The 144179-nt window shown below is 36.6% G+C and overlaps 1 protein-coding gene across 1 annotated transcript; it reads right to left on the reverse strand.

Annotated features, from left to right (window-relative positions):
* Positions 1–48250: 48250 nt before the first annotated feature.
* On the reverse strand, positions 48251–90460 carry LOC133529450 (octopamine receptor beta-1R-like). Its single transcript, XM_061867155.1, has 4 exons — positions 89439–90460; positions 54986–55183; positions 53888–54055; positions 48251–48827 (listed from the first exon to the last, which is right to left on the reverse strand). Exons 1-4 carry the CDS (start codon positions 90224–90226, stop codon positions 48659–48661), a joined length of 1323 nt encoding a protein of 440 aa, XP_061723139.1. The 5' UTR covers positions 90227–90460; the 3' UTR covers positions 48251–48658.
* Positions 90461–144179: the final 53719 nt, after the last annotated feature.

Raw genomic sequence — 144179 nt, forward strand, 5'->3', positions numbered from 1 at the left:
AAGTTGTTATTAAATTTTCTTTGACAATATCGGAGTCAAAGTTCTTTGGATTTATATCCATTGCAGTGCAAAATTGACGATTAAGATAGAAGTTTGATGGATTCAAATTTAATCGTCTATCAAATTACATTAGGACCTCTCAGCCTTATACTTAATCCCAAAATAAATTGGCTGTCCATAGAAAACGACAACGCAACGTCTGATAAATACAAATATATGAAATAGCCAATTGTTTTCGAGATTTAGGGATTTATCCCATAAACCCTTTCTGCCCGAGGAATTAAATTGCCAATTTGTTCGTGAGCAGTCAATAAAATTGGCTATAATCTAATTTTTCGTCCACTCGTAAAAGATCACTGATTTTAATTGAATTCCGTCCACTCAAAAGAATCCATATGGCAAACAAATAAACACGATTGAACCTATTGATCGAACCGATGTCCTTGCATTAGATTTTCCATCTACGTCACACAATTCAATTGAAAATTACGGAAACATTTTACCGTTAGACGAGGTAGGTATTAATAAAATTTGTTTAAGAGGTATTCACCTCACAACGATAGTCCAGATAGGTTAAAGGCATTCCAAAATTGAAGCGCTTACCTTGTACAAATTGCACAAGTTGCCTTTAGTCGCGATTAGGCAAGCGAAAAATATGCACGTGCCAATGAGCTCCCGCACACCAAAAGAGAAAGAACGTATCGTATGCTTAATAACAGGAATGACAAAGATGAATGGTGTAAAAAAGTTAATAAACAAAACAGATCCATTCGTAGGTAATGTAATAAATATGGAAGTATTGTTTGTGCTCCTTATGTATACGTTATGGAAGGTAATACAATCTCCATAAGCAGAACTATTGCAAAAGTGTCCAGCTGTCAGCCATAAATCATAGTTCCAAATCTCTCCAGAGTAGTGCTAGAGTAGCTAAGAACCTAGGCGTTATTAGCGGAGTGAAGTGCGCTGTCTATGATTTGTTTTTTTTTTTCAATTAATCTGGGTATTGCAGCGCCACCTATTTAAGGTTTTTTGACGGTCACTTTTTAGTACATGCAGATTGTCCTATAATAATATTTATTTTATGTTTATTTATAGTTATATATAATAAGTTATACAAAGTATAGCTATGCGTTTAAAGACCTGTAGGGCATTTGTCACCATGCCTGTCACGTTCTAACAAGTATGTAGGCGCGAAAGTGACGGGCATAGTGACAAGTGATAAAAATGGAACCATGCTGCCACTGCTGGTATTTAATAACAGTACAAATAATTTAAAAATAACGGCATGATTTTAAATCCGGTGTAAATCCCTGAGTGAGTAGGTACGCCGCAGGCTGGCGTAAAGTCAGGAGATCGTGAGCGTACACGTGCGACGTTATCTCACATAATTCACACGATATGGCCTGTCACAGCTGGGAGAACAGTTGTCACATTCAAATTTGCCTACATTTTTTGCAGCTTTATTAGCAGCTTATTAAAAAATCGCTAAAAGAATTATTTTGATAAATGTCAAATTGGGAGTAGTAAATGACTGATAGGAAAAGCACAATCGGCAACATATCTTTTCTTGAAAAAGGTTTTTGATATCTACAAACATAATATTATCCCTACTTTCCTAATCATATAATAAATGCGATTATAAATCCGTCTGTCTGTAACCTCTTCACGTTTAAACCACTGAAGATGAAATTATTTTGGAGCTAATTTGAGGCCCATGGAAGACCATAGGATAGTTTTTATCCATAATCATCATCATTCACACAGACAGTCGAGGACAGAAGCTAGAACAAATTTAAAAGTGGCAAAACGGCCTTGGGTGAGACTCACGGCCTCTAAAGTCTCACCCGAGGCAGTAATTTTTCCACGTTTAAATTTGTTGTAAGCTTAATAGCATCGGTCGCAGACGTTTCAACTTGTTAAAAATTAATTTAGAAAATTGTGAACTTCGTTAATAAATTTATAAACCTAATGCTGAAGTTCTTATTGTCCGCCTGGACAGCTAGAACTTCATAATATTATCGCATATGAATTATCTGTCCCAATAAGCTGTGTCCCGTACTCGGAAATATTATAATTCATACGGTAACAGGTGGACCCTCTGTTCTTTAGCATAAAAGGGGCTTATAACTTTTTCAGACGTACGTAACGCCCGAATAACTGAATTTTGGCAGGAAAAATAAAAACGGCGAAAATGCGATAAAATGTTAGGGTTAGACAAAAACTCCCACGAATTAACATAGGACGTAACGTAATTAAGAGCTTTAAAAAACACGCTGATATGATTAAAAAGATTGATTATGATATAGCGCGAGTAGGTATAACTGAACTGTATTTATATTTTATCTTTGTTATATTGATTTTTTTTATAAGTGAGAATCTGTAATTGGGTCTGTATTTCTATTGTATCTTGTAGAAAATTTTAAAGCTGTTGGTTTTCCATGTATGTAATAAAATAATAAAAAATAATTTGCTGAATACATTGAGCAATTTTTAAAAAAGCTCAATTTAAGAAGTTGAAGCGCTGGTGGCCTAGCGCTAAGAGCGTGCGACTTGCAATCCGGAGGTCGCGGGTTCAAACTCCGGCTCGTGCCAATGAGTTTTTTGGAACTTATGTACGAAATATCATTTGATATTTACCAGTCGCTTTTCGGTGAAGGAAAACATCGCGAGGAAACCGGACTAATCCCAACAAGGCCTAGTTTATCCTCTGGGTTGGAAGGTCAGATGGCAGTCTAGTGCCTACGCCACATCTTGGGATTAGTTGTCAAGCGGACCCCAGGCTCCCATGAGCCGTGGAAAAATGCCGGGACAACGCGAGGAAGAAGAAGAGCTTAAATTAAGAAGTATAGATGTAAATGTACATTATCATAGCGAACTATGTATTACATTAACCTATTGTAAAAGTAATACATTGTTACTGTTATCAATTTTTCATTCAACATTTCTTTCAATGTAAAAAAGAATTTATGTGTATATGTATAATATGTATATCTTGTGTTATTTTAGAGCCAACAAGGTGACGTTTAAATTACACGGTTTAATAAATATAAGTCCTCGATCTTATCCTATGTTAATTTCCAAGGACTTAATTATTTCATTCAATCAATCGTTGGCGTCTGTGACAGCTTTCTTTGGGACGGTTCGCTCGTTGGAAAGGTGACATTTAGAAAATTTATCTCATTTCTAGACATACCTAATAAACTTCAAATACAATCTAAGTATCATGATAATATTAATTAACGTCTAGCGTCCTACAGTCTTAATACTATCTTAACGGCACCAATTACGGGACATTTAAGAGAACATTTTTGAGTATTTTTTAATTTTACCAACATCTGTAAAATTTCTACCGCTTTATGCTTTATAAAATTGGATGTCCAATTCTTCCTTTATGTTTTCTATGTATCTAATGAAAGCTACTGCAATTGGTTTTAATATTATTAACCAATTAACACTGATTTTTTGCTCCAGTCATGGGAAGTATGGCGCCATTAACTTTCAAATTAACAAATATCAATGAAAAATTAAACTTTGGGTCTTGTTTATGGTAAAATGTTGCCAGCGATTAAAAACTGATGATAAATACTTGTTGTACAGGATTTGTCTATACAATCCCATTTCTGGTGCCTGTTCCACTATAGGGATGTTTACTATAGCCTCGTAAGGCCCAAGGTCCTACCTATAGGACTTATTCAGTTCGATGAAATTTAAATCTTATTCAATAAGGAGAGAGTTATCTCATAAGATAACGTAATAATATAATATAGCATGTGGCGTGCGATAAGATAATAGTAGTTTATGTGACTGCTACATAATAAAAGGCATTAAAATACACGAGTGTGGGTTTACGAAACGAAGTGAGTTTCTTAAAAGAACCACACGAGTGTTTTAATGCCTAATTATGTATATAATTATGTATTAATGAGTCTGGATCTGGAGATTGCAATGGCGTCAGATGCATGCTTGGAATTATTTTATTGATCGGTTGAATAAAATTGTTTATTAGCTTTGTGTAAGTAAAGTGCTTGTTGGCTGAAACCTAAGGAAAACACAACGCCCGGGGTGTAAAAACTGAATTTTTTATTATGTTAGAGAAATGGCAGCCTTTAAGACCTTTGTTAAAGTTAGTTAGAGGTAGAGAATATCAACAAAAATAGTTATTTATACTTTATAAGTAATAAGTCCCCAGGTGGCAGGAGTCCCCAAATCTTAATTATCGGGTGCCTAACGGTGGGTTTCGGATGGATATGTATAGAGGACTACTATAGCTAGCATAATTCTAAAATAGGCCCTTGAGGCCAATGCCTCAATGGTACCCACTAGGCCAAACGGGTCGTCAGGCTTTTGTGTATAAAGTTGCCAGAAAATCTATTTAGTTTAATAACTTTAATATATGTAAGGAATTGAATGGAACCAGTTTGTTCATTTTGTATGTAAAAAAGTTAATTTTTGAAACTTGGAGGTTTATTACTTTTTATCGTTTCCATATATTTTTGTGTTTAATTTATTGCGATAAATTGTTCATTTAATAGATTTTGTTATAAAATTCAACATGTGTCGTCTATCATCCTAACTCCACACGTAGTAGTATTATTATGTGTTGTATGTCTTAGTCTGGGACCGGTCTGAAAACCAGCGCCGGGCATGTCGGCCCGGCACACGCTGAGACTGGAACCCTTTGCCTAATACACTAAATACAATACCGGTTGATCTGTATAAATTATTAATGTATCTTTTATTAACTATTATGTAACCTTATTCTCCTATGTACTTGTATGTGGCAATAAATGATTCTTATTCTTATTATTATTCTTATGTAAGTAGGTAAGTACCTAATTTTATGGAGATTCTATAGGGAGGCAGTAGACGTGTTTCGGTCCGATGGTGCAACATTTCACCTATAAAATAAAATAAAATACCTTCACTTCCCCAAATATTTTCTCCACCGTCCCCTTTAAACTTCATCTCACTATCATTTTTATTTAAATTCCACGATTTTTCAAAGTCAAATGCATCTCATGCAAAATTCACGTTACTCTACCGCCATAGATTTGTATGCAAGTAAACAATGCATATTCATTGAGTAAGTTCTCTTTTTGGGTTCGACAGAGCGGAAGAAAAAGATATGACATTGTTCAACGCACCTTTGGAAATTATGAGTATAATGTTACAAAATGTGGCGGTTTCCAGATGATTTATTTCATTGTTCCTTTTTGTATTTTGCCGCTGTAAGATGGCATAGGAATGTACGTTTAAATGGAACAAGTTCGATATAGGCAAGGAGACTGAAATTCCACAGATAAAAAAAATAAAAGCGCTCCGGGAGTGCCGATAGAAGTGAAAACTTGAATCCCAATTTAGAAAATGCCAACATGCATGTGTATCTATGTCCGTACATACACAATATATGTACATACTTATACACAGAGGTGTCGGTTACGGTACCAGTAACAGTGTCGCGAGTTCAATGGTTTTTGCCATCTCAAAAATTCCCAACGCGCTTAAAGAAGTTTTCACTTCAAATATGGAAATTGTCACTGGTAAATTCTCAGTACTATAGTCGCGGGCAACAGCTTGTTAATGATATCGGTAAATGAAGATAACAGTTCTAACCAAAACTATTTATATACATAATCTATTCAATTACACAATGTATTAATGATCCAACTTTATCCGAAATTTATGTTAACGTAAGATGAATTTACCACAATTTAAACAGAAATTTCACTAAGGAACATCAGATATCTTCATCCCTTCATCTAAGGAGGGTTTAGGGGTTTAGGGACCGGTGCACAACCCCTTATAAATAGATTAGAGATTAATCAGAGGCCGGACACATTATGACAGGGCGTTATATTTTATTTACATACATATTTACACCGCTGTATTACATACAGTCAGCGTGAAAAGTAGCGGATCAGACTAAGCGTTAGAAATATCTACTATTATCCAAAGGTTATATAAAAAGAGGTTTGTCTCTATACCGGGTGTGGCCTGTAACATGAGCAAAAAATTAAATCATAGGCTGTACTCCTCAAACTGACCAACATTTGTTCAGTGACATTTAAAAATAACTTGTATTTTGATTTTTAGCATACTTTAAAGTATATTCTTAGACGTAATTTATTGCGAATTTTGTTAAGTTTACAGTGGGAAAAGCAAAGTAAATACACTGATGACAGCGTACATTGAAGATAATATTTAATTTGTATGAAAAATCGGAAGTCGAAAATCTTCATAATTTATAAAAGTCGCTGAACAAATGTTGGTCAGTTTGAGAAGTACAGTCTACAGTTTAATTTTTTGCTCGTGTACCACAGACAGATAATTTTAAAGAGTGTAGTGGTATTTGTAAAAGTATTCCAGGGTGGCAGATACTTTTGTTGCGTTATTTCATCCGCTAATTTTGACGTTGACTGTACCTAGTTAAGGAACCACCACGCATATAGTAACGAACCTTAAAAATCCGCAATGCGAATCTTGTATTAACACATATTATTTAAATGAGTTCTAGTTAACTTGACTAATCCTCGGTCATGAACAATTCCATTCTCATAAAATATTTTTTATAAATATGAGATGATGAGTTCATAGGTCGATTTAATTTAATTTGTTGTCGTTTCATTTAAGTCCTAATTATTAGGTATAATTATTTAATCAGCAGTCATCCGTAAGATGTCTACTGAACTCCTAAGAACCTCCACAATTACCGGTCGCGTGCTGCACTCGGTTTTCTGTTATCTTAATGCTGGTGGCATTTTCTCGTTGTATCACAATGCGAGACGTTGTGCGAGGAAGCCGTCTGCTCTTCGGTCACCAGTTACGTCAACCAGACGCTTCGCGATTCCTGCACAAAACTATTGTGTGTGCACAAAACCCCATGGACCTAGACTTTCAACGCCAAATTTCGGCGCTTTCGGCCGCTCCGCCCTCTCCTCCGCGTCACTGTGTCCACACAGGTAGCATTCCACCGTTAGGGTCCGTCCGTCCGTCCCAAGCACCAAGGAACTAAGGACACCCCGTCATCCCTGATAATGCCAGTCGGCTCAAGAAGAGCAGGCACATTGATGATGGCAAGAGACCGACGAATTACGAGTATAATTATCTGAGCGACGTATCTTGAAACAGTCTTTAAAAAGCGGCCAAGTGCGAGTCGGACTCGCGCATGAAGGGTTCCGTACCATTTAAGACGTATTAAAAAAAAATCTACTTGCTAGATCTTGTTCAACATTTTACCACTTTGGACACACATTTTACCACTTTGGAACTGTCTCTCGCGCAAACTATTCAGTTTAGAAAAAAATGATGTTAGGAACCTAAATATCATTTTTGAAGACCTATCCATAGATACCCCACACGTATGGGTTTGATGAAAAAATTTTTTTTTTAATTTATTGACGTATTAAAAAAAAAACTATTCACTAGATCTCGTTCAAACCAATTTTCGGTGGAAGTTTGCATGGTAATGTATATCATATATTTTTTTTAGATTTTTCATTCTGTTATTTTAGAAGTTACAGGGGGGGGACACACATTTTTTCACTTTGGAAGTGTCTCTCGCGCAAACTATTCAGTTTAGAAAAAAAATGATATTAGAAACCTAAATATCATTTTTGAAGACCTATCCATAGATACCCCACACGTATGGGTTTGATAAAAAATTTTTTTTTTTTTAATTTTTATGACGTATTAAAAAAAAACTACTTACTAGATCTCGTTCGAACCAATTTTCGGTGGAAGTTTGCATGGCAATGTATATCATATATTTTTTTTAGATTTTTAATTCTGTTATTTTAGAAGTTACAGGGGGGGGGGACACACATTTTTTCACTTTGGAAGTGTCTCTCGCGCAAACTATTCAGTTTAGAAAAAAATGATATTAGAAACTTAAATATCATTTTTGAAGACCTATCCATAGATACCCCACACGTATGGGTTTGATGAAAAAAAATTTTTTTTTTAATTTTTATGACGTATTAAAAAAAAACTACTTACTAGATCTCGTTCGAACCAATTTTCGGTGGAAGTTTGCATGGCAATGTATATCATATATTTTTTTTAGATTTTTCATTCTGTTATTTTAGAAGTTACGGGGGGGGGGACACACTTTTTACCACTTTGGAAGTGTCTCTCGCGCAAACTTTTCAGTTTAGAAAAAAATGATATTAGAAACCTCAATATCATTTTTAAAGACCTATCCATAGATACCCCACACGTATGAGTTTGATGAAAAAAGATTTTTTGAGTTTCAGTTCTAAGTATGGGGAACCCCCAAAATTTATTGTTTTTTTTCTATTTTTGTGTGAACATCATAATGCGGTTCATAGAATACATCTACTTACCAAGTTTGAACAGTATAGCTTTTATAGTTTCGGAAAAAAGTGGCTGTGACAGAATCGGACAGACAGACGGACATGACGAATCTATAAGGGTTCCGTTTTTTGCCATTTGGCTACGGAACCCTAAAAAGGCCTGCACTTTTTTGACAAGATAATCTATGGTGTCCCAGTCGGTGCACGTAGGTAGGTAATTTAATTAATAATGTTTGTTATAATTATGTAAATATCGTCAACCTTAATTAATCCCGAGTTTGACAGATTAATATCAAGAGTATTCTAACGGCCTTTCCTGGGAATGTCCCTTGGGGCACATTCCGAAGGCATTATGAATAATTTGATCGTACCGTGCGAAGAAGGTTGAGTTGAGTTAATCATGTCCTTCTAGATCCCAGTGGGTTTGTTTTATATGGGCGTTCAGATAAAAGTATTATTAGACATTTACACCAATTTACTATATATTACATTGATTGGGATTAGTCAACGGCGTTACTGTTCCTCTTCAAATCGTGTCTTACCACGTCACAACAAGTCATGTTGATATATAATTTTTATTACATTTTATAAATTCAATTTAAACAATATGATGATATAAATAAATCTAAATATTAATCTAATTTTCCAATAGGCTCCGGTTGCACAGTTTTCATTAATAGTACCGGATGAAATAACGCGCCAAAAGTATCTGATATTCCGGAAAACATTTCCAATTATAGATAATTCTCTAAAATTCACGTTCAAAATTATATCTTTTACAGCCTTAATTATTCCAAATATAGAATTACTTTTTGTTAACCTGTTACATAATTAGATACTTTTGAAACGTTGTTTGATCCGCTACTTTTGATGCTGTCTGTATCCTAAAACGTCAAAGGAACATATTTTGTTCCAATCACATTTTTTCCCGTAATTCTATGATGTCAATCCGTCTGGCTATTCACACGCTATATTAATATTAATGGCTCGGCCTTTGAATGGGTCTTTTATACCCTTGGGTCTAATTAATTTCGTGTTATGAACGTCATGGTACAAATGGAACCTTGTTACATTGAAATCAGAGCGAAGCTACCTAGTAAACCTTTTACGCGTACGTATTGATATTGGCAGACATTGATTGCGATCCCGAACACAACACAAAAATATGTTACACAGTGTGTATTTTTGATATAACCGCAAACTTAAACTAGAGGTAGGTGCTGTAAATAATTCTAAATGATTTTTAAATTTAGGGTTAACTACCAGAGCATAATTATTTTTTGTAAATTTTTCAAGCGGCAATTTATTTTGTACAATCGTGGACATTCGCGGTGAACCAGTAAAACATTTTTTTTGCCTAGATACGATAGTACAGTCAAGTGCAAAAATATGGTACTACGCTCTTATTACACTGGAATAAGATGTTATGGGAGATATTTTTGAGTAAGATGTGTACACCCATATTTTTACAGTTGACTGTACATCATAGTCACTTGCGACAGTTGTGACGTCGCGTCAATAAATGCGACGTTTCGGGTTAAAACAAAGTAGTGATACATTACTTGCTAAATTATTTTATATGGAAAAATAAAAATGCTCGACTATGTTTCATGAAACCTATGAAAGTGTGTTCATTAAAGTCTAAACTAACTACCCTTTCATTGTGCTGTCGTATGAAAAATACATGCTGTCTTAAACAGCTTGCGTGTCTTAAAGAGGTGCATAAAGAGGGGTGGTTCCGATGCATAAAGAGGTGTTATGTTTGACCGCTGTGTGTGTGTGTGTGTGTCTGTGTCTGGCACCGTCATTTTCATAAATTTGAAAACAAGTTTTCTAGGGGTGTTCTTGTTGTAATCTTGTTTGTCTATTTCGTTGCATTGAAGTTCTTTTAATTTTACTTGTGAAATTAGTTAGAGTGAAGAGAGTTAGTATTAAATTAAATTCTTGAAATGATTCGCCCAGGTTCAGACCAGGTGCGATTCCAGCCCTGGGGACCTTTTTTGGTATATGACATTGATTTTGGTTCGTAATTTATATAGTAGTGTTTCTACTTGAAATAACACAACTGAATATAATTACAAGAAATTAATTTGTTTATAAAATTTGCTAATATTCAAATTGGCAGCGCCATCTCTCTCTCTAATCCGGAATCACCTCAGTTGATTCGGCTAGATGGTCGAATCATATTGTTCTACCGCAGAGATGGACAGGGGGCGCCATAAGCCCTCAGGAAATATCATATATTTAACAACGTAACGTTAAAAAAGCGGCCAAGTGCGAGTTCTTTTTTCGAGACTGCCGTGATAGCAGAGGACGCTGGTCCGATTCTAATCCTGGGCACTGGATGCCTTGGTCACTTTTTCTTCATATCTGACATTTATTTCGGTTTGCTTTTATGCTTTATAATGGTACGTTTCTTGGTAAAATCACTTATACGGCTATTTAGGGTTGTCAAAATTCTAGTGATTATCTTATCTATGGTTGTGCACGCAAAGGAAAACGTCAAGTTCTGCCAACCCTAATAATTGCTCTGCTTAGCCGAACGGAGCCGAGAACACCCGAATGCTACAGTCCCTGGCACCACACAGATTCACGATTCACGCACATATACAGGGTGATTCATGAGACGTGAGCAGGACTAAGCCAACACAATCAGTAAATGTTAATGAACCGTTCATCATCATATTTAAGTAAAACAATCTCGCTTTATTTCTGTTATTTAACTTTTTGGGAAGGACAAATTTAATAATCTACAATCATGGACACCCTACAACACTTAATTAGAAAGATAAAACCTCTGTAACCGTTATGACAGCAGTTTGATTATGAAGAAAACAAAATGTCACACTTGAGTGAGATACGATTTTTCAAAAGTAACCAGACTCCGATGACATTCAATTTGTCACTTGTTATGGATAAAACAAATAGGGTGACCATACATGGCGTAAATAAATTATAAAATTTTTTTTTAACAGTAAAAAATAAAAGAACGTAAATTTCACAAATACTGGTACGAAACAGTTGCTTATAACTTACTGAATGCTCAAGCTTGATCCTGCTTACGTCGCCCTGTATATGCAAACCTTAGCTATAGTCTGTTTTTTTAACATTAGAAAGAAAGTAAGCGATGTGTATATTTATTGAAAATACTGTTGAAAAATAAGTCCCGGCAAATATGTAATAATTATAAATCATATACGATAGTTTATATTCCTTTGCTTTCATAAGTAATAGTTTCTGATTTTTAAAAAGCTTTACTCAATAAAAAGACATGTGAAGATTGTTCACCTTTTTTCTAATACTATAAACCAACTATACCATTCAGTAACCCAAAAGGGTTACAAATTACGCAAATTAAGCTCTAAACTAAATTACTAATTAGGTATAGTAATGAACCATGTAAAAGCTCTGAGCGAGGTTTTAAAGCTGCGAAAGACGCGTAAAGCCCGTAACGTTTGCATATCTTACGAGAGACCCGCCGGCTGATTCCGCAGTTCCATTGTTCGTAGAATGACGGACTGTCATGGCAATGTGGCACTATAAGCCATTTCCTTGAAATAGTTATTTGTTTGTACAAGGGGGCATAGTTATTATTCAACTAGTTAAAGCAAAGTTTGTTTAACCCTCGTGCCTTGAAACCCTCGCAACGCCAAAGATTCCATTCTGCGAACATTTATAATTTAAATTTAAAAAAAAAAAAATCTTTGCTGAGACACAGACATTGAATATGTTAAATCGGGTTTCGACTTAAAATACATAAGTAACCCGTTTTAACATATTAGGTTTTTCTTTGCATACGTATATTTATATTTTCAAGAAATAAAAATACCAGTTGGCTATCGTAGCTCAGAAAAAAAATAGAATAGCCTATTTGATCTGTTATTGATATTATACGACCGCTCACGCGACTACGCAAAATGACTTGAGAAGACCGGTCTAGCCTATAATAGTGGATTGTGACCCTACCTAAGGTCCTGGGTTCGAATCCCGGTAAGGGCATTTATTTGTGATGAGCATAGTGGTTTTTATGTATGTAAGTATTTGTATATTATATTTATCGTTGTCTGGGTACCCACAACATAAGCTATCTTGAGCTCACTGTGGGACTTAGTCAATTTGTGTAAGGATGTCCTATAATATTTATTTATTTGAGACAACGGAACCACGCCACCACTTAGTGCATAACGAGCTGCGAGCTCCATTTAGCTGTTACAGCAGAAGGGACAGCTTTTATAGACAAAGAGTTAGCTCCGGAAAATTGTACCTGATTTCAAGGGCAACAAAACTAGATAGTTTGCTATAATTGAATTTACACATTCATGAGCCATAATACCTAAAGTAGGAAAAAAACACATCATTTGTACAAAGGCATACTTGTCTTATCCTTTTCAGGGATTTCTTCCAGTTAACGTTTCACCAATTGAGGAACAATTGCAGAACGGTAGACATTAAAACTGTACTAAACGGCATGAAAGAAAATTATTCAATTTCCTAAAAGATAGGTAAGCCTTATAAGTCCTATAACCTACGATATATAAATGGGATATAATAAATCCTCTGGCATTCCCTTTCTCCAGCAGAATTTTTTTTACATTCCTGTCGCCAAAAGTTACCATACACCCTGATTTAGGAATAAGGCTAGCGTAGCAAATTTTAATTAGAGCGGTCGGTTTAATGTGCCATTGTCTGCGGCTGGCTCTTAGTCTATTCGTGTCCGAGTGGACTAATAGAGGCATCATGTTACAATGATGGAAGATTACGTTTTAATATATCATAATCCAAGGTGATGATTTCATGCAAAAAAATTTAGGTATAGATTGCCCGAGGAATTGTTCCGAAGACACCGCATTACATTTTTGCAGGGCTAAGCTCAGTCTCTGGGCAAGAAACGCCCCTGCCTAGAGTCTGTATCTTTAGGTAGTTACATAAATCTAAACAATAAGTTTTTACATTTTCGGGTTCTTGAAACATTTATTAGTTAACCAAATAGAAAACTGCCTGGATCTGTTCCTTCATCGTTCTGCCTTTAACCTATGTCATTTCATCTTGTAATGTTTTCATCTACCCTCAAATGACTAAATATTTGATATCGTTTTAGGTTCTTTACTAGAGAGAAGTAATATCAAATATTACAAAATGAACATGATGAATGAATTGATGAATGAATGACTATTGATTAATCAAATCATCCCGATATATTCCTATTAATAAAAGAGCATGATTACAGCAGCTTCGCTGTCACGTTGAGTAAGTAATACAGTGTGTCCCTAGGCATTGGACAAAGCCGAAATGTACATATGCATTAGGGTATTTAGAACCATTGTACAAAGTACGATTAACAACTGATGTAGCCGTTTCGAAGATATTAACAAATTACCATTTTTTACATTGGAACAGCCTGTATGTATTAGTAGCTCCTAAGGTAATATCCTCAAATAATAGTATGGAACCTTCTTCGACCTTTTTGATTATCTTTTTTATTTATGACACTAATAAGCTTCTGACTTTTGAAAAATGTCATCATTATCAAATATTTCGAACAAATTGTCAAAAACACTGCCAAAGATTAGCACAGTGTGTTTCTTTTTGTTGTCGATTATTGCAAATAACTTTTGTTCGAAAAAATGTTTCTTTTCTTTTGTTCTAATTAAAAAAATATTAACGTCAGAGCATTCCTGAGAAGTAACCCTACGTGGGATTTCAGGGTTTATCCAATGGCTAAGGTCACCATGTATATCGTAGTAAAACTTATTTGTTTTGGCACATCGAGTAAAATTAATTGACTTGAAGAATTTTCTTGCCCAATAAAATACCTAATTGTGGTTTGTTTACATTCTTTTAAATACCTAAAGATACAGACTTCTAGAGGTCGCCAGACACTCCGTATTTTTATTTCTCAAACTCAACAAAAACATAATTGTGGAATGAGAGCCAAGTTCAATATTAAGAATATGTGTCGTTGTTGACTCGCCAACAAAATAATCTGGGTGCCAAGTTCTGTGCTGTGTAGAAAATCCTGAAATTATAAAGAATTTGACTTCGCTAGTTTTTACAAATAAACCGTTTAGGAAAGTAACATAGACAAATATAATACCTATACGTAAATACCTTTTGTACAGAAATTACTATACTATTAATCTCGAAAGTGGTTTTGCCCAAGCTGAAAAGAAGACCCTCGCTAACGCGCAGTCAATCGTCAAAAAAATTCAGGATATATATTTTTACTTTGTATATGCCTAATAGTTTAACTTCATTGCCAAATATCAGGTTTCTAGGTCTTAATGGTGATGGTAGGTTTATGATTCTTAATTAATATAATAATTAACAATAAATGTTTTTTTTCCATTGAATTATTAATTTCCAGTTTTCAGATATTTTCCTCTATTTAAATTTGATAATCTATATTGATGCCAAATATCAAGTTTCTAGGTCATCTGGAAGTAGGCTAGATTTTTGACCTATAAGTCTTAAGTAATTTAAAAAAAATTATAATAAAATTTCCACTTTTTATATTTTTTCTCCTATGTACATCTTGGTGCTAAGTATCAAGTTTCTAGGTCATCTGGAAGTGGGTTAGGTTTTTGATCTATAAGTCGATAAACCTCGCACAAAATTATCGTTAAAAGACGTTTGGTCGATTTGGCTGATTTTTTTTGAAAATATAGCCTCTAATACTCTGATCAACAGTCCATAAATGAAAAATTGTACGCCTTACGGCACAACATAGTGATACTATAATGATGTATATGGGACCTGTACTGATGTTGGACAAATAAATGCTTTTGACTTTTTTTTAATTTACGTGACAACTACCTACTCCATATTAAAACAAACTGTCATCATTCAACACGAGAGATATAAAAATGAAAAATCTTTATTTCAGGCAACTATTTGTAATATGTATGATTGTATGTTAGTTTGATGGTATTTATCTATTACCATCAAACTAACATACAATCATACATATTACATATTATATACATAGCACATATTATATTTATTCATATTACATATTATATTTATTCGTGTGATGAGCATGGATATTAAATTTGTTCCTGAGTCATGGGTGTTTTCTATGTATTTAAGTATTTATAGATATTTATGTATTATATATATCGTTGTCTAAGCACCCTCAACACAAGCCTTATTGAGCTTACTGTGGGACTTAGTCAATTTGTGTAATAATGTCCTGTAATATTTATTTATTTATTTATATATTATATCATATAGAAACCAAAACACACAATGGCTGCGATGCATTTCGCACTCCCGCTGTGTGAAGGAGCCGGCCGTGAAACCGCAGAAACTTGACACCCTTCGGCCAAAACTCGGATATATTGACAGGTAGTGATATTGAGAGACGACTTGTCTGTGAGAAATTGTAATTAATTCGGACCAGAGCCCCGTACATTTCATACCGTTGACGCAAAAATGACGCAATTTAACATACAGGGAGTTTTCCACAACACTACAAATTTTGATAATTAAATAACTTATTGAATACTTGTTATGTAAAATACACAACTAAAAATCAAAAATATGTAATATCTAGTAAACTAACAATCTATTATTTAGTTGAGTGACAATACTATGAAAGTTTCTATATCAGTGAACTTAAGAGGTTGACAAAATATTAATTATTATCCTTGGTACAATGCCTCAAGGGCCTATTTTAGATATAAGCTAGTTATAGTAATCATCTGTATATATCCGTTATGTATATTGTTATTGTAAATAAATAGATTATATTCCATTATTACGAAATTGCTAATTGGAATCATATTTTATGTAGCGTGACGTAATTTTTCCGTTAATGGCATGACATGTACGGGCCCTGGTTAGGACATTAATTCAATACACCTGCTTTTATACCTCTAGGGACTGGGGGACCTAATTTGATTTGTCAAATTGGTACCGATGACAAGAGTTCAGCGACTTCAGCGTCAATTAAACATTATTTCTTATTTAGCAGATGTCGGCTGATTTGTAGGCTCTCTTTGTTAAAATTGCATTAAAAAGCTACTCTTTTAGGCAGAGAATATGCCTAGATATGGGATATGGAAGACTTAAAAAGTCTTACGAAAGTACCTACTGGGAAACAAGATTTTTAATACGATGCTCTTTAGACATGTGTTGTTCATGAGTGAGGCATTTAAATATGAACTATATCGTTTGATTGAAATCACTCACCCTTCAACTCATTGAAGATTTAACTCGCAGGGTAACTCATCTATCTCAGTGTTACTTGCTCGCTCTTTCCCACTCATGATTCGAATGTACCGGCCGAGCCGAACGAATGAGACGATGCCAATATGCGAAACAACAGTTTCGGAGCGATTCGGAAGAATTCGGAAGGTATCGGGAAAACATGGTGGGATCGTATCGCGTGATTCGCCATCTTGGTCGTATTTATAGCGAATTAATTGGCATCTGTCTCTACTCACTCGTGCATAATATAGTTTACAGATCCACTGAGCGAAATTAGTGATATATATCTGCACGAACGAAATATATGAATGAATCTTTTCAACTCAGTGAAGCGTTTTGTGGATCTCTAATGCTCTTTTTTTAGGTGCCACTGCCAATCACAGTTTGGCAATATTTATATTGATTTCTACTTTCAGAGACTTACATATTTTTTCTGGTTAACTGACGTCCCATAATCCCGTTATTTAAAAATATCAGTGCATATTTTCAAGCCCAATTATACCTAATATTTATATCGAGACCGAGGTTTGGGTTTATAATTAAGTTGATGGCAGAAATACATTCTAACGTGCCTCCTTCTGTTGTTTTGAATTTTTTCGAATCCGTCACACTACATTTTACGACGCTGAAATATTACGGATATATTACAAGCGTTAACTAACTAGTAGTTAATTGTATTGCAATTATTAACAAATCTATTTCTACCTCCGTTTTTCCTGACGCCTGGAAGGTTGCATTGGTAACGCCGCTTCCTAAAACAAATAATGTCACAAGCTTTAAAGATTTAAGACCGATTAGTATACTTCCGTGTTTGTCCAAAATACTTGAGCGCGTGGTATACATGCAACTGTCAGCTTTTCTCGAAACAAATAAAGTTCTCCCAACCCTGCAATCTGGTTTTCGCAAATCTCGTAGCACGACGACGGCACTCCTAGATGTAGTTGATAATATTTTGTCAGCACAAAACGAGGGTCATAGTACGATATTGGCACTTTTAGATTTTTCACGTGCTTTTGATGCCATAAACACGCAATTATTACTATCCAAAATGAAATACTATGGTTTTGAGTCAGATACGGTCGCATGGTTTGCCAGTTATCTTAGTGGCCGCACGCAAGTAGTTCAAATCCCAAACAATACTAGTTTATATGCAAAATCAAAGCCATCTGTCGTCTCCAGAGGTGTGCCGCAGGGCTCAATCCTGGGTCCGCTCCTTTTTATTCTCTACACAGCTGATGTCAGTGGTATCATTCAGAATTGTAATTTTCACCTTTACGCTGATGATATCCAAATTTACATATCTTTCGACCCAATTGAAACTGGTTATGCCGTTGACAAATTAAACAAAGATCTTGAGAATATTACAGCCTGGTCCGAGTCAAACTGTTTAGTATTAAACCCTAGTAAATCCAAAGTTATGTTTTTTGGTTCCAAGAAACAGATTAACCAGGTGGAAAACCATCAACCGATTATCATTATCTCGGGAAATGAGGTAGAACGTGTATCGGAGGCGCGAAATCTGGGAGTTTTGATGGATGAGTCATTGCGTTTCGAGGGTCACATAGCGCAAATTGCGAAGAACGCATTTTACAGACTTAAAGTACTTTATCGGATTCGCGATTTCCTTAGTGTTGATTTGCGAATTAAGTTTTGTCTTTCATTAGTACTCTCTAAATTTGATTATGCTGATGTCGTTTATGGCCCACGTTTATTAGCTAGTACAGACCGGATGGTGCAAAGAGTGCAAAACGCCTGCACACGTTACTGTTTTGGAGTCGCCCCGCGAGAGCACGTGACGCCATACTTGAACTCAGCACGTATTCTTAAAATGTCATTACGCAGAGAATTGCATCTTTCATCTCTGTTATTTGGTGTTTTTAAAACGTCTAAACCAGAGTATCTATTTAATAAGTTTAAATTTCGTGGTAGCAGGTCAAGCTTGTATGGAATCAGATCGGTTTGCGATGATTTGTTACTGCCTCGCTGTCACTTTGCCGTTTTCAAAGGTAGTTTTAAATACTCAGCAACAAAATGCTGGAATAACTTACCGCCACCTATCAAAAACTTAAATATAATTAGTACTTTTAAATTAAAACTCAAACAACAACTTCTAGAATTTCAAAGCAAGCTACCTCCTGGTACTAGAGTAAAACCGTCGTATCTGTAGTGGTCGAAATCGTTCTTATGCGCCGTTCAACTTTGTTAATCTCGGTACTTACTTATAGTAAAATTATTACATTCATGTTATTTATCTCCTCAATATATACTTTATTACCCAACGTATTTATTTAGCCTAAACATTAAACCTACTATCACCTATGTCAAAGTATCATACAGTATAATCTTATAAATATATCCATAAACATAAACATATATTTGCATACCTATATTATTTTTTACACAAACAGTCTTAGCCATACAGTTTCCGACAAGCAGCAAGTAAATTCGTATTGTACGAAGGGTCGGCCTGAAAACCAGCGTTGTAGTAGGTAAGCCTGCTGCAACACATGCTGAGGTTCGCTCCTTTTTAGCATCATAATTTTAAAAGTTTTTTATATCTACATGTAAACATAAATTTGTGCCTAATTAAGTTTCATTTTAAGGCTTGTAATGTTTTGTAGTATTGCCTGTAAACATGTTTCAATGTGGTGTTAAATAAAAATATTCTATGTCTATGTCTATGTATTATTGGAATGAATAAAGTCCGTACACTAATCGCTGTAGTCTCCATTTGAGCCGCAGACCCATTGTGCGGTCACATCATCCCAGTCGGCTTACAATCACTTAGCGAACTCAAGCGAGTCATTAACTCATTAGCAAAGTTGACTGAACTCACATTTTAAAATTATTTTCCAATTGGACCCGGGTATGTCCTTAAACTACGTCCACAGGAGAGGTTATGGGCACTGCGAGTCTCATCTCGCGTTGTCATTTTCAATTTAGAGCAGGCCCCAACTGGGGAAGTGCCTCCACCTTACAGAAAACTGCAGCCAAATAACACTAGACCCTACTCATAGTGTTGTGTTCCTGCCGGTGAGTAAGGTTACGATAGCTCAATGAGGGTGCGGGATGTTAGGGTCTGCAACGCGGAAGTAACTTCTATGGAGTTAGGTTTTTTAGACCATTAAAGACCGCATTTTTTAGCAATAGATAAACGATACGAGGTGCCCTTCTATGATTTTTTTAATTGTCTCGAACAAATCGTAACATTATACATTAATACATATATACACCTAAAGAATCCTTTATCAATTTTGTAGATACATAATAAATAAAATAAAAAAGCCTTTTATTTCCTGCAAACTAAGACTATACATTTTGCCATAGCTAAAAACACTAAATCTAGATTATGATTAACACTAACTTTTTTTTTTAGACTTATAGTACTTAAAGTACAAGAACCCCTCCGCAGGTGAAGGCCTCCTCCAAAGATGCCCAGTTTGCTCTGTTCTGGGCTATTTGCATCCAGTTTGGACCAGCTATTTTATTTATCTCGTCCGCCCATCTTGTTCGCGGTCGGTGTAGATACATACTAACTAAATAATAGTAGATTCTCTTAACTCTAATTAATTCAGAATTTAATATAACAACTTATGAATCATAAAACCTTGGATCCTCACCAACTTGTGTCCACTGCGTAGGTACTTTATATTAGTTCTCCGAGTCAAAACCTCGGTAACCTTTAAGAATGCAGACATCCCAACCTCTCATCAAATATTAATGGGGCTTTAATAAATGGAAGGCAATTTGGGACTGACAGCTGTTCGGTAGGCATTGTGAATTCCGACCTGGTTATTACTAGTTGTTAGACCCTAGGTTATGTCGCGGAGCTCTGGGATGTCACGATTGAAAGATGTCACGTCACGGGACTTAGGGATAGTAATATGAATCTGTGGCTCTAGTGAAAAAGGTGAAAAAAAGTGTTTTATATGGAACTTATAACCCTTTTCACCTGCACTTCGTGAGACTTGTAAGTACCCCTTTCCACTAGAGCCAAAGCATATACCTGAGGAATGAATGTATGAATGAATGAAAGTTTATTCACGAGAACATACGGTACAGTAGATATCATTAAGTACATTATTATCGCAATACATCCGATAACATCTGCAATAACAAGGGCGTGTTGGTATATATATATATATATATATATATATTTTTATACTTCGTCGGTGGTAAACAAGCATACAGCCCGCCTGATGGTAAGCAGTCTCCGTAGCCTATGTACGCCTGCAACTCCAGAGGAGTTACATGCGCGTTGCCGACCCTAAACCCGACCCTCCCTCATTGAGCTCTGGCAACCTTACTCACCGGCAGGAACACAACACTATGAGTAGGGTCTAGTGTTATTTGGCTGCTGTTTTCTGTATTTATTTGTGTTTTGTGTATATATTTGGTCACTTTGCTTGACTCTCTCTATTTGATGCTAACTGTACGATCCCCCTTCGTAATTCAAAAACGTTCCCACTCACTCAATGAGCAAACACGGCGGGGCGGAATTGGTCCGCTATGAGTTGATTGCGATAATTAGGACCCGATTATGCGAGGAACGGAACGTACCGAGCGGGTGTGGGCGCAGTAAGGCCTCTCGCGTTAAATGATGGTCCCTATGATAGTTTGACTGGTAGAGAATGCCTTTTGGCATTAAGTCCGACTTTTGTACGATAAGTTTTCTTTTGTGCAATAAAGTTTAAATAAATAAATAAATAGTTAATTTTTATATGGAGTAGCTGCCACGTTAAACAATACAGTAACTTTATACATTTGCGTCAAATCGGGTAAGTACATAGTTCTGTTTTTTTTTGCATATTTCTTCATGATGAATAAACCAAATTACTGACCTCGGACGATAAACGTAACTTTCTCAAAAATTGAAAAAACCGCGACAATTTCTGACTTTTTTCAGATTTAGGCGATTATAACTCTAAAAGACAAATTTTTGATAGAGGGTAGTTCGACTTTTGATAGAGGGTAGTTCGACTTTTGATAGAGGGTAGTTCGACTTTTTACTGCAGGTGTTTTTGTCCGGATCCCTTTGTTTGGCATAATTATTGAAAGTCATAATGCAATCATAGTCATATTATCATTAGTCATAACTCTGAAACCGTTGACTTTTCAGGAATTTCCTTAGGTTATCCTATATATAGGTTAGATTAGGTTTGTTTTATGGCAATCCTGAAAAATTACGCGTTTCCGAGAATAACCAAATTATGGCTAACGAAAATGCGGACAAACAATATATATAGAGACCCGTTTTTGTCTTAGGAAAAAAATATTTGATTTTACTAGGTATTTGTAAATCATGTAATTTTTTCAATTATATATCAACATAAAGCACATTTTAACGCTACACTGTAACCAAAATAAAAAAAAATATTTTTTTATATTTTTTTCAATTTATAAAGTTCTCATCAGTACGGTACAGGGACGGTAACATAGTTGTATAAGTTGCATGCTCCAGGCTATAAAAAAAATAAGGCAAGGCCTATTTTGTGCTTATGTATGTATATATGTATGTATGTCATTTTATTGCACATAAACAGGTTAACATAAAACAGACAAAACAAAAGAAAAAAAAATGTTATCATTTTTAGTAGCTAATGTAAGTTAAAACGCATTACAAATACCTATTAAAATTTCAAGATTGTTTTAAACTGTGAAAACCTACATTAAAAAGTAGAATGACCCAGTACCTTTTCAGGACGTTTTTAATGTAGACTGAATTTGCTACAATACGAGACTAGAATTGTTTCTGTATACCTAATAGTTTCCGAGATTCGTTTAAAAGCTACGGTGTCACAGACAAACAAGTCAAGCTTGTAAAACCCCTCTTTTTTTCGAGGGTTGATCTTAACTACTAAATAAGAAATAGAATTGACAACCCTAGGGGCAGGCGAAGTATAGCAACAAGATGTACATTTTAATCGATTGCGACGTCTACACGTAACTTAGGTAATAATATCATAAGAAAGAGCATTAGTTGTAGATTACGATACAAGAATACGTTTATCTCTTTTGTAGCATTATTTATAACGAAGTACTCCCAAGGCTCCAACAAAAAAACGGCACAGATCATAAATGGCGTTAAGTTGACCACAAGCACACACCACCACACATTAACCACAAGCCACAAGTCACAAATTAGGCACGAATTTCAACTTTTATAAAATAAGCGAAGTAAGGTATCCCAGGCGAAGAGACGGGGTTTTACGGTACCGGACCAAATTTTACAAGAATCGGTTGAGAAATGCGACCTGCAGAGGAGAACAACCGGTCATAAGAAAGCATTTTTGCCCAATCGGAAACGGAGACCCTCGCTAATGTTAATAAATTCTCACTTAACGAGATGTAAAACCGCGTCCACTTAGACCCCGCCCTCTATTTAGGTACTGGCGAAATAGATAGCGAATTGGCTGTTTATTTAACAATTTTCAAATGCAAATCCCTCCCCCTCCCCCTCCGAGTTGAGGCGTTTGCAGATTCCAACGGATTAGGGATCGGGTATAGTCAGCTTTTTTTTTCAAGATGGATTAGGAAAATAAAATAGCGCATTTTTAGAAGCAATTTTCATATTTTTAACTTTTTTCATATTTTTATTTTTATCTCCAAGCGGCCTACTTGAACGTAATCGCAAATTATGAGTCCACAGCAAGTTCGGTTCTCTATACAAACGTAGTTACGCTCTCGATTTAAAACTGCTCTGAAACTTTGTACTTACAATAGGATAAGGTAGGTAGGGTAAGGTTCAGATAAAAAAATACGGGAGTTTAATTTTTGACGTGACAACGTCTTACAATTCGATGGAGCCGGCTGCACGCACGAAAAAACATGACTCATGCGGCGTTACCTCGCTCTGAGGCGTTCCATTTAAGGCTTGAAGTGTAAGCGAGAGCGCGCAACGAGCGACAAAGAGGCACAATCGGCCTCCGCGTTCGGCAGCGTTCGACATCTGTCTCTCTCCTACTTGAGTGGGCGATGCTTCCGCGTGGACAGCTGCTATACAATAATACATTTACTTACATGTTTTCGTCAAGTATGTAGTGAAATATATCCATACAAAATATCTATCAAACAAATAAAATTAAAATTTTCTTTTGAAAAATGAAACCATTCCATCAGTATTTTCTTATTACGTTGTCACGTTCAACTATCGTCAGTAAACCGACTTTACAGACAACCGTTTTTTATACAAATTAGTTTTTACTCTATTTCGTTTGTTTTATTATTTGGAGCTACATAAACGAATTACATGACTAGATATACCTCATGTTATTGTATGTGCAAAGTTTCATTATAATCCAACGCGTAGTTTTAAAATGAGAACGAAACTCCGTTTGTAGCTTTGTATGGGAATGTGAAATTCGGCCAAGCGTGCTGGGGACTCTTAAGACTTATGTTAAGTATCATTTCAATAAAATATCAAGTTTAGATTTTCATTCAAATCAGGTTCAAATCATCCAACTGAAGTGGTTATGCCCAGGATACTCGAATATCCTGAACCTAGCCTACAAAATAAGCTCCTCGAGTCTTCCACAAACAAGTATCATAACTTATAAAAAAGGTTAAGTAGCGAAAAGGTTCAACTTGACTTGTTATAATTCCCACTCAGTCTGTGAATAGAGAAATAAGTAACATAGAGTGCTCACTCCATACATCAGATTCGGTACCAAAACGCTTATTATTTTCGTAGGCGACATCTGGCATCGAGTAGCGGAATTATCAGTACTGCTACTTGATCATAGATATTGCGACGAACGAAAAGTCTAATGCTCAACAATTTTCAGCTAATATGATAATTGAATTAACTGGAACTCTATTTTTAATCTCTTCTGCTTGTAATATTAGTTGTAAATTGTTGAGCTATACAAGTTTCGTCACCTGCGACACTAGAGACACCTAGTGTCAAGTAGCGGTACTAATAATTCCGCTACTCGATGCTAGATGTTACGGTAATAAGCGTTTTGGTATCAAAACGAATGTATGGAGTGAGCAATCTATGTTACTTATTTCTGTATGTGCTGGGTAAATGTTTGTTTTTCATTGGGAAAGGATTTTGAATGAATACGAATATCGGCAAGGCTCGTTTTGATCTTTGTATTTATCGCCCACAATGTTTGCAATCACGATACAGTCACGATTCAAGGGGAGGCTACCACGGTGCCTAGCCAAGGTGACAATCGCCGCGTTGTGTCTTTCACTCTTCAATATTAGTGCGACAGTAACAGTTGCCATTCGTTCGCTACGGAGCGTTAACGATTGGTACGTTGGCTACGCACCAAGATGTCCACTTTTATTATAACTCACGTGTCGCTGTAGATTATCTCTTGCAGGCTTATTATGGTCACGCGTATCGCGCTTGTCATGACATGATATGTAGATTTACGGCAGAGCATGCTTACCTATGAGATACCTATTTTAATCTAGCCTTGAAGAGAGCCAGATTGTTCTCATGCGGAAACACACTCGGGCAGGGCATTCCACTCCTTGGCAGTTCGCATAAGGAGTGTTAAAGCGAAACGCTTTGTGCGTATTTGTAGAATACCTACCAAGAAGCGATGCCGAAGTGCCCATTGTCTGGTAGTCCGATGGTAAAATGGGGACGGAGGAATAAGGTTGTGCAATATTATACCTCCATTAGGTAGGTATATGCCACTTTAAGACGCCGCGCGTTTTTTCACAGATAAGAAATTCGTACTCTTACAATATAAGACGTATCATTGGAAAATCATTGAATTTGGAATTTATTACGTGAGAATACGGTACACTATTGAATGAGCTTCCGATAATCCAGTTCAATCGCGTGGATAAATAGCGATACTTATTTTGTCATATAGATAAAGCTAATCCATAATACGCCTGCTGATTTATAAAATTACCTGTGGGCGACAACTTTCTACAATAAATGTGTTTTAAAACTCAAAACATCTCAAGGGAAATGTAGGTAGACGGAGTGGTGTTGAAAATTTAAATGTCTCGCCGAATTCCAAAAGGTCATAAGTTCTAAATTAACAAAGAGGGTTGATGTTTTTTGTTGCTGGTACTCTAAAACTTCAGTTTGTGTATTTTAAGTGCTACAGATAAGGGTGGGCGACGAACTCATCAGTTTATGTTAATACTTTGATGGCAGTATTATTTCGTAGAATTTCATTTCCATTTATCGTCTGAACGAGATTCAATTTTATTAAATTGATTTGAGCCTTTTATTGAACGAGCTATATAAATAAATGTTTCATTTCTAAATAAATAGGTTAACAAATTTTATTTACAATAACAGTGTACATAATGGATATATATGCAGTGGTGTTACTATAACTAGCTTAAATCTAAAATAGGCCTTTGATGCATTGTACCAAGGATGCTGGATGATGATACATTTCCTCGTTGTATCGCAATGCTGATACGTTGTGCGACGAAGATGCCAGCACTTCGGTCGCCAGTTACGTCAACCAGAAGTTTCGCGATTTCTGCAAAAAACTTGTGCGCGCTGGAAACCCATTAAATGTTTTGTATAAAAAAGATTCGTCTCATAGCATACTATTTTATTTATAAGACTTAGGTGAATATCTACTACTACTACTGACCTAACTGAAAACAGAAAATTCTACTATGTTCTATGAAAATCATTATTGCTTTAATTGCTTTTTATAAAAATCGACATCATTATTTACAACTCAAATGTACCACATCCTATCAAGCCTCTATGTAGCTCCCGATAATTCAGAAGCTAAAACGCCGCACAAACTCAGTTTCAGCCTCCCAAATTGTCGGCGGTAGGCAAACATAAACATAATATATACCTATACAAGTATGTCGGCGATATACGACGCCACTATTAAATTACTGTGACAAGCACATATACTTACAATCTTCGGTAAAGTTTGGATGGGGTTTAAGTTATAACAGTACGTCGGCGATGACTTGCGAATGCGACGAGGCAAGGCGCGGCGCGGCGCGGCGGCTCACCGACATTCGGAGTTCGCCTACGTAGGACACTTCCATAGGTATCAAAGAATTGAATTCACCCGCGCCGCTTCGCGTTCGCGAGTTATTCGCTCAGGTAAGACACTACCTAAGCCTGCCTAAGTATTATTGTGATGAATTAATCATTTTATTATTTATTCATTGAAAGTCTAAAAAGCTTCGTTTCGTACCCATCGCCGTAGTGAACCTTCTTTCGCATGTGAGAGGACCAGATGGCCTACTTGGCTTGGCTACAAGACGATAATCGTGTAAATAATGGGACTAGCCACAAAATCGCGAAATAAAATCTAATGGACACCTTGAGGGCCCGAAAATCACCCAGTATATCTGAACTGAGTACAATAATGAAAACAATAATCTTCCTAACACCGCGACTCGGCAGGCTGACTGATAAGGCTCGTAGCAATCGTAGCATATTTAGCTTCACCGCTCCCGCTACCGTCCCCGCTGCCGCTCGTACCTCGCGCACTGGACTCGGATAATCGTGTTAGCGCCGTCTCCAGAGACCGCAATCCGGCAGGTAGATAAGGCTATTTCTAGCATGTCATATAAAATCGCACACACCATGAAATTGATATGACTTTTACGCAAAATTCGTGGAATACAAGAATGAATATGTTTTTGTATGTTAACTCAAGTAAGAAATTAAATAAGTGAGCTTTCATAAACCATAAAATACTTCTTTTAGTTAGATAATTTTTAAACTGTTTTGTGGGACTCCGTATCTGTTTAAGATGTATCTTTTTATGTTAATAATAAATAATAATATCAGGCGGTTCCTCTCTCTGCAGCCCTGACCACCGGCAGCTTGGGCCCTGCCCCGCTGCTGGCGGCACCCTAGGTTAGGTTTTTTATAATGTGTTTATATGTATTTTGTATTGTTTTGTAAGTGTTTTTATATTTTACTCTAAGTGCTATTATTCGTTGCCAGAGTTTTTCGGTGACACTTAGTTAGCCTGTAAGTAATTGTATTGTATATATATTGCATGCATGACTTATTGACATAAAAATATGAATAGAATTTAATAAATAATTATGAACTTGGTATACAACTACATTTGAAAATTATTAATATTATTGTATAATTGATTAATATTTTATTTTATTTCGTTAAGTATATTTGCATGCAACAATGTATTTTAATTGGTATGTGTATACTTAGTTTCAAATTTGTATGCCTGTCGGCGAAAAATAGAGTTCACACATATATTTTGTACCTACCAACACTGTTATAAATAAATAATTTTAATTGAATTGAATTATCTGTATGTTAGATCCGTATTTTCAAATACGAGTATATTATGTTTTTGTTTATATTTAATACCACCCCAGAATACATAAAATGTCGGAAGCCCTCAAGACATTTACGCTCGCAATAAAATAGCAATGAAGCTTTTTACAGACCATCATACTAATTCATAATTCGTGTCTGACACGCTATCACCCCGCGGACGAAATTTTTTACACAAAATGGCCGCTTTGGCATTTTTTGGGATATAAAAAAGTTTTCTCACAATGTTTGTTCGTACACACGAATCAATTACGGTAAAATCTCGATAATCCAGCACTTCGATGGTCCGTACTCCCAGTTCGGCAATAAAATATAGATACAATTAATCATGCTATATCTCAGTTTACAGTACATATACGTATTATACGTAAGTATTATTATCACATTATATTCTATTTGTAAATGGGTAAAAACCAAATAACAGTTGATTTTTATTTTAGTACATACAGGATGATTTCTAGGACACAGATCTAAATGCATCAAAATATAATTATTATGCAGATTTGCTGTAACGTCTTGTCAGCCCGCGTAGCCAACATACAAATCGTTAAAGCTCCGTCCGTAGCAAACGAAATGCAACTGTCACTGTCGCACTAATATGGAAGAGTGATAGAGAGGTAACTAATTGACTACGCTACGCTACGGAGCGTTTACGATGTTGGTAGCGGCTGTGGTAGCGGCTTGTTGGTTACGGGGGTAGTAGTTCCAGCGAGATTGTCCTGTATCTCTAAAAATCGATCCAGTCGGTTTAGGTCTGGTTCTTTGTAAAGATGTTTGATAGATCAGATGACTTTTTTACAATTTTGTTGGAGTTATTCAAATAAAAATTAGAGTTTTCCAAGTACTTATTCTGTATTACCTACTCTTAAAAAAAATGTGAACAATCTAGCGCGGTCATAAAAATAAATTAAAATTCATAAAACTTTATAAGCCTTATTTAGTTAATTTACGTTTTATCCCTTTCATAAGTCAAAATGAAACAATAAGACAGACGATTATTAGCTTATTGAGGCATGTAGGTCGTTTATGAATAACGCCATAAATATTACAATATGTAACGTAAAGCAATTATTAAAACCCGTTAAATGTTTAGATCACACTGAGCAACTTTTACTGTGGGACCAACCCCGAAATCGTGAAACAAAATGAATAAGAAAAATGTATGAAACAGCCAAATTTTTTTTCGCGATTTCGGGTTTGTTACCATATAATAATAAAAGTTGCTCAGTATGACAAAACATTGACGGGTTTAAGTAACTGCTTTACGTTCAGTTACATACTGTATATGTACTAAGTAAACTGATTATTTCATGGCATTTTTGCAATTAAATGGTAATTGGCATGATTAGGAATCGAACCTAATAATGAAAAAATATATATATAGAAAGTAGTTCCACTAAGCTATCCAATAGCAAAAGGCTTTAACTAAACGGCACCGCTAGGAAATTAAATCCTCCATCTTGATCTGATAGATCAGAAATGGTTTTCTATAGGTCATACTTTTAATAGAAGGCTAACGCTAAATAAAATTGTAGTCTATATGTTAGCGGCCGATCATAAGATCAGGCAGATCGTGAAATTCCCAGGCATATCGTTAGACGTGAAAATATTTGTCTTGTCTCTGAGTCGAGGACTGTTTCTGGACTGGTTGCCCTTCGGGCATCTCAAGCAAACTAACGAACCGATCCTACCTACCTATTGGTTTAATGTGAATACCTGACTAGCCGTCAAAACATTAAACAGGAACATTACGATCTGCCTGATCTTACGATCGGTCACCGACACACTCAAATTTTACTCGTTTTAATTCAACCCATTCAGGTCCAGATCACGCGAGACTTTTGGCGGTCGGAGCCCGGGAAGCCGGCTACTGGCTACATGCCCATCCTTCACCTAATACTGGTACTTTCTTGGATCCGACCTCCCTAAGACTGGCGACTGGTTTGCGACTCGGGGTTTCGGTATGTATGCCACATATATGCTCTTGTGGCACGGACGTGGACCGACTGGGACACCACGGATTATCTTGTCAAAAAAGTGCAGGTCGTTTTTCAAGACATGCGTCGCTTAATGACATAATTCGTCGATCTCTTGCCACCATCAATGTGCCTGCTCTTCTTGAGCCAACTGGCATTATCAGGGATGATGGCAAGAGGCCTGATGGGGTGTCCTTGGTTCCTTGGAGCTTGGGACGGATGTTAGTGTGGGATGCTACCTGCGTAGACACACTGGCACCGTCCCACCTCCAACGGACTAATGTAAAAGCGGGCGCAGCGGCGGAAAGCGCCGAAATTTTGAAACGTAATAAATATAAGAGCCTCGGTAGAGAGTACCATTTTGTACCTTTTGGCGTTGAAACCCTAGGTCCATGGGGTCCCAGCGCGCAAAAGTTTTTTGGAGAAATCGCGAAACGTCTGGTTGACGTAACTGGTGACCGGAGAGCTGGCGGCTTCCTCGCACAACGTATCAGTATTGCGATACAACGAGGAAATGCCGCCAGCATCCTTGGTACAATGCCTCAAGGGCCTATTTTAGATATAAGCTAGTTATAGTAATCATCTGTATATATCCATTATGTATATTGTTATTGTCAATAAAATTGTATAATACCCATTTTAATAACAAATTCATCAATTTCTTTATTTTGTGCAACGTTACGTACAGTCAAGGTATTAAATATCGATACGGACAATGTGCTAAAAATATGTATACACGACCTTATTGCCTACATATTTAAGGTAGTGTGTAGATATTTTTGTCACTTTGTCCGTAACGATATTTAATACTTTGATTGTACAAATAGCCATGTCAGATAAACGTCAGTCCGTACAATACATATGACCATTGGCCGAGGTTTTCGACAGAGGGGTAAGCTCTTAAAGGCGACTCCAGTTGTTAAATCCTCCAAGGCTAATAATACATACGATACATAGGTACCAAAGAGAATAGAATAGAATTTGGTATAGAGGCGTATTGTCAAAGTAAATTTTGTAGTCAACTAAATTTACTGGCATTTTGAAAAGTATGTGCTTAATAGCAAACGGTGTTGCCATCTACTCGAATATAGGCCAGAGGTATATCGCCATCTATTCGAGCATACGTTTTTCTTGATCTTCTACGGAGTTATATAATATGTCTTTGATACATACCTAATTACTACCACTCTTACTCCACCAGGGGTAATAAAATAACGAGGGGGGGGGGGGTAGGGTTGGCAACGCGCATGTAACTCCTCTGGGCTGCTTATCATCAGGCGGGCTGAATGCTTGTTTGCCACCGACGTAGTATAAAAATATATATAACTGCATATATGTAACTTGGAGGCCATTGTGACATTAAAACGATATCTAAATAATGTCAACCGCGCGTGCATTTCACTCGTACTTGTCCGTACATGCATTGGCGCGAGCGAGACGCACGGGCGACTGACATTTAGATATAACTTTGCCGCCTGCTACGGAACGTCTAGCGACGTAGCGACCTTCACCAAGGAGGAGTTTTGTCCGAAGGGTGTCAAGTTCCGGCAGTTTCGCGGCCGGCTCCCTGAGATTGCGTAATGCATCCCACATCCCATTGCTACGGAACGTCTAGCAACGTAGCGACCTTCACCAAGGAGGAGTTTTGTCCGAAGGGTGTCAAGTTCCGGCAGTTTCGCGGCCGGCTCCCTGAGATTGCGTAATGCATCCCACAATAAGTACATTTGTACATGTGTATTTCATTTTTATAATATTTTTGCCAGCTCACTTAAAAAAATGTATTTTATTTCGGAATATATTAACACCACTATACATACTTTTTACACTAGGTGCTGTACTAGTTTTATACCATCATATTTAGATTTATCCAACTGTAACGTGATCTAGGTTCCGGCAGAATATCAGTGCTTTGCTCGAAAGAATGAAGGGTATAAGCTGAGTCGGAACATTTTTGTCTTTGCTGCAATGCTCAACGAAGGAAGAGCGGGTTTAGGGTCGGCAACGCGCATGTAACTCCTCTGGAGTTGCAGGCGTACATAGGCTACGGAGACTGCTTACCATCATGCGGACCGTATTCTTGTTTGCCAACGACGTAGTATAAAAAAAAATGCACACAGCGTACAGCAAGTAAAACCATTTCTCGTATTTAGTGATATTATTTTTTCCTGTTAATTAAATTGTGCACTCTAGTTTTATTCTGTTTATAATGTGTTCGTAAATTGTGTTTTTGCAGCATTCAAATAAACGTTTTATCTGTCTAAGATTTTTCATTTCATTTATTTTCATTTCATAAAAGGTTCAAAATAAAACAATGTATCTAATGTTTTCTGTACAGTTTATTATTATTAACGATACTTTTTACACTCTTAAGAAAATAAATTAAAAATATTGCACATTTTACTTAATCACTAATCTTTTTAGGGTCAAAATCAGAGAGGTGAGAATCATGCTTCTGACAAAGATTTTCTTAATAAAATAACGTGATATTACTAAAATACTTGTTTCGAAATGAAGGTTCTGCGCATTATTACAAAGCACTTATCATATTTATTTTTCTACGATAATATTTTATTCGATTTTAAACAAAAAAGGTCCAAATAGTCATTTCGGGAACGCGTCCTTATACCATGTTTCATAGTTGACACAAGTCAAAAATGTTTAAAATTAAGACTCAAAATTGTTTTTTTTTTTAATATTACCTTTGAAAATCATTAAATTACGAATATACGTATAAATTAAATTTACAACAGCTTAATTTCTTCATATTTTGCCTATTCAAATGCTGTCTGACTGTCTGTTAAATCATTCAGTGAACGCGGTGGACATCGATCGATGTAACTAAAACAAAACGCGTTAGGTGGCGTTAGCGAGCAACAGTGTGAAGTTCAGTAGTCAAAGGAAAAGACGTGTGCCGTGTTTACGGAAAAAAATAATTGATTTTGTTGGAAAGTACCTTTTAATTTCGTAATTGGGAAGCGTAATTCTCTGTCACTACGGGAACGCTGTTTGGTGATTAGTTTTTCAAAAATTTGCATACTTTTTGCTAAATTATTATAAATATTACAGCTCACATGTTCCTAACCTCTAAAACCAATATCTAACAAGGCGGCGTCAAGCGTGATATGAAAATATTCATCGGATAGTCATTTCGGGAACGGTCATTTCGGAAACGTTCTCGTATATGACAAGCGTTCTCGAAATGACTCTAGCGTTCCCGAAATGATACGGGCGTTCCTGAAATGACAATTTTCGGGCAAAATGACGCTCTAATGCTTTTAAAAACATGTAACCATGCAAAATTTTGGTTTTAGGGAACCATTTAGTACGGGTAACATGGAAAAATTGGAAAATGATAAAAATGAAGAGAAAAAGAAGCAAAAAAAACTATCAAAACAGGACAGTATAGCTTATAAAAAACATCGTGAAAAGGCCAATGCAAGGAAACGCAAGTTTTTAGATAAAATGACACCTGAACAAAGAGAGATGAAGAGACAGAAAGATAGGGAATATTACCAAAGAAAGAAGGCTGAAAATAAAGTTAAGACTGTTAGTGATATGACTGAAAGACAGAAGAGGAAACAAAGAAACTTGTGGAGAAAAAATCTCAAAAGCATAGACAGAAAAAAAAGATGATAGCAAATATTTTAGCTAAGAGCCCGCCAGATTCTGAAAATAAGATAGAAAACGATAATCGCGTGTCAAGGAAGAAATCAGGAATAAAATAGGTTAAAAAAGATAAAGCACAGGCTTACAGAACTGTTAAAAAACAGAAAGATAAAATACAGAAAATGCAAAGAATTATAGATCAGTTGCGAAAAAAGTAAAGAAACAGAAGACGCGAAGAAAGAGCATCCCAAAAAAATGCTGATACGCCTACTCGCAAAGTTGATGAATTAACAAGAGGATGTTCTGTTACTCCTGAAATTCGTAAGCGTCTATTATTTGGCGAAGTTTTGACAACCCAACTAAAAGACATTGATAAATTACCAAAAAATTCTAAACAGCGAGAGGCTTTTCAAAAACGTGTCAGTGGCAACCGTATCAAAAAACATCGTTTTAATAATATGACTAATCAATTTATACGCAAAAATAAACACAATGACAACATTTTAATATCTAATCGGAAGTGTCCAAAATTTTTAATCACTAATCAGATATTCATAAGTTTTTTGAGCGGGATGATATCAGCAGAATGTGCCCTCATGCCCTGGTAAGAAAGACTGCATCAAGGGAAATAAACAAAAGCGGTTGCTTCTATACTTGAAGGCCAAAACTGACTTTAACTTTTGATACTCGTGTTGCTCATTCTATAAGTACAAAGAAAGGTATACTCGTAATACTGTAAATGTATACATATATTATATTCATGTCCAAAATATGCAAAAACCAGACGTTGTAGTCATTTAGGGAACGTAAACGTCATTTAGGGAACTTCATTGTCATTTTGGGAACACTCCCATCATTTTCGGGAACATCACAAAAACTGCAAATTTATCACTAATGAGTAATGCTATAGTTATATCTTGCATATACAACCTGAAATGATCTTTCAACATTTGTATTTATGTTATTAATTGATAACGTACTGCACAAATGTATACAATAAATTAAATTTTTGAAACGAAATTTACACTAATTGAAAATCTATAGAGAGTAATTAGAAAAATAGGTCTTTTTATTATAAAAATATACAAAATAATAGCATTTACCGATAGAGGCACAGGTTAATTATAATTTCTTGACGGTGATTAATAAAGGCATTGGTTATAATATTATTTAAAAAAAAATTAAAAGTGTTCCCGAAATGATTTAAGGCCCTGGCATTTTTCTTATTAACAGGTAGAATTTCTAAAATATATATTTGTGTGCGTGCCTCTTCACAGGAAAGTTTCATGACAAATGACACAACATATTCCACTAGTTAATTTTCTTCAAAACAAAACTTGATTTCTCAGATATTTCAAAACCGAAAATGCTCACCTCTCTGATTTTGACCCTACACACACACTACCCGTGACTTAGACTAATTATTACCTTACTACTTATTGGTACTTATTATAACTTTTCAATCCCGTTTTAGTACAAAATTATAAAATAAAAAGTTTTGTGCGTGGATCAGTAGTTCATTATTTATAATTTGGTGACAATTTCAAAGGAAATTGTATTTATTTAGTATTTTTTTAATCTTTTAGTTGTTTTGAGGATGACTCACGTTAGAAAGGCCCAGGTCCGGGCTGTGGCAACCGATACTTCGTTTTCTGTAGAAAACATCACGTGATCACCGGTCATAGAAAAGGAAGTGTTGGCTGCCTGGGGTCGGACCCGGGGCGTCCTAGTGTAAGTTATAATTTAATCTACTTACCAGGTGCAAAAAATGATAATGTATAATAATATAGTTTTACAATACGTGAGATGTATTACTCACTGAGAAAAAAAAATGCAATTGAAATTGCATTACAATTTATGCTTATAGAACATTTTACTGTTTTGAGTAGCTAAAATTTAGTGAATTCGTTTATTGTTATCGTTTATTCAATACTTAAAAATTTCCAAACAGTATCGTTAATAGCTTCAGATACCATAGTTAAAATAATACAGCGAATTAAAAATTTTCAATTTAATTTTTTTCATAGAAAACTTGTTTTTTTATCTAAGTATTTCGTTTGTTTTATAAACTCTAGCTATATAAACTAATTACAGGACTAGAAATATGTCATTGTATGTGCAAAGTTTCATTACAATCCAAAACGTAGATTTAAAATGAGAACGAAACTCCGTTTGTATAAGAAGGTGAAGTTTGCCGGGGACTCTTAAATCATATAATTTCACTATAAATTATATCATAATAACCCAAACGATTTTTTATTGAAAATAAAGGTTGACAAAACTACGTACCCTAAATTGGCTTTAAGTACATTACTTCGCCTTAGCTAGCATTAAATCATAATTTCAATACTTATAAATGATATCATCATAACCCAAAACATCACCATTTCACAATATGCACCTAAGCTATTAATTAAGTAGCTAGTAATGACAACTTTTATTAAACAGAAATGAATAAAAGTTTTGTTATTCAAAATTACAACTTATGTTTTTAAAGCTGAGTGTAAACAATGACTCACGCTAGTACCGGGTCCGGTCCAAGGCGTCCGGCGCTTCGTTTCCCATAGATGATAATCGGTGATCACGTGATGCTTTAGAAAACGAAGTGCCGAACGCCTCGGTCCAGACCCGGACCGATTTAGCGGAGTTATCCCTATTTCCTGATGAAATGTAAGAAATTCGAACAGCCTATTTATAAAACGTTCAGTTATTACGTTACGTTAGTAGTTACGTTTTTGTTATGGTATTTTTATTTCGCATACCGTAAGCTCAGAATCCAATATGCGCATACCATACGTGAATGCTATTCGATTCGGTTTATAGCAGATCACCTCCCACAGATTCTGCATACCCACTAATATAATAAATGCGAATGTAACATTGTGTGTATGTCTGCCTGTTACCTGTTCACTGTTAAACCGCTGAACCGATTAAGATGAAATTTGTTACGGATATAGTTTAAGGTCCGAGCAAAAACTACCTAAAGTATATTTTTTATCAATCATTATGATTAGAGTCCACAATCTCGTTATCAATAAGTGGAACGTTCATTGCTATTTAAAGAGATTCTATCAAAAGTGCAGTTAAAATTGATTTATAATTTCCATACCTACTCAAAAGCTATTTGGAGTAAGCCATTCTGTCACACTATTCCTACATTGCAGTACCACTCTTTATGGCTATCGTATTTTGGCTTCACTTTTTAACAGGTCCGATTTGGTACTTAATACAATAAGTGTAATGTAATTTCTCCGCGTATCCCTATTAATGTATTTAACAATCTTTTAAGAAGGAAGCATCATGTGCATCTATTGCAAAGTATCAGGCATCAAGTGGGATCTTCTGAGTCAAACGCTGTTAATCTTATACCTTTACTCTATCTAACGGGAGGTGATCTGCAAAGTATCGGTATAGATTCCTTCTAAAGCCGGTAATAAAACTGAAATATATTTCCCTCAGTTTTATAGGAAAATGAACGGAATGAAAAAATAAATGCCATATTCTGATGAAATATTCACAGACAGTAAAATGTTCTACTATATAAAAGATTCCGTTATCCAGGTTGATTATGTTGTCTGACCATACTCTCAGGGGTGAATATTTGAAAAAAAAAACTGTCCCAAAAAAAGTGTCAGTTGTGTTACACATTTTCACATACATTTTCTATGGGTCGGACATCCAAAATTACTTGCAAAACTGACACCCAAAATTATTATGAAAAACTGGTGACACTTTTTTTTTGTTTTAATCAATAGTCCTCATGATTTTGAGTCGAAATAACCCAAGAGTTATTAGATTTTCGAAATGGTACATTTTTCTGAACACGCCTGATATGTAATATTGATGTAAAAAAACTGAGATTATTTTCTTATTTTCTGTCGTGTGGATACTAAACACATTCACTGCCTGCGACCTCTCTGAGGCGGGTTCTTTATTCGTAGTCGCTTTTCACTACATACGGACTTTCCCGTGTTATCAGCAAGCTCGTAGCGTGTAGCTCGCGCTGGCACTGAATGTGTTAACACTAACTATACTCAAGAGCTGTGAAAATGAGCACACTTCGCTTATACATTCTAATTAACGGTGATTGGTGACTCTATTAAGGTGCATTGAGGTAACTTCGAAAGAGAGGTAATTCAGAAAATGTCAAATAGGTATAATTAGAGTTAGGCCAAGCTAAACTCTGCAGCGATTTTTATAGCATTTCTATGAAATTATGACGCTTAAATAACATTTAACGGCTGGGCTATTAAAAATCACTGCAGAGTTATCTTGGTCTGACTCTAGCAACACTTACGCTACTGCAACGCTTACAAAGGCATTTTGCTTACTACGTAGGTATTGCTATAGTAGCAAATGCTTCTAGTTTATTATTTTAGATATCTGTGGTTTTCAAACTTAGCCACATTCGATGTTACCCCAATCAAGGTGCATGGTGTTGAAAAAAACTATATTTTATATTACAGCTGTGACTCTTTAGAATAGAGATCATATTATTTCCATAGATTAATTATCATTTTCAAATGATATATGCGCTATAGCCTTTCCCCACTTAAAATTAATATTTTAAATTCACTGTACACATATAACGTATTATATCTACATATACATTTATTTCGTAAATACCCGTATATTTTATAATTGTTTTATGTAAATATCAGTTCATATATACAATGGATCCACATTTAAAATTGATCTATTTGGCACCCAAATTGCCACTTATTTACTTAAGAATTATTATTTTATCTTTTTTACATTATAGATATGTCAACGTTTAATAAATTCAGGTTTTTTTACACTAGGTCAAACAATTCCATTAATTTCTTGCATAAATATATAACATCGCGTAGGGCGTTTCAGAACCGATGGGGCTATTTTGAACTGCGGTAATCAAACATATAATTTTTCTTAGCAAAATGCTTTCCTGAATATTCTCAGTAATTTACAGCAAGTAGATGTCAAGGTATGATAAGGTAAGACTATCACCGGGGCAAGACAAACACTTTTATGGAATCCTCATACTGTTTGTCTTGCCCAGAGCAAAATAAACTATGTTCGTCTTACCCCATCTTACCTTAAATCTTTTATATATGACTGACTTATGAATAATAGATTAACCGATGTTTCATTTTCTCAAACACTCGTTTTTGCTACGAAAAGTTCTATGTCTGGTGACACGTGATCCAGTTGTTATAATACGAGTAGGTAGTTGAAACATTATCTTAAACCATATAAAATACTTGTCTTCATAATTTGTGGTTAACCCTCAGTTACATATTCGTGTGAATGATGACGCGATTCGCTTTCTCTATTCGTCGCGTTATTTGACTTGTTGCCATTAGTACTTACGGATGTGTAACTGTGGGTTTGTAAACGATTTGGATAATTCTAAATATCCATGCATTTTAACAAGTTATTCTAGGAGGATAATACTCTCGTGTGTAGATATATTTCACACCAACTTAAAACTACTTAGGTAAATTATTTCATCATATATTAAATATATTTACATTAATTTCTTTGAAAATATAAACTTTTTATTTATAAATAGCTCTTTAAATAATGTTGTGATCACAGGAAACGGTTCGAAGGCCAAGTAGGGTCTAAAAAGGTCTTACAGACTTACCATACTTAATAACTATTAGCGACTGATACATATACAGGGTGTCTTTTACGTTGACCGAGACTCTACGAAGTGAAGAAAATGTTGGTCTTACTAATTTTTTTTTTACTATGGAGCCAACGCCAAATTCGCAAAAAATAGTTTGTTGATACAGTAGTTTCAACTGATCATCTCGATCAGGCTCGGAAAAACGCCCGTTATTTTGGAAACATTATTTAGGACCCATTTATGAGTCGAAATTGTTCGTTCACAGTCTACGGACGTCATTGGGACATAATAGTTGACATTAGTATAAGGAAGTCTGTGTTGTACGGAACAGGGTTATGTTTTGTGTAAATTATATATTAGTGTACATTTATTCAATAGCGAAACGTGTCGTAGACGTTTGCGTTAAGTCTCATTTTGTATGTGATTTTGAGTTTCAAAAACGTCCCACTTGGCGCGCTGTTTCTAAATCCCATACAAAATGAGACTTAACGCAAACGTACGTCCCCACACGCTATCGAATAGATGTACACTAGGGGTTCTGGTGAATATGTACGGTCGATGTCAAAACGTTGATAAGATTTTCATTTTATTTCGATGAACGGAATGCAAACGTGTTAAAGCCCGACCATAAATATATGATCATTGTCAAGAGCGCGCTGTTATTTTCCTGTAATAGGGTGACAGTTCAGTTTAGTTTGAAAAATTGAGTTCCAATGAAATTCCGCAAAATGGCGCGTGATCATATATTACTGGTCAGGCTTTAATATATTTTGGCGTCGACCTGTACCTACAAGTACACGTAATCATTAGTATAATATAGTTATTATATATCTGCGTACAATTGACGTAAAACGATAAATACAAATGTTATACACATGCACATCAATATTTTTGTATCGTAATGTTGTACTTTGACATATCGTAATAGATTTTTAAAGTGGCAAAAACAGTTTTTTAAACTTTTGACAAATTACTGTATTTAATTCTTATTAACATTATATACTCGTATGTATATGCGTGTTCAAATACGTTAAATAAAGTGTTTTTTAACCGCTCAATTAAAGAAACATAATCATTCATATAACTTATTTCATGTATTTTTAAATTATTTTAAAATAGTAGGTAAATGTTTTTAAAACAAATATTGCATTGATACATTTTATCAAGTAAACACCCTTTGTATGATTTTTCCTTAATTATCATATAAGTAAAATCAAAAATCATTGTTAAAAAACGCGCGTAAGTAAAAACCATGGGCTTTGAGAGCATGTTCTGATACAATTGAGCACTTCATTCTTACAGACGTTTTTTTAAGGAAATCATATGCCTACCTACATATCAAAACAATAATATTTTGGGAAATAGTAATCGCTTTATGTTCGTAAATCGCATAAAGGCCAAGAAAAGTGGAAACGATATGGCACATAACACATATAATATTAGGGCCAGCAATAAGGATGTTTAAATACTTCCAAGAGTTTTTCTAAAATGGCTAAAATACCGAATCTATCGAATTTATCGAATCTAAAATATCGAATATATGTAGCTAGTAGCCACTACGTTGAGGGCCGCAGATTGGCAGAAAGTTGAGCCCAGATGGCTGAAGTACATTTCCATAACGAAGTTGAGTTTTAGCTGCCCGGGTCTGGTCCGACTGAACTCCCAAAGAAGGAATAGGCAAACTGTAGTAAATATTGTATTAAAGAGAACGATGTACGAATGAGACTTGGTTATTGGTCAATAAGTAGTTAACACATTCACTGCTAAGAACACGTATCTGTGGTCATTTTGTTCCAATACAAATAGGGCGCTTTGCACTGAAAGTGTTAATTACTAAAATTGGCGATCAAATTGCTTCTGATGTAACCCGTACTGACTTACACAAACCATGATTTTTCCAACAAGTTTCGTCAAAAAAAGATCTTAGTAAATTTTACTGTATTTGTAGCTCCTCAAAAGGCGACCTGACGTAGAAAGCGGGACGTAACGTAAATAGAGGGAATAAAAAAAACTCATACGTTCGGTAAGACCGACCGTAAAGACCAGTAATAGGGAATTATTATTTTACCAGGAAAAGTATGCATGTAGCGTTATTTTTTAGGAAGATGTCAATCGATTCTACTTCCCATGAGATTCAAATGTTTGTAATAATCCTGCTATTTGAATTCTATTGTGTGCACAAACTTTCAAAGTACGAACATAGATCTGGCGACACAGTATACACGGCTGCGCCACAATGCAAAAGAATCATGAAAAATAAGTTTTCGGATTTATGCAGAAAAAAAGGAAATGGAAAATTTAGACCCAAATAAAAAAAAAGGAATTTTCCGAGATTTTTTTCACGTGGGAATTTCGCAATTTCGGAAACTTTTCGACAGCACATCAGTAACGTTGCGATACACCCTGTATATGAGGTCGGTATGGACCCGGCTCTAAAGCATTGGCAATTACTTAAAAGGCCCTTCTGAAAGTAGATATTAGAGCGTGGGCTCCAAATGGGTTAAAGGTGGTTAAAAGTTATTGGTTGTGGTTACAACTTGGACCACTAACGCGACCCACTGATATTTTTCATACGCCTCGGTACTAGAATTCTGGTACTGTCGCTATCAGATATATCAGAGCGGCCGAGGTGCTCAAAATTATCTGAACACGCACTCTAACGCCTTGAAAATAGAGGCGTGTTCATATATTTGTGAGCGCCATGGCCGCTCCAGTATATCTGATGGCAACATACCATGTAGCGAATGGTATAAAATGAATGAAAATTACAGTTCCGATCTAGACGACTCTCGGAAGTGACCTACTTTGGATTCCGGTCGGAATTGATAATGCGAGAATTTATACGCCTTCGAAATGTTTATTGAATGTACGAGTCGTGCCAATTGTTACTATAGCAGGTTCATTAGCTTCATAAATACCTATACACGTGCCTTAACCCCGTTATCAATATTGTCATTAAATGAAAACAAGGATTGGAAAAAATACGTACCCTATTCGCCTTTTATATGTCAATCCCAAAAGTCCCGCGTTGGGCGCCATTGTTACCAGTTAGAAATGGTTATTGGTTTTACAAGGAGGCAAAGTTGTTGTTTAACCGCTCGTGCTAATATTGATACCCGAGCAAGCGAAAGATTCCAAAATTGAAAGGTCCAAGAAGTGGAATCTGGAGCGTTGCGAGGGTTTCAAGGAACGAGGGTTAAACAAACTTTTCCTCCGAGTGAAACATAAAACATTTTCACCACACCAATGCGAGGAAAATACTACCTCTGAAATACCAAAAAAATCAAACCAAATCAAATCCAAATGAACGTAATAAAAAAATATCATTCAAAATCATTATTAAAAAGTCAATTCTACCAGCTAACATAAGGAAACAACTCAAAAGTTGCATCTGATTACTTTGCCCCACGTGTGGATAAAATGCAACTTTCTCATTCGTTTATGAACAATTAAGAGGGCTTTAATCAGTTGGTGTGGTGAAAAATATAAAAAGTAAGCTATACTTGGTCAAACATGATCAGAAGAAAAAGATACGGTTTGTTTTTTGAAATATCACGAGACTTAATTAAAAAACAAAGCTTAAAAATTCTGTGCAGAACTTTATTGTTTATACAATGTTTAAGCATACTATAGAGACGAAAGATAGCAAATCTAAATACGTGTTTTAAAATAATTTTAAAGCTGAAATGTAAATAAAGGTATAAATAAAACGAGAGCTATTCTCGGAAGGTCAAGGACACGTTTATTACTTTGAATGATCTAGCATTCTAGAACATGAAGAATATTTCAAGAATTTCAATTATGTCAGCCATTCACAAAACATTGCCTTAATGGCTTCTTTTTCAAGACCGACTTTTATATTTTTGTACTATTCAAGGTATAAGTTGACCTCAACGTAACGCGCTTTTTCCAGAATTATGAATACCTATGAAAAGATACGTTCGAAATTTGTACACCGCGCCATCTTTGTATACATACTTATTTAAAAAAAATAGACGGGATAGAATACTGATTGAAAGTTTTTTTAATGGGTCCATTGATACAAAATAAAAATTATATTAAACTATTGACTTAGATATTTTTGTATTACTAAAGAAGTTTGAATTTATTTTAATGAAGATATATAAAATTATACGCTTTCAGTTATTTTAGGTAATGTTGGTCCTTAGCAATAAAGGTAAAAATGTTATATCTATTAAACAGTGAAAGCATTCGTCTTGGTAGTTGTGAAATACAGTCATAACTCATAAGAGCTTGAGATACACTCGTATCCTCGAACTAAATAACTCTCCAGCCCAACCTTTATACCAATGAAAGATTTGCCGCCAAATGAAATATTTGTGAAACTTCTATTTATTGTAGGTTTAATACTGCCGAGTGGTGGCTTTTACACAACAGTTACCGCATTACCGCAAATACTCGTGCCTCAATGTACGGTCGACATTCATACAGTCAGCGTCAAATACTTTGTAGCAACCAAAGTAGCCAAATAGTTCGGTACACCATATATTTAGTATGGTGTACCGAACTATTTGGCCACTTTGACTGCTACGAAGTATTTGACGCTGACTGTACCAGGTTAATATTGTAAAGGTAAACATGATTTATTTCATCAAAATGTCGTGTTTACAAAGTCAGAATTGTTAAATTGAAATTCCGAACTATATTATATTTACAGTGATTTGGGATTTTATTAAATTGCATATTTACTTTTAACGCACACCAAAAACATATAACATGACCTTATTTTAAATACCACATTAAATGCAGCCGGATATCCGGAAATAGTCTCCTGTGAACCATTAATGTTAATTACACAGTTATAGCTGCCAATGCAATCCGGTTGAACATTCATGAATGATTCATTTTAAATGAGTACGTGTTGTGACGTTCTTTGTTCTATCAAGGCTGGATTGGACAGTTAGCAATAATAGCTAGTGTCTGACCAAAATCATGTTTGAGACGAAGTTTCTGTTTAGCCAAAAAAATTGGAGAGCCTAAGATACCCAAGGTGACTTAAGGAACTAAAAACTACGCAACCTCGTCGAGTTTGAGTTTGTTGAAATGGGCTATGTGTATTGTTTATTCAATAAACACGTTAACTCCACACAATTCATTGAAAAATTTGAATTCTGTATATTTTTGCTCACATTTTTATAGACATTTGGGCACCATCGCGTGTGTTGTTACGTCACAGGTTGCGCGCTTTTTTACGGGGCGTTTTGGAAGTTTTTTGGTACAATAAATAGCAGGTTTATTAGAAACATTTGAAACCCACGGGGACTAGAATCGATTGACATCTTCTAAAAAAAAATCATGAGTGTAGCTGATTAGCTAAATGAGTAGTGGATGACTGTTGAAAACAATTTAAGTCTGCGATAAAAACTTGTACGAAAAAATAACTCAAGGCATAAAAAATCTCTTTATTCAGCAAAGCTAGTAAATAAAGTTTATTTTACTACTAGCCTCATGGTAGCACGGTACGTAGAGAGTATTCATCGTTCAGTAACGGCTTAGGGTGATTTGTAGCGTTTCGTAATGAACATCGTGAATAAATGGGGCGTTTACAACCTATTTGCAAAAAGGTTTTAGCTTGTATACCTAGAATAAACACGGGTTTTCTCGGAGGGGCGGTTAGGTAGATTTTTAAAAACATCATATTGGGATTAAAATATAACTTCGAGTTAATACTTTTGAAAATTGGGTTAAACATGACTAGAATTTCGACCTGGTCAATTTAGTATGACTAAAATTTTGTCCTGGTCAATTTTGTATGACTAAAAAATTTCGACCTGGTCAATTTAGTATCACTAAAATTTCCACTCCCGGGTGGAAAAAGAAATAAATGGAATCTTCGTTAATATAATGAATAGGGATCCGGGCACTATTCCAATTGTCAAATACAAACAATAGGTAACATTTGGCGAAATTAATTATGACGAGAAAAATAAGGATCCTACATTAGACATGTAGGTAAATAAAATGTACGAGTAAATTCATATAAAACCAAACTCTATGCCTACTGAATCTGGTTTTTTTTTTATTAAATAGAAATATATGATTCCACTTGATTGTTCATCGCGCAGTTTACAAGAATTATCTATTATATTAAACGAATTAAATTCTTCACCCGGAAGAATTTTCGCACCTGCAGATTTCATTAATCCTGGGAATAAAAATGTCATGTACGTCCAAATGTTGCCAATTTTGACCTAGTTAAATGTCGGTTTAATCAGTTGACTTTTATTTTTAGCCTATTGGGGTCTGAGTTATAATTTTTCACGTCAGCAGCACGAACAAGGGTAATTTGCTGCTTAAAAATAGTGAGCAAAATCGCATTTTGCTCACCGAGTGAGACAAAATAACATTCAAGTGACCTTTAGATTCGAATGTCATTTCAACGCGCGGGGCCTAATACAAGTTCGAAATATTTGGATTCTATAGTCTTTATCCCTTTCACGTCATTAGCAAATAGAAAGAGACAAAAAGTGCATACGTAATTCAACGCTATATTGACGGTTTATAATAGACCCCCGAAATAAGTCAGACCGCATCGTTCCAAAACACCCTACGAGTCTTCATTCGTAATAATTAATTAATGAAATAAAAGTTTAAAATTTAATAAAAACACCATATTTTACGTATTTTATTACACAATCAAAACAATGAACTTATACAAATTTACGCAATTGTTACGCAGTAAATATTTCTACTTAACTACTTTTAACGATCTCTACTATAGTTGACAAATAGTAGTATCCGCAATTCGGACCGGATCTCACAAAGTTTTTTTTTTACAAAAAAAAGTTGTCGATTGAACTGTCAATAACAGTTGTACCTCTATTGAATTTATTACATTATTGTATAGTCAACAAGAGTGCTTTTCTTTTTGGGCCTTTTGGTTAATTCATTATTTATTTCGTATTATTTTATTGAAATTTCTTTCGTTTTGTTTTATTGCGGTAATTAAAGTTAATTGTTAGAATACCTTCAGAAAACATGAGTGAAATAGTGATCCGTCCGTCTGGATTACATTTTTTCAGGTTGTATTTTTTGATGGCTGACTGACGTGAAAAATTTTGTGTACTACACGAGATCAAAGTTATTTACATCTCGTGCGCTTTTGAGTCCCTTACTACGCTCAAGATTCTAAATTAGATTCACTCGCTACGCTCGTGAATCTATTATAGAATCTTTGGCTTGCACGGGACTCAAAACAAGCACTCGAAGAAATATAAAACTTTGCTCTCTTGTTGTACAAATAACTATTTCTTTGGTAAAATTGCGATTAAAAATAAAGACGTTTCAAATAACGAAGATCAATACCCTTAATAAAAAAAATGTAATGGGCTTCAAATACCCAGCACATTATTTGTAATAGAAATCTATAATAACGGTAATAATCTGTTGCTGCGATTAAGACCATTGTCAATTATTGCTACATCAAAAAAGGAATGGTTTGACATAATTGTCAAACCCTTTTCTACCATCACACACAAATCACAATTTCACTTGTCCAATAAATCGCTACGTTTTATTACAAAAATAGGATTTCAATATTCACAAATCTGAATCACGCCATCCATACTTAAGTACACATCTTTTTCAACTGCCACATCGAAAACACCTACATTATTTATTTGAATATCCTACACTCATTTCTCAACTTTATGTCTGAAGTTTAACGTTCCATTTTCCTTGAAAATCGACGTTTATATCTCATTTAAAGGAAAAAGTATGCTACGTCCTTTGCATAGAGTGCAAGTCTCATTACAGGGTTTTTAGACAAACGACACTTAACCTTGCCACTCAACGCTAAAGTCCCTATTTGCTTAGACAAAGAAATGGCAACAGCTTGAAGGTAACAGGAGAAAACTTACGATTTCACAGTGACAATCTTGGTTTTTGTCTTTTGTAGCTTACTTTCCTTAGTTTCTAGAGGGCGAATTCATCATTCGAAATGATTCGATAAAAGAAGTACCAAGTGTGAATGACTACTTTGAACAAATGCCAAGAAGGATGTTTACAAGTTCTGGTTCAATGCAAAAGATGCCTTAGATGTGTTAAAATCAGCAAACGGATCATAACCTTATTTTTCATTTTTGTTCATGATACATATGCCAAAACTGTACGTAATCTGTAAGCTTATCTGGCTGTGTTCTGAGAATATTCAAGCTATCCTACCTTTAAAATAGATAAGTTTCTCTTATCTGTCTTGAACGATGAGCCTGAGAAAACATTCGCTCGTATCCAGAATTTATAATATATAAACTGGGTGTGTATTTATATAGGTACTGAATACACACCCGGTTTGTAACGTAATCATATTGCTATTCATGAATTAAAATCACTTTTAATTCACATTTGTTTGCCTTGTCATTTATATTTCTGGTAAAACATACTTAAATAGACTGTCAGTTTGACTAATTTTGGATAGGAAAGTGTATTTGTGTTGCAATAGGGCTTTTATTGACAAGTTAATTAAGCTTTTTTTCGGATTCTCAAAACGATAAGATATTGAAATAAAACAGATATAGTTATAAACAACATATCGGTGAAAATAACTATACTCTTTGTGGTTTTATTTTAATTCGATTTATAAATATAATTTGTGTAAAAAAACTAACACAGTCCGTTGTTCCAATAATTGTCTATGGTTTATTTCGGGCATGGTGTGTAATAATTTAATTACAATCAAAACCCATAATATCCCTATTGGAAATCCATCAAATAAATCACAACCTCTGCTGTTTATAGTCCTTAAATCGCACTCAGGGGATCGGATGAGGAGGACTCGACACAGTTTTGCTCTTAGACGTCTGACGACATTGGATTGATGGTATGTACAACCTTTATTACCTTCACCTTAATGTTGTTAATGGCCCGGAGGCATATTCAAACTTAAAAGACATTAAAATTGCATCTAAATGATGTCGTGTTGTTATCATTCGCCCGTGCATCTCGGGCACTCTAACACATGTAGATACGGATAAAGGTTACGAACGAATTTGATTGTCTTGCAATTAGATATCATTTTGCTGTCAAAATGCAAGTTTGAACTGGCTTCCAGTACCCCTAGTGTAAATAAATTCGACTTCCAAACGTGACGTACGCGTTTGCGTTTAGTCTCATGTTGTATTGAATTTCGAAAGAGCGCGCCAAGCGGGACGTTTTGGAAACTCAAAATCCTATACAAAATGACACTTAACGCAAACGCGTTCATCACGTTATGATGTCGATCAAAGTTACACTAGGGGTACTGAACTCAATAGGTCCGCTGAGGTGGACAACACAGTTGGTCATGACACAGTTATTCATATGGATGTCTAAAGAATTTGTTGTGTTAAAAACCATCCTTATTGCTTACATTTTAAGGTTTTTAATCGTACTCATCTGGTTTAGAAGATGAAGCGGGCACGCTCCTCAACAGGTCAGCTGAAGTTGACACAGTTGTTTATATGGTTGTCTGAAGACTTTGAAGAGTTAAAACCATCCTTATTGCTTACACTTAAGTTGTTAATCGCACTCATCTGGCCTAGACGATGAAGTGGGCACGCCCCTCAACAGATCAGCTGAAGTTGACTAGACACCACAGCTTGACTCAGTTGTACATATGGATGTCTGAAGACTTTTGAATGTTGAAGCCATCCTTATTGCTTCCACTTTAAGGTTGTTAATCGCACTCATCTGGCCTAGAAGATGATGCAGGCACAGCCCTCAACAGGTCAGCTGAAGTTGACTTGACACAGTTGTTCATATGGATGTCTGATGACACGTTGGAGTGGTGGTGCTCGCGGCGCCGCGGACAGCAGTGGCGGTGGGGCATGTCACCACATAGCGATCTGGGGACAATCAGTACATGTTCAATTTGTTGTGGATGTCATTCCAGATCTAGAGCAGAGCCCAACTGGGGAAGTACCTCCACCTTACAGAAAACCGCAGCCAAATAACACTATGTAGACCCTACTCATAGTGTTGTGTTCCTGCCGGTGAGTAAGGTTGCCAGAGCTTAACGAGGGGGGTGGGGTTAGGGTCGGCAACGCGCATGTAACTCCTCTGGAGTTGCAGGCGTACATAGGCTACGGAGACTGCTTACCATCAGGCAGGCCGTATGCTTGTTTGCCATCGACGTAGTATAAAATAAAATAAAAAATTATGACGTTGAGATCCTTGGTTATAGAAATCTGGATGCTCTTCAAAGATCTGACAAAGAGAGTCTCAGGAGACCTTAAAGTATGTCAGACAGGCCTCCTGCCCTAGTGGGTACTGACCCTGCCTACAAAGCAGCAGGTCCCAGGTTCGAATCCCCGTGAAGGGCAATCATTTGTGAGTTTATCACGAAAACTTGCTCCTGAGTTATGAATGTTACCTATGTATTGTATAAGTACCGTCGAGTTCATAAATATGTATACATTTCTTTCCCTTAATTTATTGTAATAAGGAATACAATACATATTTATGAACTTGACTGTATGTATTTATATATTATAAGTATGTATACCGTCGCCTAGTACCCATAGTACAAGCTTTGCTTAGTTTTGAGGTAGATGGAACACGGAACAGGTCAATCTTTGTAAAATTGACCCCCAAATATGAATTGATTTATTTTATGCATTTATCTAAGTGATATGTACATATATCTAAATATTCAGAATTCATTTTTATTGTTGAAGGAATAAGAGCGTGTGCAGACAATTTTTAACGTCTGACTGTACGCATAGCATTTCAACTTTGTATGCCACATGAAAGCTTTTCACATAACCGTATTTGCAAAACTAGTAGGCCAAACCTGTTGCTTCCTTTTCATTGAGAGGAACAAAAGAAACTCCGAGCAGAGCAATATTTGGCGAATAACACCGAAAATATTGAGGCAACGAAATAAAAACGAAAATCAAAAAAAGTGTTCGTTTATGTAAGTTAAAAAATCAAGTTTAGATTTTATTAGATATTTGTCTTTTTGGTACGTTGTTAAAGACATGTCTAAGAATCACTTTCTAACCTTATTGATAATCTTAGCATCCTCTTACAAACCACTGTTAAAATTTGTCTCTTTCTAACATAAATGCCAAAATGACGGACGGGTAGGATAATTCGACAAACGATTATCATCAATTTGTTAGACTTGACAAACATTTATGAATAACGTCTTAAACGTGTAGAAGTTTTTGATTTTAAAATCTAGTGCCTATGCCAATTCTATGGCAAAAAGCCGGGACAATGTGAGGAAGATGATGAGTTTTTACTGTTTTTAGTAGCTTCTCACATAAAAGGTTTTTTGAACTGTTTTGCCAATGGGCTAGTATTTTAAGTATATAATTTATTCAATAAACCCATTCAACAACACGAATAGAATCCAATAATGGGTAATATTTTGTAACCTTTTATAAAGATATTCAGATTTAAACATTTTTTTTATGCCTAAATATATTAAACACTTATATTAACAGCAGAGAGCGCTGGTGGCCTAGCGGTAAGAGCGTGCGACTTTCAATTCGGAGATCGCGGGTTAAACCCCGGCTCGTGCCAATGAGTTTTTCGGAACTATATGTACGAAATATCATTTGATATTTACAAGTCGCTTTTCGGTGAAGGAAAACATCGTGAGGAAACAGGACTAAATTCCAATAAGGCCTAGTTTACCCTCTGGGATGGAAGGTACATGGCAGTCGCTTTCGTAAAAACTAGTGCCTATGCCAATTATGGCGATTAGTTGCCAAGCGGACCCCAGGCTCCCATGCATATTCTCTTGCATATGTTATCGTCAAAATGTAGTCATATGTGGTGTGACGTCACAGGGCGCGCGCTTTTTATAGGTATGCTAGGCGTTTTTACTTCGCATTAACTCTCGCAATTAGGAAGTTTCTGATGAGGTACAATAAATATCAAGTTTATGAGAACCATTTGAATCTCACGGGAAGTAGAATTGATATCTTAAAAAAAATATGCATTAAGTTAATTAAAAACATATCTGAAGAAAGTTTTTATATCAAAATCGCGTGTTTTATCTGGATTAATATTTTTATTTGTACGGCTATACCTACGAAACACCTGATATTGGAGCGGTTCCTCAAAAACACAATTTCGTTTTAATTTTCTCCCAAAACTGAAGACAAATTGAAGAAAGCAATATCGCTTCCTATTTTGGATTATCTATATCGGATCTTATAGACGACGAGCTAGCCTCGAAAAATGGTACAGGATAATAATAGCAACGAAACCGATCAGTTTAGTCTTCATAACTATAATTATTACTAGATCTAGGTGTCTGGCAGCTGTTCATCGGTGAGGGTAGGAAGGCCAGCAACTCTTTTCTAAAAAGGAATGCCAAAGTACGAGAACACTCCCGAACTTGTCTTATTCATAGAAGGTCGATCCTATATTTTACTCGTATCAATAGGATAAACAACATTACGCATTATTGCGGTAACAAAAATCGCGGACTTGGTATGTACCTGTTTCACCAACAGAAACGCGATACTACAAGTAGGTACACCAAACCCAGAGCTCGAAAACTTGCATCTTTCAAGTCATCTGCATTATCTGACTTTCACCAATGAACAGCTGCCAGACCATATTAACCATTCAGTTTTGATATTTAGATTAAGTACAATACTACGAGTACAATATACATCTCTGTCATATTGTAGTACTTAATTATTTATTTTAAGATTATTATAATCTAATATTTACTCAGGCATGGGCTGTTGTATTTATAAATGATGCTATTTATTTTTTATGTCACTATATAGTGTCTCTGTAAATGTAATATTGACTCGTAGAAGAGTCCTACTTGCCGAACACATTTTTTTTATTTTTAGATATCTGGCTCCATGAACTTTCCCAGGAAACGATAGCAGATAATTAGGAAACTGTTTCGCTGCTCTCGAAGATGTGAACCATTTTCCGAGGCCAGCTCTCCGTCTATATCGGATCTTAATCCTTTCACGGTCTAAGCGGTTGACAGTTCCCTGCAAATCCTTTTATGTCCCTTTATATCCTTTTACGAGACTGTAAATGTCAGGGAAGTGGGTAATCCTGACTGTAACAGGCTGTTGTTTAAGATTACGAGTTTCGGACTTTATAATACATCGTTTTATACACCGTGGGCCAATGAAACCCGACAGATTTTAACCACGCATTCCTGAGGTCATTAAGGAGCAAAAAATGTTATATGAGTTTTGGCCTAATTCGCCAAAAATATTTTTTTTTTTTTGCCGAAAAAAAAATCGTTTTGCGTTTTCTGCACACGACACGTTATTTATTTTTACACCTTGGTGAAAAAAAATCATTACAACGAATAAGTAAAGTTTTTTTTTATTTACAGACGAAAATTGCGAGTTTACTTTAAAACTTTAATATCTGTCAGTAGTTATGTCTAAACCAAGTCACATAGTGGCAGCGTCACAGCTAAAAAGGCGTTTTTGACTAAGTTATAAAAGAAACAAATTTTCACAGAAATTGTCATTATCTCTAAAACAAGACCGATTTCAGAAAACATTGTATGACATTTTAGTCTCCAAATGCGGTCAAGAATACACCTTTGAAATCTGTCGGGTTTAATTGGCCCACGGTGTATGTGCTCGTTTTCTGTCTTGTTAGGGAATATTTTTGGGGTTTATGTCATTTTAATAGCTTCTGGCCGCAACTTCGTCTAACTATCCTACATCCTTCCTTGGGGCTCAAACTACCTACCATACCGAAATTAATATAAAGTACCCGGGACTAAATTAAACTTGTCTAAAACAATAAAAATTAAAAATATATATGTATAAACTTGAATATATATAAAAAAACAAAAGTTAGTCACCGGGCGAAATTCGAACCCGTAACACTCGTTTCTAGCAGTCCGCGTCTTAACCCGCTGGGCCTGACGGACAGTGGCTGGCAACACGAAATTAGCGACCATATTCTGCGTCGAAAGAAAAACGCATGTAAACTCGAAAACACGCGTTTTCCCAAACATAAGACTAATCTAGATCGATTGTATACCCCCAAAAACCCCCATATACCAAATTTCAGCGAAATCGTTAGAGCCGTTTTCGAGATCACAGAAATATATATATATATATATATATATATATATATACAAGAATTGCTCGCTTAAAGGTATAAGATTGTTTAAGCGTGGCGACGTAATTATTTTGTTGTGGTGATAGTGGACGAATCAAGGCGTAATCTTTGCAAAGGTAAAAGGTCTTACGGAGTAGCCTTTTTTTAAATCAGAGTACGCATCTGGATGGAATATGGTGGAGGCCATAAATGTATAAATACTTAGTATGGGTTAAATGTCGCGCTGACCGTCGGCGCTGACGGGCTCATATATACGTATGATGTTCAGGGATCGTTTTAGAATAATGCCGACAGCGTCAGAGCCAGAGCGTTAAGGTACCGTTCGTATTCAGACGACACCAGCATTACTCTAGCAGTAATGCAACGCAACATTACTGCCGACTGCAGTGCTGCTGCGAATGTTCACAATCCGGACATCAACATATTGATTTTGAGTAATGCTGTCGACTGCAACGTAAAATTAATTCCAAATTTCTCGACAAAATGACCTTTTTGACGTTTCCTACAGCAATGCAGTTGGATGCATATCTGCTGTAGTATTGCAGTGCGACATTTCTGCCGACTGTGTCACTGCCGCAAATGTCTAAATCGAAGTTTCTGCCCAAATTTATGGCATTTGCGGCAGCAATGCAGTCGGCAGGAATGTCACGCTGCAATATCGATTGCAGCAGTAATGCTGGTGTATCTGAACGGTACCTTTATCGGCGCCGATGATCGGTATGACATTGGATGCTCAGATTGAGAACGGGAGTTACAGCAGGAATAACATTTCTAGATGATATGACGGAAACTAAGACTAATGAGTAGGTAAACACGTTGGGTGGGGACTGACCTACAGCAAGAGTCCAGCGTCTTGCGGAAGGCGGCGCGGAAGTCGCGGTTGAAGTACGCGTAGATGAGCGGGTTGAGCGCAGAGTTGAAGTAGCCCACCCAGAACATGCCCGCCACCACCGATGGGGGCGAGGGACACGCTTCACCGCAGAGCGCTGTTATTAAGTACCTGTTGAAGAATAATGATTATCAAAACCAACCAACACACAACAAACAACGAACACGCCTTCTTGAGCTTACTGTGGGGCTTAGTCAATCTGTGTAAGAATATCCTATAATATTTATTTATTAATTTAAAACCAACCAACACCACCGGTTTAAAGATGATTCACGCTAGAACGGTCCAGGTCCAGACCGAGGCTTTCGACATTATAAATACAAATGTTTATTTATTAGAACATGGTACAAAGATGATCAATTTAATTTATTTCGCTTTCTATGACGGGTGATCGGTGATTGTGTGATACATTCTATAGAAAACTGAAGTGTCGGACGCCTCGGCCGGACCCGGACCTTTAGTCTGCTAAGCCGATAGTAGCTACCAACCAAAACAATGGACTTGGGTTCAAATCCTGGGGTGGTGAATGGTGATACTGGTGATTGACAGGTTTTGGGTCTCAATCGTACCTTAACACATTCACTGCCAGCGACCCGCTAGACGAGGTCTATGTTAGTAGGAGCTTTTCGCTACATGCGGATTTTCCCGTGTTATCGGCTACGCTCGTAGTGCGTAGCTTGCGCTGGCAGTGATTGTATTAATAGAACTTAAGGCCACTTTTATTTTAATCTCTTTGTTTCGATGGTTAATTAATTCAGTAATTTCACAGCAGAAAGACGTTAACTGCTTGATACTGGAAGGATACTGCGGGTAAACTCTTACTGGCCATGTCAGAGCTTCTTACATATTGCTGGACTACGGAAGAGGTTTAATCACACGTGTAGGTTAAGAAAAACTTTGCCAACAAGAGTCCGCAGTGGACTGATCAATAATAAAACAAACTGATTATTGAAGCTATTGATTTTAGATTTTGGCGTCAGAAATTCTGACAGAAATATAGAAAATTTTTAAAGTTCAAAATTTTTCTTTCAGTAAGCTTACCATAAAAAGAAAGGTAGCCAGCAAGCCAAGAATGCAGACATGATAATGCCCAGAGTCCTGGCCGCTTTTCTTTCTCTCTTCATCTTGTTGCTGCAAGCGGGCTGCATCTGTATGCTCTGTCTCTCTCGCATCACCTCGCCCATGGAGATGCCGTTGATCTGCAGGTGCTTGTCCAGTAGGAGGGCTGCTACTTTACTCCTGTTGGACAAAATATATCATGAATAGAGATACTTAACTGTTAAGCCTAGCGTTTGCCAAGGTCAGTGATTCGAACCACGGCTCATACTATGTCATTTGATATTCATTTGGTCATCATCAGTGAAGTTAAACTTTGTGATAAAGCGGGACAGTCCTCCCAGGACATAAAACAAAGTGTTTCAGCTAAATCTTGGGATTCGGTTGTAAAAAGCTGTATGCTGGTTTACTAATTTTGTAATATGAAGAAAGACGAGACCATGTCTTCCTTTATACCATGACAGTAGCAAAAAAGACAACGACAGGGACATTGTTCATCTGAATTTTGTATCGTCGCTCGTTCAGAAAAAGTGAAAATGCGCCGAACCATCAACATTCACTATATGACATGTACCGGGCAAAAAAGAACATGCCATACTTTATCGATCTGTAAAATAAGACTGTGTTGGAATTTTTTGTTTCTTTGTAATATTAAAGCATTTTCACGTTTTGAGGTCGGTTTATATCTACTATATATTTAGCTAGTCAGGCACGTGCCATGGCAAACAAAAAATCGTCTTTTATACAGTGTGTGTTAACGTATTCATATCTATCGTTACACAGCCGCGCCGCCGACAGACAACTGTATGAAAAAATGCACGAATTGCACTATAGATAAAAACCGTCTAATAGACGTTGTAAATTTTATGGAGATGACAGATGTCACCGTACCCAGGCTACGTGAAAAAAATTATAAGTGAATATCTCTGGTTATTGACTTTATTTAGTGTCGCATTGTATTTTTTTTTTTGAAAACTGAATATTCAACTAAGGAAGAATTTGACTGCTACAGTGAAAAAAATTTAGGAATAAATTTTTGGCAAAAATTTCAGCATAAAAGCTTGTAAAAAGATTTCAGCAGATACTCATATAGTCAGCAGCAAAACTAGACGGCGAAGTTTTCAATATTATTTACACACACTTTTGTTGTGAAGAAAACGCTTCGTCCGCTTAATAACTTCTGCCACTGTACAACAAAAGGTGCACCATCAAACAAAATGAGTCGAGCGAAAAGTGTAACGAATAACCTGCAAAATCGGCATTATTACAAAAATATAGGACGCCATGTCAAGGCTACATCATTATGCTTGATGGTTATAGGAGCTATATTCCAATTTCTTAGGGCTCCTCTACACGATGGCCCAGCGTAGGTCAGTCTAAGGGACGCAGCTATGCGGTAAAATGAGATAGCAATATCACTTGCTCCCTCTAACGCATAAATGCGTCCCTTGGACTGGCCTACGCTGGGCCATCGTGTAGAGGAGCCATTAGAGAGCACAAGCGATTAGAAGTAGTAAAACAATCGTGCACTAGTGTGACAGTGACTGATCTGTAACAATTTATACATATGCCATTATCATCGAGCGACGATCGTGAGCTCTCAGGTGAGGGGGAGTGATGTACATAAAAAATAAACAATTGGGACAGACTTTGGTCCATTCTTTTTATTGTATATATTTTTTATATTATGTAATATGTCTTCTTTAAATTTTAGTACTTTACATTGTATTTTAATGCATATTAATTATAAGATGTAGGTTATGTTTTAAAAAGATGTGTCCCGCCGAGTTTCTTGACTTTTTTTCTTGTTAAACTAAGTTTATAGTAACTTACATGCTTGGTATACCAGTGTAAGTTAATTATTAAATAAATAAACAATAAACAACAAGACAAACGATTCATAGCTACGAGTAGGTAATTGAGGCTTGTAGCGCATTTATGAATAACGCTATGAGTTAGTCGCCTGTGCTTGCCAAGCTTTAGGAATAGCCCGTTGTCATAACAAAGTTATAATAGTTTCTTGTTCCAAGTTTCCACTAAACCCTAATGATGTTGTCACGATTTAATATCTTAATTCAGGGGGGCGATACTGATCCTTTCGGGAATTCTCGGCTCCGTTCAGATCAGCTTTGCTCCGAACACACAACAACTTCACGTATCTTTGCGTGCACAACCACAGATAAGATAATGGCTTGAATTTCGACAACCCTAAATAACCGAAAGGATAGTACCATTAGAAAAGGACAGCATGACTCGTCCCTAAATCACTGTCAAGCTTCGGTTTCATAGGAAGTTGCTTTTCTTTACGGTAGTACTATTATTTATTGTGACAAACTGAAGAACAAGGTAAGGAACAGGGAGACCAGAAGGGAGCAGTATGTATACACTCGTTCTCGTACTGTCTCGGGGTGTATCGACGAGTGTGTACAGCCCGCATAATGTACTGTTTCTATTCAGAATCCGAAAGGTGCCTTTTATGTGTTAACAGTATGTAGTGTGTACAGGTCGATTCAGAAGAGCTGGCGTGAATGGAATAAATAATTGAATGAAAATATCTAGATATGTATGTATCTCATTAACCAATGAAATGGTGGCACAGAATAAGAAATAAAACTGCCGTACAGATAAGACCTCCTACAAAACCGAAGTTTCACTGCGATTCAGGGGCGAATCATGCTGTCTCTTTCTAATATAGGGCACTGTCCCTTTCGGCTATTTAGGGTTGTCAAAATTCAAGTCATTAAGTATCTAATCTGTGGTTGTGCACGCAAAGGGACGTCAAGTTGTGCCAACCCTAATAATTGCTCGGAGCAATGCTGAGCCGAATGGAGCCGAGAATGCCCGAAAGGATCAGTTTCGCCCCCCATCGTGGCTCTGAGTATATCGACATAGATGTCATGCCAGCATTCGTGAATCAACAGTGTATGTTAATTTATACTTTTTTGCGGCAAATTGTAACTTGGACTATGCTTTACATCAACATCATTGGTGGGTATATATTAACCATTTCTGCTTACATTTACCATTTCCCAAACATCAAGATTCAATGTAACTGCCTAATCCGTTCCCAAACATGATTTTACTTAGCCGTTTTAGACCTAAACTCCTAGACAAAAGAGCCTAAAACTGATTGTTATTTACTTGTGCTTCATCTAAACAATATCCTTTTAAAATACACTACCTGAATGCGTAATAAGGTTACCCTACATTTGGTAGGGAAGTATCGCAGATTATATTTTAACAGAAAATTCTTTAGGTGTAATCTTGAAAACAAGTTTTAGTTTGTTGTTCAAATTATCCGAGAGATGTCGTTATTATCAAAGAAAACTATGTAACTGTAGGATTTGCTAGAGCCTGATTGAGAGCGTATCAATCTTACAATAAATGATTGGTAACGCAGTAACTTGTATAAACGGGGATATGGATATAGCAGATAAGAGTAACATTCGTTTGGTTGATATACTTTGACAGATTAATTCCTTACTTGCTAGTACTGTACTCTGTAATTTAGTTGGTATTTCATATTATAAAACAAAAATCCGAGTAACAATTCTAAGAACTTGCTCAATTTGCCATCATTAAAAAAATTACAATCGAATGTTAGTCATTTCGGTTTTATTTAAAATTGATTATCTAAATTGAGCTCGTCTCCAAAAGATTTCAAAGCTTCAATTTTATTAGTAGAGTAAAACACGAAATCCAACATACGGGATTTTACTAACGTCATTTTACAACCACAGATCAAAGCCGGTATTCGGTGCATTTTTATTACAGTGAATCCTCTGTAACATAATCTGTAGCAACCTAAACGTTATGGAACCGTCCTGATTACATTTTGATGTGGGGTGCACGGTAGTGCGCGGGCCGAGTCGTTATGCTGATATAAGACATCGTAAAGATTAAGTGTGCTTTACTCGCGTCTCTGGTGTAATAAATCTTTGAGAGCGCTTTACGATGGACTTTATGCAGTTTGTCTTCTTTGTTGCCAAGCATATGGTGACAAAAAAGGAACATTAAGGTGACACGTTCAAAGAGAAATGTCATTTTATTTAAAGATGCATTATAGAACTAATGGCCCTGCAAGTGTGTTTTGAAAGGTGACCATCACAATGCGACCACAGAAGAATTACTACTCTGCGGCTTATCCGCGGGCGTCACTGTTAATTTTATTACCTTGTGAAATGAATGACGTTCGCTGCCGCATTCCTGCCGCGATTAGAACGTTCAATCCATCACTCATTTTATCAAGTAAATTGACAGTTACAACGCCCGTGTTAATGCTGCAGCAATACTGCCGCGACAGTAATGCAGCTGCAGTTACTATCTGAATCAGGATGTTGTTGGGGCTGCCCCGTTTCTGCAGCGCACAGGCATGTTTGCACAAGCTCGCACGGATGACTACTATGCCATAATACGAAGAAGTACAGGTCGGCTCCAACCCCATCCTGGCTACTGTAGCGGGCCGATACGACTCACCTACTGTGCGACATTTTGAGTGTGTCATGACCGCTACCAGGTGATTCTTTTTTTGCTGTACTGTTCGCCTTTTTTTTTGTTCTACTAACACTTAGCTTTAAATCTTAAATGTTACTATTTGTCTGTTGAATAGATAAATTGAAATTGAATGTCACCTAAAAAGTTGAGTTCGGATTACAACTGCAGTAATATTACCTACGGTTTCGACTTTAGCTATAGTTAACTGCTGCAGTATTGACGTAGGCATGACACTGTCAGTCTCCTTGATAAACTGAGCGACGGATTGATCGTTTTAATCGAAACTGAATAGCGCAACGACAGCTACAGTTAGACCAAGATAAGTCTGCAACGATTTTGATAGCCCAGACTGAGCACAGTGTAACAGTAAAATAGCAATTTTGAAGTGTTAAACGTCAAACTTTTATGAAATTATGATGTATACCTACAGGTGTTTATTTAGTCACCTGCAATAATTTAGGGGCTGAATATATTGTTTATATTCTTTTTTTACGAATCACCTGATGGTAAGCGATTACCGCCGCCCATGGACACCTGCAACATCAGAGGGATTGTAAATGAACCCCGAAATCGCGAAATAAAAATACTCTCCCTTAGAAAATGTCAAGGTCAGGCAGCCAAAATGTATGAAATAGTCAATTTTTTTTGCGATCCCATAGTAAAAGTTGCTCAGTTTGACCTATACATCAACCCCGTGAATTATTGCAGGTGACTAAATAAACACCCTGTAATAACAGTTACCCTACTCATAGTGTTGTGTTCCTGCCGGTGAGTAAGGTTGCCAGAGCTCAACGAGGGGTGGGAGGGGGTTAGGGTCGGCAACGCGCATGTAACTCCTCTGGAGTTGCCGGCGTACATAGGCTACGAATACTGCTTACCATCAGGCGGGCCGTATGCTTGTTTGCCACCTACGTATTATTAAAAAAAACAGTTGCACAGTCTTTTCTATCGTTGCAGAATTATCTTGGTCTTACTCTACTTAATTTATCTTCAAGGAAATCGACAGTAATATCGGTCACGTTATCGTGCAGCAGTAATTTTCCAACAGTAATGCTTTGGATATACCTACAGTTATTTGAAATTTTTACCAAGGCCAATCTGGGCAAAGACGGGCGCTTTCAGAAATAAATATTTGGGTCAAATACCTATGATTTTAGTGTATTTTTCTCCATAAAATACTGCAATAAGCTATATATAAAAAATGTAAATAAATTTATTAGCTACTTATTTATGGCAAGAACTTCAACCATAATTAAATTTAAAATTTTGCGACCAAAAACTGAAGAAAAATCGCAGATTTGTGGGTGTACCATGTACACTTTGCAATCTTTTGAACGAAAGATGTGCACGTTCTGTCTCCTTTTTAATCCCACAAATAAATGACAATTTCTTGTCCTGTAATTATCCAGATTAACTTCAATGAAGGGGATTAATTCATAAATGGATGCCGCTTCCAAATGTCCGGCTCGCTAAAAATTATCTTGATCGTCTCTTAAAATATTACGGGATGAATTATTTTCCAGTCAGGCATTTAAAGCGTCGCATTTAATTTATATTTAAACCATAGTGAAAAGTGAGAAGTAGGTTACTGCTGTTGGACAAACATAGCGTTGAATTCTTTTGACACTACGTGTAACAACTCTCTTCACCTCAGTAAACGTCTTTTTAATATAAATGTCACGATAAAATTACCGTTATGACGTTTCCTGCTGCAAAGCAGTCGGCTGTATTACTGCTTCAGTATTGCAGCGCGACATTTACTGCCACCACCATCAATGCAGTTAATGTTGCTGCCCGGATTCATGATATTAGCGGCAGTAATGCTGTCGACAGTAATATCGCGCTGCAATAATGCTGGTATAGACTGCATCTGCTTTTGTCATGACACTTGTCAAAGTGGTTGTCGCTCAGGTGAAGGCTCTTTGGTTTATTTATCAAAGCTGAAGGAGACTATTTTGAAAATATACGTTTTGTGAACGATTGTACTTTTAATTACATTTTGTGAAATATGTGTAAGTAACAAAAATATTACCTACCTATTCCATTTTTTATCAAAGTATTTTGGTGTTACCCTGTCAGGCTAGTTCGAACATGCACTGACATTAGAATGATATTTGAATTATGTTATTTATATTTCGTGTCATCCACAATGACCAGTGATCAGAACTATGGGAGTAAAACTTTAACAAAACTTGTTAAGCGGACATAAAATAGTGCATACAGCCCTAAAAATATTCATGTCCATATGGATAGCAATAGTATAGTACTTACAGCCATAAAAATATTTACATTCATAGATATTCAAATATGTTTAAGGCTATAAGCACTCTTTTTACGTCCGCTTGATAAGTTTTGTTAAAGTTTTACTCCCATAGTTCCGATCACTGACAATGACGCGCAGAATTGTCAAATCTAACCTTTAATAACATGACAATAATATATAGTATTGGCGCGTCTCGCCTGCGTCAATACTCTACGGGCAAGTACAAGCGAAATGCACTATAACTGAATGACATCAGTTACTCGTAGATTTCATTCTGATATAAGTCTACGTTCAAATTGATCAGTGTAGGTATCTCAAATGTAGCCCGCCTTAATAACAAACGGACGCCGTATTAGCTTTTATGGGCTCGAAACTCCTTGTGAACTATGCGTGTCTCTATTATATTGATTTGTGTCAAATCATACTGTTATTTTTTCACTATGATATCTCCAGCACTTAACCGAGCGAAGTAAATTAATTCAAATTCAATTTCGCATCACTATGCCATAGAATTGGGGCGTTTTTCACTCGGCGCACCCAATTGAACAATACGGCTAATTTTAGAGTAAATAATCCTCCCTCTGAAAAAATGCAGCAGACAAGTTTCTCGAGAGATTGGGTCAAATTATTTTTAGGTAATTATACCTTTTTCCAATGTCTAGAAAAATTATAAGAACTTATTTTCGGTAGACTAGTCAAAAAGGCGCAACGGATTAATTAGAAATCGTACAATCTTATGAATCGTCATTATCAAAACCGCAATAAATTTTAAAATCAGAACTAAATACCAATTATAATCTATTATAAAATACAAAATTGACTTAACAATACTTATGAGTACGAATCTACACCTACGTTAAAAGCTCGACCTTACACTAATATTATTTAGGTTTAAATTCAATTACAACGTGGTAATGAGCCGTACCTCTCGGTAGTGGAATATTTCAATAATTCTTTCACGGTTTTAAAGCTTTTTTTTGGCCTTCAAAAATAGAAAAAAAAAATGGTACCATTCGATTCCATACATTTTATTGAAAAATAAATTGTATGACAACTATACACATAAACGCAATATTTCAGGGTCAAAATGGCAATTTCCTTGATCTTCCATACATTTAGGACAGACTTATATAATGTGACGACGATTGAAACGCCTCTAACAAAATGATAACATGATGTGGTTATCATTTTGTTAGAGGCGTTTCAATCGTCGAGTAACTCTAACTCTAATTTCTGACCTTTGTGTTGCTTAAATGCCATGAGTCCCATATAGACATTTGATCCTCAGCAAAATCAAGATCGATTGACATTATTTACAAAAAACTGTCAAGTAGCCAATTGGGTACCCTTTTTCAGAAAACTCCCAAAGACAACGGTAGTTATTATATTAGACAGTCGACAAATCATTATCATCTTCCTGGCGTTGTCCCGGCCACGGCTCATGGGAGCCTGGGGTCCGAATGACAATGAACCTTGAACCGGTACAAAAATCCCATTTAAACAGTACCCCTAGTGTAAATTTATTCGATAGCGTAACGTGACGTACGCGTTTGCGTTAAGTCTCATTTTGTATGGGATTTTGAGTTTCAAAAACGTTCCGCTTGGCGCGCTGTGTCAAAATCCCATACTAAATGGGACTTAACGCAAACGCGTACGTCACGTTTCGAAATCGAATAAATTTACACTAGGGGCTCAGATATATAAAATGTTGATGACAGATAACTAATTGAAACGAAATAAAAATAATGTTGCTGTATAAAAAATATATCCCCTAACATACTCCACGAACAGAAAACATTTTTATTTTTCCTTAACACCCTAATATTTATGTATGAGCCCACACTGTCTCATCGCGTGCTTGAAATAATTGCCCAATACATTACATTCGACAAGCATTTACTAGATAATGTTCCGAGGAACAAGCCATTTAACTAAGTGTCTGGGACTCTGGATTATTTACTTACATGTATTGTACGAATAGATAACGAAATTCCTTGTTACAAGAATAAGTAGGTAATAAGTTATCAAAAACATTTACAGATGCATCGTGGTAGAGGCAAAAAGGCCACTGTTTCACCATGTTGACAATTATCACCTGTCAATGACAATTCACCATACATTGCTGGTCTAACAAGTAAAAAACGCGAAAAAACAACAGCTATTAGGCCGCGGACTGAACGCACGCGGCGAGCGGGGCGACGGACGTCGCGGCAAGCCACCAAAACAGATCGTGTAGTGCCACGCGAACCACTGCTCGCGCCGCTCGGAACTGGGCGGCGCGAGCAGCATGTATAAACTTGAACGAATATGTATTGTATGGACGACAACGGCGGCCGCATGCCGTACCGCCCGCCGCCCCGCTCGTCTGCGGCCTTACGCCGCTCGTCTGCCCTCATAGGCGCTGGTGGCCTAGCGGTAAGAGCGTGCGACTTTCAATCCGGAGGTCTCTGGTTCAAACCCCGGCTTGTACCAATGAGTTTTTCGGAACTTATGTACGAAATGTCATTTGACATTTACCACTCGCTTTTTTGTGAAGGAAAACATCATGAGGAAACCAGACTAATCCCAATAAGGCCTGGTTTATACCCTCTGGGTTGGAAGGCCAGATGGCAGTCGCTTTCGTAAAAATAGTGCCCACGCCAATTCTGGGGATTAAATGTCATGCGGACCCCAGGCTCCCATGAGCCGTGGCAAAATGCCGGGGCAACGCGAGGAAGAAGAAGAGTAAAACTTCAAAATGGTGAAAAGTTTTAAGTGTAATAATGATAATGTTAGCTTATTATGCAGTGAACTAACGTGAAAGTTGGCAGCTAACAGAGAATTAGTCTTGAAACGCATTTAATCATTAATTACTCAAGACCCGGCAATACATCGTGGCTATCTGTAAAGTCTAGCTATCACTTAATATAATATTTAAAGCAAATACCTACCAAACAACGTCATCTATGAGCATCGAGCACACTTTTGACATTTGGCGAAATCATCTCAAATTTGATGGAAGCTATTTTTTAAAGAAGAAGGTCTATTTTAGCGTGGCTGACACAAATTGTCTTCACAGACTAATAACGACTCTGTTGTTTAGGTTTACTTGTCCATTTTATTCACCATTTACGCCCTAAGTCTGATTTATTCTACCAATGGAGTATTGTTTTAGAGATACGAGTAAATAATGCTTTATTTTCTAGTCATTCCTAGCTCACAATGAAAATTAATATAGATGAAGAACAACTCGTAAAAAAAGATAAACACTTACATTGTCTTATTTTTAGTAGTTACTCTTAAGGGATTATTTTATCTATGTGATTAACATAAGTACAGCAAATATCGTTTTACCTCACTTGCTGTTTACCATTCAAAATGTTGGTTTGTGCATTTATGCGAGAAGTTCCTTGTTTATTGAGGGTTGATATATAATCGATCTATACATATAATAAAGCTGAAGGGGGTGGAAAGTCTGTACATGGAAGATATTCGAAAAAAAGTAGGCTGGGGATACTAAGAATCGATAACAGAACACGTTCCAACAGTTTTTTAGAATTTTTGTCTGTTTGTCTGTTTATTTAACCTCGCATCACGTGAAAACGGCTGAACGGAATTTGATGCAAACTGTACTAATCAGTCGAGAAAATCCCCGGCCAGGTTATAGGCTATAAAAATTCAACCCCTAGAAGGGGGGGTAGTCACTACACTCGATTGAGTTAAGTTTGCATCTGAATCTTATGGCGCTACTTAGGAAGGAGGTGCACACTTTGTAACAGACTGACATCTACATTTATTTATTTACTCTCTTAGAAATTATTGAATTTGTTTGGAGTGAATTTCGCGCATAATATTCGCACTTGTCACCTGACATCTGGCGGTGAATAACTGAACTAGTAGGTAGTTTACTCATGATAATATTGCATAGTACAATATTTGTTTATAATATATTTTTCAATATAAATTAAGTAATGTTTATTGAATAATCGATTAAACACAATAAACTACTTCGTAAGCTTTTAATTTATTTATGTTATCTTTAGAGATGCCATCTGTTGTAAGGCAGATCAATCTAAATACGCGGGAATAAAAGTGACCAATCATAGACGAGGATAGTAAATATTATCCAATCAAAACTCTGCATTCTGGTTGGGCTTAGGAGTAGGATTAATATATAAAATGAACCATAGAGACTCACTGAGAGATAAATTTAAGGAAATTGACATCATGACAGTGCACTGTCAATACATTTATGAGAATATTCTGTATGTGCATAAAAATATTGCCGATTTTAAGAAAAATTGTGACATTCATAATATTAATACTAGAAATAAACATAAGCTCGCCGTGCCCTTCACTCGGCTCCATAAAATTAAAAAATCATTCATGGGTAATTGTGTGAGATTTTATAATAAACTTCCAAACCATATTACTGAGTTACCAATTAATAAATTTAAGAATCATGTAAAGCGTAAACTTATTTCTAAAGCTTATTATACCACACAAGACTACATGAATGATAAAACAACGTGGGATTAATTGTGATTCGAAATGATTAATTATTTATTATATTTGAATAATGATGATGAAATGGATATTCCAATGCATGTATTTCCTTTGTTGTTTTTATTATATTTGTTTGACATTTAGAATTTATTCTAGAAACAATCTAGACAAGTATTTTTTATACATTTTTTTTTGTATGACTGTATTTTGTGAAAGTTTTAGTATTAAATTTGATCTATGAATTATATTCATTAGTATTATATATGGAATAATATTTACAACATCAATAAATTGCTCTGATAATTAGATTAAGATAATTATATGTAATACTGTCTTACTATTCATAAGTGCTTGTTGCTAGGCCTACATGAATAAAGTATATTTGAATTGAATTGAATTAACATGGCGGTTGAGGGGTTCTCATGGGGGAACGAGGTTATTTAAGGAACTGCAAAGTGGATTCGTGATCTTTTGCCTTCAGCAGAGCGTCGAGTCAAGAAGGAATCCTGTGAGTGTTAGGTTGTAAGGAAAACCATGTGTCTAAGCTTGTTTGCAGATACGTCTATTAGCGGCCATCTTCAGGAGATATGAAAAGAACAGCGACTGCAATGGGCGACGCGCGGGTCGTATTGACTTGAACCATGGTTGTGAAGAACTGTGTGAGCCTACCACGGGCAGCTGTCGAAAGGGCTACATTTCACGAGCATCGGGTCTTAAAGGTTCTTAAATTGTCACTGTGAGTGGCAAATCATAAGAAAACCGTGTATTAGAACTTGTTCGCAGATACGAGTATAAGCTGCCACCTTCGTTGGAAGCTTAGCGTGTGGATACGGCCAACATGGGCGGGAAGCTGTAGGAGCTTCATCCGGACCATGGGCGTGTTGAAAACCACAAAACCATCGTGGGTCAGCTGCCAAACAACTACGTGTTACGGTGCGGTAATTTCATATACCTACTTAATTATTTGCATATCATTTTATATCTTGAGGAAACCTAAAATACATATTTCGTTCATTCATAGGCTCCAATGTTTGCTTAATATCAGTAGGATTGTAGGCTTGGTTGATACCAACGAGTTGCCCATAAATAAAATCATTATTTCTATATATGAATAGCGGGTAGGTTGAATAGATCGCGTTGGGTACCCTTCATTGTGGAACGAGATGACGATTCTTGTGCTCTGTGAATGCAAGTCGGATTCTTGTACGAGAGTGTTATTTTAACTACGACGGCAAAATGGATTGAGATATTTAATTTCATTAGTTCAGTGAATTTCTAAATCATGTATATGCTTTTTAAATATAATCAATTTTGAAGATAGGTAAATCAGTGTTCGTGTGTAATATGATTATAGGGTAGGTAGATGCATTCAATTACGATAAGTACTTGATTTGAGTTGTGAAATCATTAGCAAATAAATGAATGTATGTTTAGTAGTAAACGAGCGCGTTTATTATTGTGGATTAACCGTTTACGAAAAGAAGTGCAACGTATGTATTTTCCATGTTTTAATTCAATGGCAAGGGTGGAATGTGACTAGATTTAGATATAGATGGCATAAGTAGATGTGTTCAATTAGGTTGATAAATAACTTTAGTTGGGTTACACTCGGCGGTCATTTCTTTATCGTTTTATGTAGGTTTAGCCGTCAATATCAGTCGTTATTACCATATATAGTATAACATGTAAAGTCAACGAACGGTGTAGGTAATTTAATTCATGAAATGTTTTAACATATATTTAAAATTATTTATTTCTGAATTCTCGGTTCATGTACGAGGAATATCGAGTCCTGTCAGCGGATCCTAAGGGCGCCTGCTTCGTGTCTCGCCATCAATTCCTGGGGTGTTCTGCCTTCGAGAGCTTCAACGCTTCAAATCAAGATGCGGACCTCGCAGATGTGGGCGAAGGTGAAGATTCACTCCGGTGCAAGCTAGTAGACACGGTGCGTTGGTTCTGAGTTATATGTTATCTCAATCTTGACCTGACATATCTATATATCACATACTTTCATGTTTCAGTGTTAGTGAATTACAGCACTTTGATTGAATATGCAGGTTGATAGGTTGAGTGTATTAATTATGATGTAATACATAATTCACCTTTTACAATACTACAAAAATAATTGGTTGTGTAATTATTTGTGCGCGCGTATATAGGTATACGGCCACGTTTGTTTAATTAGCAACCAAGTTCATAAACTAGATTGATATAATTGTTTGGTGAATGAGTTTTACAAAATACTTATTTATTTAGAATGTTATACAAATGGCTAATGACGTAATATTATGTCGCAATACATTATAGGTTTTATTCAATGACTTCTTACAGTAGCTTAATTACTGTGGCTACTGTTATAGGTATTCTGTACGCCACTAAGTTTAGATCCTTTGACTTCTACTATTATAGTTTGATTATCATAATTGAAATGATTCTTCCTTCGAATGCCTAGTTGCCTTTATTCATATAGATACTTAGCTTCATATATTCCGTAGGGCGTAAATGTTTAACTCGATTAGAATATTAAGCACTATTTTTGTCTCAATTTCCGGTTCACGGTGGTTGCGGAGCGAGTCTTGTTCCATCAGCGGCTTTCGAGTGTCTCGGTGTCTCCGAGCATCCTCGTCGGTACCTGATCAACCCCACTGCCACGGGCGCCCAGATGCAAGACCTACCTTCTACATGAAGAGGCTGGCTGCACTACGCCGCATCTGTATCTCACGCCTGCACATTGTATCCAGTGCACCGTCCATTTGCGTGGAACGAGAATTGATCCTGCCTTGCCTTGTCTTCTCATCATGATGTGAGAGCATCGAAGCCCCATCAAGCAGATCTTAATACCTAGCGGTGACGTAACCTTTCAATAAATTATACAAAAGGTTTTAATTTCATCTTATTTGTAGGTAGATAACTGGTGCCTATTTGATACTTATTTTATGATCATGATTCCGTTTTATAGGTACATACCTAAGTATATTACGTATGTTGAAATGTTATTGTGGGTGTATATATTTTGATCATTTGGTATATAGTTTGATCTGTATTTGCCAATGTATTATACCTGCCCTAATTTATTTGTCATATTGAATCAAATCATATGACTAGAATGTGGTTATTACATTTTGGATTATGTCCAATTGAGAGGATATTATATATATTTACTAATCAATTGTAGTTGTTGAAACCTGTCACAGTGGTTTTATAAGTGGCTGTTTTAACAATGCGGTTTTTAGTTATATTTGGGATTGTCGTTGCATTTGATTGATCCCAGTTATGACTAAAGGTATCAAATCCTAAACCGACTGGCTTGTAATATAATTAACAGTTGTACTCTTTGCGAGATGTCGCATATGATAATTTAGTAAAATGGCTGATCTCATGATATTAGGGGCAACGCTTATATCATTGTCTTGTATATTTTCGTTCTTGGTCACTCATGTCATTTATTTACTATTATCCCGGTTTCAGTACTTGATAGTCTGAACCTTACGTGTAATATTCCATTAGGCTACATGCCTCAGGTACTGCAGACGGTGCAAGGTCCAAGTGACTTACCTATGGAAACATTTCACGTGGGATTTGCGGCTCGACATATTAGGGAGTTGTCCATAGAGCGGTGTATGCATGATAATTTTATGAGATTCAAAAGGTTGCCTTATAGTTGACTGCAACCAGCTATTTTATTTTACAGTATATTAAGGTGATAAAGTTGTGTGAAGCCAGACTACACCCCGTCGATCCTACCTAATTTTATAGCTTATTTATGAATGTGTTATCATAAGTACTAATACATTTTTACTTATATTTGATCAAAAGGTATCAAATCTTAATCCAACTGGCTTTTAATTTAATTAACAGTCTTACTCTTAGCGTGACGTTGCATATGACAATTTAGTAAAATGGCTGATCTCATGATATTAGGGGCAACGCTTATATCATTGTCTTGTATATTTTCGTTCTTGGTCACTCGTGTCATTTATTTACTATTATCCCGGTTTCAGTACTTGATAGTCTGAACCTTACGTGTAATATTCCATTAGGCTACATGCCTCAGGTACTGCAGACGGTGCAAGGTCCAAGTGACTTACCTATGGAAACATTTCACGTGGGATTTGCGGCTTGACATATTAGGGAGTTGTCCATAGAGCGGCGTATGCATGATAATTTTATGAGATCCAAAAGGTTGCCTTATAGTTGACTGCAACCAGCTATTTTACAGTATACTAATTAAAGTAATACAGTTGTGAGAAGCCAGACTTCACCCGGTCGATCTTTATAACACATTTATGAATACGTTATCAATACGTCAATCACAACATAAGTGCTAACATATCTTTATTTATATCTGAGCATATTACTAAACCTTATATATTATTAATAGAACTTGCTACAACTTCTTGTTTCATAATTTTCTTTATCTTAAAGTAGGAATATTTTGATCTCCTGATGTATCCCACAATGGCATTTTATAGGAAGAAGGTAGGGTTTATTATAGTAGTCTTGTAAGTAGTATTCAATAATTTTGATAGGATTTTATAATTTCCTATTGGTTTTAATGCACTTAAAATAGTGTTTCATTTTATTGACATGGTTTAATATTCGTCTTTCTTTAAGAACGGATATGTTTTGTGCTTGTTGGAACATATTTCAGATTTTATTTTATCATGTAACATGTCTCACACCTCAGAGAGCTCGGGTTGTTATTTATCATGATGTTGGTCTATATTTACCACTAAACGATCACGCCATACCTAATTTAAATGAGGTTTTAATTTGTCTTTATCTGACACATATTTTGTTATGTTTGTGTACAGGTTAAATTGGGCAGTCAGGTTTTTGTTCCGTCTTGTTTTCCTGACTTAGGTATTTGGCTCTAGCAATCAAGGCGGTATATCCGAATGGGTCCTAATCAGACTTCATTGGATATAGAGCTCATAAATTATTGAATCATACTCAATCAATTTTAATGCAATAAATCAAATTTATTAGCATTTAATACCTTGTTTATTTTATAATTCATCCCCTATAGCCTAGACCCTTATTTACAAAATTTCAGTATTACTTTCCAAAGGTTTCAATAGAATTGAGGAAAGTAACAGTATTTCAGCTTACAAAGCTTTTGTAGTAGAGTTTAGCCAGGCTAAGACATTACAACTTTTACAACAAATATGTGCTACGAGTATCGAGTACCCTGCTAAACTAACAGATATGGTGCTGAAATTAAGCCACCGAGGAAGGATTTTGCCAAATTAACTCTAAAGTTAGAAGAGGGGGGTACGGATATCAATTCAATTTCAATTGTGTTGATGTAATAATACAACGAAATTAAACGACAGTAAATTAATTGCCATACATTGCACAGTGCCATATTTTGGGGAATTGAGTAAACATTTAGTAATCACGTAAACTAATAATTTTTAAGAAAAAAAAACCGACATCAAACCGGTGAAACAACGATTAGTGTTGATTTTTGATTTCATACAATAAAATTAAAAAGACAGCTTCCTACGCCTAATTATGTAGAAAAGGAGGTAACATGTTTTTTTTTGTCACTGCACCCACCTTGACACATTTCAGATTTGCCCTATGGTTGACTGGTAAGATACCCGCAATAGGGTATTCGACTGTATTTAAGATAAATTATTTCACACCATGCATGAAATAAAGCACCAGATAATTATTAAAAAAACTAAATAGGATAGCAATATAAAAATGTGCCTTGAAAACCTAACTGCTTGACAAACATGCAAAGAGAACAAATCGCCAAACGTGTACTATGTATCGTTGAAGAGTTCCATTCTGATCATTATCAGCAGTTCCACTTCATCAAATGTCACTTTTTTAAATGTAAATGCTAGATTTGTTAAAGAAAATACAAAAATCATTATATTTTGCCATTATATTAGCCTTTCACATTTGAATAAAAACGGGACCAATCTGTATATATATAGAAAATCGGTTCAGAAATGACGGAGTTATGGAGTAACAAACATAAAAAAAATACACACCGAATTGATAACCTCCTCCTTTTGAAATCTTCAAGTCGGTTAAAAATGAGTTTACTTACATAGTTAAGTAGTGGCAAAATCAACACACATCAACACGCGTATAACTGCATAATTATTTAAAAAAATATTTTCTCCGTCATGAATTATACCTAATCGTAATTTTATCGGATCCATATTCATACATATCGCTTCTTTTAAGCACTTAATAATGGCTACGAAGGTGGGTACTATGAAAAAAAAATTCTCTGATGTTTGCGGTGTAAATGTCAAACGATTTGGGACTCGCATTTTATACGCGTTAAAATGCTATAAGAACTAAGAACTGAAAATGCCTTCCCGAAAAAAACGAACCTTTCACGAAAGACTTGCAACGCATTGAGGTTACGAAAATATAGCGAAGATCGTAATTTTAGGCGTAGCCACAACTACCAGAGACGTTATGCAGGATCGTTCCATCCGTTGAAAACCTCATTCGGAGCGTGTACGGAGACCTGAGCCATTCTTGGGTTTGTGAGAGATCCATACTCACGCTCATAGAGGAACGGTCCATGCTCACGCAGAAAAATGAGCAGGCGGAAATCGAAGGTGAACATGCAGTATATAATTCCATGAACACTGTCTTGGATGGTGGTACCTTATTGTCAAATATTTTATCTGGACTACAGTCCTCTAGCGTATCCATCTGTCAACTTTACTTCAAGTTCCACCTCCAGGGGAGAGCAGAGAAATTAGCGGTGAATGAGCCGGTTACTGATACAGACCGAATTCCACGCGGGCAGAGCCGCGGGCACAGCTAGTAACTAATAGGTACATTTTTCTCCGTCTTCCTACCGTTTGGCCCGGCTTATTGCTACGGCTCATGGGTGCCTGGGGTCCGCTTGGCAACCAATCCCAAAAATTTGCGTAGCGTAAACACTAGTTTTTATGAAAGCGACTGCAATCTGAGCTTCCAATCCAAAGGGAAAACTAGGCCTTATTGGAATGGTAATCGTATTGAAAATGTCGCTTACCTAATAACTAATCGGTAATCATAAACAATATCCCGGTCTATACCGAAAATGTTTGATAAAAATCCATTGCTATGTGCGACCCAAATCATGTAAAATTTAATTTTGAAATGGAATAATACGTTCCCCATATATCTTGTATAACCGAAACTGAAATTCCACTGTTGAAAATTTCCCTCCGTTGGTATCAGGTACATGCAAAACAAAGAATCCTTCAATGCCACAGTCGTATTTGTTTTTCATACAGATGTCCACGATATGTAAGGTAAATAGAATTTCGCTCGTTGATCATGAATCGAACAATAGAGGTTTAAAAACAATAGGCACCTTTCAAATCAAATATTTACGGTTTTCGGTAGTACGCAGTACTGTAGTACGCAGCTATGAATATAAGTAGACGGAATTTCTGACATATCTGATAACCATCAAGTATTTCTAATATAGTGTTAGGAGACTAGGAGAAATAAATATAGGTACTAGGAGAAATAAACGCCCCAATTTAATCTATTTTCGAATTTCTATCACTTCACTTACTAAGAGTAAGTAAAGTTACTCCCAGTTATATTTTTTATCTCCTAGTTGCATCTAGTGATCATGATTGAAAGTAGGGGCCACCTAAAATTTCCCGGATTCCGAAGAACTCTTGAACCTACAAAAAAGCAGTGAACAAATGAACATAATGACTTCACTTGGCTCTTGTATTTGAAGTTTTAAGTATTTTCTCTCTGATCTATTCTCCCTTTAAGCAAATAATGGTTTCATGAAATTGATATTATTTTGTTTTATTTTAAGTTCTTTGCTTGTTAAAATTAGCATTAGAAGCTATTTAAAAAGGTAAAAAATGAAATGTTTCGCGGTAACAAATATATTGAATTTTGAATAGAAAAAGATAAAAGGAATTTAATTCATCCATTAAAAGGAATAAAACATGTTTAAATAGGCATTATTTAATCTCTTTCACTGTAGATGGCCGGGGTTTTAAAGCAAATTGGATTTATTTTAGTTAGAAAATTAATAGGTCGGTGTGAGGTTGAAATGGTTTGGCGCTTGCGTCATTTTGTGACGGTATATATGTTGAGAGGATTCTTATCTCAGTATTATATTTAAGCTTTTATTAATTCTATTATGAGATACGTTTATAATATTTTAGTAGTAGCGTATTTAATGATATATCAAGATATAACCATATTTTGTTTTGTTTAAATAAACTTTTAAGCTTTAAACTAGTTTTTGAGACAGTGCTTCGACCTTGCAGGGTGACTATGTATCAAAACTTTATGTAACACCTTTTATAATCATGGTTTTTGAGTGAAATAAATGAAATGAAATTTCAGATATTCCACCTCCTTCACCTAGTCGCTGGGACCCAATTTGGCTCAAATAGTGACAGATATTATACCTAACGCGATGGTTTGTCCGTGACATAACAAAAGTGTAACGATATGGTAGTCACTCCCTCTCAGTCGGACCGGACTTACATATTCATATTACGATAACCTTAAATAGTTAAAGGAGGGCTAGTGTAAAATGTAAATTGTAGTTTTATATTGAACTTTTACACGTTTAAATTAAAATCTGTGAAAACATTCACAAGATCTGCCGTGCGACCAAGTAGGTACGAGTAGGTATGGTAGGCTAAGCGGTTATAAATCGGTTTAAACTGTAAACTACCCTCATTTATAAAATATACGCTTTCTATCTGGATTGTTTACATCTATAGGCTTAGCTGCAACCAGAGAAATAGTTATTTCTTCTTGAGAAATAGTTTTACGAAAATTAAAAAAAAAAACAGCTTACCCCTCTCAACCCCCTAAACTTCCTCCCAAAATAAGAAATAAGCAGTTTTAATATTTACAATATTAATGGTGGTAATTACTATAACTGTTCCAAATTTTAGCTGTCTCCGTCAAACGGTCTCTGAGAAAATCGCATATAACCGATTTGCAAAACCAAAGTGATTCCATAAGTGTTACGTGAATAAAATTTGGCTATTGGCCGCCTATTATAGATAATATTTGATCAGACATAACAGAATCACCTGTATTTATGCAAAAATAAAACAATAACAAAGACTACAAACAAAAAATAAATAGCCACATTTTCTCTCTCAAATTCATTTTAAAATAGTTCGGACCCACATAATCTCACAAATATCTGCTCATCATACACGCTCCATTAATTTAAATGAGGCACTACATACATGTAGTTAAAAGTGAAAAAAATAAAAAAAATAACGCTTTCTATCAGAATTGTTTACATCTATAGGCTTAGCTGCAACGAGAAATAGTTCTTTCGTCGTGAGAAATAGTTTTACGTAAATTAAATATTTAAAAAATCTATTTATTGGCCACCTGGACAATATTTGATCAGACATAACACAATCACCTATATTTATACAATAATAAAACAATAACAAAGACTACAAACAAAAAAATTATAGCCACATTTTATCTCTCAAATTTATTTTAAAATAGTTCGGGCCCACATTATCCCACCAATCTCTGCTAATCACACACGCTCCATTACGAAATGAAATCCTACAAATGTTTGACTTACATTTACAAATGTATTCAATGTTACCATATGTTAACATGCTAATTTGGACCTTACGACTGTTATTTTAAGTATAAAAAAGGAAATTAATTTAGTTGAAGTATCGCGTTGGGGTACCGACAGGAAAAATCTTCTAAGAAAATAATTAGCAATTTGATTAAAAGTAGGAAAGGCATTTTATTTAGAATTGTACTTACCTACTGTGCACTTTTTTGGAAATTTTCATGTTATTTATACTCAAAATCACGTAGTTCTTCGATCTCAATACGAGAAGAAAAATGTCCTAATAGATTTAGTCTTTTGTATGAAGGTCTGTTCATTATGCGTGGCCCGACACGTCTCTGGTCGATTTTTCAATTGTCTTGTTTTTGAAATAGCAAAGTTTAACTTCAGTCCAGGTACTTCAAGTGCTCGATTGGGCTTTTCAAGTCTGGCACTTTCACGCCCACTTGAGCAAGGCGTTCATTTCGTTATCTTCAAATAGACGGCCCCTAAGCACCTTCCCTTAGCGTCTGTCTTAATTTGCTTTATGTACAGTGAAGATCGATTTATCATATAATATTTATTATTTACGTTTTAAGAACGATGAAATTATTGGTCATTATACGTAAGGGGATAGGGTAATTTGCATTTGGTCATTATACGTATTTTCTACATAGTGTCACGGACTGCGTTTTTTTTAAATTGGTCAATATGCGAGAGGGTAATTTTTGACAAATGTTCCAATGTAATTGCGAAATCTATCCATTATCTTGTATTTTCTTCACGGGGATATATAATATAAATAAATAATATTATAGGATAATTTTGCTTTAATCGTATGTCTGGATGTTCTTGTCTGCAGGTCGCATTTCTCAACCGATTCTCGTGAAATTTTGTGAGCAGGCTAACTACTGAAGTAAGATAGATTTTTTCAGCTGTTTCATTTTTTGAAATTGGCATAAGCCAATAGGGTCAATGGCTCGTAAGATCATTGTGAGTTTTTTGTGATTATAGCTCAACTAAGTATGTATTTTTTATCTTTAAGGCTTATAAAGCTTATCGCGAGATCTACAGCACCATACTAATCCAGTTATTGCCCGGAAGACGATTGGTCATGGAAATCTGTTCCTGCGAGCCAGGTCTATTATCGTTTGGTCTGCCTTGGTGGAATGCCACAACGCGAGTTCGCATCACGCTCGCGATTGGTCGCAACTGCGTTAGACTGCAGGATTGGCTCGAATTTGTGCATGACACCCAAAATAACACTACTGTACTAGCACCATTCTTAGTGACCGTAAGGCCAGTCTTTACGAAGTAATGCATAAGTCAATGGTTTTGGTACTTACATTCAAGGGGCCTACGGACTGCTGTAAAGCTAAAAAGTGGTCACGTTCTTCATATCTAGCTTACCTCTTTGCACACTTTAATTATCTTTAAGCGTAAACGTCATTCTAGATCTGTGTCTTGACTACGTCCTCCAGGGGCGTAGCCAAGGTGACAGTTAATCATTGTTAATGCTAATCGATTTTCCATGTTTGAATTCCGTTCAGACATATTAAATAGGTTTTTTTTTATATACTACGTCGGTGACAAACAAGCATATGGCCCGCCTGATGGTAAGCAGTCTCCGTAGCCTATGTACGCCTGCAACTCCAGAGGAGTTACATGCGCGTTGCCGACCCTAAACCCGCCCCCCCCTCGTTGAGCTCTGGCAACCTTACTCGCCGGCAGGAACACAACACTATGAGTAGGGTCTAGTGTTATTTGGCTGCGGTTTTCTGTAAGGTGGAGGTACTTCCCCAGTTGGGCTCTGCTCTAGATCTGGAATGACATCCACTGGCTGTGCCCTACCACGTAAAGCGAGATGAAATTCATAATGCCCATACCTCTCTTTTGGACGTAGTTTAAAGACGCACCCGGGTCCGGGTGATAAGCGTTCTGTTCCACTTGGCACTTTGCGTCTTTCGCGCTCTTAAGCAGAGCGTTTATTTTCTTATCTTCAAATAAACGGCCCTTAATTTTAACGGCGCTTATTGTGGGAATGTTACTACAAGAGTGGCGTCGAACTCTCAAAGCGGGTGTAGACAAACAGGACAAAGACTGATTAGAGAACTTTAGGCAGAAAAGACTCCGCGCTGCTAGACCTCCTTCCTTGGAAGAGTCCTAGGACGAGAGCGTCATGTTTGAGATTGCTGTGGCAGAGGATGCCGCCCTGGTATTGGACTCTTTAGTCATGGCAGACGTTACGATCAACCTCCCCGCAATATCTGGTTTTACTCGACGCTGCAACAATCATCTGCTATAGGTGTCATGGCTATGTGTAATGAGGTGATGTAATGTCGGATGACGACTGCTTTCTACAGGAAACAAAGTATCGGAGCCTTGGCCTTGACCTGGACCATCCTAACGTGAATCATCCTTTACTGTTGCAACGTTGACCTGGGTGGTATTACTTGTGTATTTACTTCAAAGCGCTTAGGCTGCACCCTGGAAGTATGCGACCTGTGGGGCGACGAGTAGTAATTCGCTCACTCATTTGGTCCAGAGCAATGTATGAATTTCATGAAAATATATATTTTATTACAAAAGGCGAAAATTTTACAAAAACCATACCTACTCTTGGCATGTTAGCATTCATTGAACATTTTATGGAATTGCAAGAATAAACAGAGGGTTGGAAACTAATACTATGCAAATTTTTACCACAAGCTCGTCATGGCTCGCTTTATTAGGGAAATCTGAGAGGTTTTGTCAGTTCCGGCAGAGACAAGTAAATTATAGACAATCAAGACGACGTCTGAAGTGATGTGAGTGGGCGAATGCCATACACCTGCAACTCCAGATAGCACCACCTCTAGAGCTGCAGGTGTCCAGGGGCGATGGGTGGTACCAAGTGAGTTGTCGACCTTTAGGATGGCAGTACGCTCTTTTCTTGAAGGTTTGAAGGTCGTAGTCCAGCACTACTGCGGGTGACAGTTCATTTCACAGTTTAGCTGTAATACATATTTAGAATTGTTGAAGTTGCCCCGCCAATAAAGGACCCAACTCTAGATTTTTCTAACGAGAAAGTGTTCAGTAATCGTATTTCGGCTTCTGCTTGTCACTAAATTACTTATATAGCCAAAAAGTATATATCTAAATAATAAATCAATAAATATTGTAGGAAATTATAACACAAGTTGACTAAGCCCCACAGTAAGCTCAAGAAAGCTTGTGTTGTGGGTACTCAGACAAGGTAAAAATACTTAAATACATAGAAAACACCCTCATCACACAAATGACCTTACCAGGATTTGAACCCGGCACCATCGGCTTTATAGGCAGGGTCACTAGGTCGTCAAAAAAACGACATTGACATTTTAGAGCCCAGAGAATCGGTCCCATTTGCCTGCACAATGAAAAAGTTTGTTTAAAACGAGGCATCTTCGATACGATTTTCTCTGCTATCAAAGTTAGCCAATGGTGAACCGGCAACTACAGAAATGAAGTCGATGCCATGAATAACCAGTTCCCCAGAAAATACTTCCATGAATTTTGTAATTGCTGAGATAAATCAAGCTACCTGACGCCAAAATTCACAATGCGTCTTCTTAAGAATTGGGTATCAGTCTTTGCAATTAAGTACTTGTACCTGCTAATACTATGCAAATTCCTTGTTTTATTAGGGACTTTGGGGTGGAGTGAATCCGTTCCGGGCCGGCTTTGATATTATAACTGGACTTTAGTGGCTGCTTACAGTCAGGGTCATCTTTGCTTACGTTAACGATGCCGGACAAAAATGCTTGTTTGAGTGAAAACGCGTTGTATTTCCAGACCGATACGACCTTCAAACCTTCAATAAAAGAGCGTATACCTACTCCTATCTTAAACAACCTACGCATTTACAACCTCTCTAGTATTGCGGGTGTATTCGCTTACATTAGGCGATTCGTCTGCTCGTTTGCCTCATTTATCATAAAAACCGGACAAGTGCGAGTCAGACTCGCCAACCGAGGGTTCCGTACTTTTTAGTATTTGTTGTTATAGCGGCAACAGAAATACATTATCTGTGAAAATTCAACTGTCTATCTATTACGGATAATGAGATACATCCTTATGACAGATGGACAGACAGACAGACAGACAGACAGACAGACAGACAGACAGACAGACAGACAGACAGACAGACAGACAGACAGACAGACAGACAGACAGACGGACGGACAGCGGAGTCTTAGTAATTAGGGTCCCGTTTTACCCTTTGGGTACGGAACCCTAAAACCTAATGCTTCTGTCTGTTTGTACCTACTTCAATTAGCAAGACGTAAAAAGTCAAAAGAATTATAAGTATCGTCATTAACATTATAACAAACAATTTATAAGCAAAGTTTCCCTCCAATGGCAAAAATGGCCTCGTTAAATAGCCATAGCGTTTTGGGCCATTATTCAATTTTAATTAAATTCCTTATCTTCTAATATCTTGCGATCATAGACTTCACTTATTAGATTCTGCATTGTTAAGCGTTTATAGAGACATGGCGTCACACTTAAATACTCGTAAATATACTTAAACTTGTAAAGTACCTAGTTAACCAAAAACATGTAATTTCATCCCCACCACATGATGTTATGCCGGCCGAATTAGACACTATCTAGCGTGCCAAAACTAAAATTTACGAAGTAGTCCTGCATGGGCTGGACATGTTCTGCCGTATACCAAGCGACTTACTTAACATACCTAATACAGTGGAACCTCGCTAACTCAAACCCCGATAAGACGAAATCCTCGTTAACCGAAATAAAATGCTATACCCTTCCCTTCAAAGCTCAAATCCTCCATAACAAAAAATACTTAACCTCATGAAATTTTACCTGTGTAAATCGAAAAAATGCACGTATTCTTATATCACCTCTATATCTTGAAATTATTTATCAACAAACCTCTGTAGCTCAAAGAGAATAATAAGACCGTACTTTAAGCGTATGTATAATTAACTCTCTAATACGATTTATCCTTAAGATTAATAAAAACCTATAAAAACAACGTTTCGCCAAGCCTAGCAACAATCAACACAATATACCAAAGGACCCACCAACGAATCGTTGATTGCTAAACGAAAATAGGCGTAATTTTACTCTAGAAATCAGTGGGAACCCAGCGTCAATCTGGCAATTCTAATAGGAACCTATATACATGTTAGACCAAAAATACGTTGTTTTTTTTTCCTGCGGTATAATGTTCATAATTTTAACAAAGATTACCGTTTGTGTATTAATGCTAAAGGAGATTTTGAACGTAATATGTACATGTTTTGTTTTAGTGGAACTAAAGAAATTTTCAAAATTTAATGACATTTTATAAAAGACGTGTAAGTAAGGAAAACAAATTTAAACATAATAAATCAAAGTACACAGGTGCTCCATCTAGTGTATTGTGGTCTGTGTCGATGAACCAAGTACGCTGAAGCGGAGATGATTGCTTTCGGTTATGGGCACGGAAATTATTCAATTTGCCTTTGTCAATAGTTAGTGTTTTTTCACTGGATAGGCTTTTGTTTTGTCGCCCAAGTTCCTGAATTGGAATGGGATAATTTTCTCGACAATGCTATAAAATGTTCCTATTATTATTATTTATAAACGTGGCCTTCGAAAATTGCGATGCGTACGTTACGTCAGTGAATAAGATCATCATCATCCTCCAAGCGTTTTCCCGGATCTTGCCACAAAGGAAGCCTAGGGTCCGCTTGAAAACCTAATCATACTAATTGGCATCTTGAATTTGAGTATTTTACAAGTTAGTATGTATGGGACAAATCTTGCAAGTTAAATTTGACCCACTTCCCGGTTTCTGATGAAGCTGAAAATTTGCATACATATGTAAGTCGGGTGACAACAATGATGGTACCATCAAGCTGATCTGATGATGGAGACAGGAGGTAGCCATAGGAACTCTGTGATAAAACAACGCAATCTAATTGTGTTTGGGGTTTTTAGAATTGTCTCGATGAGTATTAGTTGCCTTTGGAAAAAAAAGTACAATCAGCGTTAAAAGCTTGTACCAAAAATGAAATTTTTGCCAAAAACTTTTTCTTGAATTGTAATCTGAGCCTCTCCCCAGTCTAGGCTTTATTGAAATTAGTTCAGTTTCCTCGATATATTTATTTGAGTGATATTTATTCCTCTAAGTTATGATTTGTTTCAAGTATTAGTATTTTATCTATCTATTTGACCTTAGCCATTGGACAAACCCTGAAATCCCACGTAGGGTTACTTCTCAGGAATGCTCTGACGTTAATATTTTTTTAATTAGAACAAAAGATAAAAAAAATATTTTTTGAAAGAAAAGCTCCAAAGAAAAAAAATGGTAATTTGTTAATTTCTTCGACACCGCTACACCCGTTGTTATGATACTTTGTACACTGGTCATAAATACCCTACATACATACAACAACATTGTACATTTCGGCTTTGTCCAATGACTAGGGACACACTGTGTATTGTTGTTTAGTACCCACAACACATGCCCTAATGACTTGTCGATTTGTGTAATATTGTCTCATAATATTATTTTTTTTACGATGGAAAAATTCTTGCTTAAAGCTGATAATGATAAAATATATATATTCGAATAGAGACAGGAATATTCGGGTTGAGCTGATATCATTGCCGCACGGTTGTCGCGATAACAACAATCAATACAATCCGTCACTCATGTTATCCTTCATTTCATTAGTGTATATAATATATACATAATACTTTAATACGCCTAATACTAATGAATGTCTTCCATATTTCAATATCAACCCAAATTAAATACCTTATTTAACTTAACGCGTATGTAACTTTTCACATTCAGAAGCCAAATTCATTTACCAAAGTAATAAAACTAACTCGCGATTAATTTCTATAGATAACCTCAACTTTACCGATTTAGCGCCCGGTGGAATTCAGAACTAATAAAATCTATCAATGGTTTGATAGTTATAATATGAGGTAATATTGCTCTCACGCTCACTCCAATAAATGGCACAACCAAGATAACAAGCAAAGCAATATCAATGGCACAAGCAAGATACAGCTTCAACTGCTCTTGGTCGGCCGCGGCAAATTTTGCGCAAATGGCAAAATAGTGGCGGTGGTTTCACTGTATTTCTCGATAAGGTTGTTTTTGATGCATTTGTGTACCAGTGCCAGGAATTGCCTATAGGTATTTGGAAAAATTTGACACACGTTGCCGTAGCCCGGGTGGCTGAGGGGCTTACTGCGCGGCTTACGTGGGCGATGACTCGCGAATGCGACGCGGCGCGGCGCGGCACGGCGCGGCGGCCCAACGGCATTCGGAGATCGCCCACGTAGGACATTTCCATAGGTATCAAGGATTGAATTCACCCGCGCCGCGCCGCTTCGCTTTCGCGAGTTATTCGCTCAGGTAAGACACTGCCTTAGGTAACTTCAGCGATAGCAGAGGGCACTGGGTCGATTCCAGCCCTGGGCACTGGGACTGGGAGGCCCAGATCACTCTTTTTCTTCGTAAATGACATTTATTTCGGTTCATATTTTTAGAATCCGAATTTCGCCCGGCCCGAACTTTAATCATATTATAACTCCGCAACTATTAATTACTGAAATTTTAAACTACACCATTTGCGTAAAAGATCTAACCGCAATCCGGTTTTAAAGGAATATCGACTCAGTTTCAAGTGTCACATGGTTCAAAATTTTATAATAAATAACGTTTAGATGCAGTGCATGGAATTTTAACGCGTAATTAGGAGGATAGTATGGCAATTATAGCTTTACAGGGTGAAATTTTCGAAGGGATGAGAAATAAAAAGACGTGATTAAGTACGGAAAGATAAATTTGAAACAGATGTTGATTAGTATCAAAGTTTATGGTTTTTATTCGTTTTTGAAATACTTATTAGCAACTTATCGTATCAATTCGCAACGCAACGGCGTTACAGTGTAACAGTAGTATTATTTATTATGTATATTTAAAATGTAAATTTTATCTATGAATCAGGTGAGTACAAATCCGGAAATGTTTCAAGGCGCTTTTCTGTACGATTTAGATTTAAATGTAATAAATAAATATAATAATAATAGTAGATACTATCATGTGAATAATAATCATCTTCCGAGTCTTCTGACCGATCTAGCCTAGTCAAGTGGGTAGTGACCCTGTCTATGAAGCCGATGGTCCTGGGTTCGAATCCGGGTAAGGAAGGAAGGAGTTATTTGTATGATAAACACAGGTTCCTGAGTCATGGACCTTTGGGAGAAGTGTGTGGGCCGAAGCCAACATCGCAGAGGCCCTTTAAGACAAGTTTTATTATTATTAATTAGATATTATTTCTTGCCTTTTGTTTCGTTCAAATAACCAACTATTTTATGTATATCGGTTAATTAACAATGCATTAAAATGGTAAGTATCCTATTGAGAGAAAAATCACTTCATTGACACTGCGCAACTGTCATAAATACTCATAACAAAAGACGTTCTTTTCAACGACTATCAATAAGGTACCAGTTTCCAGGAAACTTCACAATCAGTCACGAAAAGTGATTTCTTGTCACATCTGAATTCCCACCCTGTAGGTATAATTTCAATAATCTTGCCGTACATAACATCTCATTGATAATACTACGTAATTATATTATTAAAACGCGAATCATTTTTAATGTATATTTAATGTTTAATGTAAAATTGTTAATGAATGCTGTGTATCTACTGATTGGATAGCCTAATAAGGCAATTTGATGCATGTAAATTAAATGTAATTAGAGATTAGAGGTAGTTGGCTAAAAATAAATGGAGGCTTAATATTCTGATTGTAATAACAGAAACCAGAACCTTACCAATACAAAACAAATCCATCAATTCATTATCCGTTATTATTATCAAAAACGTTTCTTATTTAAAAGAAGCAGTCACGACAATTATAAAAGGGGCATAATGATTGAATTTTAAAAACAATATATAAAATTGCATATTATCGCTCCAATATACTAAAATAGATTTCAAATAAATTAAAATGTCGAACATATTCAATATAGGCGGATCGCATTAAGAGGCCAATTGTAAAACAGTTATTTTACGTGCCGATCAAACAAATAAACACATACACCTATTTCAGAAATTACCCTTTGCCATTCGGTTATAAATGAAGCCAATTTCACACCCTAGATTCTGTCTACGCTAACTTTGCACTGACTTCAACAGAACAAAGTGAGGGAATATCATTATAAAGTTCATATTTTCATAGAAATTTGACATTGATATGATAAGGTATATTTATATTTACGTAAGATACATTTAGTCACTTAAGCTATAACTAAACGTCTAGGAGCGTTTGAGATGCGGGTATACAGGAGAATATTGAAAATCTCATGGATGGGTAGAGTAATAAATGTCAGCCTGCTGCAGAGAGTGCAAAAGAGAAGAAAATTTTTAGATAACAAATTTAAGATTCGGAAACTGCAGTACTTTGGTCATGTATTGCGAAATGACAAATACCGCCTCCACCAGCTGACAATACAGGGGAAATCCAAGGCAAACGAAGTAGAAGACGTATCTCGTGGCTCAAAAACCTCAGCACCAGATCGCTGTTTCGAGCTGCAGCATCAAAGAAAAAAAAATAGCCCATAAGGGCTAATCATATCATCAGGCAGGAGACGGCACTATAAGAAGAAGAAAGATAAAGATAAAAACAATTTATTCGTGACAGACACAAACATGTACGAATATGTACAGACAACAAAAACAGAACATTAAGTGAACACACATGAAGACGACAAACAAAACAAAAAACATAGCTTTTAAAAATATAAGAAATTTGGTTTACAATGAACGCGAATTAATAATGACGTCACCACACTTTGTTCATAAAAATGTTATGCAGAGTAAACTTGGTCCTATTTTAGTCAAATTTCCGTTGATAGAAAGCCCATTTTCCTCGAAATCACACGATCGTGTCAGGAGATAGCATCGGCCACGTTACATTCGGCCGATGTTCGTTCAAAAGCAACGTGGCTTCATCGCTTGACGCTTCAGTTTACTAATGTACTAGCAGACTGCCGTAGCTATTAACAGAGAATAGAAAATAGAACCTACTGACGTACGACTATATTTGAGCTTCAAAAACCAACAGATATAGAGTGACACTTACGCATAAAGGTAATTGGCTACTTGACAGTTTTTTGTAAATAATGTCAATCGATCTTAATTTCCCTGAGAATCTAATGTCTAAACAACACAAAGGTCAGAAATGAGAATTAAAGTCTTACGCTCGCACTCAACGATTGAAACGCCTCTAACAAAATGATATTGTAATGTGACGTCAAATTACATTAGTCGATCCAAAATGTATGGAAGATCGAGAAAATTGCTATTTTGACCCTGAAATATTACAATTTATTTTTCAATAAAATGTAAGGAATCAAATGGTACCATTTTCTTTTTTATCTTTGAAAGTAAAAAAAAATGCACCGGTCTTGTATTTTTTTATAATCTCAATATTATTATGTGTTTTCAAATTCCACTTTTTTGTTTTTTGAGATTTTCGAGCCTCGTATTTTTTTATAACCTCAATATGTCTTTTCAAATTCCACCATTTTATAATAGATGGCTCATTTTCTTTTAGCTAAATTTTGTTATAATAGGGAAGCCATCACGTATATGAACATTTCGTGAGTGGGAAAGAGGAATACTAATGACAAATCGGCCAAGAGCATGTCGGGCCATGATCAGTGTAGGGTTTCGTAATTACTATTCTGTCAAAATAGGCAAAATGGGGGTTATTAGTAGTTAAAAGCATAAGGTAATACCTTTGCAGCGCTTTGTACGTGTTTTTTACTAAAAAAAGAAGATTTTTTGCAATAACTCAAAAACAACTGGACCGATCATCATAACGTGATCACTTTACCGTACCGTCTAGGCTTAGGCGGCCGTTCAAAAGCTAAGCGTTACTGACCTTTCTCGACTTTTCTCATTAAATCCTACATTTTCCACCTTAGATTTCAATAAACTTCAACGAGCCAAGGTCACGTCTAGGCACTATTTGTATTCGCAGAACAAATTACACGCTCAACTGGAAAATATGGAAATCCGAGCGTGAACGAAATACGAAACTGAGGGCATACCGCGAACCACGTTCGACGTGTTGCTTCTCTGTCGCACTTGTAAATTCGTTCATTAGTGTGTTAGGGAGGCAACACGTCGAACCACCGCGGTGGGCCCTCAATTAAAATGATGAAGAAAACAAATTAGAATGTTAAGAAGGGCCTAACCTAAATATATAGTTTTTATAATTGAATATTTACACTTTTTCATAGAGGAAAACTGTCTTTTTTTTGTACACGAAAACTATACAATGGCAAGGCAAAACGGAAAAGTTGGCTCGATAGAAAAAAATCATGAAAACATGTCTGATTTCATTTCTTTCCAGTTACAATATACATATCGTCACCCTGTATAACATAGCAGTATCATTTGAATATAACATATTTAAATCTTCTGTCTCAAGTTTCGCGCGGCGCGCCATATATATATATATTTTATACTACGTCGGTGGCAAACAAGCATACGGCCTGCCTGATGGTAAGCAGTCTCCGTAGCCTATGTACACCTGCAACTCCAGAGGAGTTACATGCGCGTTGCCGACCCTAACCCCACCCCCTTCGTTGAGCTCTGGCAACCTTACTGACCGGCAGGAACACAACACTATGAGTAGGGTCAAGTGTTATTGGCTGCGGTTTTCTGTAAGGTGGAGGTACTTCCTCAGTTGGGCTCTGCTCTAGATCTGGAATGACATCTACTGTGCTGTGCCCTACCACACAAGGCGAGATGACATTCACATTGCCCATACCTCTCTTTTGGACGTAGTTTAAGGACATACCCGGGTCCACATATTTTTTTCCTTCTAATTTTCCTACAGTAAAATGAGGGTTTTAAAAACTTAAATAGAGTGAATATTCATATATTAGGTAAGCATACTCCATCTTAAGCTGCATCAGCACTTACCACCAGGTGCGATTTTCGTTTGTTTCGATGTTTACCCTTTTCCAGTAAAAAAAAAATTTTGGCTTTAAGTCGTTCTGAATGTTTTTCGGTAGTTACATATTACTCATAAGTTACCTATTTTTTTTTACAAGCTTTTTTTTATTATTTTTACTTTCCCTGTTAGTATGTATGGGACAAATCTTGTAAGTTAAATTTGACCCACTTCCCGGTTTCCGATGAAGCTGAAAATTTTGCATACATATGTAAGTCGGGTGACAATGCAATATTATAGTACCATCAAGTTGATCTGATGATGGAGGCAGGAGGTAGCCATAGGAACTCTGTGATAAAACAACGCAACCTAATTGTGTTTGGGGTTTTTAGAATTGTCTCGATGAGTATTAGTTGGCTGTGGAAAAAAAAGTACAATCAGCGATAAAAGCTTGTACCAAAAATGAAATTTTTGCCAAAAACTTATTAAGTTCGATTTTATGCATGAAATACAGTTGAGAACAGGATTACAAAATCAAAAATTGTATGGACACTCCCGTCCGCTTGTATTTTTAACCAAATTAAAAATTTAAGGGAAATAGGTTCTCAGTTGGGGGAAAAGGTTTATTTTTAAATAGATGCATTGTAGCAGGTTGACATCAGTCTATAACGAATTGCAGGGGGCCTACAGCGAAAACCGAAATTCGCAAATTGCGGCGATCTTTCTCTTTTACTCTGACTAAGACATAATTAGAGTGACAGAGAAAAATGTCTGCAATTGACGAACTTCGATTTTCGCGGTTATAGCCCAGATTAGAGTTAGACCAAGATAAGTTGGCAGCGATTTTGGTAGCCCAGAATATATAGTACAACTGCCATTTATACATCATATCCTAGAAGTACGACGTTTAAAATAACATTTGCACAGTTTAGGCTATAAAAACGCTGCAAACTTAGCTTAGTCTAACTCTAATTATAACCTTTCACAATATGCTGCACTAAATGAACATTGCGTGCCGAACCATAACATTGTAGTGTTTCCGGGTTGATGTAAATCCAGTCTTAATTGAATTATAATAGAGATTACCTCATAAATTCGTCTTTAACTATACCAATTTAAGGATAGAAATACAGATTTCATGAGAAATTATTCGATATTCGTACGTGTAATAAAATTAGGTTGATCGCAGATTTACCTAACTGTAATATAAACTTTTCCCAGTAATCTAACGACCTAACGTACCTTATAAACTTTTCGCGGTAATCTTGCTTAATTGCCCCGAGAATTTATAACATTGCGTAATACAGTTAGTATATATCTTATACGCAGATGTATTTGTTTTACATTACAAAATATTTTGTAATACCTGATACGCGTCCGGCGTTTTTCGATAGAGAAACAGTTGAGTTGCGTGAAAATTGTGAATGTGTGGGAACTGCAAGTGGACTGCACACCAAGTGCACAATTCCCTTAAGGGCCACCTCACACTAGCGTCTTTTGAGCGACGGTGTTTAGGCATCGCTATGGGAAATGGCGTCGCTGCGCAGTTGCCGACGCTCGGAGAACGCTATTTAGTGTGGGGTCTCTCTAAAATTTGCAGCCGAGTAGTTTAGTGTGTGTTGGTCTTTGGATAAGAGTGATATGTTTTGTTGGTATATAGAACTATAGTCTTACCTGTATAACATCCTCTCCTGTCGATCGGCTTCCACATAGATTCTATAGTACATAAACAACATTATCACTCCCGGGATCCAGAAACTCACACTACTTGAAATCACGGCATACACTTTGTTCACAGTGAAACTGCACACTTTTGGGTGTCTTTTCCTAAAGTCCAGATGGTCTTCCGTCGTATACCATCCCATGAAGATCGGTAGGAAGGAGACCAATGCTGGACTACACCATACTACGGCCAGCATGATCCCTAGCTTCCCCGTTGTCATTATTAAAGGATAGTCCAATGGCTGTACGATTGCGTAGTATCTATCCACGCTTATGCAACACAGATGCAATATTGAAGCCGAAGAAAAATATACATCCAGGGAATTCCACACATCACACATGAAGTACCCGAATAGCCACTCTCCATTGGTAATCTCCACGCTAAAATTGAAGCACATCGCCCAAATAGCTACCAACATGTCAGCTAGTGCGAGCGACACGACGAAATAATTCGTGATGACGCGCAGTTTTCTGTGTCTCATGACGGAAACTATGACTAGTAAGTTCCCAAAAATCGCTGCTAGAATAATAAACAGCATAATAAGACATTTTATGATAATTAAAGCCACAATTATCGGGTGGTCATCGAACTGTGCATAGACCAAGTCGTTGGTTGTCTCATTAAGTTCTAAAGATTTGTTGACGTAAGAGTCCGTGAGATACATTGATGTGGAGAGGTCTCTAAAGTCTACAGTGCGGTTGTCGAACGTGTCGATATTGAAGAGTAGGTCCAGTTTCATGGTTCACATGTTATATGGCGTCTATGTGAGATTAATTTCTTTGGTTAAGATAAAGGTGGAGCGGCGGCGGCGCTCGGTCCGAAACAGCATGGCGTACGATCTGAAACAAAATAAAATTTCATTGAGACCATTACATAATAAGAATAACTACTGCAATAAGCATTTCCTGTACAAATAAATGCATATCATGCCTACTTATATTCAGAATCATTCAAATTATATTCATCCAAGCTGTTGTTTCAATAATGCCGTCCATACATGGCGACCCTGCCAGGATCTTCATCTTCAGGTTCATACAATGTGTAAAACCTTTCTTGTTTATGCATTTCCTCAATAAAACGGTACATTTTTTTCCTTAATTGTAACATTTTCACGTTCATAATCAAAGAAGTTTGCGGCCTAGTTTCATATGCATGATACGATGACTATGATGTGAGTATGCAATCGCCAAACAAATGTAAATGTTAAACGGGTCAATATGAATAACTTTTTTATTGTGATTTATAAATAAATAAATAAATAAATATTATAGGACATTATTACACAAATTGACTAAGTCCCACAGTAAGCTCAATAAGGCTTGTGTCGAGGGTACTTAGACAACGATATATAATAATGTATAATTTTTTATAAATACTTATATACATAGAAAACACCCATGACTCAGGAATAACGCATCCATCCCCGCATAACGGGATGAGGCGAGGATAAAAAAAATAAAAAAAATAAACTAGTAAACAAACGAGTTGTACTTTATTCGTACAGAAACTCTCCTATTCAACACGTTGGCTGATTAGGGCAAGCATTTAACGAAAACGAGGAAATATTAGAGAAATGTTTGTGAATTTACGAATAAATAGTATTCACATTACTAAACATTATCACAATTTTGTAATATATCAAATCCCATGATATCTCGATAGTTTCCCCGAAATTATTATAACAGGTCTTGTAGTCCGATATCAGAAATTAATTAATACCATTCTTAGTGGATGATAACGATTTATTATATAAAGGTCCTACGAGGATATTCATTAATTCGATATTATTTATTATTAATTCATCATAAACATATGTGACCGCGGCCGGAATAACGTCCCACTTTCTCGCTTTTCATAAGGACGAGATTTGCTTGTATTTTATAAGAATAACCAGACAAGGCGTCCTTATGGCAATCGGCCAAGTTGGGCCGTTATGCCGGCCGCGGTCAGCCGGTCACATATTTTCAAATATGTAAGTAAAAAGTTGGCCTAAAAACATTAACAATAATATTTTTTGGGGTTGGCTCGACGTATGCTCATAAGCAATGATTTCCACATTGTTTTTCCAAAAAAAAACATTTAATAATAAACTTTGTATGTTCCGAGTTAACAAGAAGAAAAGATTAACAATTTCAGACTTAGACTTTATTATGGTTTATCTATTGTCATAATCAGAGATTTAGGTCCACCCCACACTACGGCGTCTAGTTAGCGCTATGGATAATAGCTGCGCTGTTGCGCCAACGTTGCGTCGAGCAGCAGCCATTGAGTTGCTGACGCTTGGGAAACGCTAGTGTGTGGTGGCCCTTAGAATAGAATCTCGTAGTTAAATAAACGTCGATAGAATATTAATTACATTAAAGTAACAAACCTTTACCGACTTTCTAAAATGCTAACAGAATACGAAAATGGATTTTACAACTTTCTTAGTCCAATATTTGATTGGACTTTAGAATCATAAAAGTTAACAGAAAAAACGTTTATCTGCCTTGGAGTTTAGAATTACTATGTTATGTTGAGATTTAAAACGTTTTATAAAGATAAGGTATATTTGAGCGATTTCAAGGAATGACAAGTATAATTATAATTTACCTAGATGGTAAAGAATTGAATGCGTTTTAAATGTCACCTACTATAGTTATGAATGGTTAAGTTAGCACTAGTCTCCATACAAAGTAAACTTTCCAAAAATCTGCCAGCGATGACATCATAGTTGCATGTTTATGCCTGCCTGTCACTTACATACTTGAAAAACGTGACAGACATGGTGACAGGCAATAAAAATACGAACGTGCATAACGCGCCGGTGGCCCGAACGGTAAGAGCGTGCACTTTCAATCCGGAATCCGGAGATCGCAAGTTCAAACCCCGGCTCGTACCAATGTGATTTTCCGAACTTATGTATGTATTTATATCTGTTTACCTTCAATCAGCTCCAGTAAAAAGACACGAGTGAGAAACACCTTAAGAATAAAGATGAGTGCGTAATTTTAGCACATTTTCTTTGTGTTTTTATGAGATTATCTTATTACTGTTATTCCGATTTCATTAATACAAATCGCCTCAGAGAAACCAGGACATGTAGGAATAGGAGATAATGCTTACGCGGTTATCACACTGATGAGAATTCGAACGTCGTTCCAGTGTATAAGCGGGACAGCGCTATGCGCGTATATAGCGATGTCCCGCTCGCACCATCGTAGCCATCGTAGGAATAGATGATGTTTAGGCATCGTCGATTAGCGAGATGTGCGTAAGCTATAAGCAAGTGTTTTTCACTGTTCTCTATACAGAAAACACTAGCCCACAGCTTATTTAGTCAGTCGCTGTTTATTTAATCACCTATACCCCGTAAATTATTGCAGCGGCGGTATCATGGTCGCATTTTTATCACTTGTCATGTCTATGTGTCACTTTCGCACTAACATACTTGTTAGAACGTGACAGGCATGATTACAGATGATAAAACACCGACCATATTAGCCCTACTGGTGACTAAATAAACACCCTGTTAAATGTTGTTATGTATAGTTCACACTTGTTTTTCGGCCGAAATTAAGTAGGTGTGATATATTTTTATGACAAATGAGCAAACGATTACCATCGCCTATGAATACCTGCAACACCAGAGGGGTTGTAAGTACGTTGCCGAAATTTAAGATGAGAGTAAGCTCCTTTCTTGAAAGTTTGAAGGTCGTGTCGGTCCGGAAATATCGCACGCGACAGTTCATTCAACAGATTAACTGTGCGAAGCAGCAAGTTTCTGGTGAAACGCACAGTTAAGAAGTGTACGTCAATCATGTAAGCGGAAATATTGGAAATGTTGTTGCGTAAAGCGATAGCGGAAAGAAGCGGCAGGGTTTAACCCAAGCATTCCCCGTTATCATATTTTAAAATATAATTTCACTATAATCAGAGGTAACTTCAAAATAGACTAGGCACTCTTTTTTTTAAACTACAAACGCAAACAAGCATACGGCTCACCTGATGGTGAGCAGTCTCCGTAGCCTATGTACGCCTGCAACTCCAGAGGAGTTACATGCGCGTTGCCGACCCTAAAACTCCGGCTCCTTCGTTGAGCTCTGGCAACCTTACTCACCGGCAGGAACACAACACTGTGAGTAGGGTCTAGTGTTATTTGGTTGCAGTTTTCTGTAAGGTGGAGGTGCTTCCTCAGTAGTTGGGCTCTGCTCTAGATCTGGAATGACCTACTCTACGAAAGCAGCTGAGACTTGTAGAGATTAGGATCGACATGCGCTTGCTAACTTTATTATTCAGCTTGCTAGTTAGTTTCTGATTATCTAATAGTTTTCCCATTTAGATAAACTTCCTAAGGGCCGGATTTAGGGGTGGGCAACCGGGGCTAGAGCCCCGGGGCCTCCACAAAAGAGGGGCCCCCACAATAGAGTTTTCGGAAAATTTACCATTTGATTCGGAAAATAATTTAGGGCCCGGGGCCTCTACTCCTTTATTGCCCGAGGCCTCCAGACCTCTAAATCCGGCATTGAACTTCCCTCCTGTATGTAATACTGGTTAGCTCAAGACCTCGAGCTACCTACCCGGCACAACGTAGCTGCCTTTGGAACACATTTCGTACGAGGCTCTTTCGCTGACGAAACAATAATAAAGATAATAAGATAACGCCAATGTCGCCCAACACCGGAGATAAGATGCTATCTCGAGCATAAATAAATAATCTTTTAATCAAAATAAACACGGTAGAAGGTTCGTTTCACTACGGAATAAGCATTGTGCCAAACAGAATTTTCAAAAATTGCAAATTTCTCATGAATTGTTTTCGGTATTTTTTCTGAGTTTCGATTTCTATGACATATGAAATAGACGCCAATGAGTGACGTAAATCACGTAAATGTTAAATGAAACAGTCTTCAATAGTTAAACATTGAGTAAAAATCCCTAATCTGAATGGGAACGTTCTATTTGGAAACTTGCATTGAGAATTTTTCTCTTGAAAGTTTCCATAAATTGCGGAAATTTTGAAAATGTTCTTTAATTTGCACATTACGGAAATGTTGTTTAAGTCCGTATATTAAATTATTTACTAAAAAATAAAAGATAGCTCAAAAATTATCGCAAACAAGATTTTAGGGCCCGAAAAATACGAAAAGATTTTGAGGAATATTTTTCTTAGTTACAAGTATAAACCATATAAGTCAGAAAGCTCACTAGATGGCGCTGATATATAACTTCGAATATCAACCAAAAAAACATTTTTATATTAAGTAGAACGGTGTTTTCAAGAACTACAAAAATTCAAATTAATATTTCTATATCCCTTTCAGTCCAAACACGCAAGAGCGATAAAGATGGAAATATACATTTCTCGATTTTCGATGTCTCCCTCCAGATTGAATTACCACCTCAATTACGGTTTTAATGAATACAATTTGATAAACAACGCATTCCTTATTAAGGTGGCATTCGGTTGGTGACTGCAGCAGTATAGTTGCGACGTCAGTGCGGCAGCGTTGATGCGGCTGATGTCACTGTCAATATCCTTGATAAAGTGAGTGACGAATTGAATGCTAATAACACTTCGACAACCTTAATTAAGGCGATCGTGAACGTAGTCCCCATTTTCCTCCCTAGACATTGACACCACGGAAAAGATATGTTTACCCAATTTATTGTATGTTAACCATTACTTTTAACTTTGATCGACATTTTTATAGTTATAAATAAGAATTAGGAGCTATTAAATTCTATGGAATATTTTTTTTACTCATTACTCTTACTAACTAATCAAGAAATTGAAAAAAATGAAACGAATGGGCATAGCTACGGTTAATAAACATCTAATTATAAAGCAATGTTTTCCATAATGTCAATGTCGGGAGAGGGCAATGGGGACTACGTTAGTATGGAGAAGCGGTCGTCCCCTTAATTTCCTCTTAACGAATGGCAACTGTTGTAGCAGCGGTGCATACAGCATTGCGCCAGAGGGAAATAGGAGATATAAAGATAAAGATAGTTTATAATTCAAGTAGGCATATTACAATGCACTTATGAACGTCAAATGAAGCTACACTGGCTCTGACACCTCTGACCCAACTGGATCTGACAACTTCTTTGATAAATTGGATTGATGTAGATATCGCATTATTGCGGCAAATAAGAACGTTAGAGTCACTGATTTTGTATAAGATATTGACTGTGATATCGCTTTCATTACAGAAATAATGCTGCAACAGCATCTCGGTTGCCGTCGCAATCCGAATAAACCCTTAAACGTTGTATAATGAACAATTTATCCACAATAATGAAATTATGATCAGGCCGCGGCTCGAAGTAATGATCTTGCTAAATTGTTTTACTTGCCTTCATTATATTAAGGAATTCAATGTCTATTTTGATAATTAAGATGTTACGAAGGAAATTGTTAAGTTATTTTTAAATCAACCATTGCTTGCCTTTTTGTTTCGATATTGTTGTTTTTTTGTTTTGGGTTTATTTGCGTTTGTGTTTTGTCATCATCATCATCATCATTTTTAGCCTCCAGTCGCCCACTGCTGAGCATAGGCCTCTCTTCGTGTACGCCACTTATCCCGGTCCTGTGGTCGGTGTTGTATTTTGTATTCTTCGTTAAGAACGCTTCTTTCTTGTATTTAGGTACTTAGGTAGACGTCTATTCACGTAGTATTGGCTCGTCTATCCGATGGGCCATCATACTGGCCACTAAGATGGGCCAGCGTGTAGAGAGGGTAGTGATGTCGGATGGCTTATGGTGCGGCGGGATGGCCACAGTGTCAGTTTTTCGCCCACACATCAAAGGTAGTGGGCCAGCGATGGTGCGCATGCATCTACACGTGTACGCCCATTCTATAGTTCGTGCTCTCTACCTTCGCATGGCCGTCTCGCTGGTCCAGCGCTGGGTGTCGTGATAGAATATTCGCGATCCCAGGACGCCTAACCAAACGGCATATTGTGGGAAACGCCGGTATGGGTTTAGTGAGTAGGCTCCTCCCCCTCTTTCTCAATGGAAAAAGCTGGGAGGTGAGAGTCCCACATACCCCCCAAAATTGGCCCGCCTCAGGCCAGGGGGACGATGCGTAACAGCATTCCCACACCGAAAAGAAAGGTCCAGCGCTGAGTCATCGTGTAGAGGAGCCATCGCCTTCGCATGGCCATCTCGCTGGTTCAGCGCTGGGCCATCGTGTAGATGACCCATAAGATTAAGACACTAATCCTTTTAGCTTGACGTGCGTTGTCCTGCGCGACTCGCATATATGTCAAGCGCTACTTCAAGTATGTTGCACGCGACAACACATGTCAAGCTGAGCAATCTGTTTCAGAAAAATTGCCAAATTTAATTGTATAAATATTGTGAATGCTTTTTTACGTGCGTGGTTGGCTAACTTCCTTACCCAATGGAGTAGCAGCTTAAGTTGACGAGGTGTCATACTACATCTCGCTTAACCATTTTACAAGTGTATCATTATCACAACTTGGTCATAAAAATCTGTTGCTTGCGGTTCGTCAAAATAAAATTATTGAATAGGAAATGACTGAAAACACAAATAATTGTTAGGTATTACTTGGACGCTTGTTAAATAGAAGCTCCAATATATTGAACTCAAGTTGGAATTCAAACAATCCTTAACTAAACTATTAATTAACAGGTGTTTCGGAGTTTAAGCGCTGTAATTACTAAGATCGATAGGATTAGGTATCGGCGTTATACACTCTGTATATATCAATACAGGGTGTCTTTAGCCATTAACTATGTTTTGCAAAGTGGGTCACACTGAACAACTTTTACACATTAATCTCGCAAAATAGTGTCTGTCCCATATAATTATATCGACCAAAATTTTTGAAAAAGTTACTTTTATTTCGTGATTGGTCCCGTAGTAATGTGCGCAATAACAGAATAAACAATAACCTAGTACCTACATTTAGAATTGTCAGTTTCTTAACAAATCTGTCAGGCCAATTCAAACGTACACTGATATCAGAATGATATCTAAATGATTTAGTTAAGGTACATTTCGCTCGTACTTGTCCGTACATGTATTAGCGTGAGCGATGTAGTACTCACTAAACCACAATATATCTAGTCATCAGTATAGTAGTCTCAATATATATAGTCATCGGACTGACTACCCACATTCGCGTGCATAGCCGACACTCCGACATCCGAGACGCACGATAATTAAATGACATCATTTAGGTATCGTTCTGATGTCAGTATACGTTCGGATTGGCATATGTGTTGTCCCTCCCTGCCACATGACCAGTATATCTGTGAAGCAGCGGAGTTAAAGGCAATTGATTAACTTCAAAAGTGTAATAAATTAAGTTTGAAATTTCGATTTAGTCAAACTACAGATGTGATCTGCTGAAACATTATGCATATTATTCGGAAACTTTTTGACAGCCATCAGTACTGCGGCTAATTTGTATCAAGGTCATTTAGTCAAAAATAAACAAATTAAGCTACCTTTTACAAAAAATGCAGGCAAAAATATCACCAACCGAAATTACAAATATTAAGATACTTTATGCGACATTTTTAAGCGCTATCTTATCTTATCCAACAAACAGCTGTTGTAAATAGCATTCCAACCGAGAAATCTTTAAAAATACGGAGAAGCAGAGCAAAATTTCCAATTTTAAAAGCTGAATTCTCGACACATAAATACTGAAAACGTTCCGTAACCTTTTATCTGTTTGTGCAGAGCCTTCCCATTCAAACACAAAGAGTTCGTGTAACTCTTTCAAGCCGGCTAGTGATGTGATCCCGGGTATCCGGGTTTGGGGAAATATTAGGAATATTTTAATAACTTTCAAAAAGAGTGTTCAGATTATTAAAGGGTCGATATCGGCAACGGGTCGATATCGGCAATCAGAAAAAAATGTAATTTTATTTATTAAAAAAATAAAAATACTGTTATAAGTAGGTTTTTAAAATACTTTTTGAGCATCTTCGCGATTGCTATTGATACATATTAGTACATTACGATACAAGTGCGAAAAATAGGAAATTCGAAACGAGTGGCGATAAATTAAAACACGACCGAAGGGAGTGTTTTAAATCGACACGAGTTGCGAATTACCTATTCGCACATGTATCGTACAACGTTTTACAGTACATATGGCCGTTTAAATGTTCGACACAGTAACGTAATATGCTACTTCTCGCACTAGTGCTATAAAGTAGCCCCATATGTACTGTAAAAGATTTTATTTGTACATTATTTTTATTGTACGAATATCTTGCGCCGAAAAATTTTGAGTTTTCAACAGATACTTTCATTTTCATCTGTTACGATGGTTTATCGTGGGATCGTGGGGCGCCCTGCTTTTACATATTTCACCGACCTGGCAAAACTTTTTTCCGCTTTCAAAAAGCTTGTGAGATTTTCGAGCGACCAGACAAATTTAATGCGAATGTAATGTGATTCCGAAAATTGTATTAACTATACGTGCAAAGCCTTTGAACCAGTAATACAAAAAGTGTTTTAAACTACATTACGATAATTGATGTCATCGAGGGAATCCCATTTCAATGACGTACCTATTGGGACATTTTTAATATCGATACGTCCAAAATCTTTTCATCCACAGACACAAAGCATGTGACGGATTCGAACCAGACGATTGTGGCTAGAGCCTTGATCCCATAAATCCCAATTAAACGAAGTATTCGGAATGTTTAATATACGAATTTACACGTACAAGGCCTTTTGACCACAACCACAAAGGGTGTCGAAGCTTTGAGCTAGATTGCGACTAATGCTGTGATACCGACTAGCAACTCATGGAAATATTGGAATCGCTTTTTGACCACTAACATAAAGCGAGCAACGGTTTAGAACCAGATGTGACATATTGGGATTTTCCAATATCAAATTTCAAGCCAGAATATTGTGACTAGTCATATGACCATGAAAATAAAAAGGGGCTTGCTATTATGAAGTTAAAATTGATATATGTATGTGATAATTTATTATCACTAAAACTAATAAAAACTTGTGCGTGTGATAAACATGTGATAAAAATGAAACTTCTTATAATGTTTTGTTTTTTATTCTCTCCACCCAATAATGTCTGCCTTGCCTTTAAGAATATGCCTTATGGCATTAAATTCGCCTTTTGTACACGATATTTTTCCTACGTGAAAAATGATGCAAATGATATATAAATGTTAAATTAATAATGTTTCCCATCCGTCTCATAAATGTGACGCTCCTTTTTAATATGACTTTAAATAAAAAAGTGTCAGATATAATAATATTTAGAGTTTAGATTAAGTAAATAGTTACAATTTACTTTGCCTCGAGGTTTAAAAGTCACATGGCGGTCGCTTCAATACAAAATCGTTGTTCAAGGAGATTAAACGCCATTCAATTAGCCTTCTACAGATATTCCCGGAAATTTTTCGCTACACATTATTCCTGTCCACATCACTATTTTTTAAATACAAAGAACTACAAGTTGTTCAGAAAGACGTCTTTGTTGGACATGGTGCTCAGCTGCGACCTTTTTACAAAGTGGTTAAGTTGTAAGACGAAGGTAAAAATATATACTTAAATATATAGTTTGTAGCTTTTAATTCTTAGTAGGTTACTGACTGTTGTGCCTACAGTGCTACAGTGGTCTGTAGTATGCAGTCTATTCAAGAAATATTGATTCAATTAAAGCATTAAATTAAGCTGTCTATGGTGACTTTTGCACAGATTCTAATAGAACAAATTGAGGGAGCTTCATTATAAATGTCATATTTTCATAGAAATTTGACATAAATAATGACATCGCCACATTTTGTTTTTACAAATGCCATTCAGAGTTTGCTTGGTCCGACTTTTTTTATACTACGTCGGTGGTAAATAAGCATACGGCCCGCCTGATGGTAAGCAGTCTCCGTATCCTATGTACGCCTGCAACTCTGTTATATGCGCGTTGCCGACCCTAACCCTCCGCAAATCCGCACCCTGTAAATGTCAACTGTCAACTGTGTGTGACTGTGAATGTCAATTCACAGTGCCCATACCTCTCTTTTGGACGTTAGTTTAAGGACATTACTTACTTACTTACTCCTCTGGCGCAGCGACCCAAAGTATGTCTTGGCCTTCAATACGACTGCTCGCCATTGATCCCGGTCCTGCGCAGTTCTCGCCAGTCTTCAACCTGGAGCTCGCGCAGATCCGTGTCCACCACATCCGCCCATCGATACTTAGGTCGATCGGCCGGGCGGCGTGCTGTCGGTTTTCTCTCAAACGCTCCTTTCACCGACCCGACCAACCGAGCCACCGAAGCCTTTGCGCCTTTGTGACACCCATTTTATTTGGCTCAGCTACAATCTGCTCGACTTCGACGTATTTGCGGATTCTCCAGCTGCCATCGGGTCGCTGCGCTGGGCCGAGGATTTTGCGAAGAATTTTCCTGACAGACACCAGAAGCTTACTTTCTTCCTTCAAAGTTAGCGTCCAGGCCTCACATCCGTATGTTAAGATGGGTCGTTACGGTCTTGTAAATTCGGATCTTAGTTTTTCTGCTGAGAAGCCTGGACACCAAGACTTTGTGCAGAGCAGCACCGGCGTAAGGCATTCTGAATGCGAATACCCGGGTCCAATCAAGAGAGACTATAGAGACTATAGTCTTAGTAATTGATTGTGATTTACGAAAAGACAAATGTACTGTGTCCTATTTTTTTTGTTTTGCCTGTTAACGATTTTTCATTTCTTTATGTAAAGGAATCAATACCGGCGACTGGGAAGAACGTGCTGCATTGAGATCCGAGTGGCGTAGAGACCTATGCGTGGGAGTGAAGAAGCACGACGACGTGTGGCTGGAAAACGTGAGGCATAAAAGGAACAGGCGTCGCGCTCGTGGAGTGGTCTCATATCCAGAGGCACAACATACACATACATGTGACTTATGCGGCAAGAAGTGCCGTGCACCGATAGGCTTGTATAGTCATAAGCGGAAATGCATTGGCCGTCTCAACCGCTCTTGACACAGCGTTTAACAATCATTCGTCAGGGATGCAGTGGCCATTGATGATGATAATGATACAGGAAAAATATATGAAATGACTTCATTGGGCGAGTCTCAACCTTGCGATCCTAAGACGCGTGATTAATTTTACATTTTCCTTTTTTATCAGTTTTATTTTCGGTTTTTGACATAAGTGCTTAACTTTTGTACACCACGAAACTGAGTTTTTTTTTTATTTAAATTAACTTGGCACTGAGTAGCTAAGTTATCTGAAACTGTCCGTATAATCACCTACCCCTTGATAAAAAGTGTCGTGAATGTTTATGTAGCAGAGCTGAATGGCGGCGGTGAGCGTTTTCATACTTTACCGAGCATGCTCGTCTTCACGCGCTCCTGCGTTTTCCGCTCCATGAGCAGTACGTATGAACAAGGGTGTAGGCTGCATTTTATCAGGTTTATATTTGCTAGTCGAAGAGCGAAAAGCCAGAAAATTAGAAGAGAACTAAAGATATGGCACGCCGCATGAAACTTACGACGGAAGATATAAAATAAATAAATAAATAAATATTATAGGACATTATTACACAAATTGACTAAGTCCCACAGTAAGCTCAATAAGGCTTGTGTTGAGGGTACTTAGACAACGATATATATAATATATAAATATTTATAAATACTTAAATACATAGAAAACACCCATGACCCAGGAACAAATATCCATGCTCATCACACGAATAAATGCCCTTACCAGGATTTGAACCCGGGACCATCGGCTTCATAGGCAGGGTCACTACCCACGAGGCCAGACCGGTCGTCAATGCAGTCGCGTTAGTTTTTAACTTTTATCTCAATTAGTCGGAAAATATACTTTTGTTTGTTCTTTCTCCTCAGGTCCGGGTCCCTCGACTAATATCACTTGGGTTTTTTTACTAAAATAATTGCATTGCATTGATACACACACCTTAAAATAGTACATTACGATACAAGTGCGAAAAATAGGAAATTCGAAACGAGTGGCGATAAATTAAAACACGACCGAAGGGAGTGTTTTAAATCGACACGAGTTGCGAATTACCTATTCGCACATGTATTGTACAACGTTTTACAGTACATATGGCCCTTTAAATGTTCGACACAGTAACATAATATGCTACTTCTCGCACTAGTGCTATAAAATAGCCCCATATGTACTGTAAAATATATAATTAGTCTATGGCTTCGATGGCATAAGTTATAGCGAAACAATACAGTTTCTTTTGTTTACAGATACTTAAATGTCGAACTTGTAAATTGAAATCCTGGAATTCTCTTTAAAAAAAGGTTCCTATTTAGGAGTGTTGTTTCCCTGTAGGTTGATTTTCGGGATAAAACACAAAGTGCTGTCAATCTGTCAGGAGCAAGAAACTCTTCCACTTCATTGGTTCACATACAAATACAGGTTACACTTCAGTCTTTTATGTTATGTTTTAAGAAAAGAAAATCGTTATCTTCACACAAAAGTGTAATATGATATCATAAAGAGAAAGATCATGAATAAGTCGTAGGCGGATTTAAAAGGAAATAATATTTCTCTTGCTTCCAAATGTTGAAAATACTGGCGCAAAATTTTTCACTTAAGGATATTTGCGGCTTTCATAATGATATAAAACACTTTTTTACCTACAACATTTGCGTTGGTATACCTACGTAAAATAAACATACCTATGGACACGGTCACATCTGAAAATATCGATACGAAAAAAATGCCAAAAATATGTATACACGACTTTATTGCCCATATATTAACGTAGTGTATACATGTTTTTGGGTCATTTTTCGTACCGATATTTTTGACGTGACTGTACAAGGCAAATTTAATAGTATATTTTTTCTGCATTTTTAACAATCGTGGCAATGCCTTGCAAGTAGAATGAACTTGTTTTGGGTTTTATTAGGAGATGTTACAACGATCCCCCATCGCTGTTACAACCGACCGCGGCATGGGGACGGTTGCAACAATGGCCTACAAATTGAAAAATGACTCACTGGTGAAAAACTATTGCAAATAGGTTACTCATTTTAAATCAAACGTTAATCTAAAAGATTATTCTTCAATATTTAATGGTTTATTCATATCTTAGAGCTGTAATTGCGAAAATATGAGCGAACAACGTAAAATTGTAACAACCGTACCCATTCTCTATCTTAATAACTTAAACTTTTCGTCCCTTCTGTGGTCCTGATCCATTTTTCTCTTCGATTGTTGTTTGTCGATAAATGTTTCTCATCGTGGCTACGGCCTCTGGTGTATAAAAACAGATACTTCCATTTCAAATAATGATATTTCCTTTCTCTGCAATCAACCGCGATACTCAAAGTTAGATTAAAAAAAAGTTTCCTTAGAATCATTCAGTACCCCTAGTGTAAATTTTATCGACATCATAACGTGGCGAACGCGTTTGCGTTAAGTCTCATTTTGTATAGGATTTTGAGTTTCCAAAACGTCCCGCTTGGCGCGCTCTTTCTAAATCCAATACAAAATTGGACTAAACGCAAACGCGTACGTCACGTTTCAAAATCGAATTTATTTACACTAGGGGTACTGAAGTGTAAAATTAGAAGACCTTGTTGGAGCTTTATGTTTCATCTATTTTATTGCAGAACACGGAAAAACTGTTTTTAAACTTTCAGGCCATTTCAAACGTACACTGATATCAAAATTATACCTGAATTATGTCATTTAGTTATCGTGCATTTTTCTCGTACTTGTTCGTGCATCTATTGTCGCGAGCGAGACGCAGGATAACTAAGACTCATTCAGATATCTCATTCCCGCACTTGTGCGGGAACGTAGCACCATATGTACCGTAGAAGTGTTTTGATACAGTTGCTCATAAAGTGTTACTTTACGTAGCTGTTTAGCGTGTGGAAAGTTGGTTTTCTAGAACTAGTGCTTTCCACATTTCCAATTTTTTTTTAAATTTATACTTGTTCCAATTCAATGATTTCTTATTGATGAGTGTTAATGATAGTTTCCATTAAAAGTCGTTATGAACATAAAAACCTACTGTTAATGTAAGAATAATAAAAATATACATATTTCATATTTTATTACTTACCTCTTCATCATTATAACACTTTTATTTTTTAATATTGAATATTGAAAAACCGTTCTTAATAAGTTGCCTGAATGGAACGGAATAGCTGCCGAAACGCCTGTCAGAGGCGTTTTTTCTTACTGCAAGCATGTTTTAAGTTTCCAAAGGCAACATTAGATACTGTTTTATACAATTTAAATATACCTACGATACACAAATATATCGTAAATAACGATAGTTAGGTAATAATAGTACAATGTTTTATATTTACAATTGTTTCAGTCTTATAGAACATGCATAAAAAATTTAATTGTTGTTTTTCTTATTTTTTCGCAACTGCATTAAAAAACGTCGTTCGATACACGTGCCGAAATGTCATTCTCCCGCACATCTAAACTCGCCTACGGCTCATAGCAAGATACCTCGTTACTCATTTCACTCGGTTTATGGATTAAAAGGAGTGAAGTCTCTTACGGCAGAACTGTTGCAAAAGTGTCCAGCTGTCAGCTATAAATAATAGTTCCAAATCTCTACAGAGTAGCGCTAGACTAGCTAAGAACGTAGGCGATATTGACGGAGTGAAGTGTGCTGTCTATGATTTGTTTTTTTTTTCAATTATTCTGGGTATTGTAGCGTCACCTATTTAAGGTTTTTTGATGACACTTTTTGGTACATGGATATTTCATTCCTTACCTCCACCTTCCATACTTCGGTTGTTCTGAGATACTCCATCCAGTGACTAATGTTTTTTTATCGATACCATAATGATATTACACACTCGTTGTTGAAGTGGGTTCCTTTTTGTGGACTTTATATTAAAATACTGGCTCAATTTTACTTTATTGTACTTAATAATTGTACTTTTATAAACAAGGCACAATCCGCTCATGGTGGTCGCGGAAAAAAGATAGGGCAAGCACACAGGTAACAAAAATGTTATAAAAATACGTGGTCTGTATGCGTACCACAGATAATACAAATAATTCTAATATTTATGTTGGCAATGCTGGGGACACTTGTTCAAAATGCTAGTTATTCTCAAGTACTAATACTTAGCATTCATTCACTTGCGTAGATTTGACATGAACAAATGTAATCTCAAGAATTCTCAAGAGATCTGTCAAGCGGATACTATTTGAGCAACCTAACGTGTTTCTCAAGATATCAAGTAAGTACCTAATTAAAATTAATTGGTTTTAGAAATCGCCTAAACGAACTAATGATAATCAGTTAAATTCAAATGATATTCGCGATCAATTCATATTCGCGAATGAGAACGCGTGAAATCGTCATTCGCAATAGTATAATTTTCGTTCGTGTCGAATAAAGCTAATGGCAACCTTCGGTAACCAAATACACGCCTTAACCATGTCGCTATAATAAATACAACAATACCAAGTTATAACAATTATGAAGCGTAATACGACAGCACAGGGTTGTGTTTTGCGTAATTTTGATTTAATAAGGAAGGCATTATTAATGATTATAAGGATATTAGTGGCAAAGCCACTGTGATGGGAGCGTAGCACGAAGTGTTAACCCCTAACACAAAAAATATGCAAGCATACTTAAATTCAACCTTAACATGTAAATAGTAAGTTACAGTTTCGATGATCATAATGGAATATTGTATTTTTAAGCCATTTCTGAAATAAGAAAAGCGTATATAAATTTAGATGTGCCGAAAAAAATGGCACATTGCCAAAATATTTTAATTACCTGCCTATTTCCTGTGATATTCCTAATTTATTAGTTAGTCGCTATCGGCAGCTTTTTAAGGTTATTATTATACCTTAGACATTATTTAAAGTACCTACTTACCGATAGATCTTATAAAATCTAATGTACGCCCAACATGTCACGTACCTAAATACGTTAATTTTTGACCCCGTGCGACAGTAGAGATGATCGGTCTTCTTGTCATGACGCGATAAGCTTAAATACAGTATTTGACAACTTATGTCAGAATCATACAAAAGCAGCTGAACAGATCAATTCCAAAAACAAAATAACAGTACCTAGAGTTCCAATCCAAATTTTAGTCTAGTCTTAAAATAAACACAAATTAAGTAAAAAACCTTAAGCGTCACTTCTCGTTTGCTGAAAGCTTTTTGCCCATCGGCCATGTTTAGGCTTTTATTAAAACTAATGACTTTCCACGATGGCCGTCACAAAAACACAACCCGCTCCACGTAATCGGTAAAAAGCTAATTGGTTGTCAGGTTTGAAACGAAAGGGTTTGTGTAGGTACTTGAATTTATATTAGATTATATTGCCTAAGTAATATTATGATATATTACACCAAAATAATTACGGCAAATAAAAGCTGACAGCCCTTATACTTGTAATATTATATTATTAATTGCGACAATGTAATAAAACAAACCTTATTGTATTTTGATATGAAAAATGTATAATCAAGTCCTCAATCCATCAGCAACGCAGGCTTCGTCAAGTGGATACTAACACACAACAGCCACAGACTTTGTCAACCTTAACCACTAAATTAAACTTTAACCGATTGTGTTTCTTTAAGCTGTATCTTTTACTGAGGTAAGTATGCCATGAAAGAGTATTCTATCTATCTAAACTAGGCTAAGGTGCCACCCCGAACCGAAGCCGGCCAAAACGTCTCCATGATACTGGCGGCGTTGGTCCGTTGAATTGTCTTGGAGATCTGTTGGACCAGGTACGATCCGGAGCGAGGATCATAGCCCAGTCAAATACCCTAGCCACCTCAAGATCCTGCACACCGCAACTGGTATGATATCAAACATTGGTTCTAAGGAAGAGTACATCTTATGCATCTGTTTAGCCGCATATTTACCCCGAAGCCGAACCAGCGGCACTGATGGTGTGACTCAGAAGGGACGGGAACATTAATTCAAATGTCCGATTTAATCATCGATTTGTTGTTACAAAAATTAAAAAAATATTAATTATAACGGTCGATTTTACATTGAATAAAGAATATATTTTCTGTGGAATCTGTCATCCTGATTTTTACTTTTCGTTTAACGTTTTGTCGATGTCATGTCATGCGTCACTTTCGCACTTACATACTTGTTAGAACGTGGCAAGCATGGTGACAGATGAAAAAAAAAACGACCATCTTCCATCATCCGGTCATCAACCGACGACCAGGGAGAAGAGAAGCTCTGGCGGTTAGCCTAGATTATCGCAAAGGCTTTCGATAGGGTTTGACACAAGGCGCTTCTTTCCATGCTTCTCTCGTACAGGCTCCCTGAAGGACTATGCACAGGGGTCTCCAGCTGTCTATCTGGGCGTAGCATTGCAGTTGTCATCGATGGACAATGCTATGATCTCCGGCCCATTAACGCCGGCGTACCCCAAGGATCTGTACTGTCACCTACTCTGTTCATCCTTCATATCAATGATATGCTATTGACTAGTAATAACCATTGCTATGCGGATGACAGCGCAGGTGATAGCTTCTACACAGGTCGTGCAAATGCCCCTCGTGAGCAGGTGCTGGAATACAGAACACAATTTGCATCCAAAATCGAGGCCTCTCTTGAGCAGGTATTCGAGTTGGGTACACGTAATGTCGTCCATTTTAACCCCAGTAAGACACAAGTTTGCGCGTTTTCCGTTATGAAAACCCCATTTGTCTTAGCGCCAAAATTCTAGAACATTCCCCTTGTTTACCATTTCCAGGAGTATTGGGATACTCGGTGTCGACATTACAAACGAAGTCCAGTTCGGGGTCATTTGGAACTCAAAACCAAACTGACCTCTTTGATGCTCGGGGTGCTCAATAGAGCGAAACAGTACTTCACACCAACCAGGTCACCGGCTTTCGTTATACAAAGCGCAGGTTCGACCACATATGGAGTACTCTTCTCACCTCTAGTCTGGAGCATCGAAATACCAACTTCTTCCACTTTACTCCATCCAACGTCGTACAGTTCGTATTATTGGTGACCCCGATTTCACAATCGGTTTGGAACCTCTCAGCCTTCGAAGAGACGTTGGCTCTCTGTGCCTGTTCTACCATCTGTACAATGGGGAATGTTCTGAAGAACTTTTTGAATTGGTGGCACCGTCGCGTTTTTATCACCGCACGTCCCGCAAAAGAAACAAAGTTCATTCTCACTTTCTCGACACGTCGCAAGCCAAGCACAATCGGGCATCTCGCTCGTTTTTGCCCAGAACGTGCAAGCTGTGGAATGAGCTACCTTTTGAGGTGGTGCGGTGGGCGGCGATGACTGCTTCCCATCAGGCTGCTCGTCTGCTCGTTTGTTGCCTATAACATAAAAAAAGCTTAGCTCTTCTGCGGTCGCATCATTGTCGCATTTTTCTCACTTGTCATGTCATGCGTCACTTTCGCACTTACATACTTGTTAGAACGTGACAGGCATGGTGACAGGTGATAAAAAACTGACCATCTTAGCCGTTACTGATCAACTTACGCCATCAACACAAATGCGCATGCGCCACAATTCCACGAGCGCCTCCTTTTGTTATCCTCTTAGACAATAGAGCAGAAACAACAAAACCATGACACGCTCGAGCAAGCGATCACCCGCTCGTGTATAAACTGCTTATTCTGCCTACAGACACATTGTTTAACGCCAAAACCATGTATACACTTTCCGCATTATTCCAATACAATACTGTTCAACAGTGTATACATATATTTGACTTGGATTTGATTCAATGTCTTTGCCTGTGACAGGAGAGTGGAGGATGCGGATAAACAAATTAACAAGGTGTTGTTGGCATTGATTTAATTAGATAGAAGGAGCGTTCTGTCTTGCACATAGAAAAATTATTGGATTATACCTGTTGCACTGTTGCGTCGTAGTAAGTTATGTACCTATTTCTATAGTTGGATGGTATTAAAACAGATACAAGTTCTACCTACTAGTAGTCTGAAAACTTACCTTCATAGAGTACTGCAAAGGCAATTTAGTACTTAAGTATCACGTATTTTAGTATAAGCGATTTGGCTCTTATTTATTGAATGTTTATCCTAGTTACGAGTATATATATATATATATACAGGAAATTTCATGTATAACAATTTTTTTAAACGATGGCAACATTTTACCACAAACAAGAGCTAAAGAGCTGCTTAAGTTTAAGTTTTCATTGATATTTGTTAGTTTGAAAATTAATGGCGCCATACAATCCATGAGCGGACCATAGTTTTAATTTGTTAATAATATTGAAACCAATGTTGTAGCTTACATTAAATACAAAGAAAAGCTAAAGGACGAATAGGACATTCAATTTTTAACGCATAAAGCAGTCGAAATTTTACAAGTGTCGGTGAAATATCAAATTTTTTTATAATGTTCTCTTAAATGTCCCATGATTGGTACCGTTAACATAATATGTGTAAAATTACTAATGACAGCTAGTTATCGTTTCTGTTGAATTTCATTACCTTCCAATGCCATTAACAAGTTATTTTACTAAGTGCAATTAATTAACATTAGATTTTCTCTAAGCCAAGTAAAATCTAACGATAATTTGTTACTTTGCTCTGGCTCCTACACTAGGCTCCGCCTGTCTCGCAGGTAACCCAGACTCAAATAAGTCTATACACTTATAGAAACTCATTACCATCCGATGTCAATATACTACAGGCCTAAATATTATACAAACAGCAACACTCTTAACTCACCATCGGTGGACCTTATGCCTTTTGTAATACTAATAAGGTCCATCGATGGACAGTTAACAGTGTGGGCGATGGTACCATAAAATTTCCTTAAATCATCCCCAAAATAATTTTCTAATGAAGCAGCTTACATAAGTAGCCTTGCTACAACTGCCTTAGCAGTGTTAAACTGACATATTCGCTAGCAAACACACGCTATAAATATATCAGTGTCAAACAGCGGTTGCAGCATGGTTGCATTTTTATCACCTGGCACTATGCCTGTCAATTTCGCACTTACATACTTGTTAGAACGTCAAATAAAATACCAGTACCGGTCATACCAACGCCCAATTTCAAATCATTGTTTATTGGAATGCTACGCAATCCTTCGACCCCTTATTGATGTAAATAATATGTTGTATTCAAATTTTATGTGGTAAAATCATTTATAATCGTGAAATCTTTTCTTCATGTTTATATCGGTGACATTCGACGTCGTTGTAATAGTCGTTTGTTTTACTGGTTATAAAACCAGTAAAATAAACTATACCATTGAAAATCCGCAGCATGGCGACATTTCAGGTTATAATTTGATCTTGTTCTAAAAAGCTAGATAAAGTAAAGCAATTGCAATTAATTATTTCATTACCATTCTAACATCATTACCCTCTGTTGTCAATTACCGTCCGAATATTCTGCAGCAGCTCGTTCAAATACCTAATTTATTGCTCCCCTAATAAAGCGAGACTGCGACTCGCCGTGCATATTAATTTTGTCTCGGCTAGTATAAAATAACGATTTTTATTAAGAAGCACTTTCTCATCCATACAAAAAGGGATTTTTAGTATGTTATTAACACAATGAAAAAATGTGTTCAAAGGTTTCGCTTTATTTAAATAGAAAAAAAATGTTTTTTTTTTTGTTTTTAGAAGAATGTATTATGCTGAAGCGATCGACATTAAAATCAAAGTGATTTGCTAAGATTTAGTGGAAACCGTTTTCTCCCGAAATGGAATTTCATACAAAAAGTACCGTTATTTCGTTAGAATCGCAAAGCTATTCTTCCCTCTTGAGGACAAAAGCCACAGATATAACAGGCAATAATCCAAAGAATTGGTGTAGGGGTCATTTTTATGAAACAACTGCCTTAATGCCATATGAGTTATCCGTCTAGAGGAAAAATAGGCCTTATCCGGATTACCCTGGTTTACTCAGGACGTTTTCCTCCACCGAATGTCCTTGAATAATTAGGTTATTAAGCTGTAAAATCAACAAGTTATACATTTATTAATTTTTCAAAGTACTTAGCTTCCTATTAAACACCTTATTTATTGCTCACTCCAGGGACTCTCCTTGCATATTAATTTTAACTTAGTTCTTATAACAAAATTTATCGGTGTTGACAGTCTATTGAAATACGAACCAAGTACAATCAGCATCAGCAACACTCTTGACCATTGATAGACCGTATGATGTTGCTATAAGGTTTACAAATAGGCAATTGTTTTTTCGTGTCTACGGTGGTAAGATGTCTGTTTGCCAGTTTTAAATACTCAACTAGTGTTCTGTGAGCATAGAACTCGAGAATCGATAACAAATATATCATACAATTATAGGAATCAGCGGACTAAGCACAGTCGCATTTTTATCGCCTGTCACCATGCCTGTCACGTTCTAGCAAGTATGTAAGTGCGAAAGTGACAGGTGATAAAAATGAAACCAAGCTACCACCGCTGCTGACAAAATTTGTTGGTTGAGAAATGCGACCAGTAAAGAACAGCCGGCATTGCCATATAACTAAGGACGGGTCTTATGGGCACTAAGAATGGTGCACTCACGAATTCGAGCCAATTGTGCAGTCTAACGCAATTACTTGCGACCAATCGCGCGCCTGGTGCGAACTCATCAACCAATCACTATTGGCTCGAATTCGTGTGCGTGACACCCCATTATTATTGCCTGTAAGGCCCGTTCTTAGATATATGTCAATGATAGCCGGACCATACCAAAGCATTTCTCCCAAGCTGGTACAGGGACGATTCATTTGGGCTTTTCTAGCTCTCTAGTAGCTAGGTACTGTTCGTTCAATTAACAATAACGGGACTTAATCGCATATAAATAACTTAATTTTCAACTCTGACGTTTCGGGGACTTCGGGGACGACATTGTTTTCGTGTTTCCGAAGAGATGGCTGAGGTTAACCATTGAGTCCCGTTCTTAGGTACATATAAGTACTTATATTGTTCAAATCTAATGAAAGTTTAATTCAATGTTCAGTCTAAAGTAGAGTTCAATGGAAAATACAAAGAACGTAAACAAACCAATTTACCTTAATTTCTTCTTTCACTTTTTGTGGATAGCCATGATTTTATCAATAGTTTATATGTCGCAGGGAAATGATGAAAACAGATATTTAAAGAAATCTCTACGGGATATGATCAAATCATGCAGTATGTTAAAATGGCGGATCCATATCATCATTGCTCTAGAAAAATTCAGTCATATGACAAAATCACTGACTCTGTTTAGTGAAAAGATAAACCACCAATAAACGCGACATGCTTTTTTATTTCACTAGATTTGTTTAGGAATTTGACAAAATCCTTAATCACGACAGGAAGTTGACAAAACGAACTTTATAATTTCGCTAAACAAACTAACTTTAGTGAAATGATAAAGTCTTAACTGAAAGATGGTATGTATTAGATGACTTGATTAAATCTCTGACTGGTTTAGTGAAATGACGAAAGCAAGTACCGTAAACAACATTTTACTCTACAGTTAAGCAATTTGATCCAATCTCTGACTAGATTAAGTGAAATGGTAAAATAAACTGTCAAAAGTAGGTATTAAAGTATCTTAATCGAATCCAAGAATAGGTGGTTGTAAACTGAAACTTTACCATAGCCCATTGTAGTAAGAAAGTATGGTATAATTAAAAAGACCTCTCGATAATAAATAGTTATGTTATGTTCCACTGTAGCACCTTAGAGATTTGTTCAAATTTCTGTTTTTATAATTTCCCTGCGACATATATACTTTAAACCATTAAACCTTTTATTAAAATATATATCATTTATTACTCTTTCAATGAAAACAACCATTGTAAAACTTTTAGATTATAAACAAAATTTGTTCTATTTGTGTCTTCAAAACTCTGATTATAATAGCTGATTCTCCAACCTCATTACCTAAACATCATTACCAGTTGAACAATCTTCACAACCAAAGTGCTTCTAATGGAACGGTACTGCGGCACTCTTAGGCGAAGAACACACGCAGTGTGGCAACGTCCGCCGCGAAAGGCAGCTTGAAATTTTCAAATTTTGTACCACGGTGTAGGACAGGTAGACCGTTTATACCGGACTCACCGCGCCTCCGCTTTTACGCGTGGCAGAGAGGCGTCGTGTGTCCAGTCCAGGCATTCGCAGGCTATTCAGGCTAAAAGACAAAATTATGAATGGTATCAATTCAGTCGATCAGGTTTGTTTTGAGGCGCAAATGTCTATGTGAGACCCATTGCATTAAGCCAATACAAAAGTCAGAAATGATAGTCTAAGTCCGACAATCGTAAATTACTCTCGAAACGCTCCTAGCAAAACGATAAGTGATCGTGATGTCACGGTCATTGGAAAGCCGTCGTGAGGTGTAGAAAACAAGAAAATAGCGATTTTGTGGGTGAAATATTGCGTTTATGTATATAGTTGCTATATACAATATTTTTTTATAAAATGTCGAATTGTATCACTATTTTCTTTTCCTTTTTGGACGTTAATTATTGTGATAAATTGCTTTGCTGTCTATTTTACTAGATTTTTAGTTAAAAAATTTAATATGTATCATCGTCCCTATTAACCGTGATACGAAATTTCAAGCCAGTCCACCACATGCCGCTGCGGCGGGCGGTGCCATTACGCTACGTGTGTTCTTCGCCTTATGCAGATATAGTAATTAAATGTCGCATACGAGGCTTTGACAACGTACAACACAATTTTAATTAACGCTCATTGGATTTCAGAGTTCCGTTAATAATGGAACCGATGGAACCCTATTGATATAAATGTTCCAGCGCTAGTCTACCCAAAGAGTCTGTTTCACAATGTCCAAGTAATATCCTGAATAAGCTACTTGCCACTTATCAGACGAATAGTCATCGTTGGTGTTCACTCACTATACTGAACTTCTTACCTTTTGTAATGAAACACTTGAAAACTTATTTATTCCGAAACCTTTATAACGGGCTGTAGAAAAATCTTAATAGCGTGAAGTAGCCGATAGAACAGCGACATCTACTGTGAAATTGGGTAACTATAAAAACTAAACACTACATTTGGCGTTTCACAATCTTCAAATAAGCTGAACTGGTAGATAAAGTACTACGTTTTGCGAGGAAGTTTTATCTGGCAGTAAATTTATTTGTTAATTAGCTATCCAATACTGTACTCACACTCTGTAAAATCCGGCAAGCTCGGCCGGATTTCACCTTCCCATACAAACCGAGTTTCCTTCTCATTTTAAAACTACGTGTTGGATTCTAATGAAACTTTGCACATATAATGACATGAGGTATATCCAGTCCTGTAATTAGTTTATATAGTTCAAGTATATAAGTATAAAACAAACGAAATAGAGCAAAAACAAGTTTTGTATGAAAAACGATGGTATCTGAAGTTACATAAACTAATTACAGGATTATATACCTTATCCTATTGTAAGTACAAAGTTTCGGAGCAATCTAGCTATTATAATTATATTATCGTACCTTGGCCCCTAGTCTACTATACATTCATAGTTGCGTTTGCAGACAACCTAAAAATGCCAAATTCGGGTTTTTCTGAACCAAAGGTTTCCTTTGGCAGATTTAATCTTTGTGTTCCTAAGATGTATTTAAGACGTGGAGTCACCCAGATGTTTGATGCAGGTGGGGGATGTGGGGGGTTGCTTTGGCAACGTCTGAGATTAATAACTGTTAAAGTTTCGATTCCAAGTCACGTTTGGTATCACTTTTAACTAAGTTAAAGATGTAGACCATACCAAATTTCACCTAAATCGGTTCAGCGGGTATTAATTCGCCATACGAACTTCCACTCCCTTTTTCACACCCTTAAGGGATATTTTTTGGGATAAAAGCTATCTTATGTTCCTTCCTGGGACTCAAACTATTGTTATACCAACTTCCAACTAAATCAATTCAGCGGTTTAAGCGTGAAGAGGAATAATTTATTAAAATATCTTAAATGTTTTTACTTAGGAATGGTGTCAATGAGATCCCATAAATGATACCGGCATCCCCTATTTATACGAAAACGATGCACAACTTGGCCAAGTAGCTTAACTGATGTAATTGGGAGTTCCCCCTTCTCCCACAACCCCTAAAAAAACAATCCTACATCAAAAATCATGGTTGCTCCACTTCTTAAATCAATCAATCGAAATCTGCACTGGCCACTACCACTCTTTCATCGTATAAATACAATCAGTCACTCGATCAATTATGTAACTCATTCAATATCGATATTATTGCCTTACTTGAAACAGAGAGAGTTGACCAGTTAATTACCTACCGTATAGGTTCCATTTTATCACTTATCACTATGTCTGTCACTTTCGCGCTTACATATTTGTTAGAACGTGACAGGCATGGTGACAAATAATAAGGAGCCGACCATCTTAGCCCTACAGGTTGTAGTAGTAGGATTTTATCCTTGTATCATCAAAACACCTACCTACTAATTCGAAAGCCTGTGTGAATTTTAATACACTCCCGCGCTGTTTAATACAGTTATTAGCTGCTGCCCTATTTACGTTGCCGCCGCTGGTAGATACAAGATAGAAACTTTGCCAGAAAATGTAAATCCCGTGAAAGTATTCTACGCGGATGTTTCACGCAACTTTGGTATTTTACTCTAGGGCTGACAGGAGGTTTTTAATAAATCATATTTAGGGCCTGTTTCCTGTTTCACAATGTCCAAGTAAGGCTGCAAGTAAGTAAGTAAGGCGGCAAGTAAGACTGAATAATAATGTGTTTTTCAAGTAAGCCGGTGAGTAAGGTTGCCAGAGCTCAACGAGGGGGGGGCGGGTTTAGGGTCGGCAACGCGCATGTAACTCCTCTGGAGTTGCAGGCGTACATAGGCTACGGAGACTTCTTACCGTCAGGCGGGCCGTATGCTTGTTTGCCACCGACGTAGTATTTAAAAAAAAAAGTATTGGATACACACACATTGACAAACAAATTAACTGCCAGATAAAATTACCTACAAAGCTTACCACTTTATCTACCAGCTTATTTGAAGATTGTGAAACGCCAACGTTGACTTTATTCGTCAGATAAGTAGCAAGTATCTTATTCATGACTTTACTTCGACATTGTGAAACGGACCCTAGAACTATTTATACAGGCATCCAGTAGGTACATCAGTATACACATAATTAATTAATAATAAACTAAAAAAAAATATTAAAAAAAAAACTAAAATACATGAATATCATAGAATACATAGGCATTAAGTCCGCCATTTGTACCTTCATGTAAAGATTAAATAAATAAATAAATAAATAAAATATCTTAATACCTTTAGGAATTTGGTTGCAAATCTAATTCCGTATCACTCAATTTTCCCATCTAAACGTCTCGGATAATCTCATACCGACACCCCTGAGCCAAACATTATTGGGGGAAAAGTGAGTAATTTCCGTAAGATGCCGGCAAAGGCAAACTTTCCGGCCAGCTACTTATCGAACGTGTAAAATTGCTTTCGCGTACTTTCGGTACGACGTTGCTTGTAAATTACACATTTGGTAAATACCAGGGACTTAGTCAAGTTGGGAGGAAGATTCGAAAGTTGAAATTAATGTAAAACCTTTTAGCTATAGATATACGACTGAATAATAATGTGTTTTCCAACACACATTTAACGCTTGTACGTATTCACTACTCAATTTGTACATATACTTAACTTTTTAGGAATAAAATATAAATGGGTAGGTTTAATTCATTGTAACTACATAATATATACAATTTTAGATTATTTATTTTACGCAACTCTTTTAATATAATATAACATTTATTTACATAATGTGTTTTTGTATAGTAATTAACAAACTTGTAGTGTACACATGAAGTGAGGTGCAGTCAGTATTGCCTTGCCCGCACCGAGCGATGTACGTCTGTACTAAACAATAAATCTGTGTTCATATTTACAGTGTATTTATTGACTATCAAGATCCTATTGCAAGTTTACCACAAACTTAAAAACTAAATCTAAACGCTCAGTCGTGTCAGTCGTGTGTTACGAACGTTTAAAAAAAGTGTGAAAAAAAAGAGCGGATTATTTCAACGTATGCAACTAATTCTTCTTGCTTTATAGCTCCTCTACACGATGTCCCAGCATAGGCCATTCAGTACAATTGTACGTTATATTTTTATTTTATTTTTTTAAGTAAAAAGTCGGTCCGCGCTGACCACCCATAGGGAGCCAGCCGCTTGACTGGTCTTGCGCAAATCCGCGGCATTAATAATACACATTTATAAAAAAATATTCGGATTCTATCCGTACCTGTACCGACAAAGTATCTTCTCGGCTCCCTCGGGTACAATTCCTTGGAGGTCAGGCGGAATTACCAACTCCTTGTCATGGCATGCCGAGCTTTGCGTGGGGAGTCAGACTGTCCCGAAGTTGTTTCTGGTCTCGTGCGCCTGTTTGTTCCGGACGTCCCGAGAATGGCCCTCAGACCACGACAACGCGACCTGTTGGCCGTGCCGCCGGCGCGCACCGTATCGCGCAGGAACTCGCCGCTGCCCCGCGCCCTCTCACTGCTCAATGCGCTCCTGGCATCGACGCCTGAATGCGATCTATTTGCTTAGCGATGGGCGGCAGTGTATAGTGAATGCTTGAGATTCTGTGAGGCGATGGATGCTAGGTGCTCAACTGTTCCAATTTAATTTGTCAATGTGCCATTATTGTTTTATAATTGTTAATACTTATAATTATTATTGCTGTTAGTCTAAGTTTCGTGACGCATTGGTTCAACTGTAATGCCATGTAAGGTACATATGTTTGTAAAGTTTTTCGGAACAAATAGTCAAAAAATTATTTAAATTTAATTTATTTATATTTAGATATTAAGTCGGATACTTATTTATCGGCTTAAAACGTTAAATCGGTTGCCAGTAAATAACACCTTGCACGGATAGTTCCCAATGAAGCCTAAATCAAAAGCACGTAATTTGTTAAGGGTGGTCCCTAAAGTTTTAGGATGTGCCTCTATTACAGCAATCCTACATGACGTGGGTGCCTTTCTAACCATGCGGCTTGGACAGAGTAGATAGTTGTATAAAGAGTAGTTCATCTTCAAACAAAGGCTAATTTATTTATTTAAACTTTATTGCACAATATAACAAATAAAATACAAATTGCGGACTTAATGCCTAAAGGCATTCTGTACCAGTCAACCATCAGGCTAAACAGAAACAGTAGTACGTGCAGGCATTAAACAAAAAAAAACAGAATAAGTAGGTAACCTAAAACAAGCAATAGGTATAGCGATAAATAATATATACTAACGGTAATAAACTTACATAAATATACTATAATTAAATATTATGTACCCAGTGAAAAAAATATTATGACTACGAACTACTAATACTATGGCTAATCGATTCATTAATGCGAATGAAATAAACTATGTATACAATTGACATCTATCTTTGTGTTAAGATTTTGCCATATCCACCAACATGGAGATACTAGCTTTAGGCCGCGACTAAGCCTGCGTAAAAGCGCTTATAAACATTCATCCCTATAATAAAACGCTACTGTTACTATTGCACTAATGTGGAAGAGTAGAGAGGCAAGGCGTTTCGTTATCGCAGCACGAATGATTGTTACCTTGGCTAGGCACCCTGGTCCTTTAACGATTTAAATTGTGCGATGTTTGTGAGTATCTTTTATGGTTTTTGGACGTACCTTCAGTTGCTTATTAGATGAGTTATTAACACCAGGCTTCGTGAGTCGACCTGCAACACATAAAAAGTAGATATATTAAGAAAATAATATAATAGAATAGAAAACACTTATTTAGACAACACATTCATATAAATAATACATATAGCTTAAAGAGCAAAGATAAACCAAACAGTAGGAACAGAGATGTGAAGCCGAGTTGTTGGCCCATTAGGTACGCTTTTAGTCTTGATTTAAAGGAACCAATAGTACTGCTCTGTCGGATTGGTGGTGGAAATTTATTTTGATTAACACATCGAAGCACGCAAAAATACATGACACTATTTAATGTATATGTAACGGAGTCGTAAGATAAATTATTGAATAAGACTGTACAGTCAGCATCCAGAGTATCGGATCAGGTTTCGATCAGATATCTACCGTTCTATAATAGCTTAACAAAAAGATTATTTATTTATTTTAAACTTTATTGCACATCAAAAAAGGTACCCAAGGCGGATTTTATGCCTCATGGCATTCTCTAGCAGTCAACCAAAGGGCCTAACAGAAAAATGTCAAGGTGGGTGCAGTGAGAAGCATTTAGTAGCAATCAAGTAATACAGAATACTATACCTAATCTAGATTATATCGCTACATGTTGTTGATGAACAATTAGATCGTGACAGATACTTTTGAACGGGAACTGTAGAGATGTATCTTTATTTGGAAAAATAGGTGCTTTTGTTGCGTTGTTTCATCAGTTACTATTAATGCTGACCGTACATGCGCGTAAACAACAAGTGACAATACATACATTGAGAGAAAAAACCATTTAAAACAATTGAGATTGCATTAACGTTTAGTACTTTAAACAGTTTCTTATGAGCCTATCGAACAAAACAGTATATTTTACTATTCCGAAAAGACAGTAAATTTTACTGTTTTGAGTAACTAAAATGTAGTGACTGTTCGTTAATTTTTATCGTTTTTGCACTACTTAATAATGTTCAAACAGTTAACGTCACTGTTTTGTATTTTACTGTTTTTTAAATATTTGTTGATATTGTATAAAGCAGTTAATCTTAATAGACATTACTTTAATGTCAGCTCTCGATAGTTCTTTTTTTTTCAATGTAGGTACCACAGGAGTAAATTAAGCCACGATTTACCTAGTTTATTATCTTCGACCAGTCATTACGTCCGATTGAACGTGGAACGTGACGAATGAAACAATATACGATACATTAAACAGGCGGGTAATAGGTTACTTTCATAGTCCATGTACTATGGTTATACCCTGGTGACGTAGGATACTTAAATGTTTACTTAGTTTCAATATATTAGAACAGAAAAGTGATTACCGTTAGAATTTAAAATAAAATAAAAAGGGAGAGATTTATATAAAGTATATACTTATATAAGAATTGCTCGTTTAAAGGTATAAGATAAGATGAGATTAATTAGATTAATTTAATAAACAATAGTGAATAAAATCAAACTGTATGATTTTTTCTTTGTTACCTTTTCCGATCTAAAAACTCATCTTCGAAAATATTATTTTATTGAAATTCTTATTCAGTTTAAAACTATGTTCCCGATGAAAGATAATTAAAAAACAAGTACAAACAAAAAATTCTTAACCTTGACTTCCCGGAAAGGGTTTTTTTTTCTGCGTCAGAAATGCTAATGATACTACGAAAAACCGAAAATAAGTTAAGGAAAAAAGTGTTAATTTAAAAATAATAATTGCCCCATTATGCGTGTGTTAACTTAAAATGAGAAATTAATATAACTGTCACTGTTAAATTTAAAATTAAGGGATATTAAATTCGCACAAGCCCATATTTTGTCGGATCTTGAAATTTCATCTATTTTCGGCGCCATTAAATGTTTTCATTCACGGGGCTATTTTCAGATCTCGATAATAACATCTTTTTGGTGACCTAGGTTTAATTTGTCTTTTTATTTGTACAAAAGTAATACTTATTAATTAATTAATTACTTAGTAATTCTTATTGACACAATAAAAACTAGGTTTACGGGCTTTATTTATTTATTTTATCTTTATTGCACATAAGAAAACACACTGTAGAATAGGCGAACTTAATGCCGTAAGGCATTCTCTACCAGTCAACCTTTAGGCAAAGCAGATAAGTTGTAGGTGGTGCAAAAACATGAGGTAAAGGTGATACAGTTGATACATGTACGAATACAATACAGTGATAAGAAATACACAAACATAAACATACTTACATATATATAAATAATATTGATACAAATTCATATACTTCCTTTGCTTTCCTCTTTTTTTTTCAAAATTTGTAATACATAACAATTTTTTTTCATACTAAACCTATTAACCTAGAATATATTATGTTTTCGCGGTAGGCCCCCAGTAATGCGGCGGCGAACGTCGTTAAATTTTTCAAGGAAATTGACAGACGAACTCGCATCAAAGCCGCGGCATTTGGGTCAACATTCTTATCGTTGTCTTGTTTCTGACCACTCTGTCACGCTTGTATTTGTGTTTTCTATCAAATAAATAAAAAAATCGAGTGCTATTGTATATCTTTCTAGCTGTAGATTATAATAAACGTGAACAATTAAAAATAAATTTCATCTGACGCAATAACCTACACTCCTATAAAGAATTTTGACCCATTTATTACGCAACAGTAATGCAGCTGCAGTTATCATTCAAACATCACCTTTACACTCTAGAATATGTTTCCATTGAAAAACTCAGATCTCGTAGAAGAGCTCTTAACGTTTTTTCTTCACATTTTCAAGAACTTTCCCCAGTACGAACAGCGGTTCTTAAACTGTTTGTGGTTGACCCTTTTTGAAACTTTTTTTTTTCGAAGCGAATGACGTCTGTGAAGGTTTATCACAGCCGGAACCTATCCAAGCTTTTTCAAGGGACAACATTATAGGGTACAGAATAATATAAATAATAATAAATAAATATTATAGGACATTATTACACAAATTGACTAAGTCCCACAGTAAGCTCAATAAGGCTTGTGTTGAGGGTACTTAGACAACGATATATATAATATATAAATATTTATAAATACTTAAATACATAGAAAACACCCATGACTCAGGAACAAATATCCATGCTCATCACACGAATAAATGCCCTTCTCAGGATTTGAACCCGGGATCATCGGCTTCGTCGGCAGGGTCACTAACCCATCAGGCCAAACAGGTGGTCAAATAATATAACGTCATAATAACTCTTACCGTATAGAAAAGAAACTTCCTACAGAACCGAAGTTTGACAGCGATTCAGGGACGAATCATGCTGTCCCTTATATGTATGGTACTATCCCTTTCAGCTATTTAGGGTTGTCAAAATTCAAGTCATTATCTTATCTGTGGTCGTACACGCAAAGGGACGTCAAGTCGTGCCAACCCTAATAACTGCTCGGAGCAATGCTGAGCCGAACGGAGCCGGGAATGCCCGAAAGGAACAGTTTCGCCCCCCTGGTATGGGGTTCTTTAAAAAGCGGCCAAGTCTGACTCGCGCTCCAAGGGCTCCGTACTTCTCACATTTTTTGAGCCGGTATCAAAATGACTGAATAAAAAAATTATCAATCGTTCAATGCTTTCTAGTATCATTTTAGCGATACCATGAGACACTTTATTAAGTGGAAGCGTAAAGCCAAGAAATTAGAAGGAGATAAAAGATATCGCGCAGGTTTTTCTGAAATTTCAATTTCTCTGAAAATATTCTTCTGTTAAATTATTGCTCGTCAGATCTCTCGGCGATATCACTAGTTACTTTATACTAACTGCTAAAGTATGCAGAATAACGATACATCACTGAAAAAAAGGTAGTTACACATATTTTTGAGTTTTTATTTGGTTTTGGTTGGAGCCTGCCCTCGCGTATGTAGTCTTGTTTTCATGTGAATTTACTTGGCATTAGCCCCTGATTAAAAAATGTACAAATTAAATATAAACTTACGATTGTGCGTTAGCCCTCAAAAAATATTTTTGGCGTAGGTAACGCTTAAAAATACCACATTCCATGTCTATTAAATTAAGCCCGCGCTTAAACCGCGTGACAGGACAAATCACTTGACCTTTTCTAGCGCGCGGTGTCAGATAGAGACGGATGCTGTTGTAATCTGCACACACTTTGAGAATAGCGGAACACGGTTTGCGACCAACAACACCCAACTCCCATCACATCCATCAAAGTCATTTCCAGGGGAGTTATTAGATAATTACTCGTTTGCTTCAACACTGTAACTTGATTTAGGTACATATAAGTAACGGCTTTAGTAACCTACCAAGGCACGTAATCAATATAAGACCTCGGTAGAGAGTATCATTTGGCGTTGAAACTATCTATAGCGTCATAACCTTATGCGCTGGGATCGCTTTACTTACCCCCACCATGCACTTCGCACGGTCCCAATTATAGATAAATAAATAAATATTATAGGACATTATTACACAAATTGACTAAGTCCCACAGTAAGCTCAATAAGGCTTGTGTTGAGGGTACTTAGACAACGATATATATAATATATAAATATTTATAAATACTTAAATACATAGAAAACACCCATGACTCAGGAACAAATATCCATGCTCATCACACGAATAAATGCCCTTACCAGGATTTGAACCCGGGACCATCAGCTTCGTAGGCAGGGTCACTACCCACTAGGCCAAACCGACACATAAACACTAAGATACATAAACTAACTAAATAGCAAGCGAAGTTGTCTGGACACTTCGACCAAAACTAATTAGTTTGATGTGCAACTTGAACTTGCTGGAGTCCTATTCCTGAACTGCTTAAAGAGCATTCGAGCACCTCGTTTTGGATGTACTGTGTTGACTTGAAGTTTGTTCCTTAGATTAAACTTAGCACATTTGATTCGCTTAAGATGAAGCGCTGGTGGCCTAGCGGTAAGAGCGTGCGACTTGCAATCCGGAGGTCGCGGGTTCAAACCCGGCTCGTACCAATGAGTTTTTCGGAACTTATGTGCGAAATATTATTTGATATTTACCAGTCGCTTTTTGCTGAAGGAAAACATCGTGAGGAAACCGGACTAATCCCAACAAGGCCTAGTTTACCCTCTGGGTTGGGAGGTCAGATGGCAGTCGCTTTCGTAAAAACTAGTGCCTACGCCAAATCTTGGGATTAGTTGTCAAGCGGACCCCAGGCTCCCTTGAGCCGTGGCAAAATGCCGGGACAACGCGAGGAAGAAGATTCGCTTAAGATGAAGCCACAAAATTAGGAAGAAACAAAGGATATGGTTCTACCTCAATAACTCTGAAAGTAAGTACCTACTTCTGTTTAAAATAATGCTAATCAAATTCCTCGGCCAAATCACTAGCTATTTTATTTTTATACTAAAATTACTTATATACTGTTATGGTATGTAGGGTAACGATATAGGTACAATTGAAAATAAATGAAAATTAGACATGTATTCGTTTTTTTTTACAAATATACCCTGGCCGCAGCTTTGAATATCACCCAATACACAACTGCCCGCTTAAAAAAAAGGATGGTCGCTAAAAGTTTTGATTAGCTAAAATTAAATTTTATTTGTCAAACATCTTGCGCGCCATTACAATATTTCACGTTGTCAAACTGCACGCTGTACAGTTGAGTGGATCGCAACTAGGGTTTGCAATTCGAAAACAAAATGTATAAAATTATCAGGATCTGGAACCAGATTCAGATTCGTCGTGCGAACCCTACTCGCGGCACAATATTATTACACGTGGAGTCATTTTTGAGCTCTGGTCAAATTTCCATAGTGATTCTCTAGTTTATAGTTACAAGCCTATATAGTTTCCAAACTGCACCCATTACCAAACTGGTCACTTTGACCCAATCTAATTAGTTTGATGCGCAACTTGCAACTCAATCAGAGTTAGTGCTGGCACTATTCAAACAAACGACGTTCCAGCAGCTCGCCAAATGAAGGCGAGTAACTTAATCGAACCAGTGAAAAGCGCTTTCTAACTACCCATTAGTTTTGTAAATCCCAAGGTTACATTATATTAGTGAAAGTGAACGCCCTTATTCTTCAATTTAGGTATATTACATTGCACTTATAAATATCAGGAGCTACCACCGGATCTAACCCTATAACACAACCCTGGGAAGATACCGGCGGAAGAAGCTCGGTGGGACTCGATTTTTTCAAATAATTATACCTACTTAAAATGTATAAAAATAATTACTTGACGCGTAGTTATTCCAGAAAACATATCAAAAATTATATATTAAAAATAATATTCATTAAGAACAAATATTTACAGAAGAAAAAGAAAAAACAGTGACACTCCGGGAGTGCCGACAGAAGTGAAAACTTGATTCCCATCTCAAAAAATGCCAACCTGCATGTGTATCTATGTACGTACATACACAATATATGTACATACTTATATATACAGAGGTGTCGTTTACGGTAACGGTAACAGTGTCGCGAGTTCAATGGTCTTTTCCCATCTCCAAAAATGCCCGACGCGCCTAAAGAAGTTTACCCTCAAAAAAATAATTTATAAATGACTTATAAACTGATATAAATGTCATATACTAAGAAATGTGACCAAGGCCTCCAGTGCCCCAGGCTGGAATCGAACCAGCGTCCTGTGCTATCGCGGCAGGTGCCTGAGCCACTCGGCCACCGGGGTCACGGCAGCATTGTCGAATTTTCACTTTTACAAATTGGGTCACTTTTTAGGGTTCCGTACCCAAAGGGTCAAACGGGACCCTATTACTGAGACTCCGGTGTCCGTCCGTCCGTCCGTCCGTCCGTCCGTCCGTCCGTCCGTCCGTCCGTCCATTAGTCCGTCTGTCACCAGGCTGTATCTCACGAACCATGATAGTTACCCAGTTGAAATTTCTACAGATTATGTATTTCTATTGCCGCTACAACAACAAATACTAAAAACAGAATAAAATAAATATTTCTTTCCAATCTCGAGGTTCTCATCCAATCACCGAAGTTAAGCAACGTCGGAGGGGTCAATAGTTGGATGGGTGACCGTTTTTATAGATAATGGTATGGAACCCTTCCTGTGCGAGTCCGACTCGCACTTGGCCGGTTTTTTTCTTAGTATATATGACATTTGTTTCACTTTATAATTTATGTTGCGAATGCAACTTATTATTGTATAAAAATCAATGCAGTAGCTAAACGCAGCCGTCGGGCTCGGCTAGTATTCGGAGGCTTTTTAAAAGCACCGATAGGAGCGCTCCACATATTCTGTATCGCGGCCAATTAGAAGCATCTAAATTTAAACTACCTTTTTGTACTGATCATATATTGCAAATCACTCTTTCATCATCCTCCATACTATCAACACCCACTTTTCTATATTGAACCGTTTTGGCAAGAACCCTAAACCAGTACCTTTTGGAAAATTATACTTCACTTTATTATAAATCGAAGTTTTATTTGAGTCGTCGACATCCTAACCTGCACGGCGGCTACAATTTATATATAGTAGTGTTTCTTCTTGAAATAAAAACAAATTAAAATATTTTCTGTAAATAATTTAATTTGTTGTAATACTTCTAATAGTATAAATTACTTAATTGCCATGAAAAACATAGAACATTTGTTCTACTTCGTTACTTGAACTGAGTCTTCCACTCTCAACCCCGCAAAATCAAAATTCGAATATCGCCTATATCCATAAAGAGTTAAAAAGAGACAGATAGTAATAGCTATGCGCCTGTGATTGGAATTACAAACTACTTTGGGGTACATTTAGCAAATCAATCAAAGTTGAGTACATACCCTATAGTAGCTATGTATGTATAGATTTGTGAGATGTACATATCCTTTGTTGCAGTCGTAGGTTTCCAGCGCGTATTTTTAAAAATAAAAATAAAATATGATTATTTCAAAATATCAAAATTCTATAAAATATTGTTAGTAGGTCATTGTCGCTACATGTTAGTAAGTACATTAAATCATAACATTATATAAATACAAAATATTTTTGACAATGACATCAAGATTTATAATAATAATAAAATAATGAATATATTAATAACAAATAAGTAAAATAAAAATAAAAATTGATACGACCGTTAATAACAGTAAAAGCACAAAAAAAGTAATAGATACGATTAGATAGAACTCAAAAATAAGTTTTCATGTTATGTGTTTTAGCTTTTTGCGTAATTTGGTGCATTTTAGACCTATGTTCGTGATTTTTTTTCTGTCGAGCGAAAGTTAAAAAATCGGGATAAAGTCTCTCTAGAAAATTCTCACGATTGCTAATTAAAGGCCATGTGAATCTGCCCCCAGCGAGTTTTTGCTTGTAATTTTTTTTTTGATGATGTGGCTTTATATTAGTAGCAATATAGTATGCAAAATATCAGCCCCCAAATGTTATAGATTTTGGTAATTTTTTTATCTCTAAATTTTTTTGCCAGCCGATTTTGACGTGCGTCACATATATTGTGCATATAATAAAGGCAATTATCACTTATAGGACACATTGCCATACAAAAAAATAAACAAAATAAAAAAATCTTTTTTTAAGTACTTTTACGTCAGTGACATCTCCAAGTTTTTTCTCCAAAGCTAGCCTCTTTAATAAGCTACAAAATGAATGCATTTACTTAATTTTATCTGTGGTATACATTTTCTTTACCCGCTATTTTACTTTTAGATTTAAAACTTTTTAGAGAAACGTGTATGTTTATGATGAACCTTAAACCAGCGCATAATTATGATGTTTGAAACCCACAACAGCAACATTGGATACCAACAAGTAAAACACGATTTTTTCATTAAACAACCTTTAAACTTACGCCTTTTAGCAAACTGGGTTCGCTTTAAAAGAGAAGTTTTAATGAAAACAGATAATACGGGGAACAAAAGGCGTAGTTTTCAATGTTTTCATCCAGTATTTATACAGGTGTAAGGGTAAGAGAGATGTGAAATTTAAAATTAAAACAATATACCTAAATATTCTTTTAATTTAAATTTCAAAGGGAATGTAAGCGAAAGAAGCGCTTGGCGTCCGTTGGCTCATTGGGTGGACATGGTCTAAGTCCTATAAGGTGTCAAGATGCAGGTGGACAAAGAGAGCGACTACATGAAAAAGGCCAGAGGCGACCGCAGAATCTGGAAGACCAAAAGGAAGATTGAAAGACGAGATCGTAGAGATTATTGGGGAAAACTGGACAGGAATAGCGTCTGAAAGAGACGATTGGAAATACCTGGCGCTTAGGCCGCCGAGGAGTCCACACATAAACTATACCGAACGTGATCTAGTTAAACAAAAAAATCAATTTAAAGTAAAAATATGACATACTTATACCTACTTAAAAAAACTTATTAATGTTTAGTTAGTTGTCCCAATTTCCTGATAGATGGCGCTATTCCAGACGCAAACTAGGTAACGCTAGTTTATCATAGAATCTATATAAGAAACTGTCACATTTGAACGTGTACTAAAGTTACGATGTCGCTTCACATAGCTTTTTTCGTTTTCAGAAAGGAAAAAGCTATGTGTAGCGGCATCGTAACTTTAGTATACATACATATAATCACGCCTATTTCCCGAAGGGGTAGGCAGAGACCACGGATTTTCTGGACCACTTGCTACTATCCTGACATACCTCTTTCGCTTCCTTCACTTTCATGACATTCCTCATACACGCTCGTCGGTTTAGGGTGCTCTTGACCTGGCCTTTCTTCAGGATTTCCCCGATTTGATCAGAGAAAGTCCGCCGAGGTCTACCCCTTTCAGCTCCCTCTTCTACTTCTCCCTTATACACTCTCTTTGTTAACCTTCTTTCACTCATTCTTTCAACGTGTCCAAAGCCAAACCATCTCAACATACCTTTCTCAATTTTTGTCACTACATCTTCGTTCAGTCCACACTTTTCGTTTCCTTTAGTACACGTTTATGAATAAGAGGGTAAATTATTAATATAATAATAATAATTCAGCCTATATATCAATGCGCGAGAGGGGTTGGACTATAGTCTCACATAGACCTTTGAATTTCTTCGCAGATGTATGCAGGTTTCGTCACGATGTTTTCCTTCACCGGAAATCTAGTGGTAAATATCAAATGATATTTCGTACATAAGTTGCGAAAAATTCATTGTTACGAGCCAGTTTCAGCCATGACATTCGAATAATCGCGGGACACTTCTGGATGCGACTAGCCCAGGACCGGGATAAGTGGTGTATACGAAGACAGGTCTATGCTCAGCAGTGGGCGACTGGAGGCTAAAATGATGAATAATGAGGATAAGGTCTCAGTCATATACCTATTCATTAGCATAGAAATTTGCAGTGAAATAAATATTACGGTTGAACTTCCAATTGGCGAAGGCGCTTAAAGTTAATTGTTAGAATACCTTCAGAAAACATGAGTGAAACAGTGATGAAGACGGATTACATTTTTTCAGGTTGTACTATGTTTGATGGCTGACTGACGTGAAAAATTTTGTGTACTACACGAGATCAAAGTTATTTACATCTCGTGCGCTTTTGAGTCGCTTGCACGGGACTCAAAATAGGCACTCGAAGAAATATCAAACTTTGCTCTCTTGTTGTACAAATAACTATTGTGTTTTGCTCATTGATGTTGTTTAAAGTGTAAGTACCTGGGCGACCGAGCTTTGCTCGGTTATAACTATTTATTGTAATATGGTGGTGTATAGGTGATAATCTTAACTACATTTTTTTACTAAATTAAACTTGTCTAAAACAATAAAAAAAATTTTTTTTTATATAAACTTGAACATATAAAAAAAAAAAGTTAGTCACCGGGCGAGATTCGAACCCGTAACTTTTGTTTAGCAGTCCGCGTCTTAACCCACTGGACCAGACGTACAGTGGCCGGCAATACGAAATTAGCGACCATATTCTGCGTCGAAAGAAAAACGCATGAAAACTCGAAAACACGCGTTTTCCCAAACATAAGACTAATCTAGATACCCCCAAAAACCCCCATATACCAAATTTCAGCGAAATCGTTAGAGCCGTTTCCGAGATCACAGAAATATATATATATATATATATATATATATACACAAGAATTGCTCGTTTAAAGGTATAAGATATGTAATATTGATAGCTTATTATGCAGTGAACTAACATGGAAGTGCATCTAATGAAGAATAATATTTGGAAAGTAAAATAAGTACATTTTCTCAATTCACTATGGCATAAATAAATCAGTTACTTATTGATGACAGCACCACAACAAAATAAATTTATATTTACAAACTAATTTAACGTCAAATGGCGGCAAAGCTTTTACGCGCATGTCACGCATCCGTTGTCGTTTATTTTTATTTTGAGACAAACGAGAGTCGGGGGCCGACTGTCATATCGTTCGATATCAAATAACATGCGAAATTTGTCCAAATTGATTGCAACTGATACTTCATTTCATATAACTAATATTAGAATAGAAGCCAAATCAAATTTCTTTGTTTCTCAGAGATGTTTTAAATTTGAATGTAATCGGTTATCGATAATGTAAGTTCAAATTACGATGCACCATCAGATACTGGTTTGTAAATATAAACTGTTACCTTATCGTTTCTGAATATATTATTGGCAGGTTATAATCTTATGATATGGATGTAGATAAAAATATATTGTAAAAGTGAAAAGACCATGTAAATAATAAGTCAAGTAACTTCCCGACTCCCTCTTAACCGATGCGACTTTCCCCGGTCTCCCCTAATTAGAAAACTCTGAGTAAGTAAACAATACGCATCGCCGTAATTTGGGAGCAGCCGGGCTGTCAGGGACCGCCAAGTATAATCGTGTTCATTTTTTATTATTTAGGGTTGTCAGTTGGATTTTAATAACGTGTGATAACATGTTTGATTCTCAGTTTATATCCGTAAATATGATTTCTTAACAATTTCATATATTTATACGAAACATAACCCTATAAAGTACTTAGTGGCTCTGTGAGCTGTAGACGGAGGTAGACGGACGGAAAAAAACACGTAGGCCATACAAGAAAATTGTTTTTGTTATCTCTATTCGCTATATAACGGTTAATCTATAATTAAATAATACAAACTTCTTACTAGCAAGCCAATCAATCAAGTAAAAAAGTCAAATTATCAAGGATAAGTCGAACTTAAGGAAAACTAACAATTGTAAAAAAGTCTTGCGATGGTTCAAAACCCTCTGAGCGCGAGTCTCGCAGTTGCCCAGTTTTTGTGTCATAGCTGTGGCAAGTATTTTCTTGTCGTTATTAAAACAGTTCATTCAATTGAACTACTCGGGCCATAACGATGCTTGGGGCTATAAATTCAGCTCAAAATAAGAGCCATCTCAACTTCAAATTTGTACAACCCTAACGAAATGACACTTAGCCCCTACAAATAATGATGGGGCAAAAAAAGTAAAAACATCGTTTGAGTAATTAGTATGTTATTTTACTTCAGAGATGAAATAGTAAATTTTTGTTTCTGAATCCTTGCCATTGTTACATAATAGTCAAAAATAAGTTGAATTCTAATTAGGTCTCCGAGTATTCTGTCCCAGAACATATCGTCTTTAAACTTAAGTTATTATCAACAGAGGTGACGGTAAATTGACATCTAATGGACATAAAAAATACATTATCAAGTCGAGTACTGGGACGTTTACCTTATCAATTTCAAATCATGAAAATATAGCTAGATAGAAGCCACGAGTCACCAACACAACGTGCACAATTTTAAATAATAAATAAATGAATATTTTGGGGACAATTACTTGGACTGGGACTTGGACTTCAAATGGGAGTTGACTTCGAGTTGGAGTTGGACTTCAATTGGGAGTTGGACTTCGCGTTGGAGTTGGACTTTGAGTGGGAGTTGAACTTCGAGTGGGAGTTGGACTTCATTGGGAGTTGGACTTCGAGTTGTCTAATATATATTTATTTACTGTTGTCCATGGTGATGAAGGATTGGCACACTTTAGACTAGTGTTTACCGATAAATTTATATAAAAATGTATTTATTTATTTAAACTTTATTGCACAATATAACAAATAAAGTACAAATGGCGGACTTAATGCCTAAAGGCATTCTCTACCAGTCAACCATCAGGCTAAACAGAAACAGTAGTAGGTGCAGGCATTATACAAAAAAAAAAACAAGAATAAGTAACCTAAAACAAGCAATATAAAATATAATAATATATACTAACGGTAATACTCTTACATAAATATACTATAATTAAATATACATACATATATATTAATTTATGTACCCAGTGCAAAAAATACTATGACTACGATGGACAATTAACCTATTAAATTTTAATTAATTAAAAAAATCTAATAAATTAAATCATGTAATGGGACCTACTGTTTATAATAATCTGCCACAAAACATTATTGACGCACCAAGTGTGTGCAACTTTAAGCATCGCCAAAAAAACTGGCTCGTTGAACACCCGTTCTACACCTACGAGGAGTTCATAATGCATACAGGGTCAGTACCTATCCGAACAGACTTTTAAATAAGAAACTTGATGTATACCTTGTACCTAACCAGACATTTACTTGCGTTTCACCTATTTTTAAAATTAAATTTTATTTTAATTTTAATTTATATTTTTGATTCTAATGTTATTTGAATTTCTAATCTCAATTTTAATTTATTATAAATGTAATTCTAATTTTATATTATTTTTATTTATTTTCGACATATAAATTGGCTTTGTTTTTAATTTTACTTATTGATTATCCTGATACTAATTGATTTTAATTTTGATCTCATTGCATTGTTAATTTTATTTTTATTTTTATGTATATTTTGATACTGATTCTAATTTCTGATCTAAATTTTAAATGTAAATAGGCTTTGTTTCAATTTTTATTGTAATTTTAATTTTAAGATAGTTTTAACTTTAATCTAGTAGTAATTTTATTTTGACATGTAAATTGACTTTATGAATAAATGAGTATGAGTATAACCAGTGAGCTTGTCGAAAAAGTGCTTGCTTGGTTTGAGCCTGTCTGATGTTGAGTGGGAGATCATTCCAAACCCGGATCGCCTGGACGGTGAAGGAGTTAGAGAGAAAACTAGTACGATGACAAGGAACAGTAAGCTTGAGACTAAAAATTGAAATTGTATATTTCAACACGATTTTCGTTCCTAGTTTTAAAATGAATACGGGACTTAATCGGGTAAACTTACGTTTATTATGTGGCCTGACGTCCCACAGACTCATCTGCCTGAGACCACCTGCTGCCACCACCACCTGCTGTGAGTCTGCCTGTGACCACGAACGTAATGTCACGTTCGAAACGTCAGGCCATATAATAAACGTAAGTTTACGCGATTAAGTCCCGTATTCGTTTTAAAATTATGCATATTTCTTGTTAAAAAAAATGGTAATATTATTTTAGATTCCCCCATTTACCAGAGAAACCGGGCATTTATATTTAAATCCAACAGAAATCCGTAAACCCCGGCATTAAGGTAAAATCTTTTTCTATTATCCTTGCTCAATTATTCAGTACGAGAAATCCCTACAGGCCCTATAGGGGCTTTTTCCTGCCGACTTTTTCTTAGTTTAGACCCGTAGCTTCGTGTCCTTCTCTCACTCTCACTGAGCGTAAGCGGAAGCGAGACGGATGTGCATGCTCGGGACCGTAGATATCATGTTTTTGAATTATAATTTTATGTAAGTTTTAACAAAAACAACGGAATCGAAGCGTTCCCTCAAATATTAAATTACGCATTTTTAGCAGGAACAGCACAAATGTTTAAAGTGCGTTTTAGACCTATGTTCGTATTTTTGTTCTATGGAACGATAGTCAATAAATCAGGATTCGAAACGATGTAGTCACTAGAGTAAGGCCACAAGATTCCCAATTAAACTTTTGGCAACTTTAATGATCTAAAAAGCGGTACGAGTTTTCAAAAACTCTGTTCTCTGAACCTACTGCACCTCAAGAGTTACACGGACTCAGGCGCCTCTATACAATCGAAGTTACGCTTACATATTAAAATGACATTCTGAAAAGACATGAAATTTGACATGGTCATTCATATTCCATACTCGTATGTCTGGTACTTCAGTACCCCTAGTGTAAATATTTTCGACAGCGAAACGTTACGTACGCGTTTGCGTTAAGTGTCATTTTGTATGAGATTTTTGACTTTCCAAAACGTCCCGCTTGGCGCGCTGTTCAAAAACCCATACAAAATGAGACTTAACGCAAACGCGTACGTCACGTTTCGCTATACACTAAATTTACACTAGGGGCACTGGTGCTAGAAATTGTAATATGAAGAAATTAGATCGATAGGAAGTTGTACCTACATAGGGTGACTCAGCAGTCACTATAGCAGCTATAGTTATTAGCCCTTCCATAGCACTCTTAACAGTTAACATTCATTGCCTTGTTCCTTTCTGCCTTACTACGGAGAGGCCAATTACGAACTGGGCAATAATAATAGCAGTCAGCCTATAAAAATAAGATGTGGTGGAATATCCGCAAGATCCTTTACGAGCTGAAAGTATTCCAGCTGCGATCGCTCCATTACGTACACTTCAGCTTCTTTGTGGTGCGCGGGTCGTGGCCGCTGCTGGAAACCATCGCGAGCGTGGACTTCTGGCCGATATTCGGGTGTGATATTCGGCGGTTTCGTGGGAATCTGCCGAATCCTGCACCGGAACAGGTGGCGCAATAGAAAACTGCGTCGCCAAAATGTTTTATTTCGATTTTTTTTTTAAATATTATTGTGTGTATGTTAGTTTGTAAGGTATGTGTTTGTGGGCCTTACTTGCCTGAAAATAAATGATATTTTATTTAAACATAAATACCTATATGTGTAAATGTTCATGCCAAGTGTTTAGTTTTTAATATCATATTTCGGAACGCATCCTCAAAATTGTTTCGTTCGACACATTTGTCATCCTTTTCATTCACACCATTTTTATCATATATATATCTCGTTCAGGGAAAGTTTGGGGCATGCGCTTTGGAGACAAGATTTTGAAATTGGAAATAAAACGAAAAGAAGAAAATGTCAGAGAGACTTGATTTTGCCGTGGATTTGTGAACACGGAAATTTATTTGACAAGAAAGATTTTGCGGTGAATTTTATATATTAATATTTAGAAGACGGACTCAATATTGAAAGCGGAATAATTACATAGTGAAAAACAAGCCCAGAACCTGCACAAGCGCCACGGGGGTGAGTGTAGGGCCTTTATTATATAAAAATATGATATTAAAAACTAAACACCAAGTTCGTTTAAAAATAATAACTTCTTGGCGGCGGGTTCGTGGCACTCTTAATTTAAGAGTTTTTAACCTTCTAGTTCCTGCACTAGCATCGTAAGGCTCATTATACAAGAAAGATTAGCAATTGAATTTGAAATCAATACCTTGGTAAAGAAGAACGTATTTCTCATAGATTCTCGTACATTGACCCGCTTGTTGCCATTGCACGCGAATTATATTGCTGTCATGTTCGCGCAGTGACATTGACCGGCATCATGGGCGGGACAACAATATAAAAGGAAAATCTATGTGGAAAGCGTCTCTTCTTTTATGTAATATGGTTGTTTAGAATCGTAAAAAGAACAACTCTTTTTCGCCTCATACACGCAATCAAAAGGAACCACGGCCTTATATCGGAAACGTCTACCTTATTTAAGCTTCGTTTAAAATAAAAGACGCATGCAATTTAAAAAAGCGGCCTAGTGCGATCGGACTCGCCCATGAAGGATTCCGTACCATTTATGACGTTTTAAAAAAAACTACTTACTAATAGTAATATATACCTTTTTTTTTAGAAGTTACAGGGGGGGGGGGGGGGCACACATTTTACCACTTTGGAAGTGTCTCTCGCGCAAACTATTCAGTTTAGAAAAAACTTGGGGGGTGTTTACGGTCGGCAACACTACGGAGACTGCTTACCATCAGGCCGGTCGTATGCTTGTTTGCCACCGACGTAGTATATATATATATATATAAAAACAGATGTCGGGAATCGGTACAAATCGCAGGAATCCGTATTTTCAAATCAAAAATGGAATCAAATCAATCGTTTCAGAGAGCTTAGCTTAATTTTCATTCCTGCAATTTGTACCGATTCCCGGTACACGTGACACGTGAGTTAAACCGTATATATAATTAACTTAGTGTCTAACTCAGAACATTTTAAATTCGAAAAATTTACCCCTTATACGTTCCCTATCCTATTGTGCAGTGTGGTCTATTCAACGAAAGTAAAATGAAGTACAAGTGGATGAAATGTAATTTGATTTGATAAACAGAGGGAGGAGAACAGCAGGATATCCGGATAAAACGAAAGTATTTTTTGCCCAAGCTGAAACGCAGACGCTTCGCACGCGTTTCGCGCTCTGTCGGTCAACTATTCGGGGTACTTAAGTTTACTAGAATGCTTTATTAACATATAACATTATATATTAATAAAGCATTAGTTTATTAATAGTTATATATATATATATAACTTTGTTTTCCTCCATGCTGGCTTTTGCTCGTATCGCAATGCTGATACGTTGTGCGAGGAAGCTACCAGCTTTCTGGTCACCAGTTAAGTCAACCAGACGCTTCGCGATTTCTGCAAAAAACTTGTGTGCGCTGAGACTCCATGGACCCAGGGAACTCAACGTCAAATTATACAAAATTATATTCTCTACCGAGGCTCTTATATTACTAGATACGAGTAGTTTAGATAGATACTCGTAGTTATGAAGCAGAAAGAATACTGTAATGAAATTACTTTTTTTTATAGCCTTTGCTCTATCCTCGTGGCGCCCACGCGCCTTTTGATAAACCAAAATAAACATGGCGACTCCAGCCCAGAACTTTTTTCAAGTAACTTTCAATTACCGCTCATGCGCCTTTCAGAAGGTCATATTAGTAAACTCTGTCTAGATTTTTGAAATTTCGCGGGTCAAAGAAATAATTTATTCCGATTTCTGAACGAAATATTAGGGAACAGTTTCCGGTATGCTACCATTAGCTGTCACAATTGACATATGTAATTTTTTTGATAAATGGACGGCGGTATGGCTGGCTCACGAACACGTGGTAAGTAAATCGCATTTTATTATGATAATCCGTGACTGTCGAGTATGTTTTTTGCAAAAAGTTGCTAATGAATGGGTAATTCTTAAATGGAGATAAATATTTCGCATTTTTATAGCATAAATTCTTCGAAATCTTGGTTTGAAATAATATGTACTTTGTGAAGTCGGTTGGGTCGAAGCTAGTACTAAAAATATCTGAATGTTTTTAGTTGGTGGCTTTATGTTATGCTGGTTTATGAAATATTACTAATATGAAAATGCTACTTTTTCACTAATAATTTAATACTCTTTACACTACTAAGTTTTCGTGTCTAGTCTGTGTAGATACACTTATCTAGCACTATTCTAACCCAGTATTGTTAGCCAGAGGTTCAGGATTGCATTGATCACCTATACGTAAGGTGTTTTAATCACAGGTTTGCGGGATGAAGAAATCCAAGCCTTTATGGGCGATGGTAACCTGGACAATTCGGAGTTTGAAGATGACGGAGAAGCGGATGCGGATTTTACAATAGAAGAATTTTAAGATTTTGTTATTATTATAAGAATTTAATGAGTAAACCAAACCTAAGCCTTGTAATATGAGACTGATTAAAGAATAACTGTAATAGAAGTAAGTCATTTAATTGAAAAATAACTGAAATAAACATATTAATCCTAACGAAGTTATTAATTTTACATCACTTAATAATTCCTTCTAATCTAGTAATTGTGGCCCAGTGGCCTTTGTAAAGAACAAAAGGTAGACAAATAATTGAATTGAAAAACACATGCTAATATAATCATAATTATACCCCGAAAGTTTCACTTCAAACCGGTAACTCTAACACATAAAAATTTCAACTCGAAATCTTGGGCGGATAGGACTATAACTATTATGTCCTATAAGAAGGACGGTCGGGTCATAGTTAAAGAAGAGCCAAAAAAGCCTTGGGCGCCACGAGGCTATAACGCCGACTCAGACAATAAGAGGATTATTTCGTTTCAACTGCAAATAGAATTATTCTCTTTGATCTATCTATATAGATCTCGCAACAAACTGAATAATGAAGCTGACTTAAATTGATGGCTTTTAATTTGTAGAAGCAATCGACAGTTTTATAGGATTTAAAGGTACGAGCGACATTTTGTAAATAAAAGACCTTTTGCATTGTAATTAGTGATGTTTCAGTAAATCCCAATGATAATACCGTTAAATTGATTGTAAGTGTAAATTGTGTGTAAGTAAGTAAGTAAATATTCTTTGATTGTGAATGTTGTTCAACACTAAAAATGGTTATTTATTATAGGGGGTCTATGTTCTTATTTTATCAGTATCACCACATTTACTTAATACTTATTATTTAGTTACTAGGTTCTTACGAGTATAATGTGGCGATTTCATACCTGATGAACTCAGAATAAATTTAAAAGTGGAAAAATTACTGTCTTGGGTTTTTGCTGGCTATGGATGAGGTCTTGGTGGCTCAGATGGCAGAGCGCTGGAGTATCGATCCAGAGGCCGTGAGTTCAAGTCTCACCCAAGATAGTAATTTTCCACTTTTCCATTTATTCTAAGCTTCATAGCATCGTTCACAGACGTTTCTGTTTGTTAAAAATTTATTCATACCTGATGGACCCGCCCCGAATGGAATGACCTCACCCCGCGGCAGCAGAGGGCCTACCGCGAACCACGTTCGACGTGTTGCCTCCCTGTCACATTTACGTACGAATTTACAAGTGCGACAGAGAGGTCGCACGGCCCTCAGATTCTACAGCGTGTATTTTTGATACGTCCGCATAACCAAAGGGTAGTTAGTTTAATTTAATGAACACATTGTCATAGGTTTTGTAAAAAACAGACGACGACTAATTTTTCCATAGAAAATAATTCAGCAAACAATGTAGATATCACTAGGTACTTTATTTTAACTCAAAACGTCGCATTTAATGACGCGACGTCACAACTGTCACAAGTGGCTATGATGTACGAAATACATTACCGCTCGAAAAATCTTCTAAAATTAATTATACTCTGTTAGTTAAGACTAAATTAAAAAAAAACTTTCACAATCGTTTTATTGCATAAACCTACGTCTAGTTTACGTTTGCGGTTACATAAAAACACACTGTATAGCTATAAATTTACAGAATTTTATCCTAATTCAATTGGCAACGCCCTTAAAATGCTAGGATACGATATACGGGACTTGATATTGAACAGGGTTTTCTTGAACCAAGTTACCACGATTATTTAAGCTATATTATTTATAACTAGCTGGAACTGGAGGAACGCATTGATGCGTATACAGACATGTTGTATACAGAAAAACACTAAAATGGTTTTCGTATTATGGCGTGTCCGTCTGCCCTGTGGTATCGCTTAATGTAGTTTTTTTTTACATTTCGGGAATTTTACCTTACCAAGCGTTATTTTTGTAAACAACCGTGTAAAAAAAATTGAATAGCAAAATAAAAAGAAGGTAGGCGTTAGATTAACATACATGTGCAATTAACTCGTACCTAATGTCAGATATCATAATTCTGTCATAAGACTGGGTCAAAATCAAATTACGTCATAAGACTTCAAAACCGTCACAAGACTCGTCCCACCCCTTCCCTGATTGTCCGTCGGCGGGAATCTAATTTGTCTCTTTAATAACACAAAGGGACAATCGGATTGCGATTGTGAACCCCTGGGAATCCTTTGCGACGGGATTATTTGCTAATGTTGTACTGTCAGCATTGTAGCGTATGATAGTGGTCGGTAAACTGCGGCTCTGGACCTAAGCTACCGCGAACACCTCTTCTTCTTCCCAGACCTTATCCCATTTACTTGGGGTCGGCCCTCCCTGTCCTCTTCTTCCATTCTGCACGGTTTCTGTAAGCTACCGCGAACACCGAAGTTCGCAAAAGCCATCTTTCTCTTGTACTCCAATTAAGGCGTAATAAGAGTGACGGAGAAAGATGCTCCCAATTTGCGGTCTTTGGTGCTCGCGGTAGGCCCTCTGTATTACGGCCCTTAAGAGTCCTTATTCCTACAGACGAGCGTATTTTGTAAAATGCTTCCTTTTTCATTCAAGATTACGACGTAACTATTAGTATTTATTCAAAAACTGGTAACGTACTTAAATAATCGTTTCCTAAACTAGCGGCTCCAACAGTTAAAATTTTCATTTTCTCTTTTAAACCTCTTTTTTAATGAGTTTTTTTGGGAGTCTTTTCCAAATTTTGCAGTGAGATGTGGCGTTTCGGTTCTCAATTTTGCTGTAAACAAGAATCATTTGGTACATGAATGACTACAATTTGATTCAACATATCTCGTACGAGGGGCTGGAATGATTAACAATCGAAGATTCATTTGAAAAAACTGATAAAAAACCTTCCGAGTTTTCTTCATTTTTTTGGCGAAAACAGGGTTTTATTATATTTTTTTTCCGTAAATTGTACGCATATTTTGGTTTAAAAATAATATTATAGCAAACTGTAACTTTATGTTAACCTATTAAAAAAAAATCATAACTATGGGACCTACATTGCCGTAAATTTATATTTTTTTAAAACACGTATAAATCACGCAGCACGGAAGCCACGCTCTCAGTCCGCGCGGAGCGCGCTTAGAGGACGGACCTGTGCTCGATTGTCAGGCATTCGTTGCGATCGTAATCAGCTACGGAGTTCCGAGAAGTGCTATATACTGCGATTAGAAAATCTTAATAAAAGTTCATTTTTTACACTATGCTTAACAGACTCTCGCTTATTGATGGATTTTCAGTGGTCCTTTTTTTTATACTACGTCGGTGGCAAACAAGCTTACGGCCCGCCTGATGGTAAGCAGTATCCGTAGCCTATGTACGCCTGCAACTCCAGAGGAGTTACATGCGCGTTGCCGACTCTAACCCCCTCCCACCCTCGTTGAGCTCTGGCAACCTTACTCACCGGCAGGAACACAACACTATGAGTAGGGTCTAGTGTTATTTGGCTGCGATTTTCTGAAAAACGCATTTTTACTTGAAATTACGTTAGGGTTTGCATTTGCATTATTATTTTTGACCCGGATGAAGTCGAAGTTCTCATGATGGAGTCAGGAGTTGGTCACCAGAACTCCTAATCTACTCATTATAATCCCATCGTGTTTGGGCTCAAAAGATTTGCCCTGACGAACACCATCGATCTAGATGAGGTCCAGGGTCTCATGATGGAGTCAGGAGTTGGTCACCAGGACTCTTAATCTACTTATCATAACGCCATCGCGTTTGGGCTCAATAGATTTGCCCTGACGAGCACCATCAATCTAGATGAGGTCCAGGGTCTCATGATGGAGTCAGGAGTTGGTCACCAGAACTCCTAAACTACTCATCATAACCTCATCGTGTTTGGGCTTAATAGATTTGCCCTGACGAGCATCATCAATCTAGATAAAGTCCAGGGTCTCATGATGGAGTCAGGAGTTGGTCACTAGAACTCCTAATCTACTCATTATAATTCCAACGTGTTTGGGCTCATGAGATTTGCCCTGACGAGCACCATAGATCTAGATGAGGCCCAGGGTCTCATGATGGAGTCAGGAGTAGGTCACTAGAACTCCTAATCTACTCATTATAATTCCATCGTGTTTGGGCTCAAAAGATTTGCCCTGACGAGTACCATCGATCTAGATGAAGTCCAGGGTCTCATGATGGAGTCAGGAGTTGGTCACTAGAACTCCTAATCTACTCATTATAATTCCATCGTGTTTTGGCTCAAAAGATTTGCCCTGACGAGCATCATAGATCTAGATGAGGCCCAGGGTCTCATGATGGAGTCAGGAGTTGGTCACCAGAACTCCTAATCTACTCATCATAACTCCATCGTGTTTGGGCTCAATAGATTTGCCCTGACGAACACCATCGACCTAGATGAGTCCCAGGGTCTCATGATGGAGTCAGGAGTTGGTCACCAGAACTCCTAATCTACTGATCATAACTCCATCGTGTTTGGACTCAATAGATTTGCCCTGATGAACACCATCGATCTAGATGAGGTCCAGGGTCTCATGATGGAGTCAGGAGTTGGTCACCAGAACTCCTAAACTACTCATCATAACCTCATCGTGTTTGGGCTCAATAGATTTGCCCTGACGAGCATCATCAATCTAGATAAAGTCCAGGGTCTCATGATGGAGTCAGGAGTTGGTCACTAGAACTCCTAATCTACTCATTATAATTCCAACGTGTTTGGGCTCATGAGATTTGCCATGACGAGCACCATCGACCTAGATGAGGTCCAGGGTCTCATGATGGAGTCAGGAGTTGGTCACCAGAACTCCTAATCTACTCATCATAACTCCATCGTGTTTGGGCTCAATAGAGTTGCCCTGACGAGCACCATCAATCTAGATCAGGTCCAGGGTCTCATGATGGACTCAGGAGTTGGTCACCAGAACTCCTAGTCTATTCATCATAACTCCATCGTGTTTGGGCTCGAAAGATTTGCCCTGACGAGTACCATCGATCTAGATTAAGTCGAGGGTCTCATGATGGACTCAGGAGTTGGTCACCAGAACTCCTAATCTATTCATCATAATGGTAATTTGATGGTGCTTGTCGGGGTAAATCTATTGAGCCCAAACACGATGGAGTTATGATAAATAGATTACGAGTTCTGGTGACCAACTCCTGACTCCATCATGAGACCCTGGACTTCATCTAGATCGATGGTACTCGTCAGGGCAAATCTTTTGAGCCCAAACACGATGGAATTATAATGAGTAGATTAGGAGTTCTAGTGACCAACTCCTGACTCCATCATGAGACCCTGAACATCATATAGATTGATGGTGCTCGTGAGGGCAAATCTATTGAGCCCAAACACGATGGAGTTATGATGAGTAGATTAGAAGTTCTGGGGAGTTCTGGTGACCAACTCCTGACTCCGTCATGAGACCCTGGACCGCATCTAGATCGATGGTGTTCGTCAGGGCAAATCTTTTGAGCACAAGCACGATGGAATTATAATGAGTAGATTAGGAATTCTGGTGACCAACTCCTGACTCCATCATAAGAACCTGGATGGACTTCATTCGGGTCATAAATAATAATACAAACCCTAACGTGATTTCAAATAACACTGAAACTCTATAGCACTAATGTGCGCAAACGATTGGCATCTTGACTAGGCAGCATGGATGCGTAGCCACCATGCCAATCGATACGACAACGAAACACTATCTGTCTCTCTCTCGTACTAATATGCACAAACGATTGGCATCTTGGCTGGGCAGCATGGGTGCGTAGCCAACATGCCAAACGTTTACGATACGACAAGGAAACACTATCTGTCTCTCTATCGCACTAATATGCGCAATCGATTGGCTTCTTGGCTAGGTATCATGGGTGCGTAGCCAACATGCCAATCGTTTACGATACGACAACGAAACACTATCTGTCTCTCTATCGCACTAATATACTTTATTTATACCTGCAGTCATTTACTAACTTCTTCATTTTCCATTGGTGTGAAAGAGACAGAATAAAGAGCAAGGTTTATAGTACACTCTGTAGTCTGTACACTTAGTAGTAGTGTACATAAAAAAAACTACTGTGCATATAAAATAAAATAAAGAGTGCCCATATGATATCATATAACACTAAAATGACAATAACAATATACATAATGGATATATACAGATGATTACTATAACTAGCTTATATCTAAAATAGGCCCTTGAGGCATTGTACCAAGGATGCTGGCGGCATTTCCTCGTTGTATCGCAATACTGATACGTTGTGCGAGGAAGCCGCCAGCTCTTCCGTCACCAGTTACGTCAACCAGACGTTTCGCGATTTCTCCAAAAAACTTGTGCGCGCTGGGACCCCATGGACCTAGAGTTTCAACGCCAAAAGGTACAAAATGGTACTCTCTACTAAAATTAATGTTGCTTGAAATTATATTGAAAACTATCAAGATTATTCTAGTCTGCATTGAAACGCGCGTCGCGTTGCCGGCGCTCGCGTACCGAGCGCCAACGCCATCTATCGAGCGTTATTTCGTGAAATCGGAGAACGCTCCA

This window comes from Cydia pomonella, chromosome 21 (assembly GCF_033807575.1).
Source record: "Cydia pomonella isolate Wapato2018A chromosome 21, ilCydPomo1, whole genome shotgun sequence".
NCBI lineage: Eukaryota > Metazoa > Arthropoda > Insecta > Lepidoptera > Tortricidae > Cydia > Cydia pomonella.

Coding starts and splice junctions, on each gene's coding strand:
- LOC133529450 (XM_061867155.1), bottom strand. CDS start 90,226: ATGAAACTGGACCTACTCTTCAATATCGACACGTTCGACAACCGCACT. Junction 55,184..89,438: donor CAGGAGAGGATGTTATACAG/GTAAGACTATAG, acceptor TTTGTCCAACAG/GAGTAAAGTAGCAGCCCTCC. Junction 48,828..53,887: donor ACGCTGGACTCTTGCTGTAG/GTCAGTCCCCAC, acceptor GATTGTCCCCAG/ATCGCTATGTGGTGACATGC.